The sequence below is a fragment of the Pelophylax lessonae genome, assembly GCF_965119305.1.
Source record: "Pelophylax lessonae genome assembly, chromosome: 2".
NCBI lineage: Eukaryota > Metazoa > Chordata > Amphibia > Anura > Ranidae > Pelophylax > Pelophylax lessonae.
In genome coordinates, this window is record NC_138769.1 from 250842107 (window position 1) to 250986285 (window position 144179).

General features: G+C 40.9%; 1 protein-coding gene across 1 annotated transcript; it reads left to right on the forward strand.

Annotated features, from left to right (window-relative positions):
* The first annotated feature begins 13274 nt into the window (after positions 1–13274).
* Positions 13275–118791, forward strand: LAMB3 (laminin subunit beta 3). Its single transcript, XM_082244658.1, has 23 exons — positions 13275–13444; positions 15673–15721; positions 19694–19848; positions 55894–56008; positions 58610–58683; positions 64552–64734; positions 66821–66884; positions 68296–68489; positions 69365–69485; positions 73460–73648; positions 75867–76022; positions 81143–81339; positions 81587–81683; positions 83462–83831; positions 88474–88634; positions 89079–89284; positions 100888–101091; positions 102646–102790; positions 107655–107862; positions 109990–110131; positions 111335–111511; positions 114093–114246; positions 118221–118791. The coding sequence occupies exons 2-23, from the start codon at positions 15697–15699 to the stop codon at positions 118358–118360; spliced, it is 3477 nt and encodes a 1158-aa protein (XP_082100784.1). The 5' UTR covers positions 13275–13444; positions 15673–15696; the 3' UTR covers positions 118361–118791.
* Positions 118792–144179: the final 25388 nt, after the last annotated feature.

Consider the following 144179-nt stretch of genomic DNA (forward strand, 5'->3'; position numbering starts at 1 on the left):
ACCCCTAAGTTAAAATGTCCAAATTGGACCCAACGTGTCAACATTTTGCTTGGCCACTATTATTTTCCAGCACTGCCTTAACCCTCTTGGGCATGGAGTTCACCAGAACTTCACAGGTTGCCATTGGAGTCCTTTTCCACTCCTCCATGATGACATCACAGAGCTGGCGGATGTTAGAGAAATTGTGCTCCTCCACGCTCCATTTGAGGATGCCCACAGATGCTCAATAGGGTTTAGGTCTGGAGACATGCTTGACCAGTCCATTACCTTTACCCTCAGCTTCTTTAGCAAGGCAGTGGTCACCTGATTACAAACCTATGCAGTCAGGTAGATGAAGTGATTCCAGGAGTTAATACTTACCAGTCTAATAAAGTTCAGTAAATTCCTCTTTCATCCCATGCTACGCTGCTTGGGAACCATAGGGCTGCCAGAAATTATCAGTCCAAGTAGGTCTGTCATATAACACATGCATTGATGTGTGTTTGCCTTTAAATTATTATGTTCCTACCTCATTCTGTAGCAAGGGGATTCTCTATGTAGTGAGTCCAATGCTTCTTCTTCATGCTTTAGTCTCCATTCACCATATGTACTGTATTCTGCTGGATCTAGACACACTAATATTTTTTGACCTATCTGATGTTTATCTGTTATGATCTGCACAAGGTTTGGATTAAAAAAAACTTTCTATGATCTGCAGTATATCGTTTGGTTTGAGTCACTGTCTGATAATCCTACTGAGACTGTGAATTACAGCTATCTTGCTACAACTGGATCAGTTCTAGAGATTATACATGCAATGCTTAGTTTGGGAGGCAGAACAAAGTCAATGCCTACCCTACACTCACACATGCCCACTGTCCGCTCCTGTTAATATCCATTTAATTTAAAGCCGCCCCTATTTTTATTAGGGTTTGTTCAGACCCGACTAAAGGTATGTATGTGTAGGCACCTTTGGGTGGCTAAATTAAAAATCTTATAACATTGTTATCGTTCACTACATGCACACTTTAAATGACATAATAATATACTTGTTTCTGCTGGTAGCTGCTGGTAAAATCTTTGCAAAACTATATCACCCCTAGGTCTGTTTGTTTTGTGGTTACTCAGGGAAGTGACTACACTATGAGCTATTTGTAACTGAAGGAGACTTTTTTCTTTTAGATTCATACCTGCAGACATTTGACACACCCTGGGAGGTACAGTAATAAAGAAAATGTACTTTGAACAGCACAGGAAATCAGACAGTCAAACATGAGCTATTTCATACCTTGAGGGTAACTTATTTATGTCATTAGGGTGCTGGTTTCTACGTATAACATTTTTAATAACTCTTTGCTTTCTAAAACAATCAGCTTCAGTTTTCAAGAAATCAGAGCCCTTTACATTATCAGCATAAACACACTTTAATAGATTACATGAAAAAATGTACATAGTTACATAGTTAGTCTGGTTTAAAAAATACACGTGTCCATCTGGTAAATGGCAAATTTTAAATCAGAAACGTGCCTTTCATGTAAGTGAACCTTGCATAATTTTTACTAAATAAAATGTATAAAAAAATAAAATTTGGTTTTAGATGCAACTATTATTGTTATACAGGATGTATATGTAGCACTGCCCCCTAGGGAGCTGCTGAAAGTGGATTTCCCTGGGTTACCCATAGCAACAGTCCATAAAACTCATCACTTTAACATTAGTCTCAGACAATGAACAGTCCAGGGGATTTGGTTTTTGTGTTTTTATTTTGGAACTTGGATGGGAGAAGGGATGAGTGGCATACTCCAACTTGAACTATGCACAATGCTGAGGACAACTAACTGTAGGGTATGCGGCAAGGCCGCTGCTTCACCTTGCCACAGAAGAGAAGATGGCTGAACATCCTCCTTTTAAAGTTTATCTTCAGCGTCTCAACTTGTCACCCCCTTTTTCACTGACTGTGTGTGCTAGCCCCTGTCCACTGACTCTCACCGGAGTGGTCCCCTTCCTGGGCGAACCCCTGACAAGCTCCCTGGTATTCACGGACACTGTTTTTCCTCAGGTTGCTGTGCCACTTCCTCCACAGTCAGTATCCTTTGTACCTTCTGGCTCAGCACCACACCTTGGCTCACTAGGCCAACTGCCTGTGACCACCTTCCTTGCTGATAGGAGAAACAGCCGTTACCCTCCTCCTGGGATCTGGCTTCCCCCCCAAAGATGCCCTGTCACATGTGCCCCTGGCTTTAATGGCCTATCCCAGGAGGCACCGCTGTTGTGCCCTCCCACTGAGACAGCCACAGAACCCTGTGCGTCACTGGCTGGGTTTCCTCCACTGTCCAACAGGCTCCCCTATTGGATACAGTGGGGACACTCCCTCAGACCAAGTGAATCACACATGGACACATGTAATAGGCAAAACTACTGAACAGGCTCCCCTGATAAGCAGATGGAGCAAAACAATGCTTTTTCCTAGCACCTACCTAGGAGGGTGCTACATATATATCGCCAATAGTTTGCACAGCACATTACAAAATGGAGGGAGACAGTATAGTTACTGTACAACTCAATACAAGGGCAATCAAAGGGCCCTGAACATTAGAGCTTACAATCTAAATGTAGAAGGATTAGAACTTCTGTCATGTTTTATTGCTGTCCATGTTACTTTTAAGCTTGCCATAGATAGATCGAAATTTGGCTTGTTCAGCAGGGATTTACCAAATTTCGAACATTTTTGGCTGTTCCCAGTTGACAGAAGTCAATCTAACAATCGACTTCTGTTGAACAGGAATGTTGGAAAAATATCAGTCGATTAGTGGCTGCAACCAATGGGCTGCAGCGCTGATCAGTGTATTCTGACAACAGAGGGGTCCTCCCACTGTCAGAATATATTAGCGCAGTGAGGAGGACTTCTCCATCCACCCTACTTGTGTGGATGGTAGAGTTCATTCCTTTTTTACTATCAGTCCTCTGGCTTATGGAAAAAAAAGCCAGCCCGTCTGATACAAATATTAATGGGAAATCCCAAAATCTTGTCATAGGAACAGGAGGTGAAGTGAAATCTTTTGATGGTTAAACCTGTTTAACCATCAAAAACACTTTAGGAGGTGATATACCCTTGCTTTGGAAAGATCTCCTCTTAAGCTGGGTATACACTAGTACATTTTTGTTTAAAATGTTTTCTTTTTAATAACATTCATTAGATTTTCTAATTGCTAGTAGGTTCAAATCAACATTCATTTTTGACAGCAGTTATGGGTGGGGTCAGTGGGTTGGTACCAAATGTAGAAGAATGGCAAACGGAGACCAAGACAAGTGGCAGAATGGCTAAGTTGCAGGTAGACTGATAACAAGTGAAGTAACAGAGGCAAGGTATTTGACTTAACAGTTCCAAGATTTGTGGTTTTAGCAACACAATAACAGAACACAGGTGTGCCAGGTTCCAGCAATTACATTTTGTCATTTTCGGGAGGCTTACGCGACCAGAGCAGCATCTGAGTAGAGAGCTGAGTAGAGGGGGAGTAGAGGTGCAAATGGCAATCAGAAGACTGATGCGGGTTCAAAGTCACAGCACAGGTGTCCTAGGATGTTCAGAACTGGCAGCGATATCCCTAGTCTGTCCATCCTCATCAGGAACCTTGCCCTAGGGCCACGTATGCCGTTGCTAATCTAACCACTTCAAGACTACGTGACAAGTATAGCAGGGTACTGCTACTTATCAGCATTGCCCTCACTACAGATGGCTGCTAAGGTCATCCAGTGTTGCAGTGTCCAATCAGACCACTGATCTCCTAGTGACACCTATGGAGGCTGCAGAGGAATAATGTTCCTCTTGTCCTCCATTCCCTCTGTATAGCGGTCAGCAACACATCACCACCTACTGAGGGGAGGGCAAACTGCAACTGCATAAGCAGTGAAAAGAACATTTGAAGGAGCAGCATGGAAAATGTTTGTAGAATGAACAACTTTCTAACAGTGTATGTGGTTTTCATTTGGTAAAGTCCATTCACTCCTAAATTGAGCGTCATGCTTTTTTTAAGATAATTGCCTATAGGGAAGATCAGCATGACAGGCAGGCATTTTTCTCTGCGCTAGTAAAACAATAGCTGGAATGTTACTGGGTACAATGGACAACAGCTCCAAGTTTTGCTTTCTCGTGTTTTTTTTTTTTTGTTAATTGCCCCCGGGTTATTTTTGCATTTCATAATACAACTCATTGTGACGCTTATTTGCAAAGGGTAGAGCTGAGGATGGTAATTATTGATGCCCGGAACTGTGTATGAAAACATAAAATTACATTTCTTTGCATTGCATTATATATATGTGTGGTCTTTTGCTTTTTATATGATCTAGTACCTGCAGGGCGTTTTTGTCTTTGTCAGCCAAAATCAGGCTTCAACCATTATGCTCAAATTGGCAACATTTAGCTTCCTTTTCATATATACACATGATTTAACAGACGTACGTAAATCAATAAAATAAAAGCACTATGGTTTATAAAAATTTTATAGTACTCCCAAACTTTGGAAACTTTCAGGCACTATTTATTGTTTTACTATAAAGGCATCAAGCATAAAAGCAACAATGCTTTTTATGTTTATATTACGCTGTGGAGTTGATTTACTAAAGGCAAATATGCTTTTCACAGTATTTTTGATTGCACAAGACTGGATGATGGAAGTCAGAAGAGCTTCACCCTATTCACTAAGCTCTCCAGCAAATTCCCCTGCAAAGTGAACAGTCTATTTTCCTTTAGTAAATTAACCCTTGTTACCCGAAATACCAGTTTTTGCTAATCCTTACAGACAGACAATCAGGTTGTGAATGTGAATCTAAACCTGCCCAGTAACGCTTTGATTTTCCCTGGCACAGAGTTTTCTGCAGTTGAATTACAGAGCAGCCTTACCTTTAAAAAAACAACAACAACACCTCCCATAGGCCAGGCCCAGCGCTTACCCAGACACAACCCCTGTCTGCCCTGAATATGTCATTTGTTCTTGGAAGTTAAGTCCTTGGCTGCAATACCAAATGTGTAAAGTGGTGATCACATAAATGTAATAGAATACAGTATAGTCTAAAGTTGGCCATATGCTGATCAAAAATTGTTCAGTTCAGCAGGTCATGGCTGAATTCTGATCAGTGTGCGGCCCTCCCTGCTTGATCATTTTATTGACTTCTGTTGAAGGGACATGCTGTTAAAGTTTTCTCTGCCAATGGCTGCAACTGCTTATCAGTGTATTGGGACTGCTGCGGGTGCATCCTGTCAGAATACAATTTCCCGGAGGGAGTTTAATCGGTTATGAACTGCCCATGCATATATGCTGTGGCAAGGCATCTGTACGTGATATTGCGCACTGGGTCTGGGGCACGCGCGCCCATGCCGCCAGCCCGTTTTGGCTGTGTTTGGACAATCACTGGGACCATTGATATCTGCCAATCGATATCTGCCAAAAATTCAATAAATATCCTATAGTTTGTAGACGCTAAAACATTTGCACAAACCAATCAATATACGCTTATTGGGATTTTTTTGCCAAAAATATGCAGCAGAATACATATTGACCTAAATTGATAAAGAAATTTGATTTTTTACATTTTTTATTGGCTACGTTTTATAGGATAAAGAAAAAAATATTGCTTTTTTTTCAAAATTGTGGGTCTTTTATTGTTTCTAGCGCAAACAATAAAAACCCCAGAGGCGATCAATTACCACCAAAAGAAAGCTCTATTTTGTGGGAAAAAAGGCATCCATTTTATTTGGGTACAGCGTTGCACGACTGCGCAATTGCCAGTTAAAGTAACGCAGTGCCGTATCGCAAAAAATGGTCTTGTCATGAAGGGAGGTAAACCTTCCAGGGCTGAAGTGGTTAACCAAGAGTATATGGCCAGCTTAAAACCCACCTGACCTGAAGTGAGCTATTACTTTGTATCCACTCAACGATAACTTTTAAACTTCTTCCTGGTTTCCTGTGTGGCGTCTGCTCTTTGTTTATAACTCCAATGTTTTTTTTTTATACATTTTAATTTGATTTTAGTCAGGTGGATGATTGTACTGAAGTTTGATGTATGCAGTATTTTAGTTTATTTTTTTTTAATAAATACTACACTATGACGCTGGTTGGACGCTGTGAGGAGGGAGCGTTCCCGGAAGCAGTGTGTGTGGGCGGAGCAGCAGCAGCTGCGAGCAGCAAGCAGCGAGGGAGCTGTGTGGAGGAAGAGCCGCGGGTGACACGTGCGGGGGAGCCGCACTAGGAAAACCTGAAGTTGGTCGCGGGTGCAGAGGATCTCAAGGACCTCAGGGACCGGTGACAGAGAGCGGCGGTAGTAGCTGCGGCGGCAAAGGATGGACACCGCATGGTACTGTGGAGAGAGGAGGAGAGCATTCCCGGAAGCAGAGGAGGAGGAGAGGAGGAGGAGACTGTTCCCGGAAGCAGAGGCAGTGTGCGAGGCAGCAGCAGCAGCTGCAAGCAAGGCGGGAGGAGAGAGCTGTGTGACTGTGCTCTGTGACTGATAGTGATCTGTGACTGACTGACCGTGCTCTGCGACTGACTGACCATGCTCTGAGACTGACTGTGCTCTGCAACTGTCTGACCGGCTCTGCGACTGACTGTGCTCTGCGACTGACTGTGCTCTGTGACTGACCGTGCTCTGCGACTGACCGTGCTCTGCGACTGACTGACCATGCTCTGAGACTGACTGTGCTCTGCGACTGTCTGACCGGCTCTGCGACTGACTGTGCTCTGCGACTGACTGTGCTCTGTGACTGACCGTGCTCTGTGACTGACTGACCGTGCTCTGCGACTGACTTGCTCTGCGACTGACTGTGCTCTGTGACTGGCTGCAACTGACTGTGCCCTGCGACTGACTGTGCTCTGGGACTGCATGTGCTCTGCGACTGACCGTGCTCTGCGACTGACTGTGCTCTGCGACTGGCTGCGACTGACTGTGCTCTGCAACTGACCGCTCTGCGACTGTTTGACCGGCTCTGCGACTGACTGTGCTCTGCAACTGACTGTGCTCTGTGACTGTCTGACTGGCTCTGCGACTGACTGTGCTCTGCGACTGACCGTGCTCTGTGACTGACTGTGCTCTGCTACTGACCGTGCTCTGTGTCTGACTGTGCTCTGCGACTGGCTGCGACTGACTGTGCTCTGCGACTGACCTTGCTCTGCGACTGACTGTGCTCTGCGACTGACTGTGCTCTGTGACTGACTGTGCCCTGCGACTGACTGTGCTCTGCGACTGACTGCAACTGACTGACCGTGCTCTGCGACTGAGTACCTGGGAGGACTGGTAAGTATCTTAGCGACTGGTGAGTATCTTAGCTACTGGTGAGTATCTTAGAGACTGGTGAGTACCCCAGGTTTAGTACCAGGGGAGATAGAGGTAGAGTAGGTAAGGATTAGCAGGTCGTTACTAATTATCCCCATAGAGTAGAGGGTAATAATGTCCGACAGGATTGGGGATGCCACTCAGTGCACTTCTTGCTCAATGTATGCGTTCCTTGATGAACCAATCAAGGGTGAATACTGCTGTGCAAGATGTGTGCGACTTGTTTCTCTGGAAGCCCAGATCCTAGATCTAGAAAACGTAGGGGCAACACTGCGTAGCATCAACAACCTGGAAAGGAGCTTGAACATTACCCATTAGGCGCTGGCAGGGGCCAGCATAGAGGTGGGAGGAGTAGAGGAGACGCAGGCATCAGAGGTAGGCAGTTGGGTGACCGCTAGGAAAGGTAGAGGGAAGAGTGCCAGGGAGGCCAGTCCTGAGTTGGTACACCCTAAGAAATTTGCCAAGTTGCAGGTTGAGGGGGATATCAGTTCAGGGGTGGCAGTGCTGGAGCAGGCGCCCTCCCCCAGCTGCCAGGGGAGCTCCAGGAAGAAGGGGGGCCAAGATTCAGGAAAAGTTAGACAGGTTGTGATAGTGGGTGACTCAATCATCAAGAGGACAGAGAGGGCAATCTGTCGAAAAGATTGCGATAGCCGGACAGTATGCTGCTTACCGGGCGTTCAAGTTCAACACATCGTGGATCGGGTAGACAGATTATTGGGCGGGGCTGGGGATGACTCAGCGGTCATGGTGCATGTGGGCACTAATGACCAAGTAAGAGGAAGGTGGAGGATCCTAAAGAATGATTTCAGGTACTTAGGGAATAGATTGAGGAATAGGACCCCCAAGGTGGTTTTCTCTGAAATACTGCCGGTACCTCGAGCCATACAGGAGAGGCAGAAGGAGATTAGGGAACTTAACAAGTGGCTGAGGAATTGGTATAGGAAGGAGGGGTTTGGGTTCCTGGAGAACTGGGCTGACTTCTCAGTCGTCAACCGGCTCTTTAGTAAGGATGGGCTGCACCTTAATGGGCATGGTACAGCTCTTTTGGGGAGAAAGATGGCCATCAAGTTGGAGGGGCTTTTAAACTAGGAGACGGGGGGAGGGCTCAGAAGTAGAGTCAGTCAGGAGGGAGTAAAGGACAGAAGGCAGTATTACAGTCAGCAGCGACAGTAGTTCCATAACGTCAAATGGGGGGTCTGTGCGGGAAAACCTCAGACCAAACAGGAATAAAAATAATCACCATTCACTATCAACTTCCACAAAACTAAGAGGGGTATATGTAAATGCCAAGAGCCTAGCTAATAAAATGGATGAGTTGGAAATGTTAGTACATGAGGAGGACATAGACCTTGTGGGAATAACGGAAACTTGGTTCGACCCCTCACATGACTGGAATTTAAACTAGATTACGCAGTCAGATAGCAGTATTCTGAGCGCAAAGAAAAATAAGTACCTGGGTGCCACATCCCAAATAAACAGGAAAAAATTGGATAGGTCAGGCAAGGACTTTAGAGGCACCAACATAGTTAAAATATACAAACATTTTATTAATGAAATAATTAAAAACCATCACAGAATATGGTGTGTGAGCCCCATAACAGAGGTATCAAAATGGTATTACAAAACATACAGAGTAAACAATAATGTGGTTAATATATAAATTATTCCAAAATACATCACATCAAAACAGATCTCGTGAGGGGTGACAGGAGATGAAGCTGCCGTCCGTCAAGATCGATTGATGCTGTGTTCAGATTGTAAAGAATCATACATTATAAATGCTCAACATGTTTCGCTAAAGATAGCTTCATCAGGAGATTATAAAGTGATACTCTGTATAATTCGAAAAACAAACAATTAGATAGCGGTACATTTGGACGAATCATCCACATGGACATATTACAAAAAAACATTTAAAATATAAAGATTTACATTTACTAGCAAAACCAACATCAGGTCAATTATAGTAATGTGAACATATTGCCAGGTGAGTACTGGGGCATCAATCGATCTTGACGGACGGCAGCTTCATCTCCTGTCACCCCTCACAAGATCTGTTTTGATGTGATGTATTTTGGAATAATTTATATATTAACCACATTATTGCTTACTCTGTATGTTTTGTAATACCATTTGGATGCCTCTGTTATGGGGCTCACACACCATATTCTGAGATGGTTTTTAATTATTTCATTAATAAAATATTCGTATATTTTAACTATGTTGGTGCCTCTAAAGTCCTTGCCTGACCTATCCAATTTTTCCCTCACATGATTGGCTGGCCAATATCCAAGGGTATTCGGTGTACCGGAAGGACAGGGTAGGAAAAAGAGGGGGAGGGGTATGTCTCTATGTCAAGAACAATGTAAGGGTGATAGAGAGGAGTGATATTATGGAAGGGATGAGTATGGAGTTAGAATCCGTGTGGGTAGAACTCCATAGGGAAGAAGAAAAGGGAAAAGTAATTGTGGGGGTTTGCTATAGGCCACCCAACCAAAGGGAGGAGTTAGAGCTGGAATTTATATCACTGTTGGGTAAAGTGGCAAAACTGGGATCAGTCATCATATTGGGGGACTTCAATTATCCAGACATTGACTGGGAAGAGGGGACTACACACTCACAGAAGGCCCGTCTATTCATGGAAACCTTACAGGACAACTACATGTCTCAGTTGGTGGATTCTCCTACTAGAGAAAATGCAGTCTTGGATCTATTGATTACTAATGACCCAGACCTAATCTCGGAGGTAGAAGTCCAGGACAACCTGGGCTCTAGCGATCACAGGATGATCACATTTAGCATAAATAACACTATAACAAGGCATGTGGGGAACATAAGAACCCTAAACGTCAGAAGGGCAAACTTTCCCAAATTGTGCTCAATGATGGAAAGGGTAAACTGGGACCAAACCTTAGGAACATTGACCACAGAGGAAAAATGGGAATGCTTTAGGAACATATTAAACAAATGCATCTCGCAGTGCATTCCTATGGTAAATAAATTTAGAAGAGACAAAGCCAAACCTGGCTGGCTAAACAGTAATGTTAAAATACTTATTAGGGGGAAAAAAAATGGCCTCCAAGAAATATAAATCAGAGGGCACAGTATCGGCTTTCGAGCAATGCAAGGAGGCAAATAAGAAAAGTAAATACGAAATCAAAATGGCTAAAATCAACTTTGAGAGACTAGCAGAGGATATTAAAAAGAATCCAAAGAAATTCTTTAAATATATCAACAGCAAAAAAACTAGGGCAGAGCATATTGCACACATAATTAACGATGATGGGAGCATGGTTACAGAGAACACTGAAAAAGCAATCGTGCTGAACGCTTTTTTCTTGTCAGTCTTTACACAGGAAAAGGAGGGGTACACTGACCACGACTATATGGTTAGTAGTAATACACAGGACTTGCCACTATGGCTAACAGAGGGGGAAATCAGGGAAAGGCTGGATAAAATTAACACAAATAAATCACCAGGCCCGGATGGCGTACATCCGAGAGTACTCAAAGAACTTAGTAAGATTATATCTAGACCACTGTTGATCTTTGCAGACAGTATTATGACAGGAAATGTACCAGGGGATTGGAGGAAAGCTAACGTGATACCGATATTCAAAAAAGGGCAGAGGCATGTCCTGGGAAACTATAGGCCTGTCAGTCTGACATCAATAGTATGTAAACTTCTGGAGGGGATGATAAGGGATTATATCGTAGAGTTTGCTAAAGACAACAACACCATCAGCAGTAATCAGCACGGGTTTACAAATGGGCGTTCTTTTCAAACCAATCTCTTAACATTCTACGAGGAGGTGAGCTGTGAGCTAGATAGGGGGAGACCAGTGGATGTGGTGTACCTGGATTTCGCTAAGGCGTTTGATACAGTACCCCACAAGCACTTAATTTATAAAATAAGGTTTGCAGGCATCGACCTCAAGGTTTGCTTTTGGATATGGAACTGGCTAAAAGGGCGTGTCCAAAGGGTGGTAATAAATAGCGCAGACTAAGACTGGTCTGAGGTGGTAAGTGGGGTCCCCCAAGGCTCAGTCCTGGGACCAACCTTGTTCAATTTATTAATAAAAAGCTTTGAGGATGGGATCAGTAGTTCTATATCAGTTTTTGCAGATGACACAAAATTGGGCAGGGCAATAACTGCACGGCATGAAGCAGATATCCTACAGAATGACCTGGACAAAATAAGAGAGTGGGCAACAACATGGCAAATGAGGTTTAATGTGGAAGGTTTTGCACTTGGGGACTAAAAACATAAATACACTTTAGGGGGGGAACCTTTGGGGGAATGAAAAATGGAGAAAGATCTGGGAGTCTTGGTAGAGGATAGACTAGGCAATAGCATGCAATGTCAAGTGGCAGCTGCCAAAGCCGGCAGAATATTAGCATGCATAAAGAAAGGGATGTATTCCAGAGATAAAACTATAATCCTTCCACTTTATAAAACTCTGGTCCGACCACATCTGGAGTATTCTGTCCAGTTCTGGTCGCCAGTCCTAAGGAGGGATGTGTTGGAGCTGGAGAGAGTCCAGAGAAGGGCAACTAAACTAATTAGGGGATTGGAGGACCTTAATTATGAGGAGCGTCTGCAATCGCTTGATTTATTCTCCCTGGAGAAGAGACGCCTAAGAGGGGACATAATAGCAATTTATAAATATCTCAATGGTGATCTCGGCATAGAAAAAAAGCTATTCAGTCGAAAGGATTGCATGAGGACTCGAGGGCATACAATACAATTAGAGGAGAAGCGTTTTAACCTCAGGCAACGTGGGGGTTCTTTACTTTTAGGGCTACAAGATTGTGGAATTCTCTACCACAAGAGGTGGTTTCTGCGGGAAGAATGGTGGCTTTCAAAAGACTCTTAGACGTACATCTCAAGGATCAGAACATTCAGGGGTATGAGAGATGATGATTACGGCCACGCACACCTACACAGGTTGAACTGGATGGACTGTTGTCTTATTCAACCTCACCTACTATGTAACTATGTAAAATGCAATGTAAATGATACCTATTTTTTGTATTGGGTGGTAACCTTCTATGTGGACAAGTCTACACCACTGCCCCCAGTTGAAGAGCTTTGCTCTGTATACCCTGAATGCTATTAGCTGCTTATTTCCTAGCAGCTCTTTGTTTTAGTGAGTTTACAATTCTTCTGTTGGTGAGAGGTGGAGACACCATCTCTGGTGGATATCTTTCAACACAGTGGTGGAAGATCTTTAAAGGACTGACATCTGTTACTATTATTGGTCTGTAACATATTAATAAACAGTGGACTTTTTTTAGTGAATCGTTTTGATTTAATTCAATTTATTGGCAGAACATTTATCACTTGTTTATTATACTGAGAAACATACTAAATGCTGTAATAAATTTTAAAAGGTGCTTCAACAATATATTAGTTTACGTTTTTTATTTTCTTACTTCCCTCCACCTAAAATATTTCAGTTTATCGTTCAACGGAGTTGTACAGTTTATAGGTCACATTAAAGGTGGAAAAAGTTCTGAAATGATTTATCTTTGTCTCATTTTTTTTACATCACAAAAAGCTGACATTTTAACAGGGGTGTGTAGACTTTTTATATCCACTGTATCTCCAATCCTCTCTACTGAGAGTTAAAAAAAAAAGAGTAATAAAATTCTAGCCACAGCTGAAAATTCACACCAGATCACTAACTTCTTAGTACTGTAGAATATACAGACGTTAAAGCAATACTTCAATGCCAGCCTCCTCCCAGAAGTTATGGGTAACTCCTAAGTGTTACAGTTTTGTTCAAACCTGTGGATGAGTGTTAGGTTCATAATAACTAACTGTCACGCTGCCAGAACGGCTGGCAGTCTCATCTTGGGCAGACTGAGATTTAGTAGCTTGATATTGTCCTGTGCATAGAGCTTTACCTGTGCAGCTGGCGTGCTGTGTCTAAGGTATGGTATGTGATGAGTAACCATGTTTGGGTGTGTATGTCTGATGAGGATACTGACACACACCCTTATCACATACACTGCGTAGACTTGTAGGTGTACCTGGCTTTAAAAAGCGAGCTCAAGAAGAAGAATTACAGTAGGGATTTGGGGTGGAGGAGGAAACAACTTCACAGAATTGGATATCAGGAAAGTGAAAGTCAAGGTGAGTCTAACTACAACACTGAAAGCTGTGCATAGTTCTCCTGTACATTTTATTGACCCAAGGCTGAATTTCGTATAAAGAGACAAATGTTCCACTGAAAGTATACAGAGATATTTCTTTTTGTGTATGTTGGGAGAAAATAATCTGTATAGTTTTCTTCCTGTAAGTGTATTAGGGCTTAAGGATAGCGGTATTTGCAAGAACGTATAAGTGACAACCTGGAAATGGTTTAAGGGATACATTTTGGTGATTTATTTATACATGTTTTGGTAAAAATTTAGCTAGTAACCATAATAACACTACACATAACAATATATAATTTAATTAAACATTATTTCTAAGGCAAAAGTGTTAAACCAAGAAAAATGAGTCCCACTGGTCTTATCTGCAACCAAAAGTCTATTAGACTTATGAACAAGAAAGTACAAAGTAAATTGATGATGTGCAAAGTTCAATAACCCAAAGGAGATGTAACCCTTTTAAGTGTTAAGAATAGTCAGAAGATTGATTTCACATTACACTTTGTTTTGTCCAATAACACTATACTGTATGTATGTTCATTTATACTATGGTAATGTATATGGTGATAGCTGATACGATGTTGTAGGTTGCGCATATATCCCAGCATTGTGCAAATAATGTGTCTATCCATGCACTGAAGACATTATTGATGAACAAAAAGAGTATGATATTTACAGCCTAGGGTGATCTCGTCTAAGATAATAAGGGACCACATAACTTTTGACATGCTCTTGTAAATCAAAAAAATAACCTTATTACCACAAACTGTATTCTCTGTACTAGTGGTTTAGTTGACTGCAAATTGTACATTGCCTAATTTGGTTTTAACTATGCCGAGCAGAAATATTTTTAGTTGTCCTCATCATCAGCTCTTAAACATAACTGCCATGGCAATATTTTTAAGCCTAACCCACCAAAAATGGAAACTGGAGTAGGGGTTTAATTGCACCCTGGTGAAAGTCCAAAACCAGCCTGTTTGTAGGACATTTGTCAGAGTTTAAATAGAAACTGTCCCTTTTTTGGAAGGTTAAAAACTCTCTTTAAGCCCTGTACTGAAACAAGCTTGTGTTTAGACAGCCAGAATCAGTGATGGTGAACCTTGGCACCCCAGATGTTTTGGAACTACATTTCCCATGATGCTTAACTCAACAATGTAGAGTGCATAAGCATTATGGGAAATGTAGTTCCAAAACATCTGGGGTGCCAAGGTTCACCATCACTGACCTAAATAGATAATATTAGGTGTTGTGTTGACCAAAGATGTAACGGTGTAATAATTGAATATAACAATATTTTTGTTGAATGGTTAATAGGTTTTGGAAGCTAGCGGCATACCTTATCTAGTTATTTTCTGTCTATGGGTAAATCTACATGGGTGTAACCGCATCCTATCTTCAATGTTCTACATGTATGTAGGCCGCAAAGTAAATTTGTTTCCAAAATGTGACAATTAGAAATGAGCCAATTGGTCAAGGAATTGGGACAAATCACCCTAATCTAGATGATTGTAGCTTAGCCTTAAATCAGATTCCTGTTTAATTATACACATATCCTTATTTTTGTTGGAGTTTTGTGATTCTCAGATTAAAGGCCAATTAAGCCTTATTGAATTAATAGTGAGATGCTTTCAGGCTGGCTTAATAAGTAAAGATTTTTTTTTTGTTAACGTGTTAGTACTTTAGCTCTATAGCAAACTGCCATGTGTTGATAACATGCTGGAGATCCGGTCTGCTGCTTTCATAAACAGGGTAATTGTCCGGTCATCAAGTGGTCTAATACAGAATCTCAGCTACTGGGATCCAATCAGCATTGCTCACACTCCCCATGCAGTGCTGTCCACTGAAGGACTATGGATTGGAGTGGAAGTAGATCCATACTAAGATAGGGCCAGGGACTATTCATAGGATTCAGATATATTGGGCAGACTAGATGGGCCAAATGGTTCTTATCTGCCGACACATTCTATGTTTCTATGTTTCTATACTGCTGGGCTGTGCATGAGTGCAGTGGTCCAGGTTTCCATTGTGCAGACATTTTTTTTTTTACTCTAATATTACTAGTAATAAATAAAGGTTAATTTTGTCTCTAAATATTTTTTATTTTTTTATTTTTGAATAAATCTTTGCATATAGAACAATTATAAAATCAGACTATGCTTTGAAGACCAAAGCTTTACGTTCAGTAACATTTCATATTTTCACTTACAGGTGTGCAGCACTCAAGAACAAAGAATGTGGCTGTGCATTGTACTTTTTGGTAAGCCTTGCTTTGTTTGTTATCCCTTCAGGGTAGATTATTTTGTACCAATAATTCTCATTGTGTGTTTGTTTTATTCAGCGCATTAGTAAATGTTAGGTTAGGTAATGTTTGTTATAAAAGACTTCACAGATTTCTTTACAACAATAATAAAGATTAAAAGAAATGTGAAGCCTGGCATTCTAGGCTGTCTCCATTGCAACAGATGACAAACAATAGGTCTCCAGCTATGCTGATTTCAGCATGCATGCTTTTCAGACATGAAAAGGTGTATTATGAGGAATAGACCACAAATGTGGTTCCTTATTTTCAAAATGCCCAGTGTGATAGTGGGCATGTAGTCTAGGCATGTAGTCTATAGCAGGTACAGGCATATGGTGATGGTGGGGGCTTATGTGCAGATTGCCTGTGCCAGTGAGAGCAGTTATGTTGTCTTTCCTGCTAAAAGGCAAACAGTGATTAAAAAGTGAATGTGTTTAAAATAAAACAACCTCCCACCTGTTTATAGCTTTATTTCTTTCTTTTTTTTTTTTTTAACAAAATGTAAAACACAAATTCTGATATTTGTGAACATTTCCCATACTGTACCAGGTTTTATTTTACTTTCATCCTTTGAGCGGTGGCTACAACTTTTACCTTTAGAGTTATGTATTCATTTTCAGAGACACAACAGGAAGTGAAAGGAAATCTCTACAAAGTGAATGGATTTACCTCTTAGATACTTTTCACCGGAATAAGTGTTCCCATTGGAAGACTTTCCCTCTATTACTGTTCTAGTGTCAACTTTAGACTTTGCTTTGCTTTAAGGCCTGGAGAAAGTGGTTACCAGGAGAAAGGAGAGGGTGAACTGTCAGAGGTCTTACTCTTTCCATTCTATCCGAAACAACAGAAAAAAAGGTTTTTGTTACCAATATGCTTGAAATTTTTTAATTTTGGATGGTGTATGGAATGACTTTTACTGCTATCTTTGTTCCTGCTGAGAATACTCTCTAGTCTCTACTTCTTCATGTGACCATTGTGATTGTTATAGAAGGTGAGGAAAAATCCAACATTTTTAGAGTTGCCACCAGCATAGATATAGAACGAAAATATTCCATTTGGGCATTTTTGGTGGTAACTCACTTACAGGACAGGAACTCAAAGGAAATCTTCCACATGGGATACAGATGGCCTACAGGAGTTTTAACCATTTCCCACTCTGCCTAGAATAAAAAAAAGGTTTGGCTTTAGATACATTTTTACTAGTTTCAAGGAGATTGACACTAGAGTATGGAATTTCTGTGCTTCATTGCCCTTATTCTGAGCAATATGTTCATTGATTTATAGGAAACATTGCACCAAGGATTTGTGCAATGATCCTTGTGAAACAATAAATGTGATAATAAATCAGTTACCCTTAAATTCTATAATGAATCTCTTTGAGTTATAAAGATGTATGTTTGTATGGGTGGAGCCTAGCTTAGGTGGAAACCTAATATTAAATGCTTTTTTTAAAGCAGCAAAAGGGATAATACTTACTCATGAGAAGTGTCCTATGTGCTGGTGACTGCTGTCTAAAGCCTTGTACACATGCAACGATTATCGGACGACCGATCGTCCGTCTTTTGTCCAGAGTGGTGTTTTGTTGGTTGGAATGTGCCTAGACTGCACACAAATTTTCTCGCCAGACAGAATTCTACTTCAGAAGTGATGTCATGTGTTGGATTGCTTTCTTTGTGTTCTTTCTTCTCTGAGCATGCCCAGACTTCCTCATTAGATTTTTCCCTGTCGAAATCTGTACTGACTGCACGAAAATCGGCCGTGTTTTGACGGCGGACAAAAATTTTATAGCCTGCACACCAGGCCGAAAAGTCGGAGTTGGTTGTCGGAAGCATCATACTAACAAGCCGAAAATCGGCAGATCGGTCGTTGGACGAAAATTCCCTGCCGATTTTCGATGCGTGTGTACGAGGCTTTAGTTGAAGTCTTCCATCCTATGCCCCCAATACCCCTGCAATAAGAATGTTCCAGTGCTGCTAATGTTCATACAAGCCACTGGACCTGTTCTAGGCACTCACAAAGAGTGCCCACTATGCCTGCCCTTTCCACTCTCGTCTTGCATTCATAGAACCTGTACTAAAGCTTCCAGCAATGATAATAGCTTTATGCTTACAGGATGAGTAAATTAATAAAAGTTCCACCTGCTTCATAAATATGTTGTAAGGCACTTTTCATGTCTGGAAGCTATAGTATTGCTTCTATGAAAAGAGAAGGGGTGGAAAGGGTGAACATATGCAGCACTCTTGACAAGTGGCTATGGCCCATTCACACTTGTAAATAAGGCTAGTTGCTATTAGTTGAGGGTGATCCAGCAGGGTTCTGTGTGTTTAGCTGCATAGACTGTCTGCATCCAGTGCCAATCATCTGCAGGTAATCACTGCATGAGTGACTACATGCAATCAAATTGCAAATAGCTGCAGGAGCTTTCAGCCCCACTATTGCTTTCAATAGGGCTTCCTGCCTGCAGCTAATCGCAGGAAACCCAGCTTGGAATGGGGCCCATGACAGGTCCATTGGCTGGTATTAACCACTGCTGCACTGCAGGACAGTAGCCACCAAAAGAAGGAACATTTCTCATTCAACTTAGTAGCCATCCTTTGTGCTGATTAAAAAAGAAAAACTAAACTAAACTTAGGCTTTACATTTTATGGAGAACAGTTTTTGGGACTGAAGAATCAGAGCAGAATTCTGGGAGTTTCCATGCTCTGATTAAATTACTCATTCATTCAGAACAATTTATACAAATCACACCTTACAAGCCAATACATGTATCACAGGGCGAAAGTTACAATGTTTTTAGACACAGTATGCGTCTGTTTTCCCTTACAATCTCTAAAACTTAGTGACATTAGTAGTCGATATTAAACAGAGAAGTGATATTTCCATAATTCATTCACATGAACCATATACAGTATCTCACAAAAGTGAGTACACCCCTCACATATTTGTAAATATTATATTAGATCTTTTCATGTGACAACACTGAAGAAATTACACTTTGCTACAATGTAAAGTAGTGAGTGTACAGCTTGTATAACAGTGCAAATTTGCTGTGCCCTCAAAATAACTCAACACACAGCCATTAATGTTTTAACTGCTGGCAACAAAAGTGAGTACACCCGTAAGTGAAAATGTCCAAATTGTGCCCAATTAGCCATTTTTTCTCCTCTGTGTCATGTGACATAACCCCAGTATTTAACGTCAAAATACCGACATAAAACTGCAGCGGCGGTCCAGAAGTGGTTAATATGGTATAGGCAGAGTCAGAAATTATTGACACTAGCTTTCGTTTTGTTCAGACGGCATCTGCATCCAAGACACTTTTTTAACTTTACATGTATTAGCAATTACGTGTGATGTATTTAATACCGATTTATAATAAAACTAAGCTTTTTTGTGAGTTTCTTATTGAATGTAGCATTTTTGTGAGTTTCTTAGTGAATGTAATCAATCAGCATACTATTTCTCGCTCTCATGTTTATCAATAAGAGGACATGGAGGAGGAGGTATGGAAGGGAGTGTCATTTACCACTGTGTATACACCCACATGTGTGACTCTATACTCATGTGAGCTTCACAGATAAGAAAAAGGAGCAAGGAATCTGAAATTAAGCATGCTCAGTAAAGCACACCAGCTGTTTTACACAATCTTAGGCTGCAGTAGGGACGCAGAGAAGATGGGAGGGACAGTTGAAGGCAGGATCAACCAGGTATATTTCACTCTACCCATAACAAACGCTTTAGAGGCTTAGTAAGTATGAACAGTGATGTAATGAGAGTTTTTCAAAGCCTGGGTTTAATTACACTTTAAACAATGTCAGTTTTGAAGAAGGTGACAGTACCTGTTTTTTCTTCTGTATGTTATAATTTCTTAATGTAATGTTCATAACATATTCATTCTTTTAAACAAATGTGTGGTTTTACTCTTCATAGGTTTTCTGTCCTTTGCAAATGCTCAGCAAGATTGCGCTCGTGGAGCATGTTACCCTGCAGCGGGAGACCTATTGATTGGAAGAACCAATCTCCTAAGAGCTTCCTCAACATGTGGAATGGAGAGGCCTGAAAGCTACTGTACGCCCTTCGGAGAGGTATGTGCAGTGCAAGCAACAGTATGCCTTTATATTTGAGGATTTTAAACTCTGATTTGTCCCTGCTTGTGTATTGATAGCTGGTGTTTTTTTGTAGAAAAGTGTAGAAAATAATAAAGGCAATGCTATTCAATGCTAGTTTGATTGACAAGCTTCATAATCCTTATTTTATATAGAAATGTTATACAGAATTTGTCTGTTCAATCCAGTAAGATCTGTCTGTTTCAAGAAGTAGAGAAGACTTATGTCAAAACATACTTTCTTAAGGTCTCCTCTGTGTGTGCATTTTTTTCTTTATTGCGTATGTGTGGTTTATATTGCCCAGTATTCTGATTAGTGCATTTTAAGGTTGGCAGGGTAGGTTTTGAATTGTATCTCTACCCAAAACATTTTTTTCTATTTTTGGACAAAGCAGGGAAAGCTTACAACCCTGTCATTTTATACTGCTATCTGGAGCTCTGTTAGAGATTCTCCTTCACTTTCTGTTCTGGGAAAACCTCAGACAGGAAGTGAGGGAAAATCTACAACAGGGTAACAATAAAAAATCCAAAAAAGATTCTAACATTCCCCAAATAAATAATAATAATAAAAAAAAAAATATATATATATATAGTTGCGTTTCTCTGTGAAGCTGTTAGAGAGATTTCTCCTCACTTTCTGCCCAGGGGACAGCCTTTTTACCAGACAGGAACTAAAGGATTCTGTCCGATTGCAGTAAAACCTGACAGGAGTTGTAATTCTTCAACATGCTATCAAAACTAAAAATTGTTTTTGATATAGATACACTTTAAGGTTTCATGGTGGGCACAATGTAGGATACCATGAAACCATTTTTTAAAACCAAAAAAATCTAATTGGAATCACATACTATAAATGGACCCCTCCTTCCTTATGATTGAAGCACTTTGATACATGTTGCCATGCCTCTCCTCCATTACATAATTTGATATTTTTTGTAATAGCTGCCCACCGTTGGAAGTTACTGCTGATGCTGTAAGTTGCTGCATTGCAAATACTAAATACATTGGCTCAGACAGGTACTCAGGGCAAGATATTTTACTGACCTGACCTCTGCTCCTGGGGGGAAAAGCCTGTGTTGTGGTGTGGTGGGGGCTATGTGGATGCAGCATTTGGGACAGGGCACAATTTCCCACTCCAGAAAAGTGGGAATAGCTCAGTGTTGGCTTCTGGTCTGGACCAATCAGAAACCAGCATTGAGTAGGGTACATAACTTGGAGAGTATTGAATAAAATCTGGAAGAGAACTGATTACAGCATAGACAGTTTAAGCTTTAAAAACAGCTCCCAGTGGTGGTTGAAGAAAAATAAAATTGAAGTCAATGATGGAGGGCAACTGGGGTTATATATAAGGGTAAATGTTAGTATTTAGGCATTGAAGGGACATTAAGGTGTTGTTTTTGATGTAATGTTAAAAATTTGCAATGCCAGGAAATTATTTTTGGGTTGATTATGATTATTATATACAAATAAAGGGTATGCCATGGGAGTGAAATTGACTCCTGCCTGGCCAATCTCTATATGGCCAAGTGGGGTGAAGAGAATATATTTGTACGTTGTATATGTATGTATTAGCAAATGATTCATACTATAGTTAGTTCTGAGATTTTTCATTTATTGTTGTTTTTATTTTTATGTGTTTTATTTTCTTTTTTAATGATTACTATATCCGCATGGAAAGTTTCCCTTTAACTACAATGTATTCCATACCAATGAAGGAAAATAGCATACCCTAGCTCAACTGCTTAATCAGACTTTGTTGTTGGTAAAGTTCTATCCCTCAATATGGCATATTCACAACACACTTACACATTATTTACCAATGAGACCTTATTGGCAGGAGTGTGGTTAATGCAAGTGTTTACCCTTTAAAATTTACTGTAGACATTTTGTTGTTAGCACCTTAAGATGGCTGAATTGGCCAAAAGGGGTTGATTGGTGTAAGTAGCATTTTGCTGTATGTCTTGTACTGAGAGAGTGGGAAGTTTTTTTTAAGATTTGCTATAATTATTTAAACTTTGAATAAACTTTATTGGTCTGAGCAATTTCACTATCTACATCTTTAGACAGTGATAGATCATCTGCCTATCACAATCCAATAAATGGCCTTGTTAAGTGGTTTCTAGTTTCTATTATCTAGTGTTGTACAAAAAGTTTTATGGGTCAGTGTCCTTAGAAAATGGATGGAAAGTGATAAAGCTTGTAATGGTAAAGCATATGGTCATTCAAGTGATACTAAATTATATGGTTTTATTTACCTGAAAAGTATGATCACAGCACACACTTTCATTTCATAACATTAGCATTGTAATAGCAATACAACTAATAGTTATATTTGACTATCCAATGTAAACTTGCTTGAAAAATCTCCTTTCATATTGTGAGTGCTGTCTGTCTGCTGGCCATCTCTATCCACATTTTTCTGGATTCCCTGCATGCTGGATGCTGTGTGTGTCTATGAAGGCATACAGCACTGCCAGAATTGCGCATGCATGGGTGTCTCAATAGCGGTGGACTAACAGGCAAGGTGAATAGAAAAGGCTGCAGGAGAATAAAAAGGAATTTAAAAAAAAGCCTAATAATTTCTTTAAAATATTAAAACTAGCCTAAATTATTTTTTGCAACGGAAAGGACATTTCTGTTGCTTTTGGTGAAAAATATCAGATTTTTATAGGAGGACCTAACATTTTAGAAGTTACTTTTTCTAATTTTTTTTTTTTTTTTTTAAAGCTTTACACAAGCCTGCACTGTTAAATGCAATGTTTTACCAAACGGGTTAGTGTCAGTGCTGGTTCTGGCTGGCAGCGGTGTTATGCGCATTACAGAGCATCGCACTGCTTCTTTTTTTTAAAAAATTTTATCGAAGTGTCTCATAGACGCTTCATTCATGACACTGCACAGCAACAATAATCATCCAGTCACAAAAAAGTGCAGTACATTCAAATTATATTGCATAAATACATATCTGAAAACAGTGTAAAAAAATCATCTATATAGATGATTTTTACAATGTTTTACACTATTTTTAGATATTTATTTATGCACTATAATTTAAATGCACTTAATTGAAGGAGAGCGTAGCACTTTTTTTTATGACTTGTGATGCTTAGTGGCACTAGCTGCTTCTCATAGTATATAGAGTTGAGTAATAGGTGGTTTATACACATTGATAGCACAGAAATTTTTTTAACATTTATATTATGATCACCCAGTGCATCACATCTATGTGCTCCATCAGTGACCTGCATTTAGCCCATCTAGTGTGAAAAAACCCGCAGGCTATTGGACATAATGTTAATGAGCCCTTAAGCCTGGATTACACTATCCAACGTTAGAATAGTGATCTCCCCCGTGGAGCTGTTGCGCTCTGACAGGGGGTGGCCCCCCCCCATCAGAACGATCCGATCAGCGCTCTCAGCCATTGGCTGAGAGTGATGATCGATAGTCGGTATGCTGCTGGTTTTACAGCATGCTCGTCCGACAGAAGCCGGCTGGTCGGAGAGACTGGCATACACACAGCCTGGATGTAGTCCGGTTTTTATTGAACTGGCTTATTTCTCCTTAAGGCTAGCTTAAAGGATTCATTGTCAATACACTCTTTTTTTTTGGTTACTTTTTATAAACAATAGAAGATTTCCAAGAAGGGATTCTAACATTTTAGAAGTAACTTTTCTTTAGGGTAGCCTAAAGGATTTATTGTAAATACAATATTTCCTTCCTGTTAGTTTTCATAAGGAATACGAGTGCCTTTGCCCAGGACATTGAGACAGTGTAACCTCCCATGAATCCATGACTGTTTGGCAAGAAAATGCCTGTCTTCAGTTTTTGAAATCAAGTTATTGCCAGCAGGTCCATTTATAACAAATGACCTTTCATACACTTACATAACTGTCAGCTGGTAACGTTTTAATACTGGATGTGGGACTAGGGTTTTGGTTTTGAGCCCTTTTAACAAATACAAAAGAGGAGTTCACAATGGAAATAGCTCAGAGGGCACTGCCTCTTGCACAGAGTTACAAGGGAGGAACTGCAGACTGGTTGTGTAAAATATGTCTGGTCTTTCTAACCCTTGGATTTTAAATGCGATATTACATGTCTCCCTTATGCCTTGTATTTAGCTGGCAGCTGAATTTCCAAAGGTATCATACTGAAAGTATGTTGCCCCTGAATTGTCTATATATAGCAAGGTAATTACAAGTTTTTTGTTAAAAAGTTATAGACTAAATTGTTGTTTAGGTAAACGGGAGAGCTGAAAGCCAAAATAGGCCCTGGGTCCTCCCATCATTTATTTACTACAAGTATTTATATAGCACTGGAAGTTTATGCAGCACTTTACATATACTGTACATTCAAATTAGTCCTTCCCCTCACAGAGCTTACAGTCTAAAGTCCCTACAAACATGCACGCACACAAATACTAGGGCAAATTTACCTATCAGCATGTCTTTTGAGTGTCGTAGGAAACCCATGCAAGAGAACATAAAAAGGTTGTCTCGAGGTTGGAATTTGAACTTTTTTTTTTTTAATTGTTTTTTATTAGTTTCCATACAAAAAAGAACAGATATTTACAACAGCCCTCTATTGGGCCATCCATACATACATTAAACCAAAACAAAACAACACACCAACAGCCAGCTTGTTACTAATTTTACAACAAAAAAGTGGGAAAACTTATTGACTCGAGTATAAGCCTAGGGTGGGAAATGCAGCAGCTACTGGACCCGACTGGACCACTACAAGACCCAAAACAGGGGCTGCGGGCATGGTACAGGAAATGGTGCAGGTCATAGTATAGGCATTGCACAGGTCATGGTAAGGGCATGGCACAGGTAAGGGCACAGGTGATGGTACAGGCATGTCACAGGTCATGGTACAGGCATGTCACAGGTCATGGTAAAGGCATGGCACGGGTCATGGTACAGGCATGGTATAGGCATGGCACAGGTGATGGTATAGGCATGGCACAGGTGATGGTATAGGCATGGCACAGGTGATGGTATAGGCATGGCACAGTATGTAAAGGCATGGCACAGTAGGTATAGGCATGGCACAGTAAGTACAGGCATGGCACAGTATGTACAGGCATGGCACAGGAGATGCAGTGCTGCGGGCATGGTACAGGAGAATGTCCTGTACCATGCCCGCAACACTGCATGAGGAAATGCAGGGGCTGCGGAGGAGTCTCACTTACCTGTCGGTGAGCCGCTTTTGATTTAAAAATCGTGCCGCCCGGCGCCAATACTATGTCACCGCAAATGCGCCGCCGATGCTCGGGAAAACCCGAACACATTCGGCTATTTCCGGGCATGCCGCACATGCGCAGTGACACATCGGCGCCGAGCGGCGCCATTTTTAAAAACACAGTGAAGCCAGTGACTCAAGTATAAGCCGAGGGGGGCATTTTCAGCATGAAAAAACATGCTAAAAAACTAGGCTTGTACTCGAGTATATACGGTATACACATACAGTATATACCCTTATTCCCCGCCTGATATTGTGGTATTGTTCCACTTGCCCTGGCAAACCCTATCCCATAGGATCCGTCAGGATCAGTCGTATACCGTAGACATGCTATTAACCCAACAATCCCATACCTTGTTGAACTTAGCAGGTATTCACCTGTTCATGTATGTAGCTTTATACAGAGAGAGTGTCTCTGGTTGGGGGGGGGGGGGGAGAGTGTGTTTAAAATGGTTTGGGGGAATCAAGTGATTTCTCTAGTTCAAGCCGCAGGGCTGAATGAGAGAAATATAATATTATTTGGATAGCTGTAGAATAGGCTAGCATTTACTGCTGGAGAATATGAAGGCACTGGTACTGTACAAACTGGGGAACCAAACTAATACTAATTTCATTTCAAAGGCACATGCATTATAAATGCTGCCCATAAATAGGAGTTTATCATTATAAAGGTACAGCTATAGACTAATAAACATAAACTTACATGCAGGGATTCTTACATTTTTTAAATAAATATCACCTCATCTGCTTTACAGACTTCCATATTCCTTTGTTTATTACACTCGGCTTGAAACAAAGATTGAGATTCTGAGCACTCTTCTATCCAATCGATGAAGTAAGACTGATGCATGTTATTGGGAGACCCCATAACGTTACCATCTGAAATGCATCATATCCTAATTTTGTACCCAGAGCTTAAAAATTCCTAAAGTCTTTTTACACTAACTATGATTCGGAATGCCCATATCTAAAGATAAGATACGTTTACAGAACCTTGAACTTGCTTACTTCGAAAGATGAACACCTGCTCTGGTTTTTAGAATCAGTTTTCATTGCACCAGTTTTTTTAAATCAGTTCTCCAGCAACTATATTTAACAATCTATTAAACTTGCAAGGTTCAATTTGTTTGTTCTGTTGACTTATTTTAAAAGGAAAATAGATGGGGCTTTAGGTAACCCATCATGCTGTTTTTGTCTTTTAATTATTGTTATTTTTAATTTCTTGCATGCCTATAAATGGTAATTAAGCTCATGACTTGTAGATGCTTGGCTGTGCATGCACTGTTAGGTTTTGTAATAGACACAGAGGTCAAAGCTTGCCACACACTCCACATCTTCTTTGTGTACTGTCTGGATTCTGTGCCAGAATCAATGGGATCTAAGTGTGTTATTTTGCAAGCTCCAGTAAAACTAACATATGGCATATTCCTAGTTTTAAATACATCTTCTCTCCTGGAAGATCAGCATATTTATTTCTGTATATATGTGGGCCTACTGTTTACTTATTACACTTGTGGACTTACCCCTTTTTTTGTTGAGGCTGTAGATATCTCTGGTGATGAAGGTCCCCATATTCGCCCGCATATTTATAAGTGCAGAGTCATAGGGGGTTTACAGTGTCAGTCGCTTTGAAACAAGTTTCTACAATCCCATAGTGATGGAATCAGCTTTTTCACTGGATTGGAGTGCATTTGGCGAATACTTGAGGATCAGAATAGTGATTGCAGCATTTATAAGATGTTTGATACCTGCTAACACATCCCCATGTTTTCCTTTTCATAAGAAATCATTTTCCAGCCTCGTTGTTTAAATATGGATGCCACTCTCAATATAACAGTCCCACGTTTAAGTCAAACACGTGAAAAATATTTTTTCTGAACATACAGTGAATCCGGAAAAATATTCACAGCATTTTGTTTTTTCCACATTTTGATATGTTACAGCCTTATTCCAAAACGGATTACATTTTTTTTAAAGAAGTTTGTTTGAAATCTTTGCCAATTTATTAAAAATAAAAAACGAAAAAATCACATGTACATAAGTATTCACAGCGATTGCCATGACACTCAAAATTGAGCTCAGGTGGATCCTGATTCCATTGATCATCTTTGAGATGTTTCTAAAACTTGATTGGTGTCCCCCTGTGGTAATCCCAGTTGATTGGACATGATTTGGAAAGGCACACTCCTGTCTATATAAGGTCCCACAGTTAACAGGGCTTTTCAGAGCTAAAACCAAATCCATAAAGTCCAAGGAATTGTCTGTAGATCTCCGAGGCAGGATTGTATGGAAGCAGAGATCTGGGGAAGGGTACAGAAAAAATGTCTGCAGCAATAAAGGTCCCAATGAGCACAGTGGCCTCCATCACCAGTAAATAGGAGAAGTTTGGAACCACCAGGACTCTTGCTAGAGTGGGCCGCCCTGCCAAACTAAGTGTTTGGGATAGAAGGGCCTTAGTCAGGGAGATGACCAAAAAACCCCCATGGTCACTCTGACAGAGTTCCAGTGTTTCTCTATGGAGAGAGGAGAACCTTCCAGAAGAACAACCATCTCTGCACCACTCCACCGATTAGGCCTGTATGGTAGAGTGGCCAGACGAAAGCTACTTCTCTGTAAAAGCCACATGGTAGCCCACCTGGAGTTTGCCAAATGCCACCTGAAGGACTCTTTGACCATGAGAAACAAAATTATCTGGTCTTATGAAACAAAGATTGAACTTTTTGGCCTGAATGCCAAGCATCATGTTTGGAGGAAACCAGGCACTGCTCATCACCTGGCCAATACCATCCCTACAGTGACGTATGGAGGTGGCAGCATCATGGTGTGGGGATGTTTTTTAGTGGCAGGAAATGGGAAACTAGTCAGGATTTAGGGAAAGATGAATGCAGAAATGTACAGAGACATCCTTGACGAAAACCTGCTCCAGAGCCCTCTGGACCTCAGACTAGGGCGAAGGTTCATCTTCTAACAGGACAACAACCCTAAGCACACAGCCAAGATAACAAAGGAGTAGCTATAGGACAACTCTGTGAATGTCCTTGAGTATCCCAGCCAGAGCCCACGCATGAACCCGATTGAATATGTTTGCAGAGATCTGAAAATAGCTGTGCACTGATGCTCCCCATACAGCCTGGTGGAGCTTGAAAGGTCCTGCAAAAAAGAGTGGGAGAAATTTCCCAAAAATAGGTGTGCCCAGCTTGTAGCATCATACTCAAAAATACTTGAGGCTTTAATTGGTGCCAAAGGTGCTTCAACAATGTATTGGGCAAAGGCTGTGAATACTTCTGTACATGTGATTTTTTTTTTTTTAATTTTGCAAAGATTTCAAACAAACTTATTTCACATTGTCAGCAGATTTGTAGAATTTTGAGGAAAATTATGAATTTAATCCATTTTGGAATAAAGCTGTAACGTAACAAAATGTGTAAAAAGTGAAGCACTGTGAATACTTTCCGGATTCTACATGTAAAAGATCAGTAACATCTGTATTATAAACCACCCTCCTCGTGAGAATCTTCTGTTAAAGATTACACATGCTTGTGGCCTAAGGGAAAGGCTTGAAAATACCTGTTGGTATTTGCTAATCCTGGCCTATAAATGCTTAACCCAATGCATGCTTTTTTTAATTATAATTTAAATTAACAAAACTCATTTTCTGGAAACATGTAGCAAAAAAAGTATTATTTGTTAAATTTCAAAGTCTATTGTATTTCAAATCTGCTTGGCTTGGCTTGTATGAAAACAGTATTCAGTATTTGAAAATGACAAGTCCTAAATTCCCAGAATTTACAGATGCAACTTACCAAAAATGTAGTGTGACTACAAATAAAGTAGGAATTGAAAAGGTGCTTTTGGATTCAGTAGGGTGAAGCTTAATGCCATCCATTTTGGTATTATTGAAAACAAAAAAACTTTAAAAACAAAAAAACAACCCCCAGCCCACTGAACCTACCTTACTGGACTCCTGTGTAAGGCATGTGTAGAGATGCATGTATGTGCAGTAAATGTAAAATAAATTTGAAATGTTATAATGGTTTCCAGGGCTCATGCAAAAATATAGTCCCCTGATCCACTTCCGATTTAGCCAGACAGGGATTACTACACTAGCAAAAATGTATACTCCATTTTCTCTCTCTGCAGCTGGGGGGTTGATAATATTCTAGAAATATATTCTTAAAAGGAGGAAAAGGTAAAACTTTGTATAAAGCATATGACCACATATTCCATTACCCTGGGGAGGTGGGCAACATTAAAGGGTCTTCACAAACATGTCTGTATTTTATTTATCAAATAGGCCTGAGCCGCCTGACATGTAGTAGTCACTTAGATTTTAACCACTTTACCACCGGAGGATTTTGCTGTCTTCCGTCCAGGCCACTTTTTGCGATTCGGCGCTGTGCGACTTCAACTGACAATTGCGCGGTCGTGCGACGCCGTACCCAAACAAAATTTACGTCCTTTTTTTCCCACAAACAGAGCTTTCTTTTGGTGGTATTTGATCACCTGTGCGATTTTTACTTTTTGCGCTATAAACAAAAAAAGAGCGTTTATTTTGAAAAAATAACAATATTTTTAACATTTTTTTATATGAAATTCCCCCCAAAAAAGATGTAAAAACCAATTTTTTAAAAAATTTTTGGCCAATTTGTTTTCTGCTACCTATGTTTGGTAAAAAAAATCGCAATAAGCGTATTTTGATTGGTTTGCGCAAAAGTTATTGCGTTTACTAACAAAGGGAAAGATTTCTGTCATCTTTGGTGTTTTTTTTTTTAACGCGTAATGGCGGCGATCTGCAATTTTTTTTGCGGGACTGCGACATTGCGGCGGACAGACCGGACCCCTGACTGACATTTTTGACACTTTTGGGGGTACCAGTGACATTACTGCAGTAATCAGTGCTATAAATATGCACTGTTACTGTAAAAATGACACTGGCAGGGAAGGGGTTAATTTTATTGGAGAGGGAGGGGTTAATGTATGCCTGGTGCTTACTGACGTGTAGGGGGGGAGGTGACTGTGTGAGTCATGGACAGATCGGATGTCCAGCTATGCTGAACAGTCCGATCTGTCACTCCCTGTCACTATGGAGATCCGCCCGCTGTGTTTACACACAGCGGGCGGATCTCCAGACTCGATCCCCGACGATCGGGTAAGAGCAGCGGCGATCGCCGCTGCTCCTCCCCTGGCCCGACTCCCGCTGTGAATGAAAACAGCGGGAGCGAGCCTCCGGCGGCGCGCAAGCGCCGCCCAGAAGGGGGAGTGTCCAGTCACGTTAATACTACGTGGCTGGACGATAACGAACCACTCTGCCGCAGTAGTATTACTGTGAGCGGTTGTAGAGTGGTTAAAGTACCATTATTGTCCTATAGAGGTTCTCTCCCTATTTGATTTAAATTGAATTCCAGGCAAACAGCTAATTGCACAGTTCAATACAAATTCCATAAGTCTTTACTGGTTTACCTACCAAAGCATGTATACACTTTGCAAGCCAAATTGTGCTAATCACACATTTGCTAATTACTGTTGACATTTCTGCTTCCTGGACCAGCTTAAGGACCATGCCAAAATACAAATTTGAAAATAATGATTTGTATCAGCTACAAATCTTTCTGGCACTTTGCAGTAGGGATAGACGGATATCGGTTTTTCGTTGCCAATACTGATACCGATATTTTGGCCATCGCATATTGGTATTGGCCGATATGGGCCAATATTTTGTACATTTAAAGTTTTGAAAAATAAAGACAATTTTTGACACACATCTGGTACTGAACATGTTCATTTTTGTTTAATGTTTAATGGCTGGCTTGTTGGCTGGCACCCTGTGGTGGGTGGACAGCTGGCTGGCACCCTGTGGTGGGTGGCTGGCTGTCTGGCACCCTGTGGTGGGTGGCTAGCTTGCTGGCACCCTGTGGTGGATGGCTGGCTGGCACCCTGTGGTGGGTGGCTGGCTGTCTGGCACCCTGTGGTGGGTGGCTGGCTGTCTGGGCACCCAGGTTGGATGGCTGGCTGTCTGGCACCCTGTGGTGGGTGGCTGGCTGTCTAGCACCCTGTGGTGGGTGGGTGGCTGGCACAGGGGCTGTGGGTGGCTGGCTGGTACAGGGCCTGTGGGTGGCTGGCTGGCTGGTACAGGGCCTGTGGGTGGCTGGCTGGCTCACTGGTACAGTGTCTGTGGCTGGCTGGTTGGTACAGGGCCTGTGGGTGTGGGTGGCTGGCTGGCACCGGGCTGCTGCGGGTGTATGGCTGTGATACACTCCCACGAGACTAGTCCCGACTCCAGACGAGGCTGTCCAAGGCGAGGGAGGCGGCCTAAGAAGGCAGAATGACGTCACAAAAATATCGACAATATTGGCTGATTCCGATATATCGGGGAAAGTCCATATCGGCCCTCGATATATCGGCCTTGCCGATAATCGGTCGATCCCTACTTTGCAGTTGGCTACATATTTACTGCTGTACTTGGCAACAATGCTTATCTACTGTATGCAGATATAAATCCCTATTAGGTTATGATGATCAGCAGCTGCATTAGATGACTTCTTTAACTACTGAAGCTAGCCATTCTTTCACTAGACACAAGTACTGCAAAAGGTCAATCACTCAATGGCTAAGTTACAAATTACATACTGTAGGTCTCATTCACACTTTGTGTTTTCTGAACGAGAGACAAAACACACAGGAAAAGTGTGCATTTTGGGGTGCATTTTTTGTGCTTGCAGGGCCAATAATTAATAATAGCACCCTAAACACGGCTAGTAGCTATTTTTTCAACGTGCATTGGCTGCATGACAAAATGCATATGTGACTCTCCACACCCAGAAAGGTGCAGGAGCTTCTTTGGCATGTTTGTCGCTGGGAAATGAACAAAAAATATGCGTGAACTATGTGAGGTGTGAATGCGGGCTTAACTTTCAGCAAAACAGACCTTTTATAGAGTGCAATAATTTTTTTTTGCCACAGAAACACCAAGGATAGCAATTCTGTAGCTGCTACAAATCACTGCTCCATAATGTTAGTGTGACATAGTGTTTTCTGGCCAGATTGACTGGAGGTGGCGATGATAACTTATTGTCCAAAGAGCAGTCAGGCGATCAGGAGACAGAGAAGTGATATTAGAGGTTGCATTGCTGAGCCAGTGAATAAATGTATCACTTGCTAGCTCTAAATTGTGGCAGAGCTGTGTAAATCACAATTACATTTTTCTTATCCTGTAAAATAAAAAATACACACAGTATGTATTATATATATGTATTTAGATGTTTGAAGTTCTGCTTTAAACAAGCCTACTCTGTCAGTAGAAAGCATGAAAATGAAAACTAAAACAAAAAAAATTAAATTTGGGAGCATTTTTGCTGAGACGTTATCTGTAACTTATTGCTATTTTGCAGCGCCTCTGATATAGGAGACTTGATAGGTAGAGCATTATAACTATTTTAAAGAAAAATTCAAGGTATGGCTATATTATATATAGTTACATTGGTCCCACTTAGACCAGTATAACTATGCATATGCCATACCTAGTATATGATGCCCCTGGAAGCTGGAAATCACTGAAGTTAACACCGTTACAATTTGTCAATTAAAATAACTGATCCTTGGGGGGCACCCGGTGAAGAGGAGCGATGAAGTGGAGTGCGGACGGGGGAGAATAGGATCATAGCTGCTCTGTGCAAAACCATTACAAAGGACAGGTAAGTATGTTTCTTATTTAGGAAAAAAAATCCAAAGTTTACAACCACTTTAACTATAAATAATCTAAATAAGCCATTCCAATGAGGTGGTGCGCAATTTAAACACGGAAGTGTTTTGACAGTAAGTGATATAAAAAGAGAGATTCTGTGAGATTTCATCTTGCAATACTTAGGTAAAATGGAACGTTTGCCAATTAAATCCACTCATTCAAATGTACCTGTAAGCTTTAATGCTTTAGAGTGGATTTGTTGATATATACTAAAAGCTTGAGTGAAGAGCGAAGTGAAAAAGGAAAATGCCGTTAAAGGTAATCCTGAAGGAAAAATAACTTAATTTCCTTCCACCTTAAAGAGTTAGGTTTGACTTGACCTTTAGATAGGACTCTGAGTTGGCTCCAAACCCTCAAATCAAGGTGACTGTGGAATATACTCGAAGAGAGACATATTGCCAAAATGCCAAAACACAATCTGAGAACATATCCAGGGTCAGCCAAGTCTTTATCACCTTCTTTTTATAAACTATCTTGCAGCAATTCTAAAATTAGTAACAATACTATGAAATATGCTTAGTCAGTTGCATGGTTTATATGTCTTGATATAAATATCTTAAAAGATAATATTTTAATAGCTCTGAATCATGAGAATTCCTAGCACCAAATTTTAGAAATGGCATAAAGAATGGTCAATTTATTGGTCGCCTCTGATTAGTTTATGTTTACAACACATGTAGGTCATTATTGTATTTTAATTTTCCCTGGACAGCAAATCTTGGAGGGTTTAAGCAATTAAACTTATATTTTTTAGCTTGGTGGATATGTATTTTTAATTATGATTATCTTATTAAAAATTTGTATTTTACTGCAACTACAGACAAGTAAATGCAAAATTGTTAAACTAGAACATTGTTTAGACTAGTATTGGTTATTCTGGTGATCTGGATAGATCTTTGCAATATTACTCAAATATCTAAATTCTAAGGCCTAATGTAACCCTTATAATTACTAGGACAGGATGTCAATTCCTATTGATGGTTAGACAAAAGAGTATTGGGCATGTCAGGTTGGGGGATCTTTTAGAGATGACTGACCTCATTGTATTGGAGAGACCAGGCATGCCACCTTGACATCACACACTGCACCAATCGGTGCCTTAGGGGCCCATTATTAAGAGTGGGTGCTGTCACACTCTTGCAGAAAGGGTAGGGTGTTTTGGTTAGGCTCTTTTCATTTAATAACTGTATATTCGTGGAGGCTGAAAGGATGCTTTGGTGTTACTTACAGTGGAACTGCAAACAAGCCCACATATACAGTATCTCTCAAAAGTGAGTACACTCCTCGCATTTTTGTAAATATTTTATTATCTTTTCATTTGACAACACTGAAGAAATGACACTTTGTTATACAAGCTGTACACTCACTACTTTACATTGTAGCAATGTAAATTTACTGTCCCCTCAAAATAACTCAACACACAGCCATTAATGTCTACACCACTGGAAAACAAAAGTGGGTACACCTTTAAGTGAAAATGCCCAAAGTGTCAATATTTTGTGTGGCCACCAATTTTTTTCCAGCACTGCCTTAACCCTCTCAGGCATGGAGTTCACCAGAGCTTTACAGGTTGCCACTGGAGTCCTCTTCCACTCCTCCAAGACGACATTACGGAGCTAGTGGATGTTAGAGACCTTGCGCTCCTCCACCTTCCATTTGAGGACGCCCCACAGATGCTCAATAGGGTTTAGGTCTGAAGATATGCTTGGCCAGTCCATCACCTTTAACCTCAGCTTCTTTAGCAATGCAGTGGTCATCTTGGAGGTGTGTTTGGGGTCGTTATCATGTTGGAATACTAACCTGCGGCCAAGTCTCCAAAGGGAGGAGATCATGCTCTGCTTCAGTATGTCACAGTACATGTTGGCATTCATGGTTCCCTCAATGAACTGTAGCTCCCAAGTGGCTGCAGCTTTTTGTTGACAGCGGTTTAATGGCTGTGTGTTGAGTTATTTTGAGGGGACAGCAAATTTACACTGTTATACAAGCTGTACACTCACTACTTTACATTGTAGCAAAGTGTCATTTCTTCAGTGTTGTCACATGAAAAGATTGAATAAAATATTTACAAAAATGTGATGAGTGTACTTACTTTTGTGAGATACTGTATGTTGTATACGTTATAGTGTGGCTAACATTGTCAGTAGGACAGAGATTAGGGAAAATGCAAGTTTTTACTGTTGTTACTGACACAAGCGTAGAGGGCATATCTTCCAATGGGGACACCTGTTCTAGTGACAACTGCCAATAGTGGTATTTCCCCTTATTTTAGGGAGATGTCTTTTCATTTTCAATTTTGTCTCTGGTAGATGGAGCGAAAGAGAAGCTTCTGACAGGGACACAGACAGCAGCTAAAACCTCACATAGATTCTTTATCAATGCTGTATGCAAAAACAATGTTCTCTGGCTTATGTTGTAAGTTAAAGGTAAGACAGTTCCATCAGAAAGAGCCATTTCAACCAACACTATTACCCTTAGTTACATGTTTCACATAAGGAGCATTATCATAAGCCATAGCAGATGTTCTTAGAATACTTCACTAGCGCACTGACAGTGAAGTATATTTGGTTTGACAAAAAGATGGCAGATGGGATGATACTCTGTGCCCAGTATGAAGAAAATGTGCTTATCTTATAATGTTATTTGAGGTTTCTATTGCCCAACCTCAGTCTGCAGCTTCATGTAACTTCAGCTTCTGGTTGATCGTACGTGCTTAGACTCTCATCTTCAGATAGCGGGCGGCTGCCAGTCAGGCACAGCTGATTCAGTATTCATAGGTTGACATGGTCATTTTATTTTAATATGGCAAAGTGCACCCCACTAAACATAATTAATAAAATAGAATGTATTTTTTATTAGTAGCTTATTTTGCATTCCAATTCAAAGGAAGACTGTAATTTATAGTCAGTATTTATTTTAACCTCCTGCTGACTGCTCACAGTAAATATGGGAGTGGCAGGTACGGGCACACAGTCACCAACCTTCTTTTGGGTTTGGGGGGGGGGTGCATGCGTGTTCCCCTCTGCTAACCTGTGCTGTGATTAAACACAGCACAAGTTTGATATCAGATTTCAGCCAATGATTTGGGCTGAAACCTGAGGATTGGTTGTGTCCAATTATACACAGAGTTCTGTGTTTACAAAAACAGGGAACTCAGCATACAGGGAACAGCCAGGGAGAAAACAGGGGGAAAGAAAACAGCCAGATCAGAAAGTAAGATCAGCACACATTACACACAATACACATTGTTAGGCACACAGTTAACCCCTTTATTGCCCCTAGATGTTAACTCCTTCCCAGCCAGTGTCAATAGTACAGTGTCGGGTTTACAGTATTTTCATTAATCACTGTATTATGGGTCATACACACTATACAATTGTCTTTAGATTTTTTCCTTTAGCTTTACCAAAACCATATAATATGAGGTCAAATCTAAACACTTTCAATTTGTATGCAATCAGGCAGGCCCCTGCACTACATAGTTGAAGGTAAATCTAAAGGAAATCTAACAACAAAAGTTGTATAGTGTGTATTCAGCTTAAGTGTCACTAATGATGTCAATATCAGTTAGTGACCCGTCCAGCCAGTGTCTGTTAGCACCAGATTGCCCAGCACCCTTTCACAGTCCTACAATAAGTCGCTGATCACCGCCATTATAGTACAGCATCTATAGTTGCGTAAATTCCAAAATACATACCATAGTTTGTAGACATTATAACCTTTGCACAAACCAATTATTATACCCTTTTTGGGATTATTTTTTTTGTCAAAGACGTAGCAGAATGCAGTTTTGCCTAAATTTCTAATTTATTGGATATCTTTTATAACAGAAAATATTGTTTTTAGTTTCACAATGTTTGGTCTTTTTTGTTTATATCCGGGGCTCGAGTCCTGCAGGAATGCATGGGAATGGCGTTCCTGTACTTTTTCCACAGCAGGAACGCCGTTCCCATTGGCAGCCGCCTCCTGCAGGCAAGGCTGCTGTCAAGGGGGGACCACAATCCACTGTGCAGCTATTTATAAAAAAAAATGTCTCAGGGCCCCCTGTGTTCGGTGGGAACGGGAACAGTAAATGGACTATTTTATCCGTTTCGGGTTTAGGCGGATTATTCCGCCGAACCGCGCTACACAGTTCAAGCCCAGTCACCAGCCACTTCAATATGAATAGACCGTTACAGACTGCGAACGCTGCGGTGGAATAATCCGCCTACCCGAAAGTGATAAAATAGTTCACTTACTGTTCCCGCTTCCACCGAACAGAGTGGGCCCAGAGACATTTTTTTTCTAAATAGCTGCACAGGTGGGGGATTATCTATTTGGTGGACAGACTTTGGGAGTTCCAACTCGCTCTACCTGGCCCTCCCCCAGTTCCCCAGCTCAGTGGTGCCCAGAAGGAAGGGAGAGGGCCAGAAGTGCCAGCAGTGCACAGCTGGTCTCCGGACTCCCAGCTCCAGGAGGAACCACCTGCAGGACAAGCCCTGCACCCAGGCCGCAGGTAGAAGACGGTGTCCAGACCAGGTACTGGGGGGGACTAACAATGCTGCATTTAAATTCTTGTCTTAGCGCCGGTTCACCAGATTCCCCCCACATCAGAGTTCCCGGCATTCCCCTTTACATCAGTCTGCAGGATTCCCTCTTACAGTGCAAGGGGAACCTCTGTGGATGCTGATGTGAAGGGGAGCTCTGATGTAAAGGGCAATGCTGCAGACCCTGATGTAAGTGGGAACTCTGATTTATAGGGAAATGCAGTGGACTCTGATATAAGGTGGTCTCTGGTCACCAGAGCCCCCCCATCATATCAGAGTTCCCCTTTAGAGCATGATCTGCAGAATTCCCCTTTATGTCAGAGTTCCCTTGCACTGTAAGGGGGAATCCTACAGACCCTGATATATGGGGGAACGCTGTGCTGGCTGGGTTATGTTAATTTGACCTTTGTGTAAATGGAGAAATATGGCTTTTGACTTTTGTTTAACTTAAACACATTGCTAATAGCACTGTCTACATTTTTATAGTTTAAATATTGATATTTTGCACTGCTTACCACAGAATACAGGCATTTTAGGTACTTTTTTGCAAGGGGGGGGGGATCTTGAGTGAGTTGACTAGGACTTGACCCCTGTTTTTATCATAGGCAAATAAAAAACCCAGTGGGGATCAAATACCACCAAAAGAAAGCTATATTTGTGTGAAAAAAATTATATAAATTTAATTTATAAACAGTAATGCATGACCGCACAATTGCCAGTTGAAGTAGTACAGTGCTGAAAAACAAAAAATGGCCTGGTCACAAAGTGAGGTCAAGTGGTTAAACACGGCTTGACCTGTTGTCTTTTCCCATTTACTGACTAAGCATGCTTTGTTTTGCACTGTGTCTCTATGTGAAAGTGGACATCTTGGTCGAAGGAGGTCTTCGCGACCTCATATCAGAACTATCCCCTAATTATTGGTCATTTGGTTGGGGGGGTTTTCAAGAATAGTGGATGAATATTCAAGAACCAGCAGGAGAGGTGTAGAAAGCATACTTCCAGGAAATTGAAACAGCCACAATACTACACTCAGGAGGTCATCTAGGGGAAAGATTAGAGGAACTGAATTTATTCTCTCTTGAGCAGAGGAGATTAAGGGGGATATGATAAACATGTATAAATACATAAGGTGTCCATATAGTGAACTTGGTGCTGAGTTATTCACTTTAAGGTCATCACAGAGGACAAGGGGGCACTCTTTACGTCTAGAGGGAAACAGATTTCGTCTCCAAATACGGAAAGGTTTCTTCACAGTAAGAGATGTGAAAATGTGGAATAGACTCCCTCCAGAGGTGGTTCTGGCCAGTTCAAAAGATTGCTTTAAAAAAGGCCTGGATTCTTTCCAAGGTGTACATAATATAACTGGGTACTAAAATGTATAGGTAAACTTGATCTAGGGAAAATCCGATTGCCTCTCAGGGGATCAGGAAGGAATTTCTTCCTCTGCTGTAGCAAATTAGATCATGTTTGCTGGGGTTCTTTTCCTTTCTCTGGATCAACTGTGGGTATAGGATTGTGTATATGGGATTGTATGGTTGTGTTTTATTTTTTATTTTTGTTGGTTGAGCCAGATGGACGTGTCTTTTTTCAATCTGACTAACTATGTAACTATATGTACACTATGTTCAGTATCCCTCTTTTTTTCTGGACTGGATGTGCTTATCATTGAGATGGATTGTTCACATACTCTGAACTATTGATTATCCTTTATCCTTGGTAAAATGCTGATATGGGGAAACAGTTATTTCCTGGTCTAAAGATTACAACTTTTATGCGTATGGTGCTGTCCTATAATTTAGACAGCAATACAGTTCAGTGAGTGTGCATTTTATCTGTCGGTGAAGGCACATCACTGTCGAGACTGTCTTTGGTGAAGGAGCTGAAATTGATGTGGAACATATTTCTTTGCACGACTATTTGGACTCTTATTTGTGTTTTTTTTTATACTTTCTTTTCTGTTATCACTATTTTGTATATATATTATTGCATGCATCTGATTAGTATTGGATGTTTTGATGTATTTCTCACTAGCGCTCAATAAGACTTAGGGGTGCAAGAATAAGGTGTGCTACTTACCTTATTCCTTGTTCCAGCTCCAGACTTTGGCATTGTGTTACAGGTCTGTTAAGTTGCTGGTGAGTGATGTGGGTCCTAGTGCTGCAATATCAGAGTTTTTATTCTTCTATATGTGAATTGTGCAGCTGCCGACTTCTGTCCCTTTCTGCCCAGAGCCTGTCAGAACTGTATCACAGAGCTTAGGGAAGTGCTCCAAAATTCCTCTTCAGCTCTTTGCTATAGGTCTGACAGGCAGCATACAGACAGGGATAGAAAGCGGCAGCTGCATATTTCCCCTAATTAAACCTGATTTAAATTTTTGGCTGATATGCGCAGAATAATGAGAAATTATATAAGGATAAATAGTGACTGTATATTATCTATTTTAAACACTTTTAGCGACATTTCAGTAAATGCATTTTGAGCTAAAATTTTCACTGTTACTGTATATTTGTGCTAATTTAACACATAATCAATAGAGAAAAATGGAAGCTCTCTGTGAGTTTGATTGGCTGATCCAGCCCAAACACATTTTCTGTAACACGCAAGGCTTTTGTCTTACATGTGTTAATGCCTGTCACTGCCGCTATACATGTCTTCATCGTGATGAGAATAATGTACCTTTCTATAAAGGACTTGCTTACAAGAATGGCTTGAAGGATGAGCAATAAGTAAAGCAAATCTTCCTGCCCACCACCACCAAAATGGAAGCTCTCTGTGAGTTGGGGTGGCTGATCCAGCCTCAACACACTTCCTTGAACACGCAAGGGTCTCGTCTTACATGTGTTAATGCCTGTCACTGCCGCTATACTTGTCTTCATTGTGATGAGAAAAATTTACCTTTCTATAAAGGACTTGCTTACAAGAATGGCTTGATGGATGAGCAATAAGTAAAGCAAATCTTCCTGCCCACTACCCGTAACAGAAAATTACTCTGAGCCAAGGGAATTGCTCTGAAATTCCTCCTCAGGTTTTTGCTAGAAGTCTGAAAGAGAGACTAAGTGCAGGCCCATGGGGGAAGTACCCAGCAGCAGCAGTCTAGTGACATAATGAAAAAGAAATGCAGGGACACTACACTGCCAGGGACACTGCCAGGGACGTTTCTTTGCACTTCCCTCAAAGCATAACCAATAATACCCATAAAATATATAAGGGTTTTCTCAATCTATTCCAACTATCTCTGCTTGATGACATGCTCCATGGCCTGCAAGTTTATTTACAGTCCCTTGCAAAGATTACCGCCTGGAAAAACATATTTAATAGATCAGTGCAAGGATAATGTGTTAAAGCGTAACTCCACTTTTGTTGAGAAAAAATCATTCCCCTCTGGGTGATCTCTGTACATTACAAGGATTATAACAAACTTTGTTGCAGATTCCTACCTTTTGTGATTCTGAAGAAATCCCTGTGTGTTTGTCTGTATCCATGTGGGAAAGTGAGTCTAATAAGAGTGGTTTTATAATTATCAGTCAGCTGTGCACCTACAGGGCTCTAATGAGGAAAGCTGCTGGGCCTGCATCCCTTTAGCGGTGATTTCCTATTGGGAGTGTCTCACCAAAAATGTTTTTTTTGTTGCAGGGGATGCCCTAATTCTGACTTGTATCTTAGTGCAGACTTCTGGGAAAATTGATGAGCCTATAACACAAGCAGGAAATTATGTTTCTGCGGGCGTTCTGTACACATGCTGTGTACAGAACACCTCCAGGTAGCCATATTGCATTGCATTTACAGAAAAGTACAGGGCTGCAGATTGAAAAGGAAAGGTATTTTATATCAACATTCAATTACAATATGAATTGTGTTGCAGTTGTATACACTATATTATTTTTTCTTTATTTGCTATTTTTTCCCCCACGAAAGTGGAGTTACCCTTTAAGCCAATATTCATGATCATGTGCAGTAGCCAATTTCATTTTACTAAACTTAGATGACCGAGCTATGTATTCTTCACATTGTTTTTACAATGATGATGATGATAGTAATTATTTTAAACAGGATTAGTTGAGAATTCCAGCTAGTATGTGTTGTGGTACTACAAGCCATGTGTGCCTGCCCAAACCTGTTTTAAAGAAAATAATTAAAAGTTCTTAACAGACGAATAACTCATAATGGAAAAAATACTCCCTCCCTTTTGTGCTGGATTTTGTACCTTTTCAGGGCACATTTTTAATGATTTTAGAATATTTTATCTATGAGTCATGTGTTCCCAGCTGTAAGATACAAGACGTGCTGACTCTAGCACTGCTGTAGATTTGTACCAGTTCCAGAGTCAGAGACTATTTAATCACAAAATACGTAATTTGAAACAAATCCACCCTGAAACAAGACAATCCTTATATTCAGACAGTTTGAAAGATTTTTTTTTTTTTTTAATAGTAAGCAAAGCGCAAATATTTTATTAATTTTATTTTGTGTTTTTGCTTTATCAGTAAAAGCTAACTTCCTTTTTCCGCTGTATTTTCCACCCAGACCTCTGTAATACTAGTAATATTAAATATTTTTCAAACACTCGTATTATATGTGGATGTCATAGAAAAAATGTTTGTACTCAAAGATGTAATAAAATACTTTTGTCCAATAGTAGCCAATAGCTTAAGTAGAAATAAGCTCTAGAAAAGCTGCAGGGGCAAGAAATAAGAAAGGACAAAGAGGTCCTCTTGGATGTGCCTGCAAAAACTCAGGATGCAGTGAAACATCTGTTAGCAGAAATTCTGTGCTCTGCTGAACTTCTCTGTCCATGAGAATAGTGAGGAAAAGGTAGCAATTAATGTAGGTTGTCCCAAGTCAACTACTCCCCAGGGGCGGACTGACCATTCAGGGATTAGGGCACTGCCCGAGGGCCCAGGGTCAGTAGGGGGCCCCATGAGAGGCTACACACTACACAAATAAGCCAGGAACTTCCATGCAGGCTATGCTGTGGTAGATATTTAAATGCCCACTCTATGTGGCTGAGCTGCAATTTTAGGTCGGGCTTTGTGTGGACACAGGGGGCCCCATGATCTCTGATTGCCCGGGGGCCCCATGAGTTGTCAGTCCACCCCTGCTACTCCCCCAGACTAATTCGGGAGTGACAATAATATCTATCTGTATTTTAAAAAGGTATGCCCTTTTATAATTGGTTCAATTCTTTCCACTATAAAAATATATAAACAATGACTATACATATAATTATAGACAACCCACTCTATGGTGGTGAATAAAGTGTTCAAGATATATGTGTGAACCCACTATGTGAAGCTGTTGCTATTTTGTAAGGTGCTAAAACCTGATATACTAACCCAATATGAAATACAATTAAGCGCTGCTTCAAAAATACCAATAATATACACAATATAAAACTCAATAATGTCAACAAGATTACATAAAAGTGCAAGTGTAAAATTAAATAAAGTCCATAATTGCAATATAAAGTGCCTGTGCTTGCTAATTTCTTCTTGTGCTGTCACAGTGCTTCTTCATGCACCCCTCCTGTAATCCCCACTCACCTGAAATAAGAATCAAGTAGGTATATAGTGCTCCCAGGCACAAGATATATGCAGCTATGATTCCTCTCCTTCTCCTCCAAACATACATGTCTAGAACTGTAGTACTTCCTGGATCAAGGGATGTTTCAATGTAATTCCTCCAATCACAAGGAGCTCATCAGATTGTTGGAAAATGAGAGAAAGGTGCCCATAGTGTAAAACTGTAAGATTTCTTAAAAGTTTTAAAAACAAATGCACTTAGAATTCATCAGATTGTTGCAAAATGAGAGAAAGGTACCCATAGTGTAAAACTGTTTGATTTCTTAAAAGTTTTAAAAACAAATGCACTTAGAATGAATGCATAAATCCAAACATAAGAGCAGGTGAGGTTTGCCTCTTGGCGTGCGTTCCAAACACCGGGAAATACGTCACTATGATGTCCCCGCTTTACGCGTTTCGCCCCTCCTACGAGAGCCCAGTAGGAGGGGCGAAATGTGTTAAGCAGGGATATCATAATGACGGATTGTCCGGTGTTTAGAACGCATGCCAAGTGACGAACCTCACCTGCTCTTATGTTTGGATTTATGCATTAATTCTAAGTGCATTTGTTTTTAAAAATTTTAATAAATCAAACAGTTTTACCCTATGGGTACCTTTCTCTCATTTTGCAACAATCTGATGAGCGCCTTGTGATTGGAGGAATTACATAGAAACATCCCTTGATCCAGGAAGTACTACAGTTCTAGACATTTATGTTTGGAGGAGAAGGAGACGGAGAGCAATCATAGCTGCATACATCTTGTCCCTGGGAGCACTATATACCTACTTGATTCTTATTTCTGGTGAGTGGGGATTACAGGAGAGGAGCACGAAGAAGCACTGTGACAGCACCAGAAGAAATTAGCAAGCACAGACACTTTATATTGCACTTATGGACTTTATTTAATTTTGCACTTGCTTTTTTATGTAATATTGTTTACATTATTGAGTTTTATATTGTGTATTTCATTGTCATTTTTGAAGCAGCATTTAATTGTATTTAATATTGGGTTAATAACTCTACATGTTTAAGATGACTACAAAATCAGCTTCTGGTGACAGATCAAAAGTTAGAACTAATTGAGCAAAACAGGTATTTTGCAGTTTTTTTAATTTTTCAAATATCTTGGTGTCAAAACCAAACAAAAAACTAAAATCCAATAGCAGATAGACTATAGTGGTATTTGTTTCAAGCCCATCCCACTCTCCGTAAACACCACCTGAAATATTGTCACTCAAGTTTATAGCCAATCAGTTTGAGCTGAAACTAAAGTCCTGCATATATCAGAAGTGGTGATGAATGAAGTAATAAAAGAGGGGTGGGGCAATCACCCATTAGCTAATGACCTCTTGTAAATTTCATCTACCTATTTACAGATGGGATTGAAATATTTACTGTGACTTTCTTTAGTGTTGGAATGATGGCTTTGGTGTTGAACTGCTGTATCTGTTTCATCACAATGCATTGTATTTATGGTGAGTGAAGTTTTGGTAATGAGGATTTTTTCATTAATGTTAAATAATTTAAGTACCTTGTAGCATACCTTTAAGAAATATTTCAATGCATGATTACAATAAATTGCATGTGTTAAGTTTGCAATTTCTGTTCATGTGCTTTTTTTTATTTCATTGAAGAATTACCAATTGCTCTAAATAACAATGAACATATAAAAACCTATCTTGTTAAAGTTGATCAATACAATTTTGCTAAAACACCAACCTTTTTTTTTTTTTTGTAATACCTGCTTACTTCCCTGCCCTCTTATCACCTACATTGGTAATTATCTCCCAAGCTCATGAAAATTTGATTTATTTTAATACAAATGGATTAAAGAGGAAATACTATTTGCTCTTTAATTTGCATAATTTTTGAGATGTAATGGGCATGGGCAACACTTTCACTGTTTTCTAGCTTTTCATAAATAACTGAGCATCCCTGGACATATAGGAGTTGATTTACTTACACTAGAGAGTATAAAATATGGTTCAGCTCTGCATAGAAACCAATCAGAATCCAGATTTTATATGTCAAAGCTTAATCGAAATAAGCTGAAGTTACAAGCGGATTGGCTACTATACGTAGTTGCACCAAATTTTGCACTCCCCAGTTTTAGTAAATCGCAAAAAAGGGAGAGGGGGAGGGCAACCTTTTTTGTAATTAGACGTTTTGGATGTTGGTACCTATTATCCCTTTATCTACTTCAGGCACATTGATGTTATACTGGCCATACACGCACAGAATTTCGGCCGAAAATGGTAGTTTTAGGAAAGATTGTTCGAAAATCAGGCTGTTAGTGAACACAAGTTTACCGACGATTTTGATCATGTGCCCGGCTAATGTCGATGGATCTATAGCGAAAACTTTTATCGATTCTACAAAAGTTTTTACGTGTATGGTAAAATTTAAATGAAAATAATATTCTGACTCGTATTGCGCATGTTATCGAACGATCATTATGATCATGAAAACGATAATGTTAAAGAGTTTATTCTGTCAGTTAGTTTCCAATTCGCTTTCGACCGACGAATAATCGTTCAGTCTGCAAACGGCCGAAATTCTGTACGTGTATGGCCGGCTTTAGTAAATCAGCTTCATACTGTATGCTGCTATAAGTCAGATTAATTAACCTGTAACTAAAAATTGTCAGAGCAATTCAATGTATAAAATCTATTTGTTAATTTGGTATTACACTAAAGGTATTTCAGTAAAAAAAAGACTGAAGTGCATATGAAACAACATGAAATGTGTAGCAAATTTGTGATACCCAATGCCACTATTGGCTTATCTTTCTACAAACATTCTATAGACGACTACAATCCAGGATTGCCTCTGTTCTATGGTAGAATAATTTCCATAATACTTATTAACATGATATAGTTCATTTAATAATGTAACAGAAGAATCAATCATGATGAAAAATATTTTCTCATAGTAAGTGGATTTAAACTGTACTGTTCATATAGCTAGTTTTTCCGATTTTGGATAGTGTAGGGGATGGTTTAATTTATTATTTACCTTTTTGTGGTCCATGTCCAATTGGGTAGATTTTTCTTAGCTGTCTCAAAAATGCAAGAGAAAGCGAGAGAAAATCCTTACAAAATATTAGGTGTGATGTCCCAATTTTTAGGATTTAGCTTTACCTGTTGTTCTGGTGACAACTGTAAACCTTTTGATTTTCCATAACTTTCTGTCCTAATGACAGTAGTCCCCAAAAAGGCTGAATCTCCCCAGCAGAGGCAGACAGCAATAAAAATTGACAGAAGCTCTAATCCTTGTCTACTTCATCCAAAGAGAAAAGAAAAAAGCAATTGTTTGGCTACACATACAGTTTAAATATACTACATTAGGATCAGTTAAGACAGAGATTCATCGCATGACACAATATTAATCTTTAGATACATCTACCTAAAATGAGAAGCACTGCACCAATTGCATACAGATACTTTGTATCAAGTAAATGTCTTACCATACCTACAAAGATTAGTTGAAAATTTGAAATGTTCTAACTGCCTAATGATATTTCTTCCCCGAAATTTTAACTTATATGAATCAAAAACTTGACATATGATTCTGAATAAATATTATGCATTCTCCAGCTTGTTTAATACAAATGTTATTTGATAGAAGTATGCTGAGTTAATATTTTGATATGGTTGGTAAGCCAAAGACTGACCTTATACAATGCCTTAGTCTTATAAAATTTCAGATATAAGTCATGTGAAGACTTATATCTAACATTTTAGGATGGGGTGTATCATTCGTTTCCTTGATGTTTATATACAACATAAAATTAGGGAATAAATGAAGGCTTTAGTCTTACTGTACTTTCTTCATAAATTATTATTTTATTTTGGAGGTAGCCAAAAGGAAAAAAAAAGATATTAAGCTTTTCTTATGCATGGTTTAGTTAAGAGTTACAATACAATATCTTTTTTCCACAGCTCTTATCTCTACTGATTTCACATGTTCTATTTGCATATTAGAATTTGCACATAGGTTAGCTGTCTATAGTCTGGAGTTTGTTGTCCTCATTTGAAATTTGTGCGTGCGGTTGATCAGGCAGACCTAATATTCTGCCGGTCAGTGTATTCCACATTTGTACCACATGACAATGGAACCCATTTATTAAAATAGGGGAGGCAGTAACAATAAATAAAGCAAAGTGACCATGGGATTGACTGTAGTGTAAGCTAAACTGAAATTAACCTGTGTTCACATAAAATATCCCATCTTGTGAAGAAGAAGCTTTTTTTCTTTTCACTTAAACTTTGTATTATTGGTTTGTGGAAAAAAACAGGTTACATTTTTCTCACTACACATTGTAGTAAATAATGCCCATAGATGAAACGCATCAGGCGGGACGCTATGATACCGGTACACTTTTGAGCCGCGGCTACTGATTTTTACCATTAGGATGCCTGTTTACCTTTTATCTTTGTAAGTACCCTTTTAATAAAACTTCACGTTTTATCAACGGGGCTTCGTTATTATTGCCTCATTGTTTCTCTGGTGGCAGCTCTCCCATCTATGAGGGCCTAGGCATTCCATTCCATATATTAATGATATCCTGAGAAGGAGTGGAGAGAGGAGGAAAGGAGCTGGATGATTGTTAGTGTTCTCACAGCTGATTGTCCCCCCTTTGGTTTCCCTACATGTTTCATATTTAGGAAGTTCTGGTAAGCAGCCTCTGCAGGACAATTTGGTGTTGTGTGCCATCATCTCACATGAATGCTATTGATGAGATCTCATCTCTATGTATGGACATTAGGCATGTATGTGCCTCAATTATAGTGCTGCATTTGGACTTTCATTCTATTTATTTGTTAGCAACAGATTGATGCTGGCTGCTTCTTAGAGGGATTTTATTTTTTTATATTTTATTTTCCCGCGAATATTTCCCATCGTATTTCTAATGTCCATGTTTACTTTACTTCATCTTGCTTTTCAACACTTTAGCTAACTATACACAATACAGTAAATTATGTTTTCTGTTTGAAACATATGTTTCTTGGACAAAACACTATGTCAAATAAAAGAAAGCTCCAAAAAATGTGGAGTTGGGGCATGCTTTAAAGCTCAATGGCTTATGTCGGCATGCACCTATAATGTTAATATCATGAAATAGCTTTCTCCTACTGGTACTGTATTGTTGTAGCTAGAAATAGAAACAGAGGGCATTTAAGCTTAGCTGCCCAGGCCAAATTAGCAGTGTGAGCATGTGTCAGTTAACTTGACAATAATTCTATGACTAATTTACATACCTAAACCATTTTTTTTATATTTTTTACCACTTTGAAACCAGGCCAATTCTGACATTTCTCCCTTACATGTTTACATTTTTTTTGCTAGAAAATTACTTAGTAATGTTTTATATATATTTTATGTTTTATATTTTATGCAGAGGCCCCGGAGAATAAAATTGTGGTTGTTGCAATTTTTTAAATTACACGATATTTGCGTAGCAATTCTTAAAATGCAAATCTTTAGAATAAAATAATGAATTTTAGTTTCCACAAGCACAATATAATACCCAATTTTTGGTAAAATATAAAAGATGATGGTAAAATAGTTACTAAGCATGTCATGCTTTAAAATTGCAACAGAACAGAAATAAACTACGGTACCTAAAAATCTCTATATGCGACGCTTTGAAAGCCTTTACAGATTACCAGGTTAGAGTTACAGAGACATTTTGGCCATAGAGATATTGCTTTCACTGGCACATGCATGAGTACAGGGAGATGGGGGCACATTCAATTTTTTTTTAATTTTATCATTTATCTTTTTTTTTTTTTTTTTACACTGTACCTTTATTCTATTTTTTTAAATGAACTTTATTGCTATCACAAGGGATGAACGACATCCCTTGTGATAGCATGTGCCATGACAGGTCCTCTTTATGGAGAGATCTGGAGTCCACTAAACTTCACTTAGATGCACGAAGTGTCAGCTGGAGTCTCTAAAGAGAATGTTTTTAAATGGACAAATCCCCAGCACGGGGCATCATGTATGGATGAGTGGGTTGGGGTTAAATAAGAATTGCAGCATGGTCAAAGAAAGTCAGCTTTTGCTATAATGTGCAGCTATGCACAGCATACTTGCACATTATGGCAGATTTACATATGGGTTTTCCCTTCACCAGTGCTGACAGGTTCAGGTTCCCCATCTCTGATCCATTCTCTACTGCTACCAGTGGAAGCTTCTTCCGGGTCCTGCATCTTACCTCAGCTATGCATGCTGAAATTACATTCTCCTGGCATCTGGCTCCAATCTCATCAAATGTCAAGAATGAAATGGGTATGTACTGTACACTTCACTGCACATGTGCCATAGGCAGTGTACACAAGAAAAAAAATGATAGGAAAAGGGGAAAATACATTTTTAGGCAAAAGAGGCATGCCAAGTCTCATGTCAAGTTCTACAGCCTTGCAATTTTTTTTAGAGTTTACATTTTGTTTGATTTATTTACTTTAATTGTATGTGAGGAAAACTCAATATTCCTGGCAATAAATATACAGTATCAACAGATGGTTTGTTGAACAAAACTGAGAATAATACAATTTATTTATTGCTCAAATATCAGCTGATAGATACAACAAAAACCTCTTGTACTATTTTTTTTCAAACACAGTACAAATTATTAGAAAGTGACAAATAATATTAACATTGGGATAAAGGTTATACTACTACGGAAGTTTATACAATGTGCGATTGGTTTACAAGATTGGCACTTTTGGGAAACAGAACGTAGTATTCAGCAGACTGAGGTCATTTTGCTGGGCCTCTGACATACTTGTTTCCCTGTGATGAGATTTTTGTAAATGAGGCAGAAGACTGGAATGTTGACTTGGAATTTGCACCATTCATATTCATTTGTCCACTAGGCTGTAAAGTCTGAATCACTTGTATGAGTCCACAACATTTTCTAGATGTTATTGTGCAAATGAACATTAAAAGAAACTTGTACATAGAAAGTATGTAGGTTAACAAGGGTGAGCTCTATTTTTTGCAAATACTAAATGTCTGTGATGCTGATCTAGAGGCATCAGTAATTTCTGGTGGGACATTGCTAGCGCTGAGGTAATGTAAGTGTTAGGTACAATTTGTAGGTTAGGTTAAAACAGACCTTGATCACCCCCATCTATTACTCTTCATGGTTTTCTTACCCACTCATGGGCACTGATGGGCTGCACTGATGGGCACTGACAGGTGGCACTGATGAGCACTGACGGGCGGCACTGATGAGCACTGATGGGCAGCACCATCAGTGCCCACAATCAGTGCCCATAGTGCTGCCAGTCAGTGCTCATCAGTGCCTAAATGAGCAGGCACTGATGGACACTGACTGGCAGCACTATGGACACTGATTTAGGGCACTGATTGTGGGCACTGATGGTGGGCACTGATGGTGGGCACTGCAGGTACTGATGGTGGGCACTGATTGGCACTTTATTTTGATTTTCTGTAATCAGGGCACTGATGATCAGTGCCCTAAATACATGTCCTTGTCTCCCCTGCGAGGAGGAGCCGCTGATTGGCTCTCCTCGCCTCACACTGTCAAAGTGTGAGACGAGGAGAGCCGAATAACGGCACTTCCTAGTTTACATGTGACCGGCTGTGATTGGACACCGCCGATCACATGGGTAAAGAGTAATTTCATTGACTTTACTGATATCAGGGTCGCGCCATGTCCTAGCAACACGGCGCGGCCACGATCGCCGCTCTGCAGGCCCCCGGGGCCGCGAGAGAGAGGCTGTTCTGGTGCGCCATCATATGACGGCATCCCAGAACAATGGATACGTCATTTGATGGCAGGCGGGTAAGAAGTGGTTAATGTTCCCCCCTTACACAATTAGAAAATACTTTTGTTTGCAGTGGGTTTACATACTTTTGCAGTGGGTCCTGGCCCCACTACTTTCTTATTGCCCAGAAACCCAAGAATGACGCGCCCCCCCCCCACCCAATTTGCATGCGCTCCCATGTGTCATCAGGGGGCTGGCTCAAAGAACCCAGGAAAGACCCCCCCAGATGGCATCAGTAGAGAAAATGGTGGCGCAAGACCCAGAGAGCAAAAAAATAAAATAGAAATACGTGGGAAGTAAAGTTTATGTATAAGTGTTAGCTGCCTGCTGTAAAATTTAAATTCTGGACTGAGTTAAGTGTTAGGGCTTGTATCGATGATCTTTTGTTCACTTTAAATATATTTTTTCTTTTAATACAAGTCTATGGGAATGTAAAACTCAGTTGAAGCGGGTCAAAATTAAAACTAACTGAAGGTTAATTGCATCTGCAATTGAATTCTAAATGATCTCAAAAGTGTCTCAAACTGATGCCCAAGGAATGTCAACACAGGCCCTTAAGTAACCTTTTTAGTGGATGGTTGGGGCTTGGGAGGTGTTGAGGTCTATTTCGGGTGAGGAATTTTTCAGTTTGGGTTACTTGTTTTTTGGTTATGGGTTCCGTTTTATTTGGTTATGGGTTCTGTTTTATTTAGTTATTTTGTGTTATGCTTTTTAGTTCTTCCATGTTGGCACTGAAAGACACAAAAAACAGGCTCTCAGGGCTGAAAACATGCCAATAAATGTATTGCTAACCATTTCTTAGGCTTCATGCACACTTTGCAACAAAAGCACCAATTTTAAGGGCATTTGACATTTTTTTTCTGCCTCTAAACGCCCCCTGTTAGCCCATGTGTGCTTGCATACATAGGTGTTTACAGGCATTTAGAAGCCCCTAACGCCTGTAAAAAAATCACTTGTGCGTTTAGGAGAGGCGCATTCTGTCAGAAAAATATGCCAAACTTGCATAAACACATGTAAACATGTCTAAACGTGTCCAAACACTAAGCGCGATTAGCACTTGAGCATATATTCATTTCAATGGCCCAGATCCTCCACTTCTCGAGTCCCTCTTCTGTTCTCCTGGCCGCTCCCTCCTGGTAAGTCCCCCCACAGCAAGCAGCTTGCTATGGGGGGTACCTGAGTCACAGCTCCATGTGTCCATTCAAACACGGAGCTGCGGCCCTGCCCCCTTTCTTTCCTCATTGGCTGACTGACTTTAAATGACAGCAGTGGGAATCAATGGGGCCTCTTCTGTGTCTCAACCAATCAGGAGGGAGAGTCCCAGGATGGCCGAGGCATTCGTAGACATCACTGGATAGAGATGGGGCTCAGGTAAGTATTAGGGGGGATAAAGGCAAAGTCAGTCTGTACCTTTAGCAGAGAAACAGCCCCAAACCATAATGTTTTCAACTCCGTGCTTGACAGTAGGGATGGTGTACTTAGGGTCATAGTCAACATTTTTCTTCCGCCACCACTATGAGTTCCCCTTCTCAAGAAGGCACATGTACAGTCATGCCAATGAACATATAAATGATTCAGAGAAGGATTGGGAGAAAGTGCTTTGGTCAGATGAGACCAAAATTGAGCTCTTTGGCATTAACTTGACTCGCCGTGTTTGGAGGAAGAAAAATGCTGACTATGACCCTAAGAACACCATCCCTACAGTCTAGCACAGAGGTGGAAACATGAGGGAGCATAAAATTTGAGTTGCCAAGAGACATCCAAGAAACCTTAAAGATTTAAAGAAGATCTGTCAAGAAAAGTGGACCAAAATCCCTGCTGGGATGTGGGCAAACCTGGTCACCAATTACAAGAAACGTCTTATCTCTGTGCTTGCAATCAAAGGTTTCTCCGCCAAGTACTAACTCATGTTTTGCTTGGGGATCAAATACTTATTTTACTCACTGAACTACAACTTAATTGATAGCATTTGTTTTATGTGTTTTTTTCTGGATTTCTGGTTGATATTTTGTCTCTATGATTTAAAATATACATTTGATAATAATTATGGACCCTTAATTTCTTTGTAAGTGGGCAAACTTACAAAATCTGCAGGGGCTCAAATAATTATTTTCCCCACTGTATACCCATATATACTTGTGTATACATGAATATAAGTGCAAAATACTGCACTCAAATGTAAAACGTTTTATTTTTTTATTTTTTTACAGCTCAGATTGCATCGCTGCATTGTGATCTGTATGCAGTTGTGTGCATTGTCCCATAGGCACTGCTGTTCAGATATGTAAAAATAAAAAAGTACACGATTACAAACGCCTCCTTTTTTTTTTTTTTTTGCCTGTATGCAGGAGGCTTTAGATATTTTCTTTAATTACATTTTATATTCATCTTTATTTATGAAAAAAGTTGGTACAATGCACTCTGATTCATGAGTCATATGAAAATGAGGTAGTAGAGCAAAACAAATGTGACCAAAAAAAAAAATCAGTTATTTTACTAGTCTTTAAATAGGTGCCTTTGTGTAAGACATACGAAACTACAGAAGTATTGTACTGGTAGTAGCAGCTGTGTCTGTGGGAATTCTTAGCACACATTTTAGAGTGAAATACAGACAAGCCTGAACCCTTACACAGGCTGACTTTTTACCCACTAACCTTTCACCTACTTCATGCAGCAGAGCCAGACAAAAGCCACTACAAAGGTTTGTTTGTGGGCCTTGATAAATTTCACTTCATTACCCTAGATAACTTTCACCCTGTTACCGTAGGAATCTATTAACAGACACAATTCCCGAAACCTAAATTCAATCCATGTACATAAGTCATTTTTTATTTTAGGCAGCAATGGCAAGAATACTTGGAAAAATAGTCTTTTTTTAATAAATATACTTAGCTGTAATATATATATATATATATATATATATATATATATATATATATATATATATATATATATTTTGCAATCAAAAGTAAAAGGTATAGGAACATTAACAAAGATTTGCCAACAATTCAAGAAATACAACTAAGCCAAAGATACAGTAACTACAAGCCTTGCATTAAATAGTGTATACAAATACAGAATATATATATATATATATATATATATATATATATAAAACTGAGAATTAGTTCTGACCAGTAGATTGTTTTAAAAAAAGAGCTGGATGCATTCCTTAACCGCTTCTGGACTGGAAGGATTTTGCCCCCTTAATGACCAGGCCATTTTTTACGATTCGGCACCGCGTTACTTTAACGGACAATTGCACGGACGTGCGTACCCAAATAAAATTGATGTCATTTTTTCCCCACAAAAAGAGCTTTGTTTTGGTGGTATTTGATCACCTGTGCGATTTTTATTTATTGCGCTATAAACAAAAAAAGAGCGACAATTCTGAAAAAAAATATATATATATTTTTTACTTAATATGCACTGTTACTGTAATAATGACACTGGCAGGGAAGGGGTTAACCCAGGGGTGATAAAAGGTTTAAGTGTGAGCCTAGGGGAGTGTTTTCTAATTGTAAGGGGGAGGGACTTGTGGAATCAACACAGAGACCTGTGATCCTAAATAGGACGATCACAGGCACTCTGAGTTTATTCCAGAGGGAACAACGGTCTGCTCTGTTTACAACAGCAGACCGTCATTCTCTCTCAATGGGGAGTGATCTCGGGTGCCTGGTGGCAATCGCTGCCTGCCTGCCCCGTCGGCTTCCCCGCTGCGTAACGGGGTGGGTGCGCGCACTCCCAGAAGCGCTCCCTTTAACCTCCGCACAGGTACGGCGGTTTGCGCAGCCGTGCCAGCCTGCCATAGTATATCTGCGGAGGGCAGTCGGCAAGTGGCTAATGCACAAAATATAACAGGATACTAAATGGATAAAATACAATAACCAGTACAGCACTATTTCAAATATGAATCTTAACAAAGTGAATACAAAACCAAAACATAAAATATTTTGAATCATAACATGACAAAAATATTCCAAAAATGAATATTCTCAAAAGGCAAGGTATTCCATACAGTCCATTTGAACCAAACAATGCAAATTAAACAGTCTAGTGTCCAGGACCACATAGGGTAATCCAAACAAGCAAAGGTGTAACATGTGTGCTTCTTTTTAGCAATCTCTTTTTATGTGCAAAAACAAACACCAGGGAAAGGGCCCTCCCTATGCCACCTAGTGCCACTCAAATTGCTCACCTTGAAACTAGACCCCTAAATTATAAAAGATCTATTTGCACTTGATAAACACTTACATCAGGGATCTCCAAACTATGGCCCTCCAGCTGTTGTGGAAATTCATGTCCCATGAGACATTGTAACACTCTGACATTCACAGACATGACTAGGCATGATGGGAATTGTAGTTCCTGAACAACTGGAGGGACATAGTTTGGAGACCCATGATATAAATGGAATCCATTCACCACCAGGCTTAAATGGAATGAAGCTCAGCAGAGAGTGAAGGGTAAATCACTACAAAGGAAATATCACTCAAAAAAGGGAAAAAAAAAAAAACGCAAAATAGTGCCCACTGATAATATTTATTAAAATTGCTATAGCGCAATTTGTAAAACTCACAGAACAATCAAATTACAGTGTCATAAATGTAACAGATTATCCAGGCAACAAAGAATCAACAGTATACTCAGCTGCGTGATGTACTCCAAAGATCAGGATTTTCTCTGCAGAAATCACTAGTGTGATGCGTGACGATGTCATCGGATGATTTCATCGGGCTACACCTCAGTCCAGGGTGCTATCTGTTGTTGAGGTGGGGAAAGAGAGTTTCCTCCAATTAGCTGCATCACTGATATATAACCGATAGAGCGGTGTGATCACTTCTCTGTTCCTAATAAGTGAGAAATAAAGTATTTACACTGTGATTTCTTGTAAACAGTATACATTATAGTTATCTGCAGTGGGTGGCAGAGCTTTACAGAGTTTTATTCCACTTTAATGCAATTATATGCCACAATTATATGCTTCATGTTTTTTTGATTTCCAATGAACTAGTTTGAGAATGAAGTAAGCAGAGTAATTATTTGTTAAAATAACATGTAAACTGTACTGGTATACTCTGAACATTAGGAAGTGCAGTGCTACCATGCTTAAGTGGTCAGTGGTTTTAGTAGTTTACATTCTATCACTCTGTCTCTTCCAGGCCCAGCTAAAGTGTTGTCGCTGTGATTCACGAGACCCTTTTTCGGCAATCAGTCACCGGATCAATAATGTGGTGTCACCCATTGGTCATCTTCGTTGGTGGCAATCAGAAACCGGTATGTCATTTGGGAACTTATTCAAACACATTGGGAATATTTGAATGTGTCCTTGTAATAGGGTTTTCATTCCCTTCAGTTTCAGCCTGTTTTATGAACAGATGCCAATATAAACAAGACATCAATTCACAAACAGATAATGCGGGGAATTCGATAAAGCTGCTGCACCACTTTTCTGGTGTTAATCCCTCTTGTTAATATATTGCAACAAATTCATAAAGCATTTGCAACACTATAGGTTCTGACAGTGACTGGTGCACCAAATCCAGGTAGCTCTAAAATGCACCACTTTACATTGTGTCACATTGAATGCACCAAATGTAAAAGTGCTTATTAATGCCAACCCTCCTTTGGCATACAGAGAGAAAAACTGACTCAGACAGATTTTGTGAAAGTGTCCCTCTTGCATTCTAAAAGTGGCACAGCATGAGCTAAATTCATGTACTAGTTTTAGACAGGTATATGAATTTGGCACATTCTTCACCACATTTAGAACCCATGAGAGATACTTTTGCAAAATCTGCCTTCGCCAGTCTTTATGAATTCCAGGGACTCTGTTCTGGGTGCATCATTTACATCAATGTCCAAAACATACAAGAGGTGTACAGCTTACTTTACGTGAGAATGAGAGAGGATAGCCTCTGTTGGGCTTGTCTCCACTTGCTGTTGAGGGTGGCAAAAATGAGGGATCGGCCAATTATCGGCAAAGCCAATATATCGGGGGCCGATCTGCACTTTCCCCGATATTTCGGAATCGGCCCCAGAGGTTACCGATATTGCCGATATTTCGCGAAAGTGCTTGTACCGGAGTGATGCCTGCAGCTAGAGGCATCACCCCTGTACCGGCGTCCATAGCTGACGGTCGGCTGTCTTGTAATGACAGCCGATGTGGCTGAGAAGCCATTCGACTGTCATTACAAGGAGTGGGAAGGGACACCCCCCCCCTCCCGCAGCCTTCCGTGGCTCGCTCGGGTCTCCCGTCCCACTGGGAGACCCGGGCAACCAGTCTGCATGGCCACCGAAGAGAAGACCCGATCAAAGCCGCATTTATCTCTGATCGGGTCTCCATGTAAAAACCCGGAAGTAATGTCATGACATCACTTCCGGGTACGTGGCGCCAAATTAAAAAAAATTACAGCATTCAAAACAACCAAACTTGGCATTTTGAATGCTTCTAAGTGCAGAGGAGGGGTTTGGGGTCTTTTATTCCCCCATATCCCTCTCCGCAAGAGTACCTGTAAAAAAATAAATAATTAAATAAAAAAAAAATTTAATGTATGAAAATATCTGCCAATATCGGCCGATACTGATATGCGATGACCAAAATATCGGTATTGGTATCGGCAATAAAAAAACTATATTGGTCGATCACTAGTAAAAATAAGTGGCTGAGTTGTGTTTTTATCCCCCCGATCTTCCCTTTTCCCCCAAGCTGCAAAGGCAGCTGGATGGGGGTGTGCACATGCCATGGCCATGGCAGCAAAAATTATCCTGGCAATACTGATGCCGGAAGGTGAAATATTCAAGTGAATGGGACTGTACCACAAGCCAAATGCTAGGCAGCAGCCTCCTGAATGTCTGTCAGCAACACCTGCACCACTCTCTCAAAAGCACTCCACATGGATCCATCCACCAGCAATGCCGGTGTAAATGAGCCCTATGGATGACTTACCGGAAGCCTTCATTTTTAAAAAAACTAAGTCAGCAAAAGCTCCCATGAATCTGTCTTCACAGGTTCTCTTTAAAATGATCTCAAAACCTGAAACCTAAAACTGAATCCATCCAACATACCCATTACCACCCAAACCCAAAACACAATGTCAGCTACCTCAGCCAGCAAAAATACCCAGTGCTTTCCTGGTATAGGGGCTCATGTGAACTGATCCCATTTGACAGTACTTGGCTCTAACCAATTTTCAGTATCAGTTGGGGGGGGGGGGGGGGGAGCATTTACAGATGCTGTCACTTTTCCCTGTATGACCATGTTTCATTTATCCTTTACTGGATGTTTGGGCACTAAAAGTTACCATGCCTGCACCAAGGTCTTAAAGCTCCGCAGTCTTAGTGTCAAAAACGACTATATATATATATATATATATATATATATATACATATATATATATATATATATATATATATATATATATAAAATATATATATAAAATAAAAAAAAAACAGTGTTAGGGAGTCTAAAGACTCTTAACAAGTCTTATCTATAATAATTGGTGATTGGTGAGTTGAAGTAAAATATATAACTCGGTTGATATGTGCAAAAACTGAATGGACATTGGAAGTCTCTGTATAATATAAAACTGCTGCATCTGATTATAATTTCCTGCAACTGATTATATTTCCTACGCTGATTAATTAAAAGTTTAAATGTTACAGAGAAAGCTATTGGGCATTGGAAGTCTCTGTATAATATACAACTGCTGCAACTGATTATAGTTTCCTGCAACTGATTATATTTCCTACTCTGATTAATTAAAAGTTTAAATGTTACAGAGAAAGTTTTTTTTTTTAATTTATTTATACAACTTACTAAGGTACATAGATTTTTTTCAATCAAACACATAATTTCATTTATGATTTTCTGCACAGGTCTCGATTCAGTTTACCTGCAATTTGACACAGGAAGGAAGTTGCAGCTCAGTGATGTCACTCTGGATTTCAGGGTATGTTTTATTTAGTACACATTCCCCATGGAAAATTGTAATTACGCACAAGAACAGGCTTGTTATATCTCAATAATCGTTGCTTAAACCTCATACAGTTTACATCAAGCTGCTTTGTTTAGGACAGAAAATTGCAGTAAGCAGCAAGGTAGTTAGTGAAAATTACTATTCTCGGGTATCAGAAAAGGTTGTCATAGGTATTTGCATAATTTGCTGTTTAATCTTTTCTTTTTTTTAAATTTGCTGTTTAATCTTACTTCCCACTTTAAAATATACACTGCTGGATAATTTGATATGAATTAAAATATAAGATTCGCCATTCCTCAAATGATCCTAAATCATTATGTATACAGTGACATGTGCCTACTGACTTAAATTAATCTGCATATACTTGTAACACTGGCCCGCCCTTGTCACATGAGTGAGTACATGTTCCCTTCCATACCCAGAAGTACTTGGTACAGTAAGGGAAAAAAGTACTTGATCCCCTGGTGATTTTGTACATTTGCCCACTGACAAAGAAAAGATCAGTCTAAATTTTAATAGTAGGTTTATTTTATTAGAGAGAGACAGAATAACAACAAAAAAATCCAGAAAAACGCATTTCAAAAAAGTTTTAAATTGATTTAAATTTTAATGAGTGAAATAAGTATTTGATCCCCTATCAATCAGCAATATTTCTGGCTCCCAGGTAACAAATTTAGATTAGGAGCACTCTCTTAAAGGGAGTACTCCTAATCTCAGCTTGTTACCTCTATAAAAGACACCTGTTCACAGAATCAATCAATCAATCAAATTCCAATCTCTCCACCATGGCCAAGAACAAAGAGCTGTCCAAGGATATCAGGGACAAGACTGTAGACCTACACAAGGCTGGAATGGGATACAAGACCACCAAGTAGCTTGGTGAGAGGGTGACAACAGTTAGTGCGATTATTCGCAAATGGAAGAAACACAAAATAATTGTCAATCTCCCTCGATCTGGGGCTCCATGCAAGATCTCACCTCATGGAATTTCAATGATTATAAGAACTGTGAGGAATCAGCCCAGAACTACACAGGAGAATTTTGTCAATGATCTCAAGGCAGCTGGGACCATAGTCACCAAGAAAACAAATGGTAACACACTATGCCGTGAAGGACTGAAATCATGCAACGCCCGCAAGGTCCCCTGCTCAAGAAAGCACATGAACAGGCCCTTCTGAAGGTTGCTAATGAACATCAGAATGATTTAGAGGCGAACTGGATGAAAGTGTTGTGGGCAGATGAGATCAATATTGAGCTCTTTGGCATCCACTCAACTTGCCGTGTTTGGAGGAGGAGGAATGCTGCCTATGACCCCAAGAACACCATCCCCCGTCAAACATAGAGGTGGAAACATTACACTTTGGGGGTGTTTTTCTGCTAAGGGGACAGGACAACTTCACCGCATCAAAGGGACAATGGACGGGGCCATGTACCATAACATTGTGGGCGAGAACCTCAGCCAGGGCATTGAAAATGGGTCGGGGATGGGTATTCCAGAATGACAATGACCCAAAAACTCATGGCCAAGGCAATAAAGGAGTGGCTCAAGAAAAAGCACATTAAGGTCCTGGAGTGGCCTAGCCAGTCTCCAGACCTTAATCCCATAGAAAATATGCGGAGGGAGCTGAAGGTTCGAGTTACCAAACATCAGCCTGGAAACCTTAATGACTTGGAGAGGATTTGCAAAGAGGAGTGGGACAAAATACCTCCTGAGATTTGTGCAAACCTGGTGGCCAACTACAAGAAACGTCTGACATCTGTGATTGCCAACCAAGTACTAAGTCATGTTTTGCAAAGGGGTCAAATACTTATTTCACTCATTAAAATGCAAATCAATTTATAACGTTTTTGAAATGTGGTTTTCAGTTTTTTTTTTTTTTGTTAATCTGTCTCTCACTGTTAAAATAATTTTACAATTAAATTTATAGACTGATCATTTCTTTGTCAGTGGGAAAATGTACAAAATCAACAGGGGATCAAATACTTTTTTCCCTCACTGTATATCCCTCAGCTCCCAGTGAAGAAGTAAGAGGAAAGCAAATCAAATGTACATTTTTTGCTGATACGGTTTAAGGTAAAACCAAACCCTTTGCTTTGGCTTGAAGGAGCAAGGCTTTGATACTGTCTAAAAATTGTGTATTGAAACTATTGTTTCAGAAACCTTGCTAGCTACTTCATTTTTGCGCATTTACAATTAAATAATGTCTTTAGGATCAATGCACTTATACAGCTGTCACAAACAGAGCCCAGGTGGTTGTCAGAGAGGTTATATATGGCGAAGGGGTAGAAAAAAAATGCATTTATTAGTTATACCTCTTACCAGTTATTCAGAGCCTTACAGAGAACCCTTCCTGCTATTCTTCTTGCCTTATCCAGAGGCCTCTGGCTCTCTCACATGATTTATATTTTGTAAAAGGCCATAGGACTCCTGACGGTGTCAACAGAAAAGCTTATGAAGTTCCCTGCCCAGCTTTGCATGGCAGGTGAGATGTATAATGCATACACTTGTCTATAGCCTGGAGAGCCTGTCTTACAAAGCATTTTTTTCTACCTCTGACTAACAGGATAGTCTATATAGTTTTTTACAGATTTTCTTTTCTCAAAAAGGGCATTTCCCTCAAGGCAGTCTTTTTCATGGGTAACCTTTACGATTTTTCTCTTTTAGGTCACAGCTCACTCTTTCACATGATATTGTCACAATGCATTCTCTCTTACAGGACACTCTTTCACATGGCACTATATTAGGGCACTCTCTCTTACAGGACAGTTATATAAAGGCCTTCTCTTGGCATCGTGGCATTATTACAGAGTACTCTCTCCCACAGGACACTCTTTCACATGACAATATCCCAGAGCACTCTGTCTGACAAGACACTTTCACATGGCATTATAACAGGACACGTTGTCTTATAGGACACTTTCATATTGCTCTTCAGCCCTCTTTGGGTCCAGGCACCAGCATGTTTACTTTGGGAAACCGGCTGTGACTGTTTGCGGCTTCAGAATCGGCTTCCCAGCGCATGCACGAGCCATGTTGCACTTTGTGAATGGTCCCATAGCTTTCCTGGGACCTGTGACATGTCCCAGAAGGCTGCAGGGGAATGAGGAGGGATAAACTTCTGCTTGGATTACAGAGCACTCTTACTCATGGGACCCTCTTCTACATGGCATTATAACATGGCACTCTCTCCCACAGGACATTCACATGGCGCTATCACTGGACACTTTCACATGGAATTACAGCAAGGCATTCTCTCACCAGACACCCCTTCATATGGCACTATCACAAGGCGCTCTCTCCCACATGACATCCTTTCACATGGTACTGTCATAGGGCATTCTCTCCCACAGGACACTTTCACATGGCATTATAACAGGACACTCTTTCACAGGGCAGTCTCTCCCACAGGGCACTCTTCCACATGGCATTATAACAAGGCACTCTCTCCCAAAGGATACTCTTCCATATGGCATTAAAACAAGGTGCTATCTCCCACAGGACACTCTTCCACATGGCATTATCACAAGGCACTCTTTCCCACATGATACTCTTCCACATGGCAATAAAATAAGAAGCTCTCTCCTACAGGACACACTTCCACATGGCATTATAAGAAGGCACTCTCTCCCACAGGACACTCTTCCACGTGGCATTATAACAAAGCACTCTCTTTCACAGGACACTCTTCCACATGGCATTATAAGAAGGCACTCTCTCCTACAGGACACTCTTCCAAATGGCATTATAACAAGGCACTCTTTCACATGGCATTATAACAGGGTACTCTCTCCCACAGCACACTCTTCCACATGGCATTATATCAAGGCACTCTCTCCCACATGATACTCCTCCCCATGGCAATAAAACAAGGTGCTCTCTCCCACAGGACACTCTTCCACATGGCATTATAAGAAGGCATTCTCTCCCAAAGGATACTCTTACACATGGCATTATAAGAAGGCACACTCTCCCACAGGACACTCTTCCACGTGGCATTATAACAAGGTGCTCTCTCCCACAGGACAATCTTCCACATGACATTATAAGAAGGCACACTCTCCCACAGGACACTCTTCCACATGGCATTATAACAAGGTGCTCTCTCCCACAGGACAATCTTCCACATGGCATTATAAGAGGGTACTCTCTCCCGCAGGACACTCTTCCACATGGCATTTTAACAAGGCACTCTCTCCGACAGGACACTCTTCCACATGGCATTACACCAAGACGCTCTCTGCCACAAGAAACTCTTTCAAATGGCATTATAACAGGGAACTTTCTTTCTCGCAGGACACTTTCACATGACATTATCATGGGCCTCTCTCTCTCTCTCTCTCACATGGCACTATCTCACAGGATAGACCAAAAGGACAGTTTGTGTTTCACATGGTAGTCTCTCAGCTGGCACTATTTTTTTTTTTTTTAACTGAGCAGTCTCTTATGTGACACTATTAGAGGGCAGGCTGTCTGACAGGGTAGTTTTCACAATTCTGTCTTGTCAAGAGGGCCTTCTTTGGTTTGTTGGATTGTGGGGACATTACATTTTTTTTCTGCTCTATAATTGCAAAAAGTCCCTGTTTATTCTGCCAGAAATGTAATCAGTTGATACCTTCCTGAGCTCCCAGGATCACTAGGTGAAATTTAAAGGGGAAAAAAAAAAGCTTGAAAAAAGAAAATGAATTTAGTTTTGCAATACCATTTGCAATCTTCTGCAATATATTACATTGTTGTTCTTGGGTTTAGTTACACTTTAATGCTCAGTAGACGATTTTGTAACCAACCAACCTCTTTGCAAATCTTTAAACAACTCTGAATAAAAAGTTAACCAGATATTAGCCATGTAATGCAAGTAACACAAAATGTAAAGTAGTATTTTACTGAAGGAAAAAAAAAAGACCCCTGATCATCATTCAGTAAATATTTTATTTTTTTCTATTGAGTTAAGGCACAAGCAAAGTGATTTCTGTTTCTCTGCTTTTTGGTGAATCAGCATTGACTGAGTTCATTGAAGTGAATCTAAAAATGAGATTATACTTAAATTAATATTAAAGTAAATTTAAATAAGCTGCTAATAACATGACTTACATGCTCATGCTGTTGTTTTTTATAATAACTCTTCTCTGAGCTTCCTCTTCATACTGCACCCTGGCTGCACTGCTTGACTACAGGTATGTGGGGGACTCCCTATGCAACCGGGCAGTATGGCTGGGAAGGATGAAGGAAGAAGAATGAGGAAGATAAAAACAGAAGCAAGAGCATGTACATTCTACTATTAGCAGCTCCTTTAGCCCAAAAATTTTTTTTTTTTTTATTATCACTTTATTGAAAAAATTTGCAAATCTGCATCAATCGTCAGATTGTTGGTGAATTGATTACCTTATCTCTTATTGCATGATTGTTTTTCTTTTTGTTTAATGCTACTATCTTTTAAATTGGAATATTCAGAACACTCTGCCATGTCAACAACTAAATGGAATTGCCGAATTAAGTAGCTCTTGTTTATTCTTATGCTGTCCACCAATCCCTCCATCAGAAAATTTCCAAGATTTTAGTCAATGATCGTAGCAGCAGCATATGCCATTCACTATGGTGACCAAAATCTTGCACTTTCTAGAGGGAATATAATCTCTATAAATGTATGTATAAAAACATAGGTACTGTTATTTTTTTTTTTAAGAAGCTGTAAAGGAAATAGAAGGTGTAGCTGAAAAATAGTTGGTGATAATAACTGAAACAAAAGCTGGCTCCAAATATCTTTTCTTCTATGTATAACATATGATTTATTGATTTTGATGTCCTAACATGTCCTCTTCCTTTCTTTGGTTGTCATTTTACAGAGCCCCCGACCAGCTGGCATGATAATAGAGAGATCTTCAGACTTTGGCAGAACATGGCATGTGTATCAGTATTTAGCCTATGATTGTGCCACTACTTTTCCACACATTAAACGGGGCCGTCCCCAACACCTAGAGGAGGTGCACTGCCAGGAGCTGTATGGTAATCCAATGCATGGAGGCAAGGTAGGACACAGCTATAAATCTGAAGATGAATAGACGTGTTAAATATATTTGTGTCGGGGCTTCTGTGTTGTATCATCATAAGGAAAACTTGGCAGATAGAAAAGAAGATAACATGTTACACACACACACACACACACACACACGCACATATATATATATATATATATATATATATATATATATATATACAAAGTATATGTATATGTATGTGTATATATATATATATATATATATATATATATATATATATATATATATACTTTGTATGTGTATATAGTATGTAGCTAGCATTTTCCATCCACTGTGTGGATTTGGTTTAGGGAGATACGTTTTCAGGCTTTGGAATATAACAAGCTTAGTTCAAATTAATAAATAAACATGGTGCCCGGATATATGAACCAGCCAGCGGAAATCCCTATTCTAATGTTCAGATATTAAGGACGAAATTGGATTGTGGATCTCAGGACCCATATATATTGGTGGATGGTGATGTGTAGCTTAATCTGCACCTATTTTAGATTTTCTTATTTAAATGATCCCTTTTTTATGCAGGAACTGATTTTTAAATATTCTCTCATTCATATTCAAAAGCTTAACTGAGCATAAATCATTAAAGCATGATGCTAGTTTGATGCCTTGGCTCCTACATTCCATTTGGCATCATTCACTAACCATGGTTTTAGAGTCACAACGTCTCTTTGGCAGCTAAATGACAGCTAAAAATATGGGCCAGCTCCTAGGAGACCATGGCAGTTCTTGCTATAATTGTGTTTATCAAACTTAAAGATACTTTTTCTGTATTTGTTGCATAATAGTTGCTTATGTTCATCCGGCTATATCTTGGTTTTAACTACAAACTAAGGCCTCATGCACTCTGGATGTTTTTGCAGCTACTTCTTGGGGACTTTTTGTTCCCTGGCTCTAGACTCTAGACCTACATGTTAACCTATAGCCATGCACACATAGACTTTTTAGCAATGTTTAGTAGCAGGAACTTTTAGAGGCAAAAGAAAAAAACAAAAACACAGGAAGAGTGGCGTTCTGGCAGAAAACATGCTTGACACTTGTGTGTTAATAAAGTGGAATGTAGGAGCCAAGGCATCAAACTAGCATCATGCTTTAATGTTTTATGCTCAGTTTAGCTTTTGAATACGAATGAGAGAATATTTAAAAATCAGTTCTTGCATAAAAAAGGGATCATTTAAATAAGAAAATCTAAAATAAGTGCAGATTAAGCTTCACATCACCATCCACCAATATATATGGGTCCTGAGGTCCACAATCCAATTTCATCCTTGATATCTGAACATTTGACTGGGGATTTCTGCTGGCTGTCTCATATATATCCGGGCACCATGTTTATCTATTCATTTGAATGCTAGCCACGTTTAGCGCTCGAGCGTTAATTCATTTAAATGGCCAGAATAAATTATTATAATTATTTATTAATATTAAATTATTATTATTAAAAAACGAAATTACGCCCAAGCACTTGACATCTGTAAATGTGTCTAAATGTGCATTAACGTGCTTTAACTCGTTACACAGTTTTAAAAGCGTCAGGTATTTTTTCTGTTAAAACACTTTTTTAGGAGAGTTTACGAAATGTCCTGTGTGATTGAGGCCTAAATATGAACAACTACCTGAACACATTTTTGTAGGGTCTCACATTAGTGCTATCTCCCACAGCAGAAAAGCTCAAGTACAACTAATGAAATTTAAATTATCGAAAGTGTGTATGTGTGTGATCCGCGCTATGGATAATAAATACTAAAAAAATGTGTGAAAAGAGCTGCTGCCCCCACTTAAACTGACTACCTAGGAAGTGTCTGATGTATAATTTTAGCAAAAATGGGTTTGGCGCTGCTCTGTACATGATATAATAATATTAAACCCAACCAATTGTGACAAAAGGGCCCTGTGAATAATGGCTTTTTTGTCACAATTGGTTGCGTTTAATATTATTATATCACGTACAGAGCAGCGCCAAACCCATTTTTGTTAAAAAATTATATATTATATATTTAAATTATGTTACTTCTCCTTTTATGGCTGTTTTAATAAGCTCTTTTATTTTCTGTTTTAGATAAGCTTTAGCCCAATGGCAATGGCTTTTACAGTTCCTGTATCTAAAAGTCAACAAATTCACAGTAAGAACCTTTTCATGTCATGCTGAATTCTGTTATATCAATTGTAAAATGCAAACATCTAGTGAAGACCCTGATTTGTTAAGATCGAGCCTCAATTATGATCTGTAACGCTTAAGGCTCTGACCAATTTTAGCTTGGTGCAAGACTCTGTTATTTTTTAGAATTTTTACTAAGCTTACCACACCTTCTAGAAGAAATGTAGAGTAAACCTACCAAGACTTTAAAGGGGCCAATTAGATAAGATCAGGAAAGTGGAGGTACCTACACAGCCTAGAAGCCATTAAACGCACCTGGGGCCAAAAAGTATTGACCCGCCCCTTGTTATATCTCAGATCTCATTATTGGTCAGAAAACATCAAAGAAAGTTTCAGGGACCAATTATAAGGCCCAGGATGTGGAAGGGAGTTGAAAAAACTCCAACTTATATTTGCATATTTACAATATTTAAAATGTTAACCTTCTGCTTTCCTGTGATTAAGTCCCACACCTGTTCACCAGCAATTGAAAGTAAAGTCCCTCTTTGTTAGATTCTTTTATTTTATATCCTAGAGTAGTGGTCTCCAAACTGTAGCCATATGTGGCCCTTGGCTTTCCTTTATTCGGCCCTTGGTGCACTATTCCTCCCACTGATATCAGCAGTGGTGCATCATTTCTCCCACTAATATCAACAATGGAGCTCTATTCCTCCCCAAGACACCAACAGTGGGTCACTACTTCTCCCAATGACACCAACAATGGGGCATTGTTCCTTCCAATGACACCAACAACTAGGCACTATTCTCCTGCTGATATCAATGATAGGGCACTATTCCTCTCCTTCATACCAAATGTAGTGATGTTTACTCCTGCTTAATGCCTGGAAAATTTCCACTCCTGCTGGCCACAGGTTGCCCCCCCTACAGCCTGAAGGACAAAAAAAACGGCCCTTTGTTTCGAAAGTCTTGAGACCTTGTCCTAGAGAATTAAAAATGAAGAGTAAAGGCACCCGTTTAGAGCAGACAAGTGAGACTTCTGGGTGGGAACAATACAGTGCTAGCTTTTCAGGAGATGAAAGCAGAGAGTGGAAAGCTCACCACTTCTGATTCCACTTACAAAAGAAATATCAGATTTGCACTTACTGTCCCTTGACTAAATGCTCTTAAATGTATCAGTAGCACATAAATGTATTCCTGTAACAAAACATAAAATCTTGATTTAAAGTGTACCAACCCATCAAATCAGAATTCATCTTTCACTTATCAGATTTCAGTAAACTGCAGTATCATTGGTTGCTTTGGCATACTGTGCTCTATTCACTGCTTTGGTGAATTAGCTCAAATAAATACATTGTTTTTGCATGTATAGTTGTATTGTACGATAGGTATAAAAACAAAATGACTGTAGAGAAATATCTCATGGCTTCTCTTTTCAGAGCTTGGAGAGTTCACCAACCTGAGGATTAATTTCACCCAGCTGACACGCCTGCCACCCCAAAGATACCGGGAACCCAGTGCGTTCTATGCAATAAATGAGATGCATGTTCACGGCAGCTGCTTCTGTTATGGCCATGGAGACAGATGTGTACCTGGTGCCCTACCAGAGAGAGACCCATTTGGTGATATTCAGGTACATTTTTTAGAAAAAGATACCTTTACCAGAATTGAATAATAAATATTGAAACAACAGTAACGATATATATTACATGATATAATGTTTATACTTGTGGAATTAAACATATGCCAAAATAGCTTGTTTTTGGGGTCAGCTAGGCTTTGCTCATGTGTAATATGTCCCTTCAAATGTGAAGACATGAGTTTACATTGGGATCTACAGTGATGTATTGATTTTCACTGCTGAGGTCAGGTTTAACAAATTGGTGCATTCACACTTCATTCTTGTCTGTGCTTCAATGGCTTAGAGTGCTATATTTCAAGCACTGTTGTGCAGCCTGAAACATTGTCTGACTCCTAAGACAATTTGGATTGTTTGGTCCATGTTTCCCTTTGTATGGCATGTTTCTGTTGGCTTCTTATCTATTCCTCAGTGGCATACATGAAGGGAAAGTGTAGCAGCTCACCTGAGTGTTTCATTTTTGCGCGTTTGTGCACATTTTGTTACAGCATTTGAGCTTTAGGCATTAGCCTATAGAAAATAATATCTTCTGTTACATCACTTATTGCTGTATGGGCATAACAGCTTAAAAACATGCAATAAAACACACCTATTGCATATACCAATGCAATTCTATGGGGCTCAAAAAGCTATTATCTCACATTTATGAACAGGAAAAAAAATCAATGCCCATTGTTATTTCTTTGCATGTTTGCACTATTTAAGGAATAAACCACCATTTATTGCCCTCAATGACAACCTTTTAGAATTTAAGGAAACATATTTGTGAAATAAATTACCTGTTAGATATGTTTTTGCCATGATTCTCTATTTGTATTCTGTATTTGGGCTCCAGACCACTTGCCAATGATGATATGTTTTTTCTTCAGGTACATGATACATGTGTATGCCAACATAATACTGCTGGAACAAACTGTGAACATTGTGCTGACCTCTACAGTGACCTGCCTTGGAGGCCAGCTGATGAAACTAACCCCAATGTGTGCAAGAGTAAGTTTTATGAACAGCTGAACTCACTATACATACTATACACTGATGATCTAGACTTGAATTCTACAGAAAATTTCAAGAGGAATTTTGTTTTTGGGAATTTTGTTTTGTTTAAGTATAAATGTTAATTGTTTATTAGCTACATCTGTTTTGAAAAAAAAAATGGAGAAACGTTAGACCCGTGTCAAAATAGTAAAAATCTCCTGCGCTTAGTTGTAGTGCTAAGGACAAATTACACTTCTCCACTTGCCTGATTGGTAGGTATGGTGCCTGAGGTCTTGCTGCCCTCATAGGACTGTGGGCGTCCTCACAAACACTAGAAACAACAAAAAAAGGGTGAGCCGACCTAGCGTGTTAGCAAAATAAAAATTTTATTTTGAAATATGAAAGGTATTCTACTTACAAATGCACGACAAGCATAGGCATATAAAAGGATGCAGACGAGACCACCTCCAGATCCACAGTACTCAGCCAGTGGTATGGGAAGCCCTTATAGCATCCAAAGGCTTACGCGTTTCAAGGGTCAAGCCCTGTTCTTCAGAGCCAAAGAAAGGCCTTTAGAATTCTACAGAAAGTTGCAAGAGGAATTTTATTTTTGGGAAGTTTGCTTTGTTTAAGCATCAATGTTAATTGTTTAATAGCTGCATCTATTTTGATAAAAATGGAGAAAGGTTAGACCCTTATCAAGTTTTTATTGCTGTGTGTTGCTATTGGGGATATTCATCCTTTTTTTATTCTGCTAACCATTGTCACTAAGAAAGAGAGAGAATACAAATCCAAAATAAAAATCTAAAATTTTAGATTTAGAAAATCTTCTATAGGGACACCTGTTCTTGGACAACTCTCTAAGGGCTCATTTATATCATTATTTTTATTATACAGGATTTATATAGCACCAACATTTTGCGCAGCGCTTTACAACGTGAGAGCAGACAGTACAGTTACAATACAATTTAATACAGGAGGAATCTGAGGGCCCTGCTGTGTTGGTCTGTGAATAGCTATAAGCGGTGGATACTTTGGTGGTTCTTTATGATTAAGCCCCAATGGGTGGGGCAAAATACATTAAATTCAGGGCTCAGGAGGTGCTCCTGTCTAAGACCATTCGCATTGCTCTTCACCTGTTGAACTAGTGGTGTGCAGAATTTCTCATCCCCTCATAAGCGGTGGCTACTGCCGCCTCCTGAATCTCTTTTTATTGACAGCTGAATGGGGTTTTTGAATGGAAATAGTGCAGCCATTCACTTGAACTTGTGGAACGCATCAGAAAGCAAACGTTTGCAGCACTTTTAAAGCAAAAATGACCCTGCATTGGACATGAGGATGCTGAGTAGAGGAGAGTGACAATGGCTAGAGGAGTGGGGAATCAAGTAAGGAAAACTTGATTCCCCACTCATTTTTTAGAATACCCTAGACGTAAATTAGTATGCAATTTTTGCAGTACTTGGGCCGTCCCACTGCAAGTTAGGATTTTTGTTTTCCCCAGAGATAGGCTTTTACATTTAAAAGGTTCTCTTTGCCATAGTCTGAAAGCTTACATGGTAATGTCTTTATTTTATAAGCTATTGTAATTTTGGGTCCCTATATAAAATGCTTATAACAAGACATCTTTATATATTGTTCAGATGTATTGTTAACTTAAAACGCAATTGAAATACTAAAAAGGAACTTCTTAGATTATCATCTGGAATATGCAGTTCAGTTTTGGGTACCAGTTCTCAAAAAAGGTATCAGGGAATTGGAGAAAGTGCAGAGAAGGGCAACCAAACTGATAAGAGGCATGGAAGGAAAGATTAGAGGAACTGAATTTATTCTCTCTTGAGAAGAGGAGACTAAGGGCAATATGATCAACATGTATAAATACATAAGGGATCCATAAAGTAAACTTGGTGTTGGGTTATTCACTTTACGGTCATCACAGAGGACAAGGGGGCACTCTTTACGGCTAGAGGAAAAGAGATTTCGTCTCCAAATGCAGAAAGGTAAAAAAAAAAAGAAAAAAACTGAAAAAAAAAAAAAAAGAAAAGTAAGAGCAGTGAAAATGTGGAATAGACTCCCTCCAGAGGTGGTTCTGGCCAGCTCAGTAGATTGCTTTAAAAAAGGCTTGGATTCTTTCCTAGGTGTACATAATATAACTAGGTACTAACATTTATGGGTAAAGTTGATCCAGAGAATATCTGATTGCCTCTTGGGGGATCGGGAAGGAATTTTTCCCCTGCTGGAGCAAATTGGATCATGCTTTGCTGGGGTTTTTTGCCTTCCTTTGGATCAACTGTGGGTATAGGATTGTGTATATGGGATTGTATGGTTGTTTATTTATTTTTATTGGTTGAGCTAGATGTACTTTTTTCAACCTGGCTAACTATGTAACTATGTAGATTCTAGCTAAACTATTCTTTCCATCATATGGTTAGGACTAAATGTATCATGCTTATTGACAAACAAAAATATGGCAACTCTTTTAAGCGAACTGTATGTGGCGAAGTCACATATTCTAATTGTAGAAGGTATCATTCTGTAATCAGCGTTGCACAGTCTTTGTAGATTACCTGATTTCGATTATAGTCTGCAATGTCACTTTAGAGGTTTAAATTAGGACAAGGGTGAAAGAATTTGAAGCCAATGCTTTGTCACCATCTACTGGTAATTTTTTAGAACTGCATTGTATTGGAATGACATACTCTTTATTTTAAATTATCATCTTAAACTAATTATCGCAATAGTTTGCTGACTTTTGAGGTTTTGTGGTATCACTGATTTACACATTTATTGCCATTGTCTTTTTTCGTATACTATGTAATCCCTAAAATTGGATAAAAGCCATTTGATATTCAAAAGGTAGCTAGTAGTTTTTACAGACATGTTATTGGGGATATATTATGCCATATAAACTGTTCTATTGTTTAATGAGTAAATCCACACCCAAACAATATTTTAGTTTTTGATAGATGCAAGAAAGTGGATATAAGCTACTTTCTTATATCTCTTAGACTTCGTGGGGAGAACTGAGACCTGAATCTTGTGGCCTGTACACCAGTATCAACCATTGCAAGGTTCTGCATGATCCTACAATTTAATTTTATTATACTAAACCCCATGTGAAATGCAGCAAGAACAATGGGAAAACAGAAAATGCAGAAACAGCTAGAAACTTTGGCAAAGATATCTTGCCATTCATGGGGTCAATTTATTAAAGGTCAATAGATTGTGCATTTTGCAAAGGTTAGTTGCACTCACAAGAACAGTTGCTCTGATGGGGAGCTCTGCTGACTTCCACCATCCAATCATGCGTGAGCAAAAATGCTGCTTTTTTTTTTTTCCTTGCACGTGGGTATTCTTTGTGTGTAAAGTACAATAAAAGATAAAGGAGAGCAGCACCATCTAAGTGAAGTGTAAAAGATGTGTTTATTAACAACACACAAATGCAAACTCACAGGATGGGCATGCTGTGTTATCATGCCCATCCTGTGAGTTTGCATTTGTCTGTTGTTATTAAAAGCATCTTTTATACTGCACTTAGATGGTGCTGCCCTCCTTTCTCTTTTGTTTTACAATTCCACAGAGTTCCTTCTAGCTCTTACAGAGCCTGCAGCCTTCTACAGCCAGTATTTCTCCTTTGTCCAGCAATCAGCCCATGCTTGAACTTTATAGACATTTTAACCAGAACTTACTCCTGCATATGCCTTGCTCTTCTCAGCCTATAGAGAGCTTATGTTTTTGTTGTTTGTGTGTAAAGTGAAGCTTTACCTCATTTACTAAGCTCTGGAGCAACTCTAATTTGCAAAGTGCACAGCCTATTTGCCTTTAGTAAATCAACCCCAAAGTCTCCTAGACATATAAGGGTTAGCAGATGTCCCATTTTACCAGACCACAATGTCAAATCTGGGTGCTTTAGCCTTTTAATAAAATGATAGAAAAAACTCTGTTGTTGTACTACTACTGTTTATGTATTATCAATGTTTTATTCTTCCCAGAGTGCAACTGTAACAATCATGCTGACAAATGCCACTTTGACCCTGAAGTATATGAAGCTAGTGGCAGAGTGAGTGGGGGTGTATGTGAGGATTGCGCTGACGGCACCACAGGAACAAACTGTGAACGTTGTAAACCTGATTACTACAGGAATCCCAATCGAGACATCAGCCACCGAGATGCCTGTGTTTGTGAGTAACATTTATAGTGGGGCTATTTATAACTATTATTAATAGCACACCTCCCAGGTTTCTGAGATGGACAACGTATGTAAGCAAAGGCGAACGTATATTCATACTAATTACCAAAAATCCCTTTCCAATCCTAAAAAATTCCTATTGTCCAGTGAGTTCACCAAAACCCTGGCCATTAGGAAGGCCTGGGTGGTGAAAAGGCAGAAGACTACATAGCAACTGTAAATGCTGCGGTTGAAATTTTTTTTAATAGAGCACCTTGGGATTTTAGATTACGGGAACATTCTGCAAGAAGTGCCTACTATTCACAGCAGCACATCCTTGCACATAAGGGACAGCTAGGGTTTCAAACTAGAGAAAAACAGCAACCAATACCATTATAACAGCAGCAGCACCGGACTTAAATTCATAGTGCTGTGTCTGAATCACAAGAAATTAATAAATAATTCTGAGTGGTCAAAGCAAATTTATCCAACATACCATCCATAGGCATATACAGTACACAATTATTGGGAAAATTCTGATGACATGAAGTGTTTCACATGTGCAACACTTGTGCAACTTGTCATGCAACTTTGGACATCACAGTTGCATGACAAGTCGTTCCCCATGTTTTCCAATGATAACCATTCATATATGCGCAACTTAAAATTGCAACAACTTCAAAGTAGTTCATGCACTACTTTGGTCTGACTTTCATGCAACTTGAGGGCCATAGACTTCAATGTTAATCCTCAAACGTTGCATTAAAGTTGTACCTAAATGTTATACAATACAACAGTTGTGCAACAGTTGTCCATTATCACTGATCAAAGCCAAAGTCGTATCCAAGTTTTACCCATCTAAAGTTGCGTCAAAGTTGCACCAAGGTTGCACTTCGAAGTTGGTGCAACTTTGGAGTCTTACAAGTTTGAATGGAGCTTAACTGAAGACTCAGTAAATGTCTGATACCTTTTAAACAAACTGTTTCATTTTTTCATGATTGCTCATGAAAATTTCAGTATAAAATTATGTTATTTTACAATAAAACAAATTAGCTACTGATGTAACAACCAGTGTTGCCAACCTCCCACAGCATTTTTTACTGATAAAGCATGGAAAATTTAATTTTTTTGCTGACAACCTGAAATTTGACAGAACTCATATTAACCACTTAAGCCCCGGAAGATTTTACCCCCTTCCTGACCAGGGTTTTTTTTGCGATTTTTTACTGCGTGACTTTAACGGACAATTGCGGGGTCGTGCGACGCTGTACCTAAACGAATTTGACGTCCTTTTTTTCCCACAAACAGAGCTTTCTTTTGGTGGTATTTGATCACCTGTGCGATTTTTACTTTTTGCGCTATAAACAAAAAAGAGCGTAAATTTTGCATTTTTGGCCAATTTGTTTTCTGCTACATATGTTTGGTAAAAAAAATCACAAAAAGCGTATTTTGATTGGTTTGCGCAAAAGTTATTGTGTTTACTAACTAAGGGAAAGATTTTTGTCATTTTTGGTGTTTTTTTTTTTAACGCGTAATGGCGGCGATCTGCGATTTTTTTTGCGGTACTGTGACATTGCGGCGGACAGATCGGACCCTTGACTGACATTTTTGACACTTTTGGGGTTACCAGTGACATTACTGCAGTAATCAGTGCTATACATATGCACTGTTACTGCAAAATGACACTGGCAGGGAAGGGGTTAACTTTATTGGGGAGGGAGGGGTTAAGTGTGCCCTAGGGGCGTGCTTTCTACTGTGATTGGCTGTGGCTACTAGTGTAGTTACAGTGATCAACGGTCCTACATAGTAGAACCGTCTGATCACTGTTTCTACACAGGGGAGAATGACAGGCGGCTTGTTTACATCAGCCGCCTGACTTTCTCCCTCTGTACCGACGATCGGCGAGTGACCGGCGGACATCGAGTCCGCCGGTCACACGCACTAACTTCCCTGTGAACGAGTGAAACTGTTCGTACAATTACTGACGGTAGGCAACCCTGGTAACGCTTATCTCAATAGAGGGTGATCTTCTAATGTCATTCTCATTTCATATACCACCCTAAATAATTATCTTCTGAATAATTCAGGTCTTGGGCAATGGGCACCAATATATTTTACTATACCTGCATTGAACTAACATGGAAGTATACACTTAACTGAAAAACAGTGTTATTAAAAGGGAAAATTATTATTTAGGAGGACAAGTCAGTAACTGTTTCTGTTTGTTGCAGCCTGTGATTGTGATCCAGAGGGTAGCATTGATGGTGGCAGCTGTGATCAAACAAATGGAAGATGTCTCTGTAAAGAAAATGTTGGAGGAGAGCGTTGTGACCAGTGCAAGCCAGGGTACTATCTCCTGAGTGCTTCCAATCCACTGGGATGTACAAGTAAGTGACAGACACATCACCAATCACAGAAAAATCTTGCTCTTGCATTACGGTTTGCTATTTTCATTATAACTACTAGGAAATCATAAATACGTTTAACTATTAGAGAATTATTTGCTTGTTGCAGAAAATAAAGCTATTTTAGATCATCCAAAGTTCTTCCTCTATATGCTTCATATTTCCAATCTCTGAAGTAAGAAAATGTATTGTTGCCTAGAACAATCAGACATTTGCCCCCTTCTCAGTCAGACTTGTATAAAGTACTCGAAATTTCTACTTGAGTAAAAGTACAAGTGCTCGATCAAAAAGTGACTTGAGTAGAAGTGGAAGTGCTCGCAGAAAAAGTTACTTAAGTAGAAGTACTAAAGTATTCAACATTTTTTTTACTTAAGTATTGCAAGTAGTTTTTTCAAAAAATTTGCTACTTAAGTACTAAAAGTAAAAAGTACCAGTAGTTTTGAAAATAAATTCTACTCAAGTACTGAAAGTAGAAGTACAAGTACTGTGTTATGTAGTTATTAAAGAAAGAAGTCAAAAGTTTGAACATCATATTGTTTTTTATTATTTCAAATGATTTATTCAAACGATTAACCTGTGTTTGTTAGTAGTTTCTTGATGCACTTTAAGCGCTGTAGCACCATTTATTTGTTTGTTTCATATTTTCTTTTTATTGGAAAGATTTGGTATAGCAGCTTTTATTATACACAGCCTTTATTTTCGTATGCGCTGATTTACAAATGACATTATACACATTTTTTTAAGCTTTATGCAACCTGCCATCTACTGTTCTGGCAGTGGTAATTTTTTTAAAAGTAACGAGTAACTATGCAGCACAAAAAAAAAAATATTGGAGTAGAAGTATCAAAATCATCAAAAAAATGTAGTGAAGTAAAAGTAGAAGTAGTAGAAAAAAATTCTACTCTAGGAAAGTACAGATACCGCATTTCGGTACTTAAGTACAGTACTTAAGTAGTTCTACTTCGTTACTATACATCTCTGTTCTCAGTGTGGTTTATGTAGTGAAGCCACGTCAGGCCGAACTGTATTTAAGGCTTTCTGGCCCACTTGTATTAGGCAAAACAGAAAGAAAAGTTCACTTGCAGTTGTCTACGCAGGGGTTCCAGCTTCACACAGCAAAAACAGTAACACAAATGCCCTCTTTGCTCTCTTTGATCTCCCAGGCCACATACTCTTTAGGTCACTCAGCCTTATGTTGCAGCACCTTGCTATGCTGGCCCACTCCTAGCTCTCCGAGCCTGCTCACTCTTCCAGAGACTTCCAGATTCCCCCCAGCCCCCTGGACTTGTTAGCCACCTCAGCTTTCTTAGCCTCTAAAACCTACTCTTGGTCTCCCAGACCCGTGTATTTGTTCTGACTTTCCCGGTCTTTTGGCAAGGAATCCCCCCAATATTGAGTGTAGTCTCTGAAGGCACCCACAGCTCTCCTGACAGGGCTCTGTCTCCAAAATGGGAGCCCTGATCAGGTTCCTCACATAACCTGCAGGCCTCCAGCAAAACCTGGACATAGAATTGTCTTGAACAAAACCAATAGATAAAGCAATAGTACTCCATGATGACATGACAAGTACTACTTGTTGGACATACCACTGGATGAAAATGAGCTTTATAGATAAAGTGTCTTCTTGTAATATAGAGCGGCAGTACTGGGGGCCCTGCAGAACCAGCTGCCTTGAGACCCTCCCAAAGGTCCAATGTATTTTTACTGTTTCGTGTACCCTGCATTTGAAAATTTGTTCCACAGCCCATTGTGAACAGAGGTTCCTCTTGCAATATAAAGTGTAGTGCACAGACAATTTATGTATCTGACAATATGTTGAGTCATACTGAGTGATACAAGAATCCCATTTCAGAGAAGTGGTGAACAGAGGTTCAGTATTATTCAGTGATAGCTGTCAAAGTTCCCATATATTTACAGATGTTACGTGTAAGTAAACAGTGTAAGTAAACTCAAGCTTTTTGGTTGGAACATTTTACAGCTCACTAAATGTACACCACTAGAGGGCAACAATAATCTACAAAAAAAGTAAAGTATTTATTGTGTACAACACTGCCATGGAGAAGGTAGAAGTGAAGGATTCAAATTAAAATGTGGAAGGTTTATAAAAAAAAAAAAAGAAAAGGAGGTAGGGTTAGTTATTTTATTAAACTACAATTTTAGATACATTTCCCCATTCCTTAATTTTTATATAATTGCAACTGCAGTGCGAACCATGTAAAAATATTGTATAGTTGTGTATTCTAAAAGCATTGCCTTGTTGATTGCTCAATTATTTGTTTAATCTATGTATAATTATATATCCTGGAGGTACTGTACATTTTTTTTTTATTTATTCATTTTCTCTAGTCAATTTTGAGATATTTCATTATAATACTAATAGAAAGCAAACTGTGAATCATCTATCTGTCTCTTTATGTGAGTAGTAAATTGCTCCATAGACTTTAGTAACCACTTGTGACCTTCAAAGAAAGGTCAGATTTATAAATTGTATAAGGAGGTGTTCATGAAGCTAAGAAGAGTAACATGTATAGTAAAAAAAATATTTCCTTTGAAAAATATAGATAGCCCTGTGGCTTAGTGGTTTGCACTTTGGCATTGCAGCACTGGGGTCATTAGTACAAATATCCAGAGCCGTCTTTAACCACTTCAGCCCTGGAAGGTTTTACCCCCTTAATGACCAGGCCATTTTTAGCGATTCGGCAAATTGCGCGGTCATGCGACGCTGTACCCAAATACAATTGATGTCCTTTTTTCCCCACAAAAAGTGCTTTCTTTTGGTGGTGTTTGATCACCTCTACGGTTTTTAGATTTTGTGCTATAAGCAAAAAAAAGCGACAATTTTGAAAAAAACACCATATTTTTTACTTTCTGCTATAAAACATTCCCAGTAAAAAAAATTTAAAAAATCAGATTTTTTTTATCAGTTTAGACCATTTTGTATTCTGCTACATATTTTTGGTAAAAAAAATTCCAAAAAAGTGTATTTTAATTGCTTTGCGCAAAAGTTTTAGCGTTTACAAACTACGGGATAGATTTTTGGACTTTTTATTTATTTATTTATTTTTTTTAGCAATGGTGGCGATCAGTGATTTTTAGCAGGACTGCGACATTTCGGCGGACGGATTGGCCCCCTAACTGACATTTTTTACAGTTTTTGGGAACCAGTCACAATAATACTGTAATTAGTGCTAAATAATATGCACTGTTACTGTATAGATGACACTGGCAGGGAAGGGGTTAATACTGGGGGTGATCAAGGGGTTAAATGTATGCCTACTTGTGCTTGCTAACTGTGGGGGGGGGGGGAAGGGTTCTGTGAAAGGCAAAGAGAGATCGGTGTTTCAGCTGAGCTGAAACACACAATATCTCTCTGCCTGTCTGACAGAAGAGCAGCCTGCTTTGTTTACATAGGCAGGCTGCTCTCCTGTCAGTTTCTCTGAAGATTGCGGGAGGCTGGCGGCGATCGAGCACGCTCCTCCCAAGGTCTGACTCCCGCTGTGTCTAATCACAGCGTAGTGGGGCTCAGGCGGCGTGGGCGTGCCCTCGAGACCACGTGCACATAATCACGCACATAATAGAAGTGATTATGCGCAGCCAAGCCTCCCTGCCGCAGTAAATCTGCGTGGGGCGGTCGGCAAGTGGTTAATATTGATTGGATCCTGGGAAAAACATTTTATTGCCCCCCCACCCCCATTGTAGGTAGTTCCTAATAGCTCAGTCTATATCGGTGGCAACAAGTAGCTCTCTCACGAAGGCCCAGTGACAGCAGCAGTGATCCCTCTGATCAGGTGTTCATTCATTCTGGGTTGCAAGTGGCAGCTCTGGTAGGGAGAACAGCAGGTCCTTACCCTGGCAGAAGCTTTGACCCTCCGCACTCAGGTAACACTCTATACTTTCTGGTAGTCCCACACACAGCGGTGAGCTTTCACTGGCACAGGCACAGGAATACCCAGCACGGTCCTCTCACACACTCTGCCCAGGTAGCCAACTTGAGAAGCAAACTTTGCCTGGGAAAATCTGGTTCTCTCTTCCTTACTGCTGCAAAGCTTGGTGGGGGCTGTAGGTGATCCACAATTTTTTCAATGGGCAGCCTTTCTCTGGGGACTACATGTCCCACGATGCTCCTCTCCGCCCTGCTGATTGGTAACAGGGGAGAAGGGGTGAGCCAGCTCCATGCACAGTTATCTAGCAGAAAGGACAGGCAGATAAGTCAGGGAGAAAAGAGGATTGGCTGCCCAGCTACACCAGGAAAGCTATTTGCAGGCAGTGCTGGCTCAAGGGGTAGCTGCTTTGGACCCCACAACAATGACTGACGGGGTACCTGCCCCTTTTGCCCCGCATTAAAGATGGCCCTGTAAATATCATCCAAACACTATCTTCATGGAGTTTGCATTTGCTCCCTGTGCTTGCATAGCTTATCTTAAGGTACTCCAGCTTTCTAGATTGTAAGCTTCTTGAGGGTAAAGACTGATGTGAACCTACAGCATGTAAAGCACTGCGTAAATTGGCAGTGGTATATAAATACCTGTAAAACATAAATAAATCTAAAAAAAAATATGACAAAATGACAACGTTTGGTATCTACAGCAGAATTATTTTATCCCTGTTAGGGTCTGACAATGTGAATAAACATGGCCAAATTCCAACTTTATTCTCTGTAAGAGATCTGACACTATAATGTCAGCTTTTGGAGCCCCTTATCAAAGCAATTCCAATTTCAGATTCTTGCAAAATACAAGGGTTGGCAAAAATAGGCACAACCTTGACTAAAGGTTTGGGAGGTCTACACATCAGGCATACTTGTAATGCAGTTGTGTTTTTTTTTAAAACAAATGTATTTATTTATTACAGGTACTTATATAGCGCCATCAACTTAGACAGTGCTTTACACATATTAAACATTCGCATCAGCCTCTGCCCTCAAGGAGCTTACAATCGAAGGTCTCTAACTCACTTTCATTCATACACATACTAGGGCCAATTTAGACGGGAGCCAATTAACCTACCAGCATGTCTTTTGGTGTGTGGGAGGAAACAGAAGAACACGCACAATGTGGTTGTTTTATTGTTAAAAGGTTTGATTTTTTTTTTATTTGTTTCAGAGTGCGAATGTGACCTTCAGGGGACAGAGAAAGACCAGCCTTGTGACAGTGAAACAGGACAGTGTCGTTGTCTTCCAAATGTTATAGGCCAACGGTGTGATCAGTGTGCCTCCCAACATTGGAATCTTGCTAGTGGAAGGGGCTGTCAACAGTGCGGTTGTCATCCCAGGAACTCATATAGCCTTCAGTGTAATCAGGTACAGGGTGTGTTCAGAATATACCACATTTACATACTGCTAGCAGCTACTGTATAGTAAGAGGATCCGTCTCTATGGTAAAAAAAAAGGTCAACTATCAATATATAAATGTTCGATTTTTGATCAAAGGCAGCATCAATACATGTCTTTCAAAGTTCCCGTTTTGGCAGTTTAACCTAAAGTTCTGGATTTCTAGTGTTTTATAACTTTTTCATATTTTTATAATATATTATTTTACTCTATTTAGGTAACTGGCCAGTGTCTATGTAAAGAAGGCTTCGGTGGTCAGCGCTGTACTGAGTGCCCAGTTAGGATGTATGGAGACTTGCAGACTGGATGTAGAGGTTTGTATATTAGGCTTGTGTGCTACATTACATGAAGAATATTTGATAACGTTGCAGGAAACAAATATTGATGTTTTGAAAATGTAAGCTGTGCTGATTACATATATATCCAGGACAACTACTACTGGAACATTATTTTAGGTATCAAATGTTTACAGACTGATGCAAGTTAACAACCTGGATATGTTTTAGTCCAGCACAGTCAGTATAGCTGCTAACTCAAAGTGCTTGCATAACCTGTCCTTCCTCACTGTAAGCGCTCAAGTGGTCCAGTAAGCCTAGGTCTGTTCTAGTTAGTTTGGGGATTCCCTTAATTTTCAGGGATTTGCTCTCACTTCCTGTTTTGACTCTGGAACAGGAAGTGAATGTAAACCTCCACAATGGGACACATGTAGTTAAAAAACGACAGGGTTTTTAACCCTCTATCAAAAATTTAAAATAAAAAGTTTTGCCTTTAATTCTACTTAAGTACAGAGTGCATGACCACAATACAGACCAGCCTACAGTACCAACTTAAGTTGGCCGTGGACATCAGCTGATGTTTAGACTTCAGACAATGGTCTAACTACTAAACACATCACTCCATGCAGACATAGCAGACATGCAACTTGCAACTTTTATCTTGGGTAAATAATTGTTTATTAGCTGAAATATTTCAGCTTTGTAGATGTTCCAACAAGTTACCATCTGCCCAACTGCATATAAAGTGCGCCCCTAGGAGAAATGTGCAATAGAAATATAAATGAAACAAAAAAAGTAAGTTTAGGTTGCACTGCTTAAAAACTTAGAACCAGCACGACATTTCATTTTACGAAGATCCATCCTGTCAAGGCACCTTTAAAGCAGTATTTAACTCTAAGGTTTTTTTTAGGGTCTCTTGGAGGTTAATGCCATAATCTACTAGCATACATTGCATTTTATGCACATTATGGCATTGAATATTATTGCACATTATGGCAGACACACCCATCAAACGTAGCCCTCCAGCGCTGCACTGACACATCTTCAAGAGGTCCTGACCCCTTCCATCTTAACCCAGTCTTCCTTCCCGGTTTGCACTCTTTGGATGCTTGAATGGCATGGCCATGGTGACATCACTCTTACACATGTGCGGGGAAGTTGCGTCACCATGCCACACAGCAGGTGCCAAAAACATGATCTGGGCTGCACATGCACCGCTCATTACGGCTGACAAGTAGGCAGAAGAATTTATGAAAAAGGAGACCACTAATGTGTCTTCTGTTATAAAACCCCTGCCTGCCAGCATTTTTTTTTTATACTATGAAAGTTTAGTGGAAAACCAATAACGTAAGGTGCTGTTAAAAGAAAATGTGTATACAGGGAACACACCCAAAAAATGATTTTCATGACATACAATACAAAAACTGGCATAAATGTGTGATGGCTTATAGGAATTAATGTGCCATAAACTTCAACCTATTTTGCCATAATATAATAAGCAAGTAAATACATCACAACACCCTGCAAAGTGGCATTTTTTTTATTCCAACTGGGTTGGCGCCCTCAACAGTTATTTGGTATAAAAGTTTAATACCACGTTAAGTATTCAGGAGTCAATATACTAGTGAAGGATGAGTTGTTACTTTTTGCCTACTGACATTTTTTCGAAATATCATGTACTTACTGTATAAAACACTTGCTTTGGTTTTTGTACTAGGAGATAAGGGATGGGTCTGTTTACTTGGGCATGCTACTGTGATAATTCCTTTCACTAAGATGTTAAAATCAACTAACAGTTATATCTTCTTTTCATGTAGCATGCAATTGTGACTTCCAAGGAACCACTGATGTTGGTTGTGATAAGGCCACTGGAAAATGCTTGTGTCGTCAAGGCATCATTGGAGTACGATGTGACTCTTGCCAAAGAGGATATACTAACACATACCCAGACTGCAGACAATGCCATGCCTGTTACCAGTTTTACGACAGTGAGTTTAGAACTTTTGGCACTCAAATGCAAGCTCTACAAAACACAAGTGCATTAGAAGGGGGACAATCCGCTGTAGACTTTGGACCACGGCTAGCCATGTGCAGAGATGAACTTCAGCGTATTCAAACACTGTCAAGTGGGTCAGGTGTCTCAGACAATCAGCTTTTACAGATGGAGAACCAACTGGCAAAAATGAGGTAAGACAGTAGTGAGTCCTACACGTCATGTATTGGCAGAGTTTACCTTTAGAAATGAATAAACTAACATTTAAAACCTGAACCTAAATTACACCAGATTTCCCTTTTCAAGTTATTGTGCAATGTTCCTGTTCGGTAGAATCCACCCAGCAAAAACTGCTGCATCTCGTGGTGTAGTCAGAAAACACTAGTATATGAAAAGTCAGTACAGAGCATTTTTTGTCTCCTAATCTTCCCCTTCCCCAAAAAATTGGACTACAGAATCGGTATAGGTACATTTTTAGTATGTGATATTTGTGTTTACCGCATTTACCGCCACCATGTGTATTTTTTCCAGTTAGTGTTTACTGCCTTTGAATGATTGCCTGCAGTAGTTAATAAAGCAAATATTAACTACCTAAGAGCTCAGATTTGATAATGATACATACAGTATCTAACTACAAAGCCTTTCTTCTACATCTTCAAAAGGAAACGAATGGTTGGGGGTCGATTTCTTTTATCTGTATTGTTAGACGTTTTTACATTGCTAATCTTTTTTTTTTTTTTATATTGTATATGCAATCTTCATTTTACAAATAAATATTTTGTACACAATACAAGGGTTCCTAGAGCAATATTGGTTTTGTAAGGAGCCATCTGACTTTATCTGACTACAGATATTTAATTTGTTTTTTTTTACCAGTTATGACTATAACGTACGAACATAGAAAATATATACAGAACCACAAAAAATTCCCTTTAACTCTAATTTCTCCAGTTATGTTATTTAATACATATTTCTTTTTGTTACATTATTTATTACACATTCCTTTCTATTACAGTATTTATTACATGTTCCTTTCTGTTACATAACAATCACTGAACATCTTACACAATGTTAACATAAAGTTCAAAGCAGGCTTATTACTGAAACTTTTAAAATCTTCCAGTTATGTAACCCTTCACAGGAAATGCCAGCGGTAGAACGCTACGCATTTTGTTCTTTTTGTGAAATGTCATAGTACTAAATCTGAATTATGTACATTGCTTGGTAAATGCCCTAAACACATAATGGGGGTCACTTATGTTTATTTATATCTAGATCATGTTTTTTTCATACACACATTAACAAAGGAGATAACAGAAGAAACCACAGAACTGGAATTAGAGTGTTACTAAACCCAGAATCTGCATTCACTATATCCGGTGTCCCACAGTACACAGAATATAGAAATACAATTATTTTAGAAAATATAAACTGCTAAATACCTTTCCTCAACAGCAGTATATAACAGTCTTGTGACTTGTATCAGTTCCTAGTGAGGCTTGTAGGAGGAGTTTTCATTCTCCCCTGACCCTCTGTCTGGACAGTGCTGATTGGCCTTGTGTTGATCACATGCACTCTCCCAAGAAAAAAAGAAAAACTTTCCAGCAATACACACCAAACTGAGCATGTGCAGCCTGACTCTTAATGAAGGATCAGAGAGACAGGATCACACAGCTTTTATACACAATACAGAGGATTAACACATTAGGTTCCACAATAAGTATAACAAGCATGCTTTACTGCATATACAGACTGAATTTACTGTTGTGGGTTTAGTAACACTTTAACAGTTAATTAATTTAGACAAATGTATTAGCCTTGCCCAATAGCAAGATAGTACAAAAACAGGAGCGGTTATTCACATTACAGTGTAAGAAGTTCAAGATTGCAGCTAGATCCATGCATATTTCTCTCTACTACTTGAAAGTTGTAATACACCTATAATATGTCTCTAACTACTTCAGATTGAATGAATTGTATACTTTCCTAAATCTGTATGTGACCTTGGTATGTGGTCTTACTGCATTGTCTGACTATGTCTGCTGCCAGAGGGGCCACAAATATAAACTCACAAATTATAACTTGCTCAATACCTAATCCTGATGGTGTGTGCTAGATTTGTTTAAAGCCCAGTTGAACGGTTATAATCTATCTCTGTAATGCAGTCAGGCTACATAAGGCCCCATTCACATCTGTGTATTTTATGTGTGTGTGTGTTTTAATTTCCTTTTTCAAGGGCAGACCAGAAAAAGGTTTGCAAAAATTAGTCATAATGGTATAAAGTCATGAAAGAGAGAGGGGAAATATAAAAAAAAGAAGGTCAGGTGGAAAGGTGATGGTTTGAGGGGCTTGGAGGGATGGTGGGTCCATCACAGACTTAACTATTGTGAGGAATATAATGACTGTATTCTGATATTGGGGTATTTTAGCTTTGGATGTTCTAATGTGGATGAAGAGTTGGACCGCGTAACATTCGGGTGATATTGTCCCGATCCAGATCTCTAATGAGAAAACAGAAAGAGAGCACCACTAGAGAGAGGGGGAGAGATAAAAAAAGAGGTCAGGTGGAAAGGTGATGGGTTGAGGGGCCCGGAGGGATGGTGGGTCAGTCGCAGACTTGACATTAAATCTTGATATTTAGGAGTACAAGTAAGTTAATCCAACAGAACCAAGTTTTACTACATTTTTCTTATATGTGTGTGTTTTGGGTGGGATGTGTAAAAGAAATCCTGGTTGCTGCATATTTGATGTGCTTTGATGAAAATGCATGTTATATAGTGGTCGGGGTATTGCACCTGAAATGCAATGCACACATGGTAACGGTCCCTTATGAAGATGCCTTGTTTCACTTCTTTTATATCTTCAAGACTGCTGCTCCCACACACTATAGACAGCCCAGCACTCTGACATGTCCTTCTGTACACTGCTATAATTACCAGTCCTGCTCAAGAGTGATGTTGATTGGAGCAGTGTACAGTGGGGACCTTATTTTCCTCTGTGTTGAAAGCACAGGATTTTTAAACCTCTTCTGCAGCACCTAGCTAAAAAAAATGTAAAAAAGAGGCATATTTATTATTGTTCTTGAAGCACCTGCATGGTGATTTTGTGAATGTTAAAATGCTTCAAGATTAAAGTGTATGTAAAACCTCACCTTGTTAAAAAAAAAAAAAAAACATTCTGTTTAAATTAGAAATAAAAGGCAAAACATTAGTGTATAGATATAAAATAAAACATTTTTCCATTTTTATATAATTGATCACATACCCTCTCTTCTTAGCTGCCTAAGAGCTAGGGGAGGAGAAACAACAGGACACTTATCTTCCCAGTAAATAACTGTGTAGAAAGGAATGGGGGGGGGCGTGTCAGGACACATCTAAACATTGTGGGAGAGCAAGCTGAGCTCCTAGCACAGCTGGAGAACTCTCCCCATTTTTTAATAGGAAAGCAGAAAGACTGGTTGGAACATCAGCATTTTACAAGAAGCAATAGAAAAAGAAGAGGATACTTTTTTTATACAAGTACATGGTACAGTAGGCACATAATAGCAATATGAAATGCTGGATTTATATTTTCTTTGACCCCAGGATTTGTAGTTTGTCCCAAGTAAACTATTTCCTTCACAAAAAAAAAAAAAATTCCTTCAGGATTTCTATTCTTCAAGAAATGCAGTCTCTGTAAGCACTGTATAAACTGAATGTTACATAAGCTACATACTATATAATTCCCATCCTGTTCTTGGGACAAAATTAAGTCAGCCTGGTCACTGCTCAGCCATTCACAGGAAGCTTTGTATATTTATGTAAGAGTGCACGGCTTCTTCTGATTGGCTGAGGTGTCGAGGTGTGCAGATGATATCACGTTCTCCATCTCAATCAGAGGCCAGCCAGAGGAAGCTTTGTATAATTATTAAAGAATACAAGTCTTCTTCTGGTTGGCTGAGGTGTCGAGGTGTGCAGATGATATCACGTTCTCCATCACAATCAGAGGCCAATCAGAGGAAGCTTTGTATATTTATGAAAGAGTGCAAGGCTTCCTCTGATTGGCTGAGGTGTCGAGGTGTGCAGATGATATCACGTTCTCCATCTCAATCAGAGGCCAGTCAGAGGAAGCTTTGTATAATTATTAAATAATACAAGGCTTCTTCTGGTTGGCTGAGGTGGAGAGGTGTGCAGATAATATCACGTTCTCCATCTCAATCAGAGGCCAGTCAGAGGAAGCTTTGTATAATTATTAAATAATACAAGGCTTCTTCTGGTTAGCTGAGGTGGAGAGGTGTGCAGATGATATTACGTTCTCCATCTCTATCAGAGGCCAGTCAGAGGAAGCTTTGTATAATTATTAAATAATACAAGGCTTCTTCTGATTGGCTGAGGTGTCGAGGTGTGCAGATGATATCACGTTCTCCATCTCAATCAGAGGCCAGTCAGAGGAAGCTTTGTATAATTATTAAATAATACAAGGCTTCTTCTGGTTGGCTGAGGTGGAGAGTTGTGCAGATAATATCACGTTCTCCATCTCAATCGGAGGCCAGTCAGAGGAAGCCTTTTATTTAATGTTGACTTGATTTTATCTCAGGAAGTCCATATACCGTGGCTGAAGCATTCTTTACTGTATGTAGCTATATTCTACATACAGTTTATACAACCCAGACAGCGGTCACATTTGTTAGTAACACAAAAAATAGAATAAGGTATTGATACGTTTGCCAATAGCTTATTTTGAATGAATGCTTTAGATGTTTATTAGGTAATGTTGTTGTTCATTAACACCAATATGAGTTGGTGGGGTGCTAATCCTACAGAGAAACAAAACACCTTTTTTATTTTTGTTTTACAGAGGAGAAGTGAGACAGCTAAATCCCAACTTGCCACCTTTGGAAGATTGGGAGTCTCTTCCGAGTGACCTAAACTCCTTGGGGCTCAGCTATACCAGCATTAATATGCTTTACCAGAGGAAAATGACCCAGCAAGGAAATGCCATTGCACAAAATGCTTCAGGTACATTGATGCCAATAATCTTAGTAGTTAAAGCACTTGTATGAATAGGTAAGTCCACCAAAAAGTCATATTTTGAATAAAGATGCACCCTGGTGGGCCTTAAATCATATTTGTCTTGGATTCTCCAATAGCAAGATGCTCCTGCCAAAGTATTCTACATTCCTTTTCTGTGAGGTTGTTGTATATTTCTTCCCATCTTTGTGTGAAGAATCTCCCGTTGCATTATCCTTGATATAAATACATTGAAATTAGGCAGGGAGAGCAGCAAGCGTGCATGCCCAGAAACTCAAGCACAGAGATCTTATTATTTTAGTCTCTGTGGGATATAAGAAACGTTCAGGTAGTTTGACTCTCCACCATCTATCAAAAACTGAAATATAATTTTTTGGCGGATTAACCCTTATATTGAATATTATAACATAGAGAATTGTGCTTTCTTCATAGGTTTATTTACCATCGTGAGCTCTGCATACCAGTCATCACAGGAGTCTGCAAAAACTGTGGTAGCAGCAATGGCAACTGTATCCCAATCAAGGGAAAGTAGAAAAGGCTTGAATGGGCTTGAAGGGAAGATCCAAGAAGCATTAGAGGACTTGAAGACACTAAAAGATGAACTGTCCTACCCAGATCTTACACCAACCATAAACAGGGTACCTTTAAAAAATAATTGTGTTACCTAAAGTATACATCAACCAAATACTGTACGTCTGTCTTTGTTTTAGATAGCGTGAGTAAGAACTAGAAGCCCTGTCTGGTTTTTACTTCTATTCTGGGCTCTGTTATAGTGATTTGCACTCACTTTCCAGCCCACTGACTCTGACTTTGCCAGACAAGAAGTTAGCCACTTAAGGACCGGAAGGTTTTACCCTCTTAATGACCAGGCAATTTTTTGCGATATGGCACTGTGTTATTTTAACTGACAATTGCGTAACGCTGTACCCAAATAAAATGAATGTCCTTTTTTCCCCACAAATAGAGCTTTCTTTTGGTGGTATTTGATCACCTCTGCAATTTTTATTTTTTGTGCTATAAACAAAAAAAGAGCGACAATTCTGATAAAAAAAAAAAAAACAATATTTTTTACTTTCTGCTATAAAAAATTCTCAATAATAAAAAAATAATAAATAAAAAAATCGAATTTTGTTCATCAGTTTAGGTAATATGTATTCTGCCAGATATTTTTGGGAAAATTTGGGAATATTATTGGAAAAAAAATCCCAAAAAGTGTATATAAACGTTATCACACCTACAAACTAGGGGAAAGATTTATGCAACTTTTATTTATTTTATTTTTTTTACTAGTTTACTAGTAATGGCGGTAATCAGCGATTTTTAGCGGGACTGCGACATTGCGGCGGACAGATCAGACACCTAGCTGACACTTTTGAGGGGACCAGTGACATTACTTCAGTAATCAGTGCTAATAATATCCACTGTTACTGTACTAATGACACTGGCAGGAAAGGAAAAGAGAGAAAGGAGGCGCAAACACCTAGTGCATTACCCGTGGTCACTGTTTTCAAAATTTTAATAAAATGCCAAATGCATACTCACAGACATGATAAAATCATGTTACAAGAATCCACCATGTGTGAACTGGAACAAGTCCTTCAATCAGGACCTCTAACGCGTTTCGGGGCTCTGAGGAAGGGGGCTTGACCCCCGAAAAGCGTTAGAGGTCCTGATTGAAGGACTTGTTCCAGTTCACACATGGTGGATTCTTGTAACATGATTTTATTATCTTCATGTCTGTGAGTATGCATTTGGCATTTTATTAAAATTTTGCAAACAGTGACCACGGGTAATGCACTAGGTGTTTGCGCCTCCTTTCTCTCTTTTTCTATGTACCCATGTTGGAGTTCCCTGCCTGAGGAGAGCAGCACGCCAGTCTTCCCCTTCGGAGTGAACGCTAGGCTGAATTTTGTACACTGGCAGGAAAGGGGTTAACACCAGTTGCGATCAAAGGGTTAAGTGTGCTCCTAGGGAGTGCTTTCTAACTGTACGGGGGATCAACTCACTGGATAAACACAGAGACCTGTGTTCCTAAATAGGAGGAATCCCTGTGTTCATCTCTGACATAACAGCGGTCTTCTGTGTTTACATAGGCAGACCGCTGTTCTGTCTCCATGGGAAGTGATCACAGGTGGCCAGCAGAACCCGCTGATTGGCTCCCCCTCAGGCCAATCGGCGCATGCACGCACCTCTGGTGGCGCGTGCGCCCCCACTATCTATTACACGAAGCAACGTACAGGTACTGCATTTTGCGTAATAGAGCCGACCTGCCACAGTAAAAGTACAGTGGCTGGTCAGCAAGTGGTTTAAAGAAAATGTGCAATAGGGACACAAACAGAAAAAAAAAATCTAATAGTGATTCTAGCCTTTCTTATGCTACCAAAAAAAAGTTGGGGAGTTTCCCTCAATATCTGTCTGGTAAAACTGTGTCAGAAGGACAGGCAATTAGGAAAAATCTCTCTACCAGTGCCTTGCAGAGTAGTAACAACCCATCTGGGGGTTCTAACCCTTCCTCACTCAAAACTGAGAAAGAAATTTTCTACAAGTAAAGAAAATTACTCATTAACCTCTTTACGACCGCCAGCCGCAGATGTACTGCGGCAGCCAGCTGCTCCTGCGCGAATTGCCGTAACTGTCGTCAGCGGGGAAGCTGATGCACGGGGCAGGCGGCTCCGATTGCCACCTGACACCCATGATCATCCCCCGCTGAGAAGATCGGTCAGCTGTTGTAAACACAGCTGACCGTTCTTCTCCCTGGAATGATCATAGAGCCCCTGTGATCCTTCTATATAGGATTACAGGTCTCTATGGTCATTCCACAAGCCACAACTCCCCACAGTTAGAATCACTCCCCTAGGCTCACATTTAACCCCTTGATCACCCGCAATGTTAACTCCTTCCCTGCCAGTGTCATTATTACAGTAACAGTGCATATTTTTAGCACTGATTACTGTAGTAATGTCACTGGTCCCCCCAAAAGTGTCAAAAATGTCAGTTAGGGGTCTGATCTGTCCGCTGCAATGTTGCAGTCCCGTAAAAATCGCAGATCGCTGCCATTACTAGTAAAAAAAAAAAAAAATAAATAAAAATGACATAAATCTTTCCCGTAGTTAGTAGATGCAATCACTTTTACGCAAACCATTATTGAGATTTTTTTTTACCAAAAATATGTAGCAGAAAACAAATTGGCCTAAAATGTTAAAACATTTTGATTTTTTAATTTTTTGTTTTCGAGAAATGTTATATAGCAGAATGTGAAAAATATAGATTTTTTTCAGAATTGTCGCTTTTTTTTGTGCATAGCGCAAAAAATAAAAATTGCACAGGTGATCAAATACCACCAAAAGAGCACGGACTTGAATTTTCGGGAGGCCGTTTTTAAACGGCCTCCCAGAAAGACTCTCCCCGCGGGCGCGCATGGGGGAGAATCTGTGTCGGCCGTGTCCCTTGGACACGGCCGATCACAGATCGTGGTGAATGGCCAATCAAAGCGGCCATTCACCACGTGATCAAGCCGTCCAATGAGAGATGATCTCATATGTAAACATATGAGATTATCTCTAATCGCCGGCGCTCCTTCCTCACACAGAGCCTGCAGTGTGAGGAAGGAGGGGGAGCCGTCAGCTGCTGGGGACACACAGCGATGTAATCAGGGCACTGATCACCAGTGCCCTGATTACTAAAGGTAAAAAAACACACACAGTGCCCGCCATCAGTGCCCACAGTGCCCGCCATCAGTGCCCCCCATCAATGCCCACAATCAGTGCCCATAGTGCTGCTAGTCAGTGCCCATCAGTGCCTGCTCATCTAGGCACTGATGAGCACTGACTGGCAGCACTATGGGCACTGAGTGTGGGCACTGATGGGGCTGCCCATCAGTGCCGCCCATCAGTGCTCATCAGTGCCACCCGTCAGTGTCCATCAGTGCCATCCGCCAGTGCCCATCAGTGCCGCCTATCAGTGCTCAACAGTGCCGCCTGTCAGTGCCGCCTCTCAGTGCCCAGCAGTGCCACCTCTCAGTGCCACCTCTCAGTGCCCAGCAGTGCCGCCTATCAGTGCTCATCAGTGCCGCCTATCAATGCCTCCTATCAGTGCCGCCTATCAGTGCTCATCAGTGCGGCATATTAGTACCTCCTCATCAGTGCCCATAAGTGCCACCTCATCAGTGCCCATAAGTGCCGCCTCATCAGCGCACATCAGTGAAGGAGAAAATTTTATTTCCTGTCTGTCTCCATGGCAGCCTACGTGTGGGTTAACCCCGCCTCCACTCCAAGGGTATAGGACCCCCCTCCCATAAATTTCAGCTCTCAGGTACAGCAGGTGTTCATTTTTTGTCCTCCTCCAAGGACCTACACTTCTGATGTCTTACTACGTCCAGCTTACCTTAGGATACTTTGGATGGTGTCTGCATGTCCAGAGCCCAGCCACGGGCGGGTGAGTGACATTTAAAATCCCCTGCTCTCTGCGGTTGACTGAAGCTTGATTGGCATTCTCTGACATGGGTCTGAAGATTCGCATTGCTTCCCTTCATGGCAGCGGTATTTGTTATTTATGTACACTTTGTTTGTCTCTTTTTCTATCACTGTACAATTTGTTTGTTTGGCCCAATGGCGCTGGAACGCTTCCTGCGTTCCAGCAAACCCTTCCTGCGTTCCAACAAACCCTTCCTCTTCCTCCTCTGCTTCTAGCGTCCAATCGGTAGACGCTTCGTGGTCCCGCGCATGCGCAGTGCGCCGCGAGCGAAGTCGAGGCTTGGTTCGCACATGCGCATTAGCGATCGCGGCCGCATCACCGCTGACGTCATTCCGGCGGGAGATTTAAACAGCTGACGATTCCCCTGTACTTTGGGAATGTACTGTGGGCGTTGCGGCAGCTTCCCAGTGTCTCTGGATTCCTTGCTACAGGTATGTGCAATGGAGACTTGACTGCAGAGGGGGGGGGAGGGCGGAGGGTTGTCACCTCACAATGTATCACTGACATGGTGTCTGATATGTATTACCTTTCTTTATCAGTCTGGTTGTTTGGCCTGAAGTATGGATCCTGCGTCACCGCCCTCCTGTGGCCAGCCCTCTCACAACAGGTGGGTGCTGGCATTTTTCAGAGGGGGGGGCGGGGAGGGCTTGCTGGTCCCTAGGTCATGGCTAAATCCAGTGTCTCCCCGATTTTCTCTTTTTTCCATCAGCTCTCCCAGGCCTGATTTACCACAAGAAAGAGACCCTGTCAGACCTCGTGGGAGTTCATCCTCCAAATCTAAACGCCGTGAATCTCCATCAGGGAGTAGGCAACAAGGGAGACGCTCCAATTCCTCCCCCAGACACCATACACGATACCAGAGTCACCGCACACACCAGAGAGCCTGTTGGGGTTGTGGGGCGCATGTCCCGGAGGACAAGTCCCTATGTGAGCCATGTTTTGCTCATGCAGCCGGTGGGAGGGGGCAAAAGGATCAAAGATTGGAATCTCTAGTGAAGAGAATAGTACAACAGTCCCTGAAAGAATGGGGTACAGTCCCACCACTTGGTCCCACCACATCCAGTTCTCCAGGGGAAGTGCAGGAAGATCAAGGCCCCTCTCAACCGAGTATTACTTCTGCAAAGTCATCTGACAGTGATTCGGAAGAAGAAGGGGCTGTAGGCGGCTTTGAGTTCGCCCTAGTTTCACCCCTGATCAGAGCCATTAAAGAAGCTCTCAGATGGGAGGATCCTGTGTCTCCTCAGAAAAAGCAGCGGAAGTTCTTCAAGCACCTTGGTAAGGAGCGTATCAACTTCCCTTCCCTCTCTGAATTACAAGAGGTGATTACTGAAGAATGGAGTAAAGGGGATAGTAAGTCTTCCTTATCCTCCAAACTTGGGAAATTATATCCCTTTAAACCTGAAGATGTCGCCCGTCTGGAATCTGCTCCTCTTGTGGATGCGGCAGTTACAAGATTAGCAAAGCATGTCACTTTGCCACTAGATGACGCGGTCTCTTTCAAAGACCCTTTGGATAGGAAGATAGATCTGGACCTAAAGAGGATCTTTGTGACGGCCGGCGCGGCCTGCAAACCTGTGATGGCATTAGCAACAATGTCTAAAGCCATGGAAGTCTGGGTTTCCGATATAGAATCCAAACTTGGAAGTCTCTCGGAAGAAGCCGTAGAAAGTTCCCCTATTCACGAACTCAAGCTGGCTTCAGTGTTTTTAGGAGAAGCATCTATTGATGTTCTGCGTCTTCTGTCCAGATCGATGCTATCCTCAGTAACAGCAAAGAGGGCCTTGTGGCTTCGCCCGTGGATTGCAGATCCAGCTTCTAAACAGGCATGGTGTAAGATCCCTTTTGAGGGTACTTCCCTTTTTGGAAACAAACTAGACAGCGCCATTGCCAAGGCTACTGGCGGAAAGTCAGGTTTCCTCCCGCAAGACAGACGACTATTTGGTCAGAAGAAGCCTCAACCTAGGAGGCAATACACGGAGAGATCAAGAGATGCACGCTCTTACAAGCCTAATAGAGATTTCCGAAGAAACTGGAGAGGTGGTCAATCCTCTACTCGGAGGTCATCAAAAAATCCAGCGCCTGCTGGACAAGATTCCACTAAATCTTTTTGAGATTGGGCCCGTCCAGGCATGTCAGGTGGGGGCACGTCTTCTCCATTTTCAGCATGTCTGGGCGGCCTCAATCACGGACTTTTGGACCGTCAGGACGGTCTCTACAGGCCACAGATGGTCATTTCTGGCAGATCCAGTTCCAAGATTCATCTCAACTCATTTACCCTGTCTAGAAGAGAGAAGAGAAGTCTTGCTCGCCTATGTAGACGCCTTGGTGGCTCAAGGAGCGGTAGCTCCGGTTCCGGAACAAGAAAAATTTCAAGGGGTTTACTCACCCCTCTTCTTAGTCCAGAAGAAGAACGGGGCCTGGAGACCTGTTATAGATCTCACATACCTGAACAAGTTCATAAAGAACGAAAAATTCAAGATGGAAACACTCTCAACTATTCAAAGGGCAGTACTGCCGGGAGATTGGCTCGCCTCAATAGATTTAAAGGATGCGTATTTTCATGTACCTGTGGCAACCGACTTCCACAAATATCTTCGCTTCTGTGTTCGGAATCAGCATCTGCAATTCATTTGCCTACCCTTCGGCCTGTCTACCTCACCCAGAGTATTCACCAAAGTTCTTCTAGCAGTGGTAGCCTTCATAAGATTGAAAGGTATACGTCTACATCATTACTTAGACGATCTTCTGCTTCTGTCTCAAGAAAAGGATCAGTTATTGGCACACAGAGATCAGGTCATATCGACCCTCAAAGAGTTTGGCTGGCTGCTAAACCTACAAAAGAGTCAGCTGGAGCCTACTCAGCGCCTAGTCTATCTTGGGGCGCAATTCGACACCGTCGAGAATTCAATCTCTCTCCCATTAGAGAAGATACCGGTAGTGAGGGAGAGAATCCTTCCGGCTCTTTCCTCTCCTCGGCTGAAAGCCTCTCAGTGCCTCAAAATCATTGGCACCATGGTGTCCACGGCTCCAATGGTCAAATGGGCTCTCTGGCATATGAGGCCCTTCCAAAAAGGGTTCCTACAACAATGGAACACAGAAGAGAAAGATCAGTACATTCATATCTCCTCCAGCATGAGATACAGTCTTCTTTGGTGGCTGCAACGCAGGAATCTGCTCAACTGTCATTCTCTGGTTCCAGTCTCATGGACTATAATCACAACAGACGCCAGCAACTCAGGTTGGGGGGCTCATTGTCTGACAGAGATGACACAGGGGAGATGGTCTTTTCAGAGACACACTCCAGTCTCCAATATACTGGAACTCCGAGCAGCCTACCAGGGTCTTCGATCTTTCCAACACCTGCTAGAGGGGAAATCTGTAATGATTCGGATGGACAACACCACGGCAGTGTCTTATGTGAAGAGACAAGGTGGGACACGGAGTCTCTCTCTGCTACGAGAATTAGACCCGATCATGTCCTGGGCCCAGACTCACCTAGTAAACATCTCGGCAGTTTACATCCCAGGTTCACAGAATGTTCAAGCGGATTTTCTGTCCAGGGTCCAGTTGAACCACAACGAATGGTCGCTCCATGTGGAGTCGTTCAAATGGATTCTGTCGTTGGGAGTATCTCCCGAAGTCGATCTGTTCGCCTCCCCTTGCAACCACAAGTTGGAGAAGTATGTCACGAGGGGCAAGTGTCCTCAAGCTTACGGGACAGATGCACTAACCGACAGGTGGGAGTTCAGCAGGGCTTATGCCTTTCCTCCAGTACCCATCATTCTCAAATTCCTGCAAAGACTTCAAGCGGAAGGTGTGGAGATAGTGATGGTGGCGCCTTTCTGGCCGAACAGGCCATGGTTTCCGCTACTCCTACAACTGAGCTACCGGGACCCGGTCCCTCTTCCCCTCAGACCAGACTTGCTTCTTCAGGGAACATCAGTGCACCCCTGTCCTGCAATTCTCCGGTTGACGGTCTGGTTCTTGAGAGGGAAAGGTTGGAATCGCTCGGCTGCCCATCTACAGCCATTTCCACCTTGATGAATGCTAGACGACCAAGTACTAATAAAGTATACTGTAGAATCTGGGCAAGATTCATGGAGTCTGCATATCCTGAAGGTATGTCTTCCTCAGTCCCTGGGATTCAAGAAATACTAAGTTTTCTTCAGGCTGGTCTGGATATGCCCCTTTCAGTGGCAACTCTTAGAGTTCAAGTTTCGGCCTTATCAGCCTTCTCCGGGGTCATGTGGGCCCAACACCCACTAATCCAACAATTTTTCAAAGGAGCAATCAGGCTCAATCCTCAGAGAAGACCTAGGTTCCCGAAATGGGATCTACCTCTTGTCCTAAATGCCCTCTCCAAATCGGGCATAGATTCCTCTTCTTCTATCAAGGACCTGACCATCCGAACTGTCTTCCTGGTAGCCATTACTTCGGCTAAAAGGGTCTCTGAATTAAGTTCTCTCGGATGTAAAGAACCATTCTTGACTTTTTTTTCCGGATCGGGTAGTACTGATACCCAGGCTGAATTCAAATCCGAAAGTCACCTCAGTGTTTCACCAGAATCAGGAGATTGTCCTGCCTACTTTCCGTTCATCTAATGAGTCCAATCCTCATCCGTTGGATGTAGGAGAATCCTTAAAAGCCTATCTTCAAGCAACTGCACCATTCAGGCAGTCTGACAACCTCTTTGTCCTGTTCTGGGGAAAGAACAGAGGTAAACCTGCTTCATCTAGGACTATCGCTTCATGGATAGTGGCAGCTATCCAACAGGCCTATAGAGCTGAGGGGCTGGCTCCTCCGGAGGCGGTGACGGCGCACTCTACAAGGAGTATCTCTACTTCCTGGGCGGCTTCGCGGCACGTGGCTCCAGATGTGATTTGCAGAGCGGCTTCGTGGTCATCAGTCAATACTTTTATGACCCACTATTGTGTAGAGCCTGCTTCTCTGTCCTCAGTTAATTTTGGTTTGACTGTTTTGTCTGCAAATAGCATGAATTAAAATTTTCTTTGCTAAAGCATTCCCACCCGTGTGGAGTGAGCTAGTTATTTCCCACACGTAGGCTGCCATGGAGACAGACAGGAAAACGGAAAATTCCTATCATACTTACCGTAATTTTCCTTTCCTGATAGTCTCCATGGCAGCCGGAGTACCCACCCTCTCGTCTTGGATTCGGCTAAGATATGGAACACCTGCTGTACCTGAGAGCTGAAATTTATGGGAGGGGGGTCCTATACCCTTGGAGTGGAGGCGGGGTTAACCCACACGTAGGCTGCCATGGAGACTATCAGGAAAGGAAAATTACGGTAAGTATGATAGGAATTTTCCGTTTTTCAAAATTTACTCGCAGAAAATAAGAAAAACTTTTTTTTTTTTCAAAATTTTCTGTCTTTATTCTTTTTTTTTGTAAAAAATAAAAAACCCAGAGATGATTAAATACCACCAAAAGAAAGCTCTATTTGTGTGAAAAAAATGATAAAAATTTCATATGGGTACAGTGTGGCATGACCACGCAATTGTCAGTCAAAGTGTGACAGCGCTGAAAGCTGAAAATTGGCCTGGATGGGAAGGGTGTTTAAGTGCACAGTAGGCAAGTGGTTAAGGGGGCAAATCCTTTCCGGTCTTAAAGTGGTTAATCCTTCTAGAAATATTGGACAGTGGACTAAATTAAAATCTCAAACAATATGGTCAGCCTTCTCAGATACAGTGAACTACAAAGCAACTCCCCTCTATGTTATGAAGATGAAGAGAGGGGAATGTATTTGTAGTATAAACCATAAGTGCAGCCTAGGGCAACAACCCTAGGGCTCCTTCATTGAAAGAATAAAATGAGAGAGCGTTGTCACTCTAGGACTGGAAAAAAAGCCAGACAAAAGGAAATAATGTAGCTACCATACTTAAGGGCTTGTTAAGATGCAATCTATTACATTTTTATTTTTAAACATCAAAATGATTTAACACATTTGCAATTTTTTTTTTTTATTTATGTACTGTATGTATTTGTTGCAGTTTTTCTATTCATGTAGACGGTTGACATGCACATTTCGTAGAACAACTTAGCAAAACAAAATGCACAAAACCAACATTTGTTGGATGTGTAATGCCCACGGCAAACTAGAACATATGAGTTTTCAAATGTATTCTAGGATCAGGTTTGCTATGCATGCATACATCACTTAGGCCAAATGCGTGAAAGTCCTCTTTACATCGTTGAGATGCCTCACAATTGAATAAAGTGTTACAACATTTTTTTAAATATTTTTTTTATTTAACTGTTGTTGCTCTAAAAAAATGTATTTCTTGAACAATACAAAGTCATCACTATTATTCCAAAGGGTCTATTTACATTTGTATGTTTGGTGTCAAATACAAACCAAACCTTTTAAAATGCCTACAGATAATATTTTTTTGTGTGTACTGGCTCGGTACCACTGCTGCCCTGGCTGTAACATTGCTATTACATAATGTTTAAAGGAGGAAAATATTTTATAGTGAAATGATTCTTAAAGTTCACACAAAGAAATCACATGCCATACATAAACACTGCTGTCCCTTTTCTACCCGCCTAGGCAGTGTAGGTTAAATGGTCTCTGGCTGTCAAGCATAAATACAGATGGTCTATTGATTTCAATTTGCAGTGAGATAAGAGAAACAAAAATGCTGCCCCCATGTACATAGATAATTAGGAACGCAGATCATCAAGGTTTCAATACGTTAACACACAGTGATATGACTGTTTACATATATGTATATACACTTTAGAACAGGGTTTCTCAACCAGGGTTCCTACTGAGGTTGCTAAGGGTTCCTTGAGCAATGGGCAATTTCTGCCTCTCAGATAAGTTTCCAATGACACCATTGTTCCTTTTAGCTATCTGTAAGGGGTAAATTCTTCCCAATGATGACAAGAGTAAGGAGCGTTTTCCCACTTACTGTCACACTAATGTTTTATGAGTTGTAGATTTTTTATTTTTAGCAGGGGTTCCCTGAGACCAGAAATTTATTTCAAGGGTTCCTCTGTGATGAAAGGGTTGAGAAAGGCTGCTTTAGAACCTCTGGTTCATGGGCCTGCCCTTGTTCCAAAAATCCCCCTGACATGGCTTACCTCTCATCTGGTGCAGGCTCTATACAGATTTTATAGTCTTCTGTCTTCATTTCTTCTTCTGTCTGTTTGCCAAGGCATGGTGTGAGGGAGAGGCACTGATTGGCTGCCTCTGCCTTTTACGTCCACTTTAAATTAATCTATCACATGTATATCTAAAAACATTAAAGATTCTTTGACAGATCCTGGAAATATGTCACATTCTCGTGATTAGTTTCTTGCCCTTGAGGAAGAATTTTGAGATTATTTAAAATCTTTTTCATTGCTGTGAATAGTTCAGTAACCTACTATACTATATATGTTTTACTGTAATAATTTTAGACTTGTATGAAGGCCTAGATTTGTGGAGACCACCTGGGCTATATCCGAGGGTAGAAATGAGTCGAATGACAGTGTTCCATTTTTTTTATAATTTTTTTCTTTTACTTAAATCTACAAAGGAAACCAATAGCAGTTTGTTGTACATTCCATGTTTATACACCTATTTATTTTGTATATAATTGGTATTAGAAAGATTGATGATCTTAGTGGGCAACATGGTCTAGTGGCAAAGTGGTCTAGCTAGCACTGTGCGTGTATATTATTTATAATGAAAAGCCTAAAAATAAATAAATTAATTAAAAATGCAGACGTTGTATTTCATGGTGTTGTTTTTATTTGTTGTAGGTCTGCGAGGGTATAAGAACAGACTCATGCACCCCAGAAAACTGCCCTGGAAACATATGTCGAAGAAATAACGTTACCTTATGTAAGGTGGGAACTATGTGCAGAGGAGCATTCCCTTTGTCCATGAATGCACTAAGGAGCTCAGAGAAAACTTCCAAGGATCTATCGGACCTCAGCAACCAACTGATGAAGAATGCTCAAATGGTATATAAACAAAACAATATAGTTATGTTAGGGAATTAAAATTTCCAATAATAAATAGTCTGATAATAATTGTATCATACTCCATCCAGTTTTGACTGGGCATACATTTTAAGCTTCTTTTAAAAGTCTTTCCAATTTTCTATGCATCAGCTTGTATAAAACAAGTGACATAAACATTTATAAATAATATGTAAGATGTTCTGCTTATCTCATGCCACGAAGAAAAAGTTATTTTAAAATGACAGGTTGTTCGTAAAACAAGACAAGACGGAAAACAGAGTTTTTTGAGTATTACATTTTTTATTTTAAAGCATTTGTTTAGTTCAGTAAGTTCCTATGTTTAGCTATTTTGCATTCCAAATCAGCAGAGAAATTGACAACTTTTTGTTTGCTTTAGTTTTATAAATGTTCACATTAATTTAATTTAACATGGTGATGCTTTCTTATGGTGAAAAATGACTGCCCTAAAAGGCAAGTTTCTGCACATTACTCAGAAAAGCCTTTGTCATCTTTATAAAGCACATTTTTCGGTGTTGGTGAATGAACATTCTCTTACCTTCAACATCTGTTCTTGCATAAGAAAGGAAAGTGTTTACTATAAAATTTGCCCTAATTATATTGCAGCAAATGCCCCATTTATTGTGCATGTTAGATATAAAGGGTGAATGTATGTCATTGCGGATGTCCCTGTGCTATCCCAAAATGTCCAGGGTAATGATGTTTAGCTGAACGTTGGTTTGAAAGGCTTTGGCAGGTCAAACATCTCTTATTCTTTGACCAGAACTGATCTGAAATGATATTCTGCTTTTTCGTTAAGTTGTAGATGAAAATAATGAGCAGTTCTCTTAGGGAAAATATAATTGTACACCCTGTTCAGACAACCTTTTCTCTATAGATCACATTCTTATTTCTTTGGACTAAATTTTGATGATAAATCAGTTTGAAGGTATTCAAGGGAAAAAAGGGAGTGGTTACATATTTTATGCATTAAACTATTTGCCTAAATTAGGCAAATCATTTGCAAATCCGGCAACAAAAATGTAAAATAATGATTTGTTGGAATTTATATAATGCCTCCTAGTGTTGACTTCATAGGAACCTATAAAATATGCCTTACATCCAAACCAAACTGAGCAGGAATACACGTAGTTTCTAGAAAATTCTTATATTGATCAGAGGTTGGCAAAAAATTTTTCCAGCTGTCACAGATGGGATGAATCCAACACTTTAGATAAAAATCATAATTTCTTTTATGGAAAAAAAAAATCATAATTTCAATTTATTAGAACAACCTTTCTATGATGCCTGCAAATGATGGTTCGTTTTACAAATTTGTGGTCAGATCTTTACTTAAAATCTGCAAGATGTTGTTTGTCAGTGCAACATTAGTCCAGCGCGCTCCAATTTATTAGCGGCAAATTGTTTTAGGTCTCTCTTAATTTTGCGATATATACACACAAAATGTACCTTTCTCAATTAACTTGAAAGGCAGTTAGTAAAATTATACTTATGTCCAGGGAAAACGTAACTTTATTTTGTTTCCATGTGTTTTAGATAACAGAAGCAGAAAAAACAGCCAATCAGATTAAAGATAATGCACAGAATTTGATAAACCAAGTTACTCAGACCAGAAAAGATATGGAACAACGCCTAGGAATCACCAAGCAATTCATACAACAAGTCCGAGATTTTCTGACAGGTAAGAGAGAACAGGGACACAAATTTTTAATACTTGGCTGCTATAGTACACTATTAAGGGTTTCCTAAAAAAATTGAAAAACTATGCTTTTTGTATTACCCCCATCCCTCACCCTCATACCCCCCTCCCCCCATCCCCTACTTTAGCTTTTCAACGTAAGCTGCTACACTATTTCTGGAGCTACCATGACACTTGGACCCACTTGGCTAACTCTGGACAATGAAGACTAACATAGTTGATAAGTTAAAAAAAAACTTGCGGCCATCAAGTTCAGCCTTTCAAGCCTTGTTTCAAAGGACAGCGAAATGAAATCCAAAGTTATAGACTAAAGCCCCATACACACGATAAGAAATTCGGAAGGCAAATTTCGTCCGACGACCGATCTGCCGATTTTCGGATTGTTAGTATGGTGCATTTGACAGCCGACTCCGACTTTTCGGCTGACAAAATCCTGATGTGCAGGCTATAAAATTTTTGTCCTCCGTCAACACACGTCCGATTTACATAGTACAGATTTCGACGGGGAAAAATCTTATGAGCAAGACTAGGCATGCTCAGAGACGAAAGAACACATAGAAAGCAATCCAACACATGACATCACTTCTGAAGTAGAATTCCGTCGTATGGGAAAATTTGTATGAAAATAACCTCTTCACTTTCCACATCAGACTAGCATGCCACAAAAAACGGATGACAGATCATTCGATAATCTGATCGTGTGTACGGGGCTTAAGACTGAACAGACATCCTGCAATGTACTAGATCTAAGTTGTGCAGATATCAGTGTCTATTTCATCCACGTGAGACAGTTTCTGGTGCTACCTGTGCAGACTGTTTAATCAGACTACATGTCTGAGCAACAAGCCAAGCTGCTGACTTCTTAAAATGTCAGCTTATTATATTAATAACAAAGAAGCCTTTGAAGGATTACTTTGATCAGCCATAGGCAGCAACTGGCTTAACACAATAGTATTTTGCTTTAAATTGTGAATAGGTAATAATTAGTGAATATAATATAGGCAACATTCAGAACCATACCTATGTGTGATAAGACACCAAAGAAACATTATTAGGGGACCCCATGTCTGTAATTTGCATCTTTTGGGCAATACTACTTGTTTGCATAGCCTTGTATAAAGGTTGCAAAACTTTTTACACATTCATTTCATCCACGGGAAGCCCAGAGCTGTCTGGCAATGTAATTTATACAGGAAGCAATGACTAATAATTACAGGTATCAATTTTTAGTCAGATTGCTATTGTATTGTTAGTAAAAAGCTTTGTGTATCGCAACAAAGAAAACTCTATTAATCTTGTTAATTTAGAAAAAATATTAGCACAGAAAGAGCTTGCATATATAGTTACATAACTACATAGTTAGTCAGGTTGAAAAAAGACACCATATAGCTCAACCAATTAAAATAAAAAACAAAACAAAACAAAAAATAACCATACAATCCCATATATGCAATTATATACCCTCAGTTGATCCAGAGAAAGGCGAAAAACCCCAGTAAAGCATGATCCAATTTGCTACAGCAGGGTGAAAAAATTCCTTCCCGATCCCCGGAGAGACAATCGGATATTCCTTGGATCAACTTTTGATCAATAACAATTAACATAAATAAATGATAAATAACAATTAACTTATGGGGGCCATTTATTTAATGCTAAATAGGAACAGATTGTTTGATCAAGCTTTTATTCCTGGAACAGTTTGAACAAGTGCAACCGATTTTTTTTGGTTAATTGGTATTACCTTGACCATTTGTTCCAATGGTATCTTTTGACCATCTAGCTGAGAAGCAATCAGTGGGTTATATGTGTGTGACACTTTCTTGTGAATACAGTTCTTTATACTGTTGTGATACAGACAGATGTTATATCCCCTATGCTATTTACACTGAAAGCATGTTATACAACAAATGTAACAATTTTATCATTCTTAACATCACGCATCAATTGGGCAAAAATGTTACTCTCCAATTCATAGGTTTCTATTGCTATATGTGTCATCAGATCACATTTTTTTTATATTTTTTCAGTCAGTGTAAATACAGAAGCATTCATTTTGTATAACATGTTGTTCAGTTTGCACCAAGTTCATTTTTTTTAAATTCACTAATGCTGATCAGTTATTTAAAGGCCTCTGAGGTGAACCTAGTGCTTCCACGTGCATGTGACTGGAGACAATGTAACATGGAGATCAGAGATGTGCAAGGTATTACTGTCAGATCATAAGAGCTTCAGACAGGATTTAAATACTGCGTCACTGCCAGCTTTTTGAATACATGATCCCATAGGATGATGGCATGAAGGTGAAGCATAAAGTATAAAGGTTTTTATGTATAAAGGAAATCTATAAAGAATAGGGGTGTAATAGCTTCTCATTTTTACACCGTCCTGTATTTTATGAAACCCAAACATCTGTTTATTTATTTCACCTCAATATATTACAGTTGAGTGCATCAAATCAGGTGTGCTGTTCCATTAGTAGTGTAGGCATTATCAATGTAACAACAGAAAAGCACCAGCAACAACCATTTACAGAACTAATTGGTCCAAATGATTGTGTGCTGAATCAGAAAATGTTAACTTTTCAATGGTTAATAAATACTGAATGACTTAACAGCAGTATACAGTAGAAAACTGGGCGTGTCCTATTTATTCAGGATTGTACTGGATTGTAATACAGGTACTGGAACATTTTTACCCTAATGCACGGAATACATTAAGGTAAAAAATGTTGCTTTAAAACCAATTTAAATACGTGATTGAGAGATGCCTTAATTCTGTGCATGTTTTGACTTAACAGTATGATTTTTTAAGGGGAACCTCAGCGACAGCATATACTGACAAAGCATATACAGCTATGAGCCACGGAATTTATTTTTTATTTCACAATTATCTTAATCAAACAGTAGTAACTTTGACTGTCAGATAGAAATTGGCCAGTAGTTTGCTGTGGCTGTCCCTGTTCTGGCTCATGCAAAACTAGCCTGCCCTTAACCAATTTGATGTCTTGTTTTTTTTTTTTCTGGAACAATAACAGACATTATATTTACCTCCTCTGTGCAGTTGGTTTTGCACAGAGCAGCCCAGATCCTCCTCTTTTCGTGTCCCTCTTCAGTGCTCTTGGCCCCTCCCTCCTGTTAAATGCCCCCACAGCAAGCAGCTTGAGACATGGAGCCACGGCCCACCCTGCCAACTTTCTCTCCTCATTGGCTCACTGACTTTGATTGACAGCAGCGGGAGCCAATGGCACCACGTTGCTGTCTCAGCAAATGAGGAGTGGAGTCCCGGGCAGGTGAGTCTCCTATGCAACATCGCTGGATTTAGATGAACTTCAGGTAAGTATTAGGGGGCTAAGGGGGGCTGTTGCACACAGAAGGCTTTTTATCTTAATGCATGGAATGCATTAAGATAAAAAAAAAAAAAAAACGTCTGCCTTTACAATCACTTTAAGGGGCTGCAGAAGATACAGCGGTGTAAAATTTGCCAGCATCAGGACATTTTAAATAACAGGGCTATGCCCAAATTTACTGGAGACAAAGAGCACACTGGGGCTTTACTGCAAGAAATAAATCTGAACTCCAGGCAATTTTTTTCCATGCACTGGGTCTGTTCCCGCATTGCATGGGTTAACTGCTCAATTTTGTCTTAGCAATTAGAGAGCCGAGATATACTCACCTAATCCTCCTATCATCCCAGATCAAGACTGGTCCCGGCAGCCCCTGCCCCTCTACAGTCTAGCAGCCTTGTGTTGTGGAATGTTCCTGATGTCATCATGCCCATAGACCGGCTCTGGATGTGAAGACGTTAGGAACACTACCGCTGGACGTTGGGGAACGCCGTTTTCCATCAGATTGAAATATCGGATGAGTATAGGCTCTGCGTTTGCCCCTAGGCAAAATGAGCAGTTAACCCATGCAGTGTGGGCACATCCCCACTGCATGGGAAAAACACATTTTGACTATAGTTGGGCTTTAAGATACTAAACAGGATACAGCAGTGTAAAATTGGCCAGCAGTAGAAATGTTTTAATTAGGGATAATAGACCTAACTTGTAAATGCCTAACTTTTAATTTATCTACAGTATGCGGGTATAATGAAGTGGTTTGAATCCACACTGTTCTTGCACTTAGTTTTATTTTCCTTTCAAACAATGAAGTGACTAGCTGCTAAAATAAAGGCAGCTTAAAAAATAGATGGACAGTAAGAAGTGAATGTTCTACTTTAAGCATACCAATCTAAATAAATGCCCTATCAGCATAAAATTAAAACGAATATATCCCCAAAATAAATGAAAATTTCAAAATGTCACCAAAAGCCAATTTTAAGGGATGCCTTGCACCCAATGAAAGACAAAATAGTTGATTTCCCAAAGAGCTAGCAATCAGAATTAAATTACAATTTCCTAAATCACCCTAATCTCTCCCTATGCTTTTCCCATAACAGTTTTCAATGCACTGACACTATAGCTGCTTCATGCCTCTCCTTTAATAGTTAATAGGCTGGTTTATCCAAAACCCCCCTTGTTAGCTCTTCTAAACCTGATGGACATATTTTAAAGATCATGCAGTGCATTATGGTTAAAAAATCTTAGGTAAATACGCACAGAAATTTAGAAGTGATTGCAAACACGCAGGATTCACGTCATCCCTACTGGTGAATCTGACATTGCAGCTCAGTCAGAAAATGCAGTGGTATCATATCAGAGTCACTGGGTTAGACCCCACCCCTCTTAGTACAGCAAGCAAGACACAATACACTTATTGTTATATTGTTTTTCTTGGAAATGTGTTTTAATATCTTTAATATTCTATGAAAATAAATAACTTACTGTTTTTATTTTTTCTGTCAGAACCCTCAACAGATCCAGCCACTATTCAAGAAGTTAGTGAATATATTTTGTCCCTCAAACTTCCTGTTGATGCATTATCTCTTCAAAGAAAAATTAATGAGATCCGCAGCATAGCAGAGAAGTTGCCTAATGTGGAATTAGTGTTGTCACAGACAAGAGAAGATATAGCCAGAGCAAAGAGACTACAAACTGATGCTGAGAATGCCAGGTCTGTAAAGTGTTTTGAAAAGTCCACACACATATTCACAGTTAATATTTTTAAGAAATGTTAAGCTATAAATTGTGTATACATGATATTAGAACTTATTATTTTTATCACACACATTAAATATTGTGTATGCCTTCATTTAAAAAAAAAAAAACTTTTACAATTGGTAAAGATTTCTTTATTGCCACAATGGAGGATTCCCTTTAGTTTCACACTAGAACAATATGCTACATGATGCCTAAATGCAGGCATAATTGTGGGATGCTAACCCCATTAATTTAGTCAACATTTACAAAGGTGGAGTCTCCCATATTTTTTGCTATAAGAAGGAGTAGTAGAACTCTAAATTAAGAACCCTTCCTTCTGGCAGGGAAATTGATATATGTCATTTATATGGGCACATAACACCAACAGGGAGGGCATTAACAATGGTTACACATTTTACATAAAAAAACCCAACTTTGATTCAAGTAGGGATAGGGAGTTATCTACGATAACTATTTGGACCCATATTTGGCACATTAATACATCTCTTACTCATCAGCAAGTATGAACCTCTTTTTCACCTATGGGGGTTTATTTGTGCCCTAGCCTGTTTAGAAAGTACAGATGCAGTTAATATAATGAAAATGTTTTTTAAAATTAGTAATAAGCTAGCACCAACACCCCTTTAGCTATTTAACTTTATTCTTAAAAACAAGGCTATATTAGGCAACCTGCCAATTCCAGCTCTACAATGATTTACCTAGCACTGACAGCTCTATAATCTCTTCTGCCCCAACAAAAGGGTTTGTTCATTGCTACACCCAAGTCAGCACCTTGACCAAAAGGAATAAAGACCCTAGCGTTTTTATATGTACTGTTTTGATTTTCTTAAACCTGTACTAGAAAACATTGAGGGATGGATTGTTGCACAAAGAAAAAGTTTGATCTCTTTGATCATTGTGTTAGCAACTCACAAGACAATGATTATATGTTAGTGTTGTCACATTTTATCCTCGCTCATATTTTTCTGTGTTTTCTGTGTTTATCTTCTGGTCTGGCCAAAGAAGAATAAATGATCAGCGAGGAATAGGAGTTTTTTTTTTAAAGCATAAGTTCACCGTAACACTAAAATCCCTACATCTATAGAACTCCACGATCTAACACTAACCTTTCTAGTCCTATAAGGAAGAAATAATATACTTACCTTTTCTGAAGCCGATCCAACCGGATCCCACGATGAGCTGTCAGCCGTGGCTTCTCTGTGTAGGCGGGTGCAGAAGACACAGCCGATAACGGAAGCCCCATAGTAACTCTATGGGTGACATCACATCCCATTCATTTCACCGCCGTTGTTGGCCGTGTCCTCTGTAGAGCTTCCGCCGCTGAAGATCAGGTCAGATCGGCTTGAAAAAAGGTAAGTACACTGATTTCTTCTTTACAGGGTCAGATAGGTTAGTGTTAGAACGTGAAGATCTATAGATGCCGGGATTTTAGTTTTAGGGTAGACTTTTCCTTTAAAATACATCCTGATCAAAAGATCTCATGTAGCTGTTCCCTACCTTTGTCTTTGTGGACCTCTCTGCAGCAACATAGGCTGCACAGGCATTATGTCTACCCATAAACTACGTTTCCTTCACAGTTTTTCTGTTTGGCAATGGCATTTACTAAATATACATTTTTTAAAGATATTTTATTAGCAAATATATGTCAATTTTGAAGTCACAAGGAAGACATTAAATTTTCATCTATGGGTAGGTAGAAAAGGCTTTAACAATCATGATGGCATACTTCAAATACTAATGTAAGCGTTAGCTTAGAATATATGTCATTATCACCATGACAACTGTGTTATTTTCACAGTGAAATAATGTTTCAGAACAGACGTTTTATTGATTTATCTCAATAGTGTATATGGCATTCTGTGGGTGGTACACTAACTCAAATATGATTGAATAAATATTGCGAAATATGTATACCATTACCATACCATATGTATATCATTACATTTTTTTTCAAGTTACTTGTTGGTTTGCCATTCTTCAAATCATGATGCTGGATTTAATAAACACTATATATAAAGCATGCTTTGCAAATCAATACTTCATTCTAAATGGCAGTTTCTATTTCATTATTGTCATTTAGCAACAAAGCAAAGGCAGTTGAAGACAATGTGGATGGTGTGGTAGAGAATATAAGAGTGGCAAAGAAAGCCCTCCAAGAAGCTGAAGATAAAATACGTGGATCCAGCTTGTCTTTGCAGCAAATACAAGATCGTGTGCTAGAGGTGAGATTAAAATGTATTTATTTATCTGCATAGTGGTATTCCTATACTCGGTATAATTGGTATCATCTCGGTGTCCTGTCAGGGTGGAAAAAAAAGGCAGTCTTTTTGCAGACAACTGGCAAAGTGATGGTGGGTGCAGGTGTGTGCTGGGTTCTTAAGGTAATCAGAACTAAGGTTCTAGACTCCACTCTCCCGAGAAGTCCATGTGGTTGCAAGGGAGCAGCCAGAGGTTTGGGGACAGAACAGACAGAGGCCCAAGCCAGAGGGCTGGAGCAGAAGGGAGCTGCTAGTAAAACAGACAACAGAGCTACAACGTTTGTGATTGAGTACAGGGATGTTGTGTTAGATTGTCAGGAGGAAACTACCCCAAAACATCAAAATGTATATATTTTTTTTAATTGCACTTCCGCCCATACTTTGGACATGAAAGCATTTACATATTCCCAACAAGCCCATTCCTGAACTCTCTAGCTGCTTACATTGTGAATTATTTAATATGAAAATTGAAAAATATGTGAATGAATATTATGAAAAATTAAAAATATGCAAAGATCACAACAAACACTCTAGAATCGGGTTTAAGTCAGTCAGTTTCTAAAAGCTTGCATGCACTACCTATGTATTTTTGTATAAGGGTTGGAAGGCTGCAAAATATCTCTCTATAGAAAATAGCTGAGTTTTCTGTGCCACTGCTGCAAATTTTGAAAATAAATTTTACACAATTACTTCAGCTACAAAAGTGAGGGTTTGTTTTAAAGTGCTTTTATTGCTTGCTCAGGGTATTTTAATACCTTAATGGGCACAGGTTCACTTTAATCCTACAAAACAAGAATGGCTAGGTTTTGGTGCCATAGTAATACTAAATAATAAGACAGCCATTATGGCAAATGCCATTGTTACTACATTATCTCACTTATTCTATAAAACTGTCAAGAACAATGAAGTGTACAAAGCTGTGTACCCAATAGCAACCTATATAATTTCAGGACACTCTAGTCAGACCAATGAAAAAAGGTTTCTGATTTGTTGCTACAGGTTACTGAACTTTGGCACATGACTCTGTGTTTTACCTAACACAATTTTTTTGCTTCCCAGGAACCTTTATTAACTATGAATTTAGAAAGATAATTTTTTAAGCAAGAAATAGTATTATTGTATCACAATGTACTGCATGGAACTAACCAAAGTTAATTATCTGCACAGATTGGGCAAGTTTTGGACCCTATAAAGAAAGGGATGAACGAAATGCAAGATCAGCTACAAAGCTTTGCACAGCAAACAGAGAACCTGCGTGACAGAACTGCAGACAATCTACAACAGGCAGGTCAGGCCAACCGTGCAGCAGAAGGAGCTCACAAAAAGGCTGTGGATGCACAACAGGTACTAGTTTAATTTATTTAAAAATTGTTAAAGGCATGGCACTATATGTACAGCACTACAAGTTAAATGTTAATTAAAGCTACCCTATTTGCCGGCGTATAAGAGAACTAAGCGTATAAGATGACCCCCTAATTTTCAAGTTAAAACATAGGTTTTGGGCTATTCTCACTGTATAAGATTACCCCCCTTCTGTACCATAGCAGAGTAAAATGTGTGAGGACTACTTTACATGGCCCAAAACAAACGTCCCTATTAATCTCCAAGCAGGGTAAGCGCACAAACGTCCCTGTTAATCTCTAAGCAGGGTAAGTACACAAAGGTCCCTATTAATCTCCAAGCAGGCTAAGTACACAAACGTCCCTATTAATCTCCAAGGTAAGTACACAGGGTGTAATCTCTCAAATTGCTGGCTGATCGTGCGGGAATACTGTATCGGTATGTACCGTAGCTTCGACTACATACAGGATACCACGCTGAGCCAATCACAGTGAGCGATGTATTCTATTATTGAATACAAAGCCTGGCTGCTAGGATTGGCAGAGTCAGAGAGGCGGGCTGATGATATTACTCTCTCTGACTCAGCCAATGTTAACTGGCTCTGTATTTAATAATAAATACATTGCTCACCGTGTTTGGCTCAGCGCTGTATACTGTTTGTAGCCGAAGCTACGGTACATACCGGTACAGTATTCCTGCACATCCAGCCAGCGCATTGAGAGATTACACCCTGTGTACTCACCTTGGACATTAATAGGGACGTTTGTGTACTTACCCTGCTTGGAGATTAATAGGGACGTTTGTTTTGGGCTATGTAAAGTAGTCCTTACATTTTATACTCTCTCGCGTATAAGACGACCCCCCTATTTTTGGGGGGATGTTTTTAAGGTTAAAAAGTCATCTTATATGCCAGCAAATATGGTATTCTTTAACAATTGTGTTGACAGGGCCATTTGTAGTCTTAGCCAGAGGCACATGTGGCAGGGTGACAATGCATGGGTACAGTTGGGTGAGAGATGTCACTACATAACAGAAAGTGCCTGCACAAGGATCTTAGTGGCAGGATCACTAGGTATTCTTTTAGTGAAGATTTATAAAGGTTGGAAACAACTTTTTAAAATGAAATTACCTTGTTAAAGCCTATATGAGATTTTAGAGAATGAGATTACCTATCCTTTAATAAACATCCACAGGTTAAAAAATACAAAGTGCAGTAAACATAAAGTCTGTGTATTATACAAAGGGGGAGATTTACTAAAACTGATGCGCACATAATCTGGTGCAGCTGTGCATAGTAACCAATCAGCTTCTTTAAGCTTGTTCAATTGAGCTTTGACAATAAAACCTTGAAGCTGATTTGTTACTATGCACAGCTGCACCAGAGTCTGTGTGCTCCAGTTTAAGTAAACCCCCCCAAGGCTCAGTTCACATCTATGCAGTTTGCTTTTGATCAGTTTCTGCAGTGTTTTTTGCTGTGCATTGTGCATTTTTACACACATGGCTTTACCGCATTTTGTGTTTTTTTTTTTTTTTTGGCCAATTTGTTGTTGCGCAGATTAAAATCATGGCTAAATTGCGGCAAAAACACACTACATGCTTTTCTGCAGCTTCTCCATTGAAGAAAAAAAAAAACAAAAAAAAAAAAAACCCACAGTTTTGCACTTAAAAAAGTCCCTGACCTTTTCCAAAAACCAGCAGCTGAAAAAAGCATAGATGTGAACACGTACCATAGGAAACCATGTTAAATGAACTGTAGTACGTTTCTGCAAAAAGCACCAAAAAAAACCCGCAAAGGTGTGAACCAGACCAAAGTGTCTTTTTTAGTTTGTGTCTGCAGGCAATATCTAACACATCAGGCTACTGAACACTTTACCTGTTCAACCGATAAAAAGAAATAGTGAGGAAATAAAATGAGTAAGCTGTGCCCAAAGGCAGGTAGAGGGCAAAGGATAAATCACCGGTATTGCCTGTTGTCTCCCTGCAGCTGATCTTTCCGAATTATTGACTTACCATGCCTTGTTCTGTACTGTGTCACTGTGTGGAAGGGCAACTTCCTTGGTAAAGGCACAAGGCTTTGTTTCCTCATGTTGGAGACTTCAGCAAAAAGAACAGTGAGCAGGACAGTAGTGACATCACCAAACCTCACTCCAGATCTCCAGAGACTAGCAGCTAGAGGCAGCAGTGCCTTAGATCTCACACTTCAGATATGCAGATATGGGGCTGCATGCAAAGGTATGTCTAGGCACCCTCACATACCAGGAATTGCACTGTAATTTTTCAGGAGGAATTCAAGATAAAATGTAATTTTTTTTTTAGGGATTTCTTAGGCATAGTTAACACTTCTAGATGTTCCCTATACCATAGCAGATTTTAACTTTTTGAGTTTAGTGTTACTTTAACTGAGATACCTAAAGGGAATGTATAATGATTTTGTTAGTATTTTCATTCTTTAGCTTATGAGGTCAGGACTAAAGAAATAGCATGTTAAAAATCATCCAAAAACTATGTATCCATTTAAGAATCAGTCATTCAATTTTGGCCTTTTATGGAAACCAGAAAGATTATGAATATATTTGTCATTCAGGGTCTAGATGCTGTGATGGAAAAATATGCCTTGGTGAAGAGCCGCCTAGGGCAAGCAACTAATATTGGAGCTCAGGGAGAGCTGGTTTCAAGGATAAAGATGGAGGCAGATGATCTTTTCAAAGAATCTCAGGAAACAGTGAGAAGGATTACAGGTAAGACTAATGTAACTATATTAGTATCTGCTAAACCAATGGGGTATTATAGAACACATTGCAGTGTTTGTTACAGTTTGGTTAATCATTTACAGCCATCACACCTTCAGCAGTGCCCAAGTGTTACCTGTCAAAGTAAATGTGAGATTTAACAAGCATTTAATAGTGGTGAATCAATTATTGTATTATAAAACTCATCTACTGGGAAGATTTACCTGCTGCGAATGTTTGGTGAATTTCACATTCACTGCTTTATAAATATGCTCCTATACCACTTTCAGTATTTCTCAATTATATTACAGACTTGAAGATTTGTGAAAAAAATTGCATGACCTATTGAATATAAAAATGTCACTGTTCATTTTAAACAACCCATGAAATTGGGCAAATATATTTTTTTAAGAAATTGTTTTGATAAAAATACAATAAAATGATCATTATTGCAAACCAATACAACAATAGAAATATTCCTAAGCAAACAAATAATATTATTAAATATATTGCTATACAAAGACTACACAGAGCAAACAAATAATACATAAATAAATGTTATGTTTTATACAAGGTAAGTGACCTTTACTATTTCATCTAAATGGCTTTATACTAAAATGGTTTACCCTAGTTTTTATGTACCGTACTTCTTTGTATGATAATAATAACAATAATAATCATCATCCTCATCAGCATCATCATAAAAATCTTTGTATTATCTTATACATTTTACATTACTCTTTCTCAGATTTAGAGTCCCTTGTTATAGTAAATACAGAGTGTGTCAGGTCCCATTTAAGGAGACATCAAGGCTCTAAATAGAACCCCGATGTCACCCCTGTGTGCTTTTTGTTTGGCACCCAGAGCTGAATTGAACATGAGCCAAGCATCACTCAATGCTGTAAGGAGACTGGTGAACCTAAGTCATGATCAGACAATTTCCCCATTCACCATCTTGTGTTCTAGAGTCTTTGCTGAAGACTGGGAACATGGGAGCACATTGCTTATTGCTGATGGTATAGTGGGGTGATCTTGTTTTAATCCTTTGACTGCTTTGAAGTATTGTAAACATCATTGGCTACCAAACAGAAGTCATGGCACATGTCTTTGGCAGTCAATTGGTTGATATCACCACTGGTACTATCCTGGAAGAGACACAGTTGTATGGTGTAAACAGTACCAAAGTGGTTAACTTAACATGTTTACGAGAATCCAAAAAATATGGAAGCAGCAAGCTGAATGGGCATGACGTTTTTCTGTTTTTATATTCAGCAGTCAGCTTCCCACACATCTTGTATAAGCATCTGAGAGACTTAACAATATGTTCCTTCGAGAATAGTCATAGGCGCCTGCTGTTCATTCTGAATGTGCCCCGTCTGATGTAGAAGCCATGGATTTTGTTATCCATCTTCTCCTTAGTAAACACACCATCACAGATTAAGAGATGACACATAGCTAGGCAGCTTTCGAGCATAAAAATTAAAGCAGGGCAGCTAAGTATGTTGTCATTAAAAAAGAAACCAAAAGAATGTTTTCAATGAAGTCAGAATAAGCAGGGAACATTCCTTATTAGAGAAGAGAGGGCTATAGTTTCCATAAGATATATAACGGCTAGTCAAGGACACTATTAAAGCTGGCCATCCATGGATCGATATTCAGCCAGTTCAGCAGGGACCAGTCGAACTTCGATCCATGTATGGGCAGCCTGGTTGTACACAAGTCTATCTATCAATCGACTTACCTACAACCAGCCTGTCAGGTTTTTGAACAATCTGTGCAGCCAGCTATAGTCCGAAACACTAATGATTGCATTCTGACAGCAAGGAGGGCTCCCCACTGTCAGTACATAATAGAACAGCAGGAATAATTCCCCTGTCCACCCTAAATTTTTCATGTATGGGCTACTTAACATACAGTATATCTGCTTCCAGAGAGGTAAAATCATCTTTATTGTTCTAGCACAATGGAGATCACTCTACCCAACTCTTCCTCCTCACCCCCTAATGGAGCTTTATTGTAGAACAGAAGGGCGTGCAAAATAATCCCCCCTATCTTCACGTTTATGGTGTACATTATCATATTAACCACTATATAAACCCCTAGTAAAACCAACAATTTACTACCACAATTTAATCTAAAAATAGTTTACATAATCTACAAAATCTATACAAAACATTTACACAAAATGTAACATTTACAGAAAAAAAAAGAACACCATATCTAATATAAATTCCCTATGGGACCAATACCTGTCTATCAGTGTGCCCAAGTTTTGGGGATTCACAGAAATTGTGATCATAAAATTAATTAGCAAACAGGCACCTAAACATCTCTCAATTTTAGACCTGGGGCCATCTTATAAAATAATGAAAACCTACAGAATAACTTCAAGAGCTGGGGTTAAAATGTTTTACACCTATTCTACCTTAGTTTTTTTGGATGAATGTTACTATTACTTTTGTTTAGAGCAATTTTTAAAGAACTTCACACACATTTGGGAGGAACATTTACAATTACCAGAGAAAGTATGAATCTACTTGTGACCCCAGGAACTCACTGTTTTAAATCATAATTGCTAGAGAGCGTTGATCCTGAAAATCAAACTTTCTGAATTTAGATGTCCTAAAATTCATTGATATTTAAGTGTTGCTTTTGGCAGTTTATATTCCCAAAAGAAAATCTAGGAGACAGGTTGCTCCAAAGTCTATTTTTGAATTACTGTGTATATGCTTCTGCTCTTCCCTAGGCACCCTAAGCTTGACCAGAAGTGCCTTTAGTCCCACCCTTCTATATTAAGCCTAGTACACACTAGTAGTTTTTTTTTTTCATTCAACCCAGCAGGGCTGAACGAAAAAAAAAACCTGACAGCTCAGGAGGAGCCGCTGTACTAACTATCCAATGTTAGTACAGAGATCACCCCTGCTGTTCTATTGTGTTCCCCCCCTCCCCGGTAGAACATTCAGGTCAGCCATTGGCTGAGAGAGCTGATCAGGAGCTGGTCGGCAGACCATTTTTGGCCATGCCCCTTTGACAGAAGCCAACTGAACAGCCGACCTCTGTGGGACTGACTGCAGTACACACGGGCGGAATCTTGAATGGTTTCTATTGAACCGGCTAATGCCGCCCGACAATTGGCTCATGTGTACTAGGCTTAAGTATCCCTCGTGGCTTCAGATGTCCTATGATCTCACCTGGCAGCGCTGCCAGAATCTTCCCAAACTGTTGTGCACAAAATGCATATTTTTCTGATCTGTAATGCACACTTGTGTTGAGCTTGGCTCAGATTCTCATTGATTTCAAAAGGAGTTTAAAAATAATGAATTTTAGAGGGTTGGGGATTTTTTTTTTTTTTTAAAAGTTCGGCTCAACTACAATTGAACTTTTCAGAATTTTTCTTATCTACATTATATTACCAACCATGATACAATTATACCAATCTGTTCCTTTTTTCTTGGCATATTGGTACCATTTTTTTAGTTCTTAGTTATTTTAATAGTAATAAAGAATGCACTATATTGTGAAAATAAATTATATTACATTCAGGTACAGGACTAATATATTGATTACTTCATATGATATGAAATTGCCAAGATAAAAATTGTTTAGATGTAGGTTAATTCCCCTAGTGTGTGTATGTATGATTTCCCTGGCTACTCAAAGTTTGAATTATTTGCTTTCTTTTTTTCATTAACTTAGAATTAACCCTCTTATGTCCTATACATGTTACTACTAGGAGATATCTATATTGTTTTCCTTTTTTTTTAAACATTTTGATTTATTTATTTTTACTCCGAATTAATAAGATTACACACTAGTAAAATCACTTATTTGTAAATTGTAAAATTATAGATGGAAAACAATGAAAAACAATGTTATGATTTTAGCCATTGTACTAGACAAGATCCCAGATTCCCTGTTTTCTAACCTCTAATCATATCCTTTGCTTTGCCTATTTCTAAGGTTACATTTACTTTTTCTTTCAGAAATTGAAAGTGAATTGCTTAAGGACCAGCAATATATGATACAGAAATCCTCAGAGCTTATTGACCTGGAAGATGAGATCAGGAAGATTCGAGAGGACATCAGTAATAGAGCCGTCTTCTATTCAACCTGTAGGGATTAAAAAGAACATTTTTATTTCCACTTTGGTGTCCTTTCATAGAAGACATATATAGACTTGTGGTAACACAATACTTTGCAAAAAGATATATTGATGAGCAGATCAGCTGTGGCAGATGCCCTTTTCAGTATACTTGACACACCAGACAAACATTTTCTGACTCTGGGCATTCACTTATTTATTAAAATACCCTTCCCCCACCGATAAAGGATTTAATGCTTGTTTTTTTTTTTTTTTTTTTCTGTGGGATGATACACAACAGAATATTACTTACCTTAATACTTGGCAACCTTTTCTTCAATGCATTCATGTTGTCACTATTCATTCCCTGAAGCCGCACTTCTAATAATTTATTAATTTAAACAATATGTAAGACAATGCCTGAAGATCTCTGTGGGATTTGGTCATCTGTATTATTGATGTATTGTATTTTTTTTTAAGTTTATGAACTGGTGTTTTATGCCATTTTTAATTATTGTATGCGTTGCAAAATTTTTAATTTACAAATAAATATTTTTCTGTCTCATCTATTGAGGGACACAGGAATTCTTAGTTGGGTTATACTTCCACCTACAAGAGAGAAGGACATTGGCAACAAAAATAAATGTTGGCTTACACAGAACAAACCTGCCCACAACTGTCATGTCTCAATTTTTTACTATTGTCCTCCGGTGAGCGGATATATTATTCTCTGTTTGTTTCGAAGATTTTCTAGTATCAACAGCTGCTCTTAAATTCATGTTGGATATGGTAAATCCTGGAAGTGTCTTCAGTTAGCCAATAAGCATTGGTAGATTTATGCCAGATATGTCCTGGAAGTCTCTCTAAACAGCCACAGAGTGCAGATTTCCCAATTTATACTTGTGTTTTATCTGTGGCCTGAATTTCCAAAAATGTCTTCAATCATATAAAGCTACTGGTAGATTCATACTTGATATGGAAAACCTGTACAGCTTTGAGGTTAGCCAAGTAGTTCAGGTTCCCAAATATTTATTTATACTTGTGTCTTCTCTGGGAGAGTTTTCCAGTTTCAGACCAATATGTCTGGAGTTTCCTTAAGGGGTTACCAATCCAGAGCTAGGACAATTTTCCCTGCCTAACTTTACCTGTCTCTGCAGCTCACTGTTGCAGGTAACTTGCAGTCTTACACCTGGTTTAGGTTTCCTCTTTTTTTTAGTGCTGCTGGGGCTATGTATGTGGTATTTGCTACAGAATCAAGCATACTTGACTGGCCAAATTGTGAGATGCTCATGCTCTATGCTAATGCAGGCTAAGCAGCAAATCACCATTGTATTTTTCTCTGTGTTAATACAGGCTAAGAACCAATGGTCAGATTGTCATTTTTGCTAATGCTGGCTGAGTAATAAATCATGGTCAGATTTATTATATCAGGGGTGCCACTGATATCAGTGAGAGCCACTTAAGCAACTAACTGGTCGTGGGCCACAATGAGTGGAATGGGCAGATGACAGGTCCGTGTCTACTCTTCATATGCAGACACAACCCACTCTGCTCTATGGGCCCTCTGATCCATTCTGTCCAGATGGAAGAGGAAGGATCCTCTTCTGCTTTATGTTAGCGGATCGAATTGGAGGTAGGCAGGAGTAAACAGACACAAGTCACCTGCCGCTCCATAGAGGTGAATGGGTCAGTCCGATCATCTGAAAGGAGCCTAAGGCTGCTTTCACACTGATGTGCTGTGGTTTACCCACATCGAGGGTGCAGCACAGTGCACCTGTGGCTTTCGTACAGGTTAGCTGCACTTTGCTATAGACGTCTATTAAATCCTGTAGGTGTGGTGCACTTTCTGAAGGTGCACTAAACCGGCAGGTAATAACAGAAGTCTATGGCTCAGTGCAGGTAACCTTCAGGTGCATTGCGCTGCACCTCCAGGACCAGTTTGAAAGCAGTCCAGTAACTACTGCAGAACAGATTTGCCCATATATACACTGTGATTTTAGTAATACATTTACCTTCCATTCAGGTATTGCCGGCTGTTGCTGTCCCAGGCAGAGTACCATTGGAATCACTCCGCCTGTGACAGGAGCCTGCACTATACAGGAAGCAGCGGCTTATGTGGCTATGCTTCACAGCTGCTTTCTTCCTCTACTGACAGCTTCATTCACAACACTGATACTTTGTAATGGCGGGATGGCAGCCTGTGATCTGGGCTTATGGACCTGCCATCCAAGAGCAGGAGATCGTGGGCCACAACAGAGGGCCCCATGGGCCACATATGGCCCCCGGGCCATTGGTTGGGAATCCCTGTATTATATGATAATGCATGCCTAATGCGAGTGAAGCCATACATGGATTGCAATTTGCCCGGTTCTGCAGGGACCAGCAGATATTCAATTCAAGTATGGGCTACTTGATTGTACACAAGTTGTACAACCAGCCTGTTGGGGTTTTCCTGAGCAATCGGCACTCAGTGTGCTATCATATTGCAAAATATAATTTGCATTATAATAACCAAGTAGGAGGCTTCTCCCATCCACAATGAAAGTGCAATGCAGGGCTTAGTCCCATTTAGCTCTTGTGTGAAATGAGCTCCTTATGGTCTGGTTTAGCTGTATACTGGGAACTACCTCTGACCCATGGGTCACTGACACCTGTATTCCCCTGCCCTCTGCCAAATCCAACTTGGACATGCTGCTTTGTGTCAGGATTAGTGTTGAGCGAACACGGACTGTATTATTCGTGTTCGTACCGAATAATTGGATTTTTTTTACCCGAACACGGACACGGACACTTTACTGTATGTTCGGGTAAAAATCCGTGTTCGGTCGTTTTATTTCCGGGTTTTGCATGCTTTGGCGCTCTTTTCATGGCGGGCTTTCAACAGCCAATCAACAATCGTTTAACTGGTGTGCCTTAAGCCATCCCAGCCATGCCTGCAAATGTCTTAGTAGCTGTGATTGGCCGTCTGAAGCATGTGACCAAGTCTTTATAAGTTCGAGGCAGCCGCCGCAGCAGCGTCATTCTGCTGCTTAGCTAAGGGACAGAGCACACATCAATGTGCTGGCTGCTGATTAGGGAAAGATAGGCAGGAAAAAACCATTTGTGTCCGGATAGAATTGAGGGACAGGTCGGAGTGTTTAGGCAGGGCGAGTTGTAGGCATTTTAGGGATAGAGTCTGCTGAATTATAGGGTCAGTGTCTTCTACAAACTACAATCGATATTGCTGTGTGGGGGGTGGGGTGAATCTGCACTCAATCCTGATCTACGATCTCTTCTCAATCCTGTTAGGGACAGAGTCTGCTGAATTTTAGGGAAACTGTGTTCTACAAACTACAATCGATATTGCTGTGTGGTGTGGGATTGGAGATAGGCAGGTGTCAGTGATCCACATCCATTTTTCTGTGTGTGAGCTGCAGTGAACACAATCTTTTTGGGCTGCAGTGAACACAATCTTTTTGGGCTGCAGTGAACACAATCTTTTTGGGCTGCAGTGAACACAATCTTTTTGGGCTGCAGTGAACACAATCTTTTTGGGGTGCAGTGAACAAAATCTTTTTGGGGTGCAGTGAACACAATCCTTTTTGGTGTGCAGTGAACACAATCTTTGTGGGGTGCAGTGAACAAAATCCTTTGTGGGGTGCAGTGAACACAATCTTTTTGGGGTGCAGTGAACAAAATCCTTTTTGGGGTGCAGTGAACAACATCCTTTTTGGGGTGCAGTGAACACAATCTTTTTGGGGTGCAGTGAACAAAATCCTTTGTGGGGTGCAGTGAACACAATCTTTTTGGGATGCAGTGAACACAATCTTTTTGGGGTGGAGTGAACAACATCCTTTTTGGGGTGCAGTGAACAAAATCCTTTTTGGGGTGCAGTGAACAAAATCATTTTTGGGGTGCAGTGAACACAATCTTTTTGGGGTGCAGTGAACACAATCTTTGTGGGGTGCAGTGAACACAATCTTTTTGGGGTGGAGTGAACAACATCCTTTTTGGGGTGCAGTGAACAACATCCTTTTTGGGGTGCAGTGAACACAATCTTTTTGGGGTGCAGTGAACACAATCTTTGTGGGGTACAGTGAACAGAATCTTTGTGGGGTGCAGTGAACACAATCTTTGGGGGGTACAGTGAACACAATCTTTTTGGGGTGCAGTGAACACAATCTTTGTGGGGTGCAGTGAACACAATCTTTTTGGGGTGGAGTGAACAAAATCATTTTTGGGGTGCAGTGAACAACATCCTTTTTGGGGTGCAGTGATCAAAATCCTTTTTGGGGTGCAGTGAACACAATCTTTTTGGGGTGCAGTGAACAAAATCCTTTGTGGGGTGCAGTGAACAGAATCTTTGTGGGGTGCAGTGAACACAATCTTTGGGGGGGGTACAGTGAACACAATCTTTTTGGGGTGCAGTGAACACAATCTTTGTGGGGTACAGTGAACAGAATCTTTGTGGGGTGCAGTGAACACAATCTTTGGGGGGTACAGTGAACACAATCTTTTTGGGGTGCAGTGAACACAATCTTTGGGGGGTACAGTGAACACAATCTTTTTGGGGTGCAGTGAACACAATCTTTGTGGGGTGCAGTGAACACAATCTTTGGGGGGGTACAGTGAACACAATCTTTTTGGGGTGCAGTGAACAACATCCTTTTAGGGTGCAGTGAACACAATCTTTGTGGGGTGCAGTGAACAACATCCTTTTAGGGTGCAGTGAACACAATCTTTGTGGGGTACAGTGAACAGAATCTTTGTGGGGTGCAGTGAACACAATCTTTGGGGGGTACAGTGAACACAATCTTTGTGAGGTGCAGTGAACACAATCTTTGTGGGGTGCAGTGAACACAATCATTGTGGGGTGCAGTGAACTCAATCTTTGTGGGGTACAGTGAACACAATCTCATACTTCTGAAGATTTGAGGGTGCTGCCTGTTCCATACTCCCCCTACTCCTCATCTAGCCTTTTAGGGGTACAAACAATAGTAATTGGGGCCTAGTGTGGTTGTGTACGTGTGATATACATACACTTTTTTTGGATCATATTTTCTATTCCGCTATTTAATCAAAAACCTTTGGGGATCAGTTAAATTGGGGGATAGTCTGTGTTGGTACGTGTGAGAGAGATCCACCTTTCCAAGTTGTTGGGGTTCATCTCATACTTCTGAAGGTTTGAGGGTGCTGCCTGTTCCATACTCCCCCTACTCCTAGCCTTTTAGGGGTACAAACAATAGTAATTGGGGCCTAGTGTGGTTGTGTACGTGTGATATACATACACTTTTTTTGGATCATATTTTCTATTCCGCTATTTAATCAAAAACCTTTGGGGATCAGTTAAATTGGGGGATAGTCTGTGTTGGTACGTGTGAGAGAGATCCACCTTTCCAAGTTGTTGGGGTTCATCTCATACTTCTGAAGGTTTGAGGGTGCTGCCTGTTCCATACCCCCCCCTACTCCTCATCTAGCCTTTTAGGGGTACAAACAATAGTAATTGGGGCCTAGTGTGGTTGTGTACGTGTGATATACATACACTTTTTTTGGATCATATTTTCTATTCCGCTATTTAATCAAAAACCTTTGGGGATCAGTTAAATTGGGGGATAGTCTGTGTTGGTACGTGTGAGAGAGATCCACCTTTCCAAGTTGTTGGGGTTCATCTCATACTTCTGAAGGTTTGAGGGTGCTGCCTGTTCCATACTCCCCCTACTCCTCATCTAGCCTTTTAGGGGTACAAACAATAGTAATTGGGGCCCAGTGTGGTTGTGTACGTGTGATATACATACACTTTTTTTGGATCATATTTTCTATTCCGCTATTTAATCAAAAACCTTTGGGGATCAGTTAAATTGGGGGATAGTCTGTGTTGGTACGTGTGAGAGAGATCCACCTTTCCAAGTTGTTGGGGTTCATCTCATACTTCTGAAGGTTTGAGGGTGCTGCCTGTTCCATACTCCCCCTACTCCTCATCTAGCCTTTTAGGGGTACAAACAATAGTAATTGGGGCCCAGTGTGGTTGTGTACGTGTGATATACATACACTTTTTTTGGATCATATTTTCTATTCCGCTATTTAATCAAAAACCTTTGGGGATCAGTTAAATTGGGGGATAGTCTGTGTTGGTACGTGTGAGAGAGATCCACCTTTCCAAGTTGTTGGGGTTCATCTCATACTTCTGAAGGTTTGAGGGTGCTGCCTGTTCCATACCCCCCCTACTCCTCATCTAGCCTTTTAGGGGTACAAACAATAGTAATTGGGGCCTAGTGTGGTTGTGTACGTGTGATATACATACACTTTTTTTGGATCATATTTTCTATTCCGCTATTTAATCAAAAACCTTTGGGGATCAGTTAAATTGGGGGATAGTCTGTGTTGGTACGTGTGAGAGAGATCCACCTTTCCAAGTTGTTGGGGTTCATCTCATACTTCTGAAGGTTTGAGGGTGCTGCCTGTTCCATACCCCCCCTACTCCTCATCTAGCCTTTTAGGGGTACAAACAATAGTAATTGGGGCCTAGTGTGGTTGTGTACGTGTGATATACATACACTTTTTTTGGATCATATTTTCTATTCCGCTATTTAATCAAAAACCTTTGGGGATCAGTTAAATTGGGGGATAGTCTGTGTTGGTACGTGTGAGAGAGATCCACCTTTCCAAGTTGTTGGGGTTCATCTCATACTTCTGAAGGTTTGAGGGTGCTGCCTGTTCCATACCCCCCCTACTCCTCATCTAGCCTTTTAGGGGTACAAACAATAGTAATTGGGGCCTAGTGTGGTTGTGTACGTGTGATATACATACACTTTTTTTGGATCATATTTTCTATTCCGCTATTTAATCAAAAACCTTTGGGGATCAGTTAAATTGGGGGATAGTCTGTGTTGGTACGTGTGAGAGAGATCCACCTTTCCAAGTTTTTGGGGTTCATCTCATACTTCTGAAGATTTGAGGGTGCTGCCTGTTCCATACCCCCCCTACTCCTCATCTAGCCTTTTAGGGGTACAAACAATAGTAATTGGGGCCTAGTGTGGTTGTGTACGTGTGATATACATACACTTTTTTTGGATCATATTTTCTATTCCGCTATTTAATCAAAAACCTTTGGGGATCAGTTAAATTGGGGGATAGTCTGTGTTGGTACGTGTGAGAGAGATCCACCTTTCCAAGTTGTTGGGGTTCATCTCATACTTCTGAAGGTTTGAGGGTGCTGCCTGTTCCATACCCCCCCTACTCCTCATCTAGCCTTTTAGGGGTACAAACAATAGTAATTGGGGCCTAGTGTGGTTGTGTACGTGTGATATACATACACTTTTTTTGGATCATATTTTCTATTCCGCTATTTAATCAAAAACCTTTGGGGATCAGTTAAATTGGGGGATAGTCTGTGTTGGTACGTGTGAGAGAGATCCACCTTTCCAAGTTGTTGGGGTTCATCTCATACTTCTGAAGGTTTGAGGGTGCTGCCTGTTCCATACCCCCCCTACTCCTCATCTAGCCTTTTAGGGGTACAAACAATAGTAATTGGGGCCTAGTGTGGTTGTGTACGTGTGATATACATACACTTTTTTTGGATCATATTTTCTATTCCGCTATTTAATCAAAAACCTTTGGGGATCAGTTAAATTGGGGGATAGTCTGTGTTGGTACGTGTGAGAGAGATCCACCTTTCCAAGTTTTTGGGGTTCATCTCATACTTCTGAAGATTTGAGGGTGCTGCCTGTTCCATACCCCCCCTACTCCTCATCTAGCCTTTTAGGGGTACAAACAATAGTAATTGGGGCCTAGTGTGGTTGTGTACGTGTGATATACATACACTTTTTTTGGATCATATTTTCTATTCCGCTATTTAATCAAAAACCTTTGGGGATCAGTTAAATTGGGGGATAGTCTGTGTTGGTACGTGTGAGAGAGATCCACCTTTCCAAGTTGTTGGGGTTCATCTCATACTTCTGAAGGTTTGAGGGTGCTGCCTGTTCCATACTCCCCCTACTCCTCATCTAGCCTTTTAGGGGTACAAACAATAGTAATTGGGGCCCAGTGTGGTTGTGTACGTGTGATATACATACACTTTTTTTGGATCATATTTTCTATTCCGCTATTTAATCAAAAACCTTTGGGGATCAGTTAAATTGGGGGATAGTCTGTGTTGGTACGTGTGAGAGAGATCCACCTTTCCAAGTTGTTGGGGTTCATCTCATACTTCTGAAGGTTTGAGGGTGCTGCCTGTTCCATACCCCCCCTACTCCTCATCTAGCCTTTTAGGGGTACAAACAATAGTAATTGGGGCCTAGTGTGGTTGTGTACGTGTGATATACATACACTTTTTTTGGATCATATTTTCTATTCCGCTATTTAATCAAAAACCTTTGGGGATCAGTTAAATTGGGGGATAGTCTGTGTTGGTACGTGTGAGAGAGATCCACCTTTCCAAGTTTTTGGGGTTCATCTCATACTTCTGAAGATTTGAGGGTGCTGCCTGTTCCATACTCCTCCTCCTACTGCTCAACCATCCTTTTAGGGGTACAAACAATAGTAGTTGGGGCCTAGTGTGGTGGTGTACGTGCGAGATACATACACTTTCTTTTTGATCATATTTTCTATTCCGCTATTCAATTAAAACCTTTGGGGATCAATTCAATTGCGAGATAGTCTGTGTCGGTACATGTGAGATCCACCTTTCCAAGTTGTTGGGGTTCATCTCATACTTCTGAAGGTTTGAGGGTGCTGCCTGTTCCATACCCCCCCTACTCCTCATCTAGCCTTTTAGGGGTACAAACAATAGTAATTGGGGCCTAGTGTGGTTGTGTACGTGTGATATACATACACTTTTTTTGGATCATATTTTCTATTCCGCTATTTAATCAAAAACCTTTGGGGATCAGTTAAATTGGGGGATAGTCTGTGTTGGTACGTGTGAGAGAGATCCACCTTTCCAAGTTTTTGGGGTTCATCTCATACTTCTGAAGATTTGAGGGTGCTGCCTGTTCCATACCCCCCCTACTCCTCATCTAGCCTTTTAGGGGTACAAACAATAGTAATTGGGGCCTAGTGTGGTTGTGTACGTGTGATATACATACACTTTTTTTGGATCATATTTTCTATTCCGCTATTTAATCAAAAACCTTTGGGGATCAGTTAAATTGGGGGATAGTCTGTGTTGGTACGTGTGAGAGAGATCCACCTTTCCAAGTTGTTGGGGTTCATCTCATACTTCTGAAGGTTTGAGGGTGCTGCCTGTTCCATACTCCCCCTACTCCTCATCTAGCCTTTTAGGGGTACAAACAATAGTAATTGGGGCCCAGTGTGGTTGTGTACGTGTGATATACATACACTTTTTTTGGATCATATTTTCTATTCCGCTATTTAATCAAAAACCTTTGGGGATCAGTTAAATTGGGGGATAGTCTGTGTTGGTACGTGTGAGAGAGATCCACCTTTCCAAGTTGTTGGGGTTCATCTCATACTTCTGAAGGTTTGAGGGTGCTGCCTGTTCCATACCCCCCCTACTCCTCATCTAGCCTTTTAGGGGTACAAACAATAGTAATTGGGGCCTAGTGTGGTTGTGTACGTGTGATATACATACACTTTTTTTGGATCATATTTTCTATTCCGCTATTTAATCAAAAACCTTTGGGGATCAGTTAAATTGGGGGATAGTCTGTGTTGGTACGTGTGAGAGAGATCCACCTTTCCAAGTTTTTGGGGTTCATCTCATACTTCTGAAGATTTGAGGGTGCTGCCTGTTCCATACTCCTCCTCCTACTGCTCAACCATCCTTTTAGGGGTACAAACAATAGTAGTTGGGGCCTAGTGTGGTGGTGTACGTGCGAGATACATACACTTTCTTTTTGATCATATTTTCTATTCCGCTATTCAATTAAAACCTTTGGGGATCAATTCAATTGCGAGATAGTCTGTGTCGGTACATGTGAGATCCACCTTTCCAAGTTGTTGGGGTTCATCTCATACTTCTGAAGATTTGAGGGTGCGGCCTGTTCCATACTCCTGCTCCTACTGCTCAACCATCCTTTTAGGGGTACAAACAATAGTAATTGGGGCCTAGTGTGGTTGTGTACGTGCGAGATACATACACTTTTTTTGATCATATTTCCTATTCCGCTATTCAATAAAAACCTTTGAGGATCAATTGAATTGCGGGATAGTCTGTGTCGGTACGTGTGAGATCCACCTTTCCAAGTTTTTGGGGTTCATCTCATACTTCTGAAGATTTGAGGGTGCTGCCTGTTCCATACTCCTCCTCCTACTCCTCATCCATCCTTTTAGGGGTACAAACAATAGTAATTGGGGCCTAGTGTGGTTGTGTACGTGCGAGATACATACACTTTTTTTGATCATATTTCCTATTCCGCTATTCAATAAAAACCTTTGAGGATCAATTGAATTGCGGGATAGTCTGTGTCGGTACGTGTGAGATCCACCTTTCCAAGTTTTTGGGGTTCATCTCATACTTCTGAAGATTTGAGGGTGCTGTCTGTTCCATACTCCTCCTACTCCTCATCCATCCTTTTAGGGGTAGAAACAATAGTAATTGGGGCCTAGTGTGGTTTTGTACGTGCGAGATACATACACTTTTTTGGATCATATTTCCTATTCCGCTATTCAATAAAAACCTTTCTAGGGCAAGATCTTAAATTACAGAAATATGAGGAGACCGTCAAATAAGGGCCGTGGCCTGGGTCGTGGTGCTGCTGGTAGAGCTCCTGTTGCAAGGAGAGGACGTGGTCGATCTGTGCCAGCTACACGCACAAGTGAAACACCTTCCTCAAGTGTGAGTAGGCGACAGAACCTGCATCAGTATTTGGTAGGGCATCAAACGCCCCTAGAAGTGATGAGGCCAGAACAAGTTGAGGCGATAGTAGATTGGTTTGCTGCTGACAGTGCCTCCAGTTCCTTCACATTGTCTCCCACCCAGTCTACTGCAGAAAGGTCAGAGTTGGCACCTGCAGCCAATGTCCAACCGTCTTTCACCTCACCCCCTTGCAAATCAGGCCAGCAGTCTGAGCCCCAAGCCATACAGCAGTCTCTTATTCTTTTTGAGGACTCTGTCAGCAGGGTTTCCCAGGGCCATCCACCTAGCCCTGCCCCAGAAGTGGAAGAGATTGAGTGCAGCGATGCCCAACCACTTATTTCTCAAGATGAGTACATGCAAGGATCATCGCAGCACGTCTCCGATGATGACGAAACGCAGGTGCCAACTGCTGCGGCGTTCAGCATTGTGGAGACCGACAAGGAGGGCAGGGGTGAAGACTGGGTGGAAGATGATGTGGAGGACGATGAGGTCCTCGACCCCACATGGAATGAACGTCATGCAGGTGACCTGAGTAGTTTGGAGGAAGAGGCGGTGGTCGCACAGAGCCACCAGCACAGCAGAAGAGGGAGCAGGGTGCAGAAGCGGAGCGGCCGTGCCCTAGACACTACGCCCGCTACTGCCCAACGCAGCAAGGGAACGAGCGCACCAAAGTCAGCTCAAAGGAGTTCTCTAGCGTGGAAGTTCTTTAGAAAATGTGCTGATGACAGGACACGAGTGGTTTGCACCCTGTGCAATCAGAGCTTGAAGCGAGGCATAAACCTTCTCAACCTGAGCACAACCTGCATGATCAGGCATCTAAGTGCAAAGCACGAGCTGCAGTGGAGTACACACCTTCAAAACCAAGAAACGTCTCTGGCTCATCCTGCTTCCTCTTCTGCTGCAGTCTCGGCCGCTCCAGCCACATCTGTAGTGATACCGGCACCTGCCACCCCGCAAACAGACGATCTGTCAGCAACACCACCACCTGGGTCACCAACAACCATCTCCACAATGTCCCGTGGAAGCGTTCAGCTTTCCATCTCCCAAACACTTGAGAGGAAGAGGAAGTACCCCCCTACCCACCCGCGATCCCTGGCCCTGAATGCCAGCATTTCAAAATTATTGGCCTTTGAAATGCTGTCATTCCGTCTGGTGGAGACGCACAGTTTTAAAAACCTTATGTCGGTGGCTGTCCCACAGTACGTCGTGCCCAGCCGCCACTACTTTTCCAGGCAAGCCATCCCTTCCCTGCACAACCAAGTGGGGGAAAATATCAGGTGTGCACTGCGCAACGCCATCTGTGCCAAGGTCCACCTAACTACGGATACGTGGACCAGTAAGCACGGTCAGGGGCGTTATATCTCCCTAACGGCACACTGGGTAAATGCAGTGGCGGATGGGCCTGAGGCGGATAGCAATTTGGCGCATGTCCTTCCACCACCGAGGATTGCAGGGCGCTTCAGTTTGCCTCCTGTTCCTAACTCCTCCTACTCCGCTTCCTCATCCTCTACCGCCTCCTCATCCGGACAGCGTAACACCTTCACCACCAACTTCAGCACGGCCAGGGGTAAACGACAGCAGGCAGTTTTACAACTTGCCTGTTTGGGGGACAAACCACACACCGCGCAGGAGTTGTGGAGGAGCATGGAACAGCAGACAAATGAGTGGTTGCTGCCAGCGAGCCTCAAGCCCGGCCTGGTGGTGTGCGATAACGGGCGAAATCTCATAGCAGCTCTGGGCCTAGCCGGTTTGACGCACATCCCTTGCCTGGCGCATGTGCTGAATTTGGTGGTGCAGAGGTTCCTTAAAAACTACCCCGATATGTCAGAGCTGCTGCAGAAAGTGCGGGCCGTTTGTGCGCACTTTCGGCGTTCTCACCCTGCTGCTGCTCGCCTGGCAGCGCTGCAGCGTAACTTCGGCCTTCCCGCTCACCGCCTCATATGTGACGTGCCCACAAGGTGGAACTCCACCTTGCACATGCTGGAAAGACTGTGCGAGCAGCAGCAGGCCATAGTGGAGTTTCAGCTGCAGCACGCACGCGTGAGTCGCTCTGCGGAACAGCACCACTTCACCACCAATAACTGGGCCTCCATGCGAGACCTGTGTGCCTTGTTGCGCTGTTTTGAGTACTCCACCAACATGGCCAGTGGCAATGACGCCGTTCTCAGCTTAACTATCCCACTTCTATGCCTCCTTGAAAAAACAATTCGGGCGATGATGGAAGAGGATGTGGCACAGGATGAGGAGGAGGATGAAGAGGTAACATTTCCAAGGCTTTCAGGGCAGTCATTCGCAAGGGGCTCCGAGGGTGGGTTCCTGCACACGCAAACGCCAGGGACGCAATTGTCCAGCAGGGGCACAGTTCTGGAGGATGAGGAGGATGAGGAGGAGGAGGAGCTGGAGGAGGAGATGGAACCATGTTCACAGCAGGGTGGCACCCAGGCCAGCTCATGGCCATCACTGGTGCGTGGCTGGGGGGATACAGAGGACACGGACGATACACCTCCCACAGAGGACAGCCTTTCGTTGCCTCTGGGCAGCCTGGCACACATGAGCGATTACATGCTGCAGTGTCTCCACAACGACCGCCGAGTTGCCCACATTCTAACTTGTGCTGATTACTGGGTGGCCACGCTGCTGGATCCCCGTTACAAGGACAACGTACCGTCCTTAATTCACTCACTGGAGCGCGATCGCAAGATGCGCGAGTACAAGCGCACGCTGGTAGACGCCATGCTGCTGGCATTCCCATCTGACAGCGGGGCCACAGTGGAAGCACAAGGCAGAGGAGGAGGAGGAGGAGGTCGCCAACGCAACCAGGGCACCGCCAGCACCTCAGAAGGCAGGGTTAGCATGGCCGAAATGTGGAAAAGCTTTGTCAGCACGCCACAACAAACAGCAGCACCAGCAGCTCAGATGGAACGTCTTAGCAGGAGGCAGCATTTTACCAACATGGTGGAGCAGTATGTGTGCACACGCCTACATGTAGTGAATGACGGGTCTGCCCCCTTCAACTTCTGGGTCTCCAAATTGGGCACATGGCCTGAGCTTGCCCTTTACGCCTTGGAGGTGCTGGCGTGCCCTGCAGCCAGTGTATTATCTGAACGGGTATTTAGCACGGCTGGGGGCGTTATAACAGACAAGCGCAGCCGCCTGTCCAGAGACAATGTGGACAAGCTCACGTTCATTAAAATGAACCAGGCATGGATCCCACGGGACTTTTCCGTACCTTATGCAGAATAGCAATGGATACCGACCTTACCCACCCATTGTTCCATTTTTGCTCTTTCTCACTCTTTTGGGGTGTACCCTCATTTAAAATTTTTGAAAAGAAGCAGTGTTGGCTACCTCGTCCTCCTCCTCAGGGCCAGATTAATGTAGGGGCTATTGGAGCTGCAGCTCCAGGCCCCTACCTTTTATATAGGCCCCGGGTTGGCCATATTCACTGTTACCGCTCTTCTGTCACTTGTAAACACAGAAGTCTGGCTTCTATGCTCGCTTCCCCAGGCAGCACCCTCAGAACCTCCCCACACAGCGTGAAGGCCGGACAAGGAGGGACAGTTGGCGATGCATGGATGTGTTTATGGGCTTCAGAGACAGCATCCCATGTTGAATTAGGCATGCATGGCTGCACCCTTCCTCCTCTGGGTGCATGGCAAGGCACGGCCCTTAAGGCCCTTCAAAATCCTCAGCACCAAGCCCATGATGCTGTTAATCCGGCCCTGGTCCTCCTCCACCGCCGCTTCCACCTACACCGCCCATAGGTGTGCGCAGCCTATTGCATTAAGGTGTGCACCCCAAAGTTGAAATACACATGCATGTGTTTGCCAGCAGGGAGAGTAATGTATCGGGGCCATGTACCTGTAGGCAAGGAGAAATAGAGCAGAGCAGGTCCCAGGGAGATCTTTCCCATCTCCTCACTGGCAATGCTATGTGCCCTAGGTGATTAGGGTGTGCCCAGGCACACCCAGCACACCCTGTGCGCACGCCTATGTCACCGCCACATCCACCACCACCTCAACCTCCCTCCTACTCCATATGGGCCTCGTCCTTCAGAGATGAAGAAGAACATTGTTTTATTTTTCTGTTTTTTTTTGTTGTTTTAAGTTATTTCCCTATCCACATTTGTTTGCAGAGCACTTGCCATGCTCTTAATTACGTTTTGCTGCCATTTGCAGCACTCTAGCCCTTTCCTTTGGTGTTTTAGAGCCATTTTAGTGCCTTAAAGTTCGGGTCCCCATTGACTTCAATGGGGTTCGGTGTCCGGGAAAAGTTCGGTAAAAGTCCGGGACACGGACCCGGACTTTTTTTTAAAGTTCGGCCGAACCCGTCGAACACGGACATCTAGGTGTCCGCTCAACCCTAGTCAGGATGCCTCTGTGGATTTGTTTTTAGATGTAGACTGTATGCCTTCTCTGAAGAAAGAATCTTTCTGACTGATTTTGGTCTGCTGTCATTATAGCCAAATCTTGGAATTTGTTTTCTCTTGATTGTGGCGGTCAGCTTTATCCTTTAAATTAGTGGCATTGATGGCTTCAGCATGTGATTGTATCTAGTTGAGCCATGGGATACATATTGACAAATGGCTGTAATTTTTATCTCCAGCTGTACCTTTGTCCTGCATTGTCTTTGAGGGACAATGTCTTCCAGGATAATATTGTTGGCAAGAGCACCCATTTTCCCTGGCAGAAAAAACTTAAGGAATACACTGTTAGGTCTTCATCCTTTCTCCCACGTTTGAGAAATGTTCCTTTTGTTTCTATACTTCCTTAGCAAGACCCTCCAAGCCCGTTTCCCACTCTCCCTGCAAGGTCTGTCACTCATAGTCTACCAAATCCTCAGACTAGCATTTGTTGGCATGCACTTTCCAGAGTAGGGGAACACTTGAAAAAGTTGTATGTCCATTGCTTGGCTGCAAGAGGTGGTATCCCAGGAATACATGATGAATATTTGCTCCCTCCTTAGTTTTCCACCTCTAAACTTTCTGTTGTCACCCCACAGATTAGCAGATCTACATCAAACACTCTTGGGTCTTCTTGATAAAGGTCCCACTGCCACTGCCCTGCTTCCCGTGGTGGATCAATTTCAGAGGTTCAATTCCAAAGTATTGACCCTTTACCAGAGAAACTTTCTGATTTACGTAAGCATCAAGGATGCATACCTGCATGCCCCCATGTTTTCATGACATCTGTGTTTCTTACTTTTTGATGTGATGCTCCTTCACTATCAGTTCATGGCCCATCCCTTCAGACTCATATCTGCACCTCAAGTGTTTACTAAATGTAAATTTAGTACTAGACCTTCTACACTCTTGTGAAATCCCTATTGTGGCATAGTTGGATGACCTATTGTTTAGGGAACATTTGGAGCAGGCTTTGTTGGGCAATGTGGCTTTGACTGCCCAGAAGTGGCAACAGCTTGTATGGCTACTGAGCCTTCAGGACTTGACACTGGAACCCACTCATCAATTGAAGCATATAGATCTAGTCCTGGACACAGATCAGGCCAGGGTGTTTCCTTCTCAGAAATTTCAGATTTTCCATTCTTATATTCAAGCCTTCTATTCTAGAAGTCACCCAACTCTAAACTTTTGCATGAGAGTCTTGGGCAAGATGGTAGCCACCTTTGAGACAGTTCTGTTTGCTCAGTTGTGCTCCAACACAACCAGGGCCGGTTTTAGACAAAGTGTGGCCCTGGGCAAACCTAAAAGTGGGGCCCCAAATTTTTTTATATTCTACCAAAAATATAGGCGCATTTAATCAATTTAGCCAAATAAAACATACAACTAAATGAAAATATGCTTTCATTAAATAACATTAAATAGAATAAATAAAATATAACAAAATCAATGCAACTATGAATTTTTCATCGAGAAAAAATCCAGTGTAGACAAGGCTTTAAGGCCACAGGCAGCACAGCGCTGCGCAGTGCATTGTATCCGCCCGCCAGCACATAGTGGAGCGTAGGCAGCGTGACACTGACAGGGGGCAGCTGGGGGCCCTTTGGAAGATGAAGCCGGCTCCTGACAGTGACGGGGCCCCTTTGTAAAATGGAGCCTGCTGCTGACAGTGACACGGGGCAAGGGCCGGGCTGGGTATGAAAACCAGCCCTGGAAAAAATTACATACCAGCCCCATAGCATTGCGTCGTCATACCAGCACAACGTTGATTTCGTGTTCATAAAAGGTAAAATCATGCAGTGCGTGCCCCGTCAATGCAGACTGACCACAGCGTGCCCCCTTTCAATGCAGACTGACCACAGCGTGCCCCCTTTCAATGCAGAGTGACCACAGCGTGCCCCCTTTCAATGCAGAGAGACCACAGCGTGCCCCCTTTCAATGCAGAGTGACCACAGCGTGCCCCCTTTCAATGCAGAGTGACCACAGCGTGCCCCCTTTCAATGCAGAGTGACCACAGCGTGCCCCCTTTCAATGCAGACTGACCACAGCGTGCCCCCTTTCAATGCAGAGAGACCACAGCGTGCCCCCTTTCAATGCAGACTGACCACAGCGTGCCCCCTTTCAATGCAGACTGACCACAGCGTGCCCCCTTTCAAAGCAGAGTGACCACAGCGTGCCCCCTTTCAATGCAGACTGACCACAGCGTGCCCCCTTTCAATGCAGAGAGACCACAGTGTGCCCCCTTTCAATGTAGACTGACCACAGTGTGCCCCCTTTCAATGCAGAGAGACCACAGCGTGCCCCCTTTCAATGCAGAGAGACCACAGTGTGCCCCCTTTCAATGCAGACTGACCACAGCGTGCCCCCTTTCAATGCAGACTGACCACAGCGTGCCCCCTTTCAAAGCAGAGTGACCACAGCGTGCCCCCTTTCAATGCAGACTGACCACAGCGTGCCCCCTTTCAATGCAGACTGACCACAGCGTGCCCCCTTTCAATGCAGACTGACCACAGCGTGCCCCCTTTCAATGCAGACTGACCACAGCGTGCCCCCTTTCAATGCAGAGAGACCACAGCGTGCCCCCTTTCAATGCAAAGAGACCACAGCGTGCCCCCTTTCAATGCAGACTGACCACAGCGTGCCCCCTTTCAATGCAGAGAGACCACAGCGTGCCCCCTTTCAATGCAGAGAGACCACAGCGTGCCCCCTTTCAATGTAGACTGACCACAGCGTGCCCCCTTTCAATGCAGAGAGACCACAGCGTGCCCCCTTTCAATGCAGAGAGACCACAGTGTGCCCCCTTTCAATGCAGACTGACCACAGCGTGCCCCCTTTCAATGCAGACTGACCACAGCGTGCCCCCTTTCAAAGCAGAGTGACCACAGCGTGCCCCCTTTCAATGCAGACTGACCACAGCGTGCCCCCTTTCAATGCAGAGAGACCACAGCGTGCCCCCTTTCAATGCAGAGAGACCACAGCGTGCCCCCTTTCAATGCAGACTGACCACAGCGTGCCCCCTTTCAATGCAGAGAGACCACAGCGTGCCCCCTTTCAATGCAGAGTGACCACAGCGTGCCCCATTTCAATGCAGAGTGACCACAGCGTGCCCCATACAGGCCGGTCCCCCATAGATCCCCCTTTAGAGCAGGCCTGACCAGGGTGAGGGTCCCCCATATTTATACATCCCTCTTTAGAGCAGGTAAGGGAGGCAGGTCCCCCATAGATCCCCCTTTAGAGCAGGCCAGAGTGAGGGTGCCCCATAATTATACATCCCCCTTTAGAGCAGGCAAGGGCAGGCAGGCCCCCCCATAGATCCCCTTTTAGAGAAGACAAGGGCAGGCAGGTCCACCATCCCCCATAGATCCCCCTTTAGTGCAGGCAAGGACAGGCAGGTCCCCCATAGATCCCCCTTTAGAGCAGGCATAGGCCAGGGTGAGGGTCTCCCATATTTATACATCCCCTTTAGAGCAGGCAAGGGACTCCCTTGCCTGCTCTTAAGGGGGATGTATAAATATGGGGGAACCTCCCCCTGGCCTGCTCTAAAGGGGGATCTGTGGGGGACCTGGGATGGACTCCCTTGCCTGCTCTTAAGGGGGATGTATAAATATGGGGGACCCTCCCCCTGGCCTGCTCTAAAGGGGGATCTAGGGGGGGGGCCTGGGATGGCTGACCTGCCTGCTCTAAAGGGGGATTTATAAATGTGGGGGACCCCCTAGATCCCCCTTTAGAGCAGGCCTAGGCCAGGGTGAGGGTCCCCCATATTTATAAATCCCTCTTTAGAGCAGGCAAGGGCAGGCAGGTCAGCCATCCCAGGTCCCCCATAGATCCCCCTTAGAGCAGGCCTAGGCCAGGGTGAGGGTCCCCCATATTCTAAATCCACCTTTAGAGCAGGCAGGTCAGCCATCCCAGGTCCCCCATAGATCCCCCTTAGAGCAGGCCAAGCAGGGTTCCCTTCCCAGACCCCCAGTTCAGTGAGTCCACACAACATACCGTTACCATCCTGCTTTTCTTCTCCAGGTCAGAAGTTCTCCTGGTCAGTCAGACAGTCCCTCCCCCAGCCGAGCCTGCCCAGAGTCAGTCACAGAGAGAGAGAGATCACTGCACAGCCGCGCACGCAGGTCTCTCTCCAGTCTCCCCCACCAATCGACTTTGTGGGCGGTGCCAAGAGGTAGAGCAAAGCGGGAGGCGGGAGCGGATAATCCGAGGGAGGCCTGAGGCTCCGCCCCCGAGCGTTCGCATCGCATCGGGGATTGAACTGAGATTCTTCTCGGCAGATGGGCAGAGTGACACGTGCGGCGCGGCGGACACTGCAAGGACCGCTCACGGACACCAGTGTCCGTGTGCGGACACCTTGCCAACCCCTGCCGATTGGCCAGTCTGGCCCTGCACGGGGCCCGGGGCCCCTGGACATCCGGGGCCCTGGGCGGTTTCCCAGTTTGCCCCCCCCTAACGCCGGCCCTGAACACAACACTACAACACAATGTTTTCTCATCATGGACAAGTCAAACACCCCAGACAGATTGAAAACAAATGGCAGTTGAAAACAATGACATGTAGACTTCCTCATTTGGCAGCACCTAGAAAAGGTGTTCCAGGACACACGCCACAGATGGGGGTCTTCTGGCCTCCAGGTTTAACAACATACTGAACAGGTTTGTTTCCAGGTACAGGAATTGTAAGCAAAGGATGTTTTGGTATCTCAGTGGGATCAGTACACCTTGATCAATATTTTAAACCTAGAAATAGAGTAGTGCTAAATCTATAATAATGAATGTTTCACAATGAAACACCAGGAAACCAATAAAATAATCATATAAGGTAAAAATAACATATAAAAAAATATATAATAATGAATGCTACCTGCAATAAATGAAAAAAACAGTGATTATCAGTTTATAATAGCCCCAATGGGCAGTGCCTCCAAAATCCAGTGCTATATGAACCAAACCAATGATGAATAAAGTTCTTACTAAGGTGCTTTAACAATACTTCAAATCCAGTGATATTTAAAAATTGTGCAATCTAGTGTTCAATCCAAGCGCTCCACCACTATGTGCAATGGCCACTCACATGAAGATTCAATGTAACACACTTCAGTTGAATCACAGATCTCCATGGGGTGTATAACACTCGGTGGTTGATGGTACTCAAATGGCCAGCACATGGAACAGGAAGTAGAATCCGCACACTGTAAAAGTAATAACAGGTTTATTAACAAAATGTAGAGACTTGCAGTTAAAATAACTACTGTGCATGCACCAAATGAGACACCGGGGTCACAAAGCAACAGAACGTTATCACATCCAAACTTTTGATCTCTGCCACGACTGTAAGTGACATCACCCAGCTCCTCCTGACGTGGTTCATGTAGCACTGGATTTTGGAGGCACTGCCCATTGGGGATAATATGAACTGATAATCACTGTCTTTTTCATTTTTTGCACATAACATTCATTATTATATTGGTTTTTATTATATGTTTGTTTTTTTTAACCTTATATGATTATTTTATTGATTTTCTGGTGTTTCACTGTGAAACAATAATTATTATAGGTTTAAGTGCCACTCCACTCCTAGTACACCTTTCTATGCTTTTCCTCCTGTAAAACCTCTTCCTTGTCTGTTTCACACAATCACGGTGAAGAGCATTGCACTAATCCTCATTGCTCCAGACTGGCCAAGGTAGATGTAGTATGCCAACCTGGTAGGACTCCTGGCACATGTTTGGTAGGCTCTGTCAGATAGTCAAAATATTCTGCCCCACCAAAGAGCAATTTGCCATCCTACTTCTTTGTCACTGGCTTTAAATTCATGACTGTGTTATGAGTCAGGGACACCACTATATCTGTATTTTTAGGATGCTATCAGCAAGGACAACTACCTCCCATAAATTCTATCATTCGATCTTGAAGGCATACTTCACTTGGTGTGTGCCATGGCGCTTCCACCCTTGGAGTTTCTCTGTGGGATGAAATCTCTCAATCCTGCAGCTGCAAATGGACCAGTATTTGTCTCTCAGCTCTTGCAAGGGCCAGGTCTATCCTGTTGTTGTGTTTTTGTTCTCTACGGTCTACCATATTCAGACCTCATCTAATGCCAGCTGGGTGTTAGGCCCTCCAAGTGGTTGGCCTTTTTGGCTATAGTACCCACCTCTCTGTTGGACTGTTTTTGAACATCCCAACAGTCTTACAATTCCTGTGTCTCTCAATAAAATTTAAAATGAAAACAGGACATTTAAACTTTAAAAAATATAGACAAAATAAGCCACTGCGCACAAAGGGGAAAAATATCAATCCTGCAGCAGTTAACGTAAAACTCCAATTCTCCAGGAGTTTTCACCTTGAAATTAAACAAGTCAAATAAATCATTTAGGTAGCACTCGCACTTCTGAGGACAAATTGATATGTTCAAAGGCCAAATTGATATGCTCAAAGGCAGGTGCCATATGTGTTATTATTATTGCGAAGTGTGGTCTATTGTGGCAAAATAATTTATTTTCATGCAAGTGTCCTTATTTGATGACAGTCAATTACACTGTGTTTTATGTTGTAAGCTAGGCACTCCAATTTGTGAGAGCATCACTGTACATTTATAAATAAGTTTGAGGGCTTGTTTTATTTCAGAATTTTTGTACTTACCATAAATTCCTTTTCTTGAAGTTCATTGAGGGTCACAGGTCTCTCCCCCCGTGTTCTTGCTGCCAGTAGTGCTTTCTACAAAATTAGGGCATGATGCTCTTTGGTTGTATTATCCTGCGCTAGCCAACCTTCTGTTTTGTTGCCAGTGGCCATTTCTACTGAAGGCATTGGCCTAACTAATCAGTCTCAGAATTCATGTGTCCCTTAATGGAGAAAATGATTTTACAATGAGTACAAAAATCCTATTATTAAAGGGTACTTCCATATCTTTCAGTTTACAAAACCCACCATCTTTACTGGAGAGGGGGGTTTCTACTATTCATGATTATTTGTATCACATAAATTACTGTTATAATTCCATCATAAAACCCCTGCAAATGCACCCTCCACTTGCTTTTTTAAAAAGGTAAATATAATTTATTCATGTGCAATTTTATTTTGCAACTTATCTTATTTATTATTATTATTATTATTGTTGTTGTTATTATTATCATTATTTTTATTGTACCATGATGTTCGTTGTTCAAAGAAAAATAAAGTTATTACCATTTAAAGTAAATATTAATATTTTTTTTATTTGTGTATATATTATTTTGACACAGCACTGCATAACAAATTAAATAAAAAAAAAAAAGTAGCACATAGACATTAAAAGAAAAATAAAGCATTGTCAATAAAAAAAATAAAATAAGTGTCGGAAAGAGGTTGAGTAGAGGCTAATTAGGTTATCACGGGGCAGGGCAGTGCAGTGGCTTAATAGTTAGCATATATGCCTTGCAGGACTGGGGTTCTTGATTTAAATCTCAAGCAGGATATTCTAAAGGTTGGTACAGATTATAAGAAAATCGGACAAACAATTGTCCGGTGTTCCTCTATGTTTCACAGCAAGTCAGAACCTAGGAAGGAAATAATGTATGAACATTCTCGTACAACAAAGGCTTTTTTTCCATTGTTTATTATTTCTTTTCACGCTCAGTCTTTCATATCTTACATTTCTCATATGAAAACTGTACGATATGTTCTCCCTTCTATTCCTCCCCCCACTTCCCCCTGCTCCCCCACCTCACCGGGGGGAGGGGGTCACTGGTACTCCTGTGGTTCTCAACACTAGCCTCTTCCACCCTATTAGCAAATGGCCTCCCTGAATGTGCTTACCCTTAATGTTCAGGGCCTAAACTCCTCAAAAGCAGCGCAAAGTCTTCCGTTCATTTGCTTCCATCAATGCCCATGTCACATGCCTACAAAAAACTAATTTCACCACCTCTCATATGCCTAAATGATTAACTGCCTCTTATCCACAGTTCTTCCCAGCCTCTGCTAATGTCAAGAAGAGAGGGGTTCTGATAGCGTTCCACCGAACTGCTCCATTCATACTTCACTCATCCATCGTTGACCCTGAAGGTAGGTACCTAATACTCATAGGTTCATTGCTAGACACAGAGGTAACATTGGCTTCCTATTATGCACCAAATACTAGGCCACATTCCTCCCTCTCCCACTTCTTGCAAATAGTCGAACAACATAAGAAAGGCACGTTCATATTATGCGGAGATTCTAATCAAGTAATTTACCCTTTTCTGGACAAAACCCCGTCTTGCCCTCCTCAACCCCACACAAACTCTCCTTCCAACAAATACTTCTAAGCCACTCACTTGTGGACACTTGGCGTGAACTTAACCCTATCAAGCGACAATACATATACTACTCCAATCCTCACAAGACCTTCTCGCGTAAAGGCCATATCCTCACATCTATAGCGACTTCCCTGTCACTCATAACCACTTCTATTTTGCCAATTCTGTGGTCCAATCACAATGCAGTCATCTCTACTTTTGACTCCCTGGTTCCCAAACAACACGGCTTCTCCTGGTCCTTGAATAATACCCTTCTGGCACATCCCTCCCATAGACTCGAAGTAGCTACTGCCATCAAAGACTATATCTCTCATAATGTTACAGCAGATATAACCCCACTTACAATCTGGGAAGCCCGCAAATCAGCAATTCGGGGAACCCTTATAAGTCTGGCCTCCCGCCGTAAGAAAGACCGTCAGCTCACCTACCGAACCCTGAATTCTAATTTTACCCAAGCTCACGATCAATTTAAGACACACCCTACCCCAGATAATAAAAACTCCCTTGATAAAGCAAAATTAGAGCTAGATCTATTCCTTGCTGAATCTATGGAAAAGGCTTTGAGACATTCTCAACACCAGTTCTATACCAAAGCCAATAAACCTCACACCAATCCTGGCCCTTTCACTCCGCAACGCCAACTTAGTCTGGAAACCGATCCGCCTAAAGACCCCTTTGGGCACACACACCAGCAACCCCATTAAAATTCTTGAGACCTTTCACCGATATCTCTCAAAGTTTTACTCCACCACTACGCCTCTAGGAGAATCTCAGGTCATGGAATTATTCTCAAATCTTTCATTGCCTTCCCTATCTTCCTCTCAGCGAGAAAACCTAGACAGGCCCATTTCAGAAATAGAAATCCACAATGCAATCACTTTTCTGATCTTCTTACCCCAATGCTCTCAAAAGCCTATAACTTGATTCTTAAAGGTCACTCCTTTGGGGCTGACTCCCTTAACGCAGCCATCTCTATGATCCCCAAACCGCAAACAGATTACTCCTCCTGGGCAAACTACCTCCCGATCTCATTGCTCAAAATTGATATTAAATTGATGACCAAAATTCTGTCCACACTTCTTAACTCAATCATAGGCTCTCTTATATACAAGGACCAAACAGGCTTCATCCAAAGCTGACAAGCAGGAGATAACGTACGCAGGGCTGTTCATCTAGCTCACCATGCATGCTCTCGTCACATCTCGACCTGCTTTATCTCCTTAGACATTAAAAAGTTTTTCGATACTGTATTGTGGTCATATCTGCAATTTGTATTGCGTAAATGGGGCCTCATTAGTGCGTTGCAGCACCAGGCAGGGATGCCCTCTATCCCCCTTCCTTTTCACGCTCGCCATCGAACCCCTCGCTCTAAAAATCAGTTCCAACCCTAATGTTAAAGGTTTAGAAATAGGGGATCACCAACACAAATTATGTTTATTTGCAGATGACATCCTCCTGTTCCTCACATCCTCCCTAACCTCCACTCCTAAACTCCTTGCCATTTTAGACCACTCCACCAAGATTTCAGGATCGGTTGTCATTCCTCAAAAGTCCAAAGCCCTCAATATATCCCTATCCTCCCCACTTCTCTCACAACTATAATCTGTACTTCTTTTCTCCTGGGCTACTCATCATATCCCCTACTTGGGAATTAAGTTCTGGTCTGCTGCCGTCCTTGTCCAGGCTCACTCGCTTATAGTCTCTAATTCACTGAAACCCTTTCCGGCCATCCGTGAATCCCACGGTTTACCAAGCTCTGAAATTTTCTGATATCTTCAAATTAAACACTTTCTAAACCAATGCAATCGCACTGACTCTACCTTACCACCCCTGACCTAGTTTGAACACGTCTACCTGTGCGACCCACACGTCCGTGGCCTTATCTCCCTTCTCTATTCCAGGCTCTCAGACTCCCCCCAGCCAGGTGCCTCCCTCCTACACCAATAAATGGGAACTCAACTTAGCACTACTCTTAGACCCCAAAGACTGGTCCAACATTTGGCAGGCAACAAAGGCAGCTTCACAGAATATAGTGGCATCTGAAACTAACTACAAAGTCCTCATGCGCTGGTATTTAGTACCTGCACGTATAGCTAAATATCTAGCATCTTATCCCTCAACGTGCTTTCGAGATTGCCCAGATACAGGTACCCACCTACATATATGGTGGATGTGTCCTAAAGTGCAGGAGTCCTGGAAATCAATCTTTCATATTCTTTCCACTTTGCTGGACACATCCATCTCCCCAGACCCCTCTCTGGCCCTCTTGACATGAACCGGACAATGTCTCCAGATCCCGACACAAATTATTTCTACAAGTTACTACTGCAGCAAAACAAACCATTGCGAAAGCTTGGAAATCCCCATGCTTACCAATACCTGAAATGAAACATAT

Bases quoted from the DNA above. Each gene is read 5' to 3' on its own strand.
- LAMB3 (XM_082244658.1), top strand. From the start codon at position 15,697: ATGTGGCTGTGCATTGTACTTTTTG. The intron at 15,722-19,693 runs GTAAGCCTTGCT...TACTCTTCATAG, and splicing joins GCTGTGCATTGTACTTTTTG to GTTTTCTGTCCTTTGCAAAT. The intron at 68,490-69,364 runs GTACATTTTTTA...TTTTTTCTTCAG, and splicing joins ACCCATTTGGTGATATTCAG to GTACATGATACATGTGTATG.